This window comes from Lepus europaeus, chromosome 11, assembly GCF_033115175.1.
Source record: "Lepus europaeus isolate LE1 chromosome 11, mLepTim1.pri, whole genome shotgun sequence".
Taxonomy (NCBI): Eukaryota; Metazoa; Chordata; class Mammalia; order Lagomorpha; family Leporidae; genus Lepus; species Lepus europaeus.
Window position 1 is genome coordinate 113,645,231 of NC_084837.1, and position 113,851 is coordinate 113,759,081.

The 113,851-nt window shown below is 63.7% G+C and overlaps 2 protein-coding genes across 4 annotated transcripts; one reads left to right on the top strand and one right to left on the bottom strand.

Moving 5' to 3' along the window:
* Positions 1-28,415: 28,415 nt before the first annotated feature.
* Positions 28,416-41,883, top strand: LOC133769677 (cholesterol side-chain cleavage enzyme, mitochondrial). 3 transcript variants are annotated; one of them, XM_062204873.1, is made up of 10 exons: positions 28,484-28,501; positions 31,547-31,563; positions 34,863-35,018; positions 36,891-37,081; positions 37,834-38,037; positions 38,284-38,444; positions 40,460-40,626; positions 40,744-40,822; positions 41,155-41,352; positions 41,636-41,883. In XM_062204873.1, the coding sequence occupies exons 3-10, from the start codon at positions 34,897-34,899 to the stop codon at positions 41,765-41,767; spliced, it is 1,254 nt and encodes a 417-aa protein (XP_062060857.1). In that variant the 5' UTR covers positions 28,484-28,501; positions 31,547-31,563; positions 34,863-34,896; the 3' UTR covers positions 41,768-41,883. The 3 variants fall into 3 exon arrangements, with proteins under 3 accessions (XP_062060856.1, XP_062060857.1, XP_062060855.1); XM_062204872.1 differs by lacking the exon at positions 31,547-31,563 and having other exon boundaries at positions 28,416-28,501; XM_062204871.1 differs by lacking the exon at positions 28,484-28,501 and having other exon boundaries at positions 31,295-31,563.
* A 475-nt stretch (positions 41,884-42,358) lies between these two features.
* Positions 42,359-105,007, bottom strand: CCDC33 (coiled-coil domain containing 33). The gene is made up of 20 exons (XM_062206677.1): positions 104,987-105,007; positions 102,216-102,379; positions 91,598-91,731; positions 87,575-87,680; positions 86,232-86,349; positions 84,959-85,050; positions 83,837-83,957; positions 79,103-79,232; positions 78,717-78,850; positions 77,945-78,016; positions 68,306-68,500; positions 46,768-46,933; positions 46,485-46,573; positions 46,235-46,366; positions 46,074-46,149; positions 45,812-45,833; positions 45,102-45,288; positions 44,449-44,535; positions 43,008-43,125; positions 42,359-42,462 (listed from the first exon to the last, which is right to left on the bottom strand). Exons 1-20 carry the CDS (start codon positions 105,005-105,007, stop codon positions 42,359-42,361), a joined length of 2,268 nt encoding a protein of 755 aa, XP_062062661.1.
* Between the last annotated feature and the right edge of the window lie 8,844 nt (positions 105,008-113,851).

Consider the following 113,851-nt stretch of genomic DNA (forward strand, 5'->3'; position numbering starts at 1 on the left):
TCCGTGCCTCTGGAAGGAGCTGTGTGTGTGGGACGGGGCTCAGGACTCTAACAATGACCTGAGAAGGGGGCTTTGGAGAACTTGGGAAAAGGCTTTAAAACCAAAGCCGGGGGAGGGGCAGCGCTGTGGCACAGCGGGTTAAAGCCCTGGCCTCGCAGCTCCGGCATCGGGCACTGGTTCAAGTCCTGGCTGCTCCACTTCCCATCCAGCTCCCTGCTAATGCACCCAGGTGCTTGGGCCCCTGCACCCACGTGGGAGACCCAGAAGGGGTTCCAGGCTCCTGGTGTTAGCCTGGCCCAGACCCAGCTGTTGTGGCCAATTGGGGAGTGAACCAGCGGGTGGAGGGTCTCATTCTCCCTCTCTGTACCTCTGCTTTTCAGATAAATCCATAAATATTGAGAACAAACAGTGTGGGTAAGAGGGACAGGTGTCTGGCACAGTGGTTAAGACTGTGCTTGGGAGATCCGTATCCCACGTCGGAGTGCCAGGGTCAAGTCCTGTCCTGCTTCCGATTCCAACTCCTGCTAACTCGCACCTTGGGAGCAGCAGGTGAGGCTCAAGTACCTGGGTCTCTGTCACCCACACGGGAGACCCGGATTGAGATCCAGGTCCTGGCTTGGCTTTGCTCTGGCCCAGCCCTGGCGGCTGTGGGCATTTGGCGTTCCGGTAGATGGAAGATCTCTCTGTCTCTGTCTCTCTCTGCCTTTCAAATAAATTAAAAAGAAATAAGAAAATGTAAAGCCAGTGAGATGCTGTGTTCGCGCCTGGGCACCCCCTGGCTGGGCAAATGCCTCCTGCGTGCTACCCTGGGGAGAAGCGGGCCTGGCTGGGCACAGAGGGGGCCCAGGGAAAGCACGGGGGCGCAGGCATGCGGGTCGGGAGCGCGGTGAGCTCTCTGGGGGACTGCAGGGTTTCCACACAGCTCGCTGGAACCGAGGTGCGGGGTTGTGGGGGGGCGGATAAGAGGCAGAGGCAGCAGGGGCTTGAGAAGGACCCTGGAAGCAGGAGCTCCCCCGAAGCTGGCTCAGGGCACACCCTGGGCCCCCAGCCTTTGCCTCCTGTGTGGAGCTGGCCCGGGTCCCCAGGGCTCCCCAGCTCCCACAGCCCCCACCCTCTGCGGCAGATGGCAGCCTCGGCTCAGCTCTGCAGGCAGCATGGCCTGGGGCTGGCTCTCCCACCCGGGGTCTTGAATTCTGCTTCCCCTCCTTACGGCTCTGTTTGCTCAGCCAGCTGGGGATCAGCCCAGTGCTCTGCTCCCTGGGCCTGGGGATGCCACCAGTACCTTCCTCCCTCCCTCCCCGTCCCCCTCCCATCCACCACCTGGAAGGAGCAGGCAGCTTCCCCCGCCAGCCAACCTCAGCTGGGCTGCCAGTGCCCACGTGCAGCCCCGAGCAGACTGGCCCTGCTGGATGCAGACGGAACCGGCCTCAGAGCCCCCGGGCTTGGCCCGAGCTGCAGTGGAGGCCCCGGGGGTTACCCTGGGCTCCGCAATGCCTCCTGTGGGGCACCTGCACCCATGTGACCACGACCTCGGGGCTCACAGCCGGGCTCGGGCACAGCAGACTGGAAACACCCTCCGTGCCGTCCCCACGTTGGAGGCCACGTGGTTGGCGGAGGGAAGGCCAGGGTTGCCTCTGTCTGAGTGTGCAGAAACACCCTGGGGTTTTCGCTCCGGGAAAAGGCAGAGCTGAGCTGAGATCAGGAGCTGCGGGGAGCTCCCCGAGTGGTGGAACCAGGGGCCAGCCTGGGAGGGTCCCGTGCTCAGAGAGAAACCAAGAATTGCCAGGAACTCAGGGCCGGTGTTTGGCCGCCTCGGATGTGTCCACCTTGGCGACAAGATGCGTGTTTGTGATCCCCCTGTCTCCCCCAAACCTCTCTGTGCTGCAAACCTGGTGAGCGAGGGGCACTGAGCTCATCATCGCCCGCTTTGCACAGAGAGGACAAGGAACCAGCAGAAGTCACACAGCTCAAACACGGCCGAGCCAGACGAGGAGCCCAGCTGTGCTGTTGCCAACTGTCCCGGAGCAGTGGCCGGACCGAGTGTGAGGGCTGGAGGGAGGGTGCTGGGAGGGCCAGGGGGGGTGCTGCGGAAGGGGGAGGAGCCCGAGGTCATTCATTCATTCACACAGCCTTCCACCCAGCGTCTCCTGGGTGCCAGGTACGTCCCAGGAGATGGACTTCTAACAGTCACCAGTGGGGCGGCCAGGGCGGGGGTCTCCTGAAAAGGTGACGTTTGAACGAACACATGAAGACGGCGAGGGGACAGCCGGGCAGAGACTGGGGAGGGCCGGTCTGGGCGGAGGGCACAGCAAAGGCCCTGGAGCAGGCAGCTTGTCCGGCACGGCCCAGCCGTGGCGGGTGCTGGGTGGCGCCCTGGCTGGATGCCTCTTTTGGCATCTGGGTCTCGGAGGAGGGGCAGCACGGCAGGGCTGTGAGTGCCTGAGGGACACCCTGGAGGCGGTGACCGGCTGGTGTGGAGCTCAGGAGAGGAGCCAAAGGGCCTGGCCTTGGGGATGCCGGAGGAGGAGCCGGCAGGAGGGGAAGAGGAGAGCCCTGGGGGTGGTGCCCGGAGGAGGGGTGGGGGTAGCAATGGAGGTGGTCCGGGGACCAGTGTGGCCAGGAAAGGGAAGACTCCCTGGATACCGGGCAGGACGTGTGCGGGCTGCTTGGTCCAGAGTCCTGCGCAGGGAGGGGAGGGTCATGTGGTGGTCACAGGAGGGCCGTGGGAGTGTGGGCGTCCTCTCAGATAACAGACCGCGGATGCAGGCGGGCCTCTGGCTGTGCAAGGCCGCGGCAAGGAGGGGCGGCGGGGTGTGAGGGGAGGATGGCCTTCGAGAGGGCGGGGGCGTTTGGGACACAGGCAGGAGGGACGTGGGGGAGAGGGGCCGGCCTGCAGCTGTGGGGGCCTTGGCCAGGCACCGCGTGACCGGAGACGGCCCACGGCCCCCACAGCCCCTGCGTCTGCCTCCTGCCGGGCTCGCACCCATCCTGCCTGGAGGTGGCTGGGAACGCGGCACAGACCCGGCTGGCACAGACCCGGCTGGCTGCTCTTCCCTTCCTGGGCACACCTGGCTCTCACCGCCAGATGTCGGGGCTGGACGCAGGGAGGGGCGGGGCAGAGCTTGTGCAAGAACCCACCTATTTCCTGTTTTCTGAAAAATCGGACCGACCTGGTTGACTTCGGGGAAAAGGAAGTGCCCCTTGCCGGCAGCCCCTCCCCCACCCAAGGGTCAGTTCGTCCCTCACCTGAGTGACCCTCCCGACGCCTCCCGCACGGGCTCTGTTGTCCCCGCTGCCGCATTGGACAGGTGGGGACGCTGGGGCTGTGGGAGGTGCAGACAGCCCCTGAGGCCGCACTGCATCCAGGCTCTTGAGGTCACAGCCATCTGTCCCCTGCGTGTGCCACCCTCCCCCACCTCCCTGAGTCCGTCTCGGGGCCGTCTGGGGTCCCTGCTTGTCTCGGGGCCGACGAGAGACCCCTGCCCGGCCCTGGGCCCAGGCACTCCTGCAGCATGGCCCCCAGCATGTCCTCACTGTTGCTTGGAGAGGAGGGGCCCGGGCAGGGCAGGAGCCCCAGCGCCCTCCGTCCCCTCCCTGGCGCCCTCCTCTGGGTACACAGCCTCTGATGAGCTGGGCTGCCCTGGGCCTCGCGGGGCGCCCTTGCTTCCCAGGTGAGGGAACGAAGCAGACAGGGGCGTGTGCGGGGGCTGGGACACGCAGAGCCCCTGTGTGTGGGTCACACCCCACGCATGATGGCCTGTCCTCACGGGGGTCCCCGCAAAGGCCCTTCCAGGGTGTCCTCGTGCTCCAGCGGTGCCCGCGAGGCTGCCATGTGCAGGGCCCTGAGAGGCTGTCTCCCGGGAAAAGGAAAGACGGCGTCCTGAGGTCACATCAGCCCCCGAGAGGCCCAGGGACCCCTGACGGCCGGAGCCTGCACCAGCCCAGATGTGAGGCCAGATGAGGGCCGTGCACCTCCCATCCCGGGAACCTGGCACCTGCCGCTCCTTCTTCCAGAACGTTCTTCCTCCAAATGCAGCCTGCTCATTCCTTTAGGTCTTCAAGTTTTCTTTAAATGTCTATATCTACATTTCTATAGATTTATAGATATCTGGAAGGCAGAGAGACAGAGGGAGGGAGTGTGAGAGATGGCATAGACAGAGACAGACACAGAGAGACAGAGTCCAGCACAGAGCTCGTCCATTTGCTGATTCATTCCCCTAACGGACCACCGCGGCCGGCAGGAGCCAGGAGCCAGGAGCTCCATCCAGGCCTCCCCCAGGGGTGGCGGCCACCCAAGCACCGGAGCCATCTAAGCTGCTGCTCCCAACGTTCGCATCAGCAGGGAGCTGGACTCGGAAGCGCAGCCGGGACTCGAACCCAGGCACTCCCGTACGTGCTGCAGGCATCCCAGGCAGCGTCCTAGCCACAGTCCCTCCCGTTTCCTCCGAGACCTCTGTAGCTAGAGGTCGGAGCTGGGGCACAGGTGCTCGGCGGGGCAGGACTTGTGTCGTGGGGTTCCGGGTTCTCACAGCGGCGCTCAGGGGTGTCTGTGGAGGCACTGGGGGTGGGGGAACCAGGCAGGGAGGGAGCAATCCCTGTGGCATCCCCGGCAGGGGCCTGGCGTGCATTTTATCTAATATCGCTAACGACTTCCCACGGCAAATTTTATTATCTTCATTTCATAAATGAAGTGCGGGAGGCCTAGTAGCACCGGCGGGAGATCACACGGGGAGGGTGGAGGTGGGGGTTCCATCCAGGGGCGTCTCTGGGGGCTCTGAGGGTTGAGGCTTGTCCCGGCTGAGCTCAGCCTGGGCCTGGGGGCCTCAGCTTCCCTCTCAGACAAGGGGGCTGGGCTCACTCTTGGGCTAAGACCATGGCTCCACGGCAGGATGGCGGTTTCCAGGCAGGCTGGGGTGGGGGAGGCGGGCCAGGGTCCTCCTGGGCTTGGGGATGAGAGAGGAGAGGCTTGGCCGTAGAGTGAGCCCAGGTCAGGGACCAGAGCACCCTGCCCGGGAAGCACAGGTAGGCGGACCTCAGACGGGGTGGAAGGTCAGCTGCACGTCCTCCCGGGACTGGCCCTGTGTCACCACCCAGGCCGGCCGGAACGGGGATGTGGGTCGTGGAGGGCACAGCTGCTGGGCTCATGAATGTCGCCTCGTCCCTCGGGGAGGGTGAGGCCAGAGGGCGGCAGGACACAGGCGCAGAGCAGGAGCCCTTCTTGTTTGGGTCTGGGGCCAGACTGCCCTCGGAGCACCCACCCCCTCTAAGTGACCCAACCCCACTGGCCCGGGGGTCAGGTCCCCTGATCCCTGCTCCTCTCCCGCCCAGTCCCGCTCGGCTTCTTCCCGTGGAGGAGGATAGGGGGCTGCCGCCTCTGGTGCCCCACCTGCCTCTCGCCTCTCTCTGGAACGCGCATCTCGCTTGCCCGGCCGGCTCTGCAGTGTAGACCGCTCCTGGGTGCTGGCTCCGGGTCCTGCAGGCAGTGGGCAGCTTGGGCCTGAAAGTGGGGCACTGCGTCCACTTTAGCCAGGTTTCTCGCTCACTCAGCGGAAAAAGCCAGAGGCTCCCCGAGGCTCCCAACGCTCACCCGCGCTGGCAGCTCCTTCGCTGATGCCGAGTGACAGGCTTGTCACGGCTCCCACACCTGCCCCGCCGCCCTGCTCCTGGTGCCGCCCCCACGGGAGGCATGGCGTCTGCCTGCTTGGGCTCGGCCTGGCTCTCTCTGGGTGCCCCTGTGAGGTACCTGCGCCCTCAGCCTGGGGACATGGGGCAGAGGCTGCTGGCAGCGTTGATGGGCACCTGGCTCCGGCCAGGGGTGACAGGGATGTCTAGGGGAAGATGCCTGCGTGGGGCCTTCTCCAGCCCCCCGCCCCCAGGGTCTGAGCCCTCGGGGAGGGTCAGGTGGTGCCTCTGCCCCCAGCTACTGAGCCACTGCTGCGGCTGCAACCCCCCACCCCGTCTTTGTCTTTGTTTTTGCTGTGTCAGCGTCACTGCTGTCCCCTGCCCTGTACGGTCGCTGAGCTGCAGCCAGTGTGCCAGGCTCCCCTGGGAGGGCACTGCCGGGGTGTGTGGGGGACCAGGTCTGGGGCCCAGAGAGACAGGTGCCTGCTCACCCTGCCTGGCAAGGGGTGGTGGGACAGGCCTGCCTGGGGAGGGTCCTCCTCCCCGCCCCCTGCCCCTCTCTGTCTCCCTCCTGTCACGCTGCCCCTCTCTGCTGGCTCACCGGGGCGGACGCCTGCCCTGTGGGTCAATGGAGAGATGATGAGGACAGGGGACCCAAGAGAGGCAGGGGCTCGAGGTGCCCGCGGCACTCTGGCCCGGGGCCGCCGGTCCCCGTCTGAGAAGCAGGTGCGGTGTCTCATCCTCCGCCAGGGGCCACATCTGCCCCCCGCCCCGTGCCGCCCGCTGCCCAGCTGCGTCCCACTTAGGAAGTGACGCTCCTCTGGGAAGGGCTCAGGAAGCAATCGAAGGTCTGACCTTGACTCTGACCTTGTGTTCGCGCCCATCCGGCCCCGTCTGGTGCCAGATGTCTGTGGAGCCTGTGCATGGGCCAGGGGGATGGGCAGGAGACGCGGCTGCAGGACGAGGGCTGGACCCTCTCGAGAGCAAAGCTGTGTTGCCCCGCTAAGGGGACTCGGGGTCCCACAGGAGGGCAGCGCGGCCACCCGGCCAGCAGGGGAGCCCGCAGAGCAGGGACTCGCAGAGCCGGGCTTCGAGGCCGCCTGAGGCCCAGGGCTTGTGAGAAGGCAGCTTTGGGACTTGCGCAGGGCAGGGGTGCGGGAGCTGCCCTCAGCTGTTGGGGGGGGCTGTCTGGGGACAGAGGCTGCCTGGCGGGAGGCTCAGCAGGGCCAGGCCCCCGTGTTCAGGGCCATCCGCTTCCTGTCTGGGCTACACCGCCTGCTCCCACCTGCCCCGCTGCTGCAGGAGCAAATGAGGTGATCGGGAGACTCTAAAGCAGAAAGGTGGGATTATTATTAGCAGGAGTCATATTTGACTTGCTAATTAGCTCCCTAAAAATAGTGCTGTCTATTCTAGCGCGGGGAGAACCCGGAGTTGGAGCTGGTGCCCTGGATTCTCCGTGAGGCTATGCGACAGCCTCGCTGGGCGACCTTGGGCCGGGCCCTGGCCCTCTCTGGGCATCCGGTTCCCAGATGGAGGCTGAATGAGCTCGACAGAGTCTGGGGGTGGGGGGGGCCTCCTCCCGCGTGGGGCTTCCTCTGAGTCAGGGTCAGAGCCGTTGGCGGCCCCCGGAGCTGTCCTGGAACTGCTGGGGGAATTCTCGGCAGAATTCCTGAGTTCTTGACCTTGGAGCCCAGAGCAGGCGCCCCCATCCACAGCACAGGACTTGGGGGTGATGTGGAGCAGGGCTTGTCCCTAAGTCAGCTCTGGTGGGGAGCAGAGAGGGCACCGTGGGGCCAGGAGCACGCACAGGGTGCAGGCAGGGAGGGCTCCTTGGAGGAGGTGGGGGTGGATGAGTCGGCCCTGACTGGGTAAGGCAGGAACAGGAGGGAGTTTCCAGACAGGTCAGGAGTGGAAGTACCAGCCCTGGGGCGGGGGCTTTGTGAGCAGAGGGGCCGAGGGAGGGTGTGTGTGTGTGTGTGGTGGGGGAGCTGGGCCCAGGGACCTGCCTTCAGCCAAGCATCACCGGGCAGGAAGGCAAAAAGTCTGCATTCCGAGGCTCTTCCCAGAGTGCTATGGGGCAAGGTGTGTCCAGGCCATAATATCCCGCCGGGCTGAAGGCTGTTGAGTCACGAGACAGCCTCGCTCCCTGTCTGATCTCTGCCTCCTGGGTCTGAATCATGGCCAGGCGGTGCAGGCCTGGGACCCCCGTGTGGTGTCCCCAACTCCATCCTCCTGCCCCTGCATCCCCAGGGCACCTGCTGTGTCTCCCCAGCTCCCGCCCACCCTGTGTGCCCTCCGTGGGGCGGGGCCAGTCAGCTGGTGAGGCCTAGGGGTGGGCAGTGGGGCACTGTCCCCTGGAGCACTGCCTCGCTCACCCTCCGCAGCCAAGGAAGCAGCACCGCACGGGGACCCCAGACCCTGGGCACTTAATTTTCTTCGTTAAAAACGTATTTGTTAGAGAGGGCGGGGAGGGAGGGAAAGAAGGATCCTCCACTTGCTGGTCCACTCCCCAAACGCCCACAGCAGCCCGGGCTGGGCTGCCTGGAAGCCAGGAGCTGGAAGCACTCCGGGTCTCTCCCGTGGGAGGCGGGGACCCAAGCCCTTGAGCTGCACCTGCTGCCTTCCAGGGTGCGCATCAGTAGGAAGTGGGAATTGGGAGTGGAGCTGGGACGGAAGCCCAGGCACTCCCATCCGGGACGTGCGTGTACCCAGCCGTGCCCAAACCGCTTTGCGAAATCCCCGCCCCATCTGGGAGTTTTAAATCTGGAAGTGGCTGGACCGTGGGGGTCCCCCGCCCCCACTATCTGTCTTCTGCACCCTGGGACCTCTGTGCTGGGAGGCTGACCTCAGGGGCAGTGATAGCAAGGATCCCGCCCCCCCCCCCCCCCAACTGCTTCTAGAACAAACCCTCACGCGGGGCAAGGGCTTGGGGAAGCTCTCCTGGGGGCCACCCAGCCCGGTTTCCAGCCCCTTCCTCTGCTGTCCTGGGAAGACATCAGCCCCCCACCAGTCTGTCGGGCACCCCTGGAAGTGCTCCCTCCGGTCTAGCCTCCTTTGACGAGAGCTCCGTGCACCTGTGTACCAAGGACACCGGACACCGGACACCGTCTCTTCTCCAGCCCCTCCCCCGCCCCCCCCCCAAGAGCAGTTTGGATGGAGCCAGGTGGGTTCCTGGAATGTTCTCGCAACCGGTAACAAGCAAGGAGGAAGGGCAGGCTGGCGTTCCCCGGAGCCCAGGCTGGTGGGGTGGCATCCGGACGGGGTGTGCTGGCTTCCCTCACAACAAGCCGGCCCCAAGTCCTTGAGCTGTGCCCCAGGGGGAGCCTGGGGCTGCCACTCTTGGGGCAGCACTGCCCCCTGTAGGGGGCGTGGGGGCTGGAACTTTCACTCAGTCCCTGTTGGTCAGCCCAGTGCCCCGCTGCGGGGCCCCACGGTGCACCCAGGGCCAGGGCCCCTCTGGCGCGCAGGTGCCCGCTCCTGCGTGGGGCTCGAGTTCCCGGCCGGCCGGTGCAGCGAGCAGAGCAATCCACGAGGTCTCCCGGACCTCCAGCAGGTCTGGAGCCTGCCCGGGACCCGCCCCTCCGCAGCCCTCTCTCCGCCTCCGCGGGCCCAGGGCTGCCTCCGGGAAGACCCAGGCCCCCGCCCCGTCGGGTTCGCATTCGGCCGGGAGCCGGGCGTGGGCGTGGCCGGGCGGGGCCGCGGGAAGCCCCTAATTCCCCTCTGCTCCCGCCCTCCGTGCTGATGGGACCGCAGACCATTGTGCAAGGGGTTAACACCCGCCTCGCGCGCCGTTATGAGAGTTAAACGAACTAACGAGGCTTTGCAAGCGAGCCCTGTGGGTGGCAGGTGTGTGTCAGTCCTCCCCGGGCTGTCTTGGGGGCCCTGGGACCCCTCCTCCCCAGACCCCTGCCCTAGGGGCCATGCCAGGCCCGGCCTCAAGGGGTTGGGAGTCAGGGGCCCCCCGGGGACTCCAGTGCTGGTCCCTTGAAGAAGGAGGCACTATTAGGACAGTGACCCAGAGAGGTTGGGCAGCTGCTCGAGGCCACGCAGCGAGGGAGTGGACGAGCAGGGAAGGCAGTCATTGGAGCTGTGCACCACCTCCATGCTGCGTGGCCTCTGGGGACACACGGCAGGGGCCGGATTCAGCAGGGGGCCCTGGGGGTGCTGAGCGGGGCTCCAGAGGACAGAGGCTGGGGGTCCGAGGGCTGGCAAGGGTGGGGGAGGGTCTGGGAGCCTCTGGGGAGGAGGGGCCGGGGCGCTGTGGGCAGGGGCTCAGGTGGAGGCACAAGAAGCTGCTGGGCTGCTGGGTCGGGAGTGGTGTGGGTGTGGCCTGGGGGCTGCCTTGGGCAGCGGCAGGGGGTGGGCTTGTGCCCAGTGCTCTGTGGGGAGCAGCGCAGGGGTCTCTGAACCAGGCTGTCTGGAAACTGTGGTCTGAGGAGCCCAGGGGGCAGACACCAGGTCCAGCGCTGGGCAGGGGGCGTCCATCCGCAGGGGCCAGGGGGAGCAGAGGCCCTGGAGGGCAGCGGAGGGAGGCCGTCTGCTGGGTATGTGGTGGCTGGGGTCCATGGCGGGGGGCGTTGCTTTGCAGATGGTAAACAGAGCCTTCGAGGGGCTCTGACTCAGGTTGGAGCCAAGAGGGGCGCAGAGTCCCACCGTCACCTGCTGGGTGCGAGAGCCCTTAGCCCCTCCCCAGCTCTCAGGCCCCTCTTCTTGGCTTCCCCTACCCCTGCACCCACGCCCACCCCAGGGCAGCCCTCCGAGTCAGGTTTCCTGGGGGGCGGGGGGGGAGTCCTGCCCCAGAGGCCGGGGAGGGAGGGCCCTGGAGGGCCATGCAGCGGCCCTACCTCCACGCTTCCGGGGGCCCTAGGGCGCAGTGGGCAGGCCGGCCCGGGCAGGGGCTCCTGAGATGGTTCCTGAGATGCCGCCGTGGGACCGCCGGCTTGGTAATTAGAGGTGGCACAGGGCCCCGGGAATGACTGTAATTAGGGCTCCTCTCTGCCGTCAAACCAGAGTTTCCGGGATCACCTCGGGGGACTGGCTGATGGGGGAGGGGAAGGGAAGGAAGACTCAGGAGACCCCCCCCATGCCCCACCCAGACCCCCGAGGACTCCAGACCAACAGGCCCCAAGTGACAGAAGCAGGCGCACAGAGCGGGGAGGGGGTCGGCCCCAGAGACAAGCGTCAGTAGCGGGACCCCGCTCTGGACCCCTGCTGGCCCCTCAGCCAGAGGAGCCACTCTGCGGAGCCAAGTGCTGTCCCCCATCCCTCTTCAAGTCTGTGACACCACCTCCAGGAAGCCTTCCCTGATCCCCTGGGCTGGGCCCTGCCTCTCCACAGAGTCCTTCCCGTCCCCACCCTAGGGGCCCTGTCTCCCTCCACACTCAGTGCCCAGGGCTAAGCCAGAACCCCTAATCCAACAAGCCGAATCTCACAAACAGGTTATTAAACACAGCGGGGTGGTGGTTAACCCTTTCCACGACATAACTTGTTTACACAAAGGAAGCGTGCACTGGAAGCGCACCACAGTTGGATTGTTTTCCTGTGATTCCTGCTCAGAGGGCCGGTTGCCCGGTGCATCTCGGGGTGGTGACACGAGCGGGGGGACCCTGCGGAGCCCCGACACAGGCTCAGACTCTCTGGCCCTCCGGGCAGGGCTGGGCCCCTTAGCAGGTGCCCCATGGACAGGCTCTGCCTTGGGAGCTGGGATGCTGACCTCTGAGCCCCTCCCCCACTCTGGGGTTGGGGTGGGCAGGGCCTGTGCCTGGGGTCAGGGGTGGGGAGCACTTTCCCAGGCCAGGGGCGCCAGGGAGTCAGGCAGGAGTGGGCGGCCTTGGCAGGGCTCACGGGAGCTGGGCCCTGGGGGTTATGGGTGTGGGTGGGGGGAGATCCTGCCTCTGCTTCCAAACGGTCCATGGCAGGGTGCCACCTTCCGGCACCCTCCCCGCCGGCCACCCAGGAGGGGTGGTGGAAAGGCCAAGGGGCTGGGCCGCTCAGAGAGAGGCCTCTGGTGGGTCAGGGCACCGGCTTGTTACCGGAGAAATTGCAGGGTTCTTGTCTTCGTGCAAGAAAGAATTGAGGCATGAGACAGAGTAGTGGGAGGTGAAATAGCAAAGTTTATTAGGGTAGGGACATCCACAAGAATGGATGGGCACCTCTCCAGACAGGACCTGGGAGTGCCCAGTCGCTCGGACGGGGGTGGTGGTGGCGGGAAGGAGCAAGGTTACATGTTGAGTGGCGAGATCACACATGACCAGGCAGGCGGGCGGCTCAGCAGAGAGGCAGAGGGCTGAGCGCGCCGTCCGGTTGAGGCCGGGGGTTTTTAAGGAGATGGGGCTCTGTCTTCACACATCTCCTCCTGAAACAAAGGATTTCATGGCTGTAAATATTAAGCAGCTCCTATCGGAGTTTTCCCCTGAAGGTATCAGACAGGAGGAAGCCTAGCTGGGCCACCCTGGGTTCAGAGGAAGGGTGAGCAGGACCCCCTGGAGAATGGGGATCCAGCAGGGTGTTTGAAATGCAGGTACTGGGCTGCACCTGGGAGATGGTGGAGGATTCGTCAGGCAGAAGGGGCGGGGACCCCCACCTGGCAGGTTACCAGGGTGAAGGGGCAGGGCAGGATGGGAAGGCCGGGCTGCCCCTGAAACATTGTCGGGATGACTTTGAGACGCAGATGCCTATGCTGGACATAGCTGTCTTCTCTTTAGGCCTTTATGTCGCACACACAGAAGCTCATACCTGACTTCCTACCTAACAGGCTGATGCTCAGGACAGCCCCCACCCCAGCCAGCCCCACAGTCCGGAGCGCTGAGGCTGGGGTCCCGGCCTGGGGCACGCGCAGAGTCTCACGCCCGGCTGAGACCCCGGGTCTCTCCAGCCCCTCAGTTACAGAAGGGGGGCTGGCTGGGAACGGGGCGGATGGGCAGCTTTTTCAAGACCATGCAGCAACCCCGCCCCCCAGCCCCAGGAGACCAGGTCGCCCACCCCGGGGCCTGACACTTGCCCACCCGTCTCTCTTCAGCCCCTCGGCGGTGCTCGCTGCTGCTGCCCAGGCACTTCTTGAGGGCAAGAAGAGGCCGGGCTGATGGTGGAGGCCTGAGCCAGGCTGATGGTGGAGGCCGTGAGCCTGAGGGGCCGAGGAGGGGGTGGGCTGGAGTCAGCTGCTCACACCTAAGCCACAGGGGCCGTGGTGGGAAGGCTGGGCCAGGCCCCTGCCAGCCACGTGGGCCTCACCTGCCTGGGTCTTCAGTTCACCAGAGCCCTTATCTGGTGCTGGCTTCTGGAACTGGCTGGGAGAGCCCCTGGGGCTATGTCTGGGGGGGACCTCAGCCCCCCCCCCCCCCCCCCGCAGGGCTGGGGGTGCAGGCCTGGCAGCTCTGGGATTTCCTCGTTGCTGGCAGGCGGCTCAGCCTCCGTGCTCCAGTGCCCTTTATGTAGGAGGGGCTTTAGAATGCCAGCGCGGCCACCTGGGGAGTGGACAGGGGACGGAAGACCCCCCTCTCCCTGCCTCTGCCTCTCTGTAACTCTTTCTTTCTTTTTAAGATTTATTTATTTATTTGAAAGTCAGAGTTAGAGAGAGGAGAAGGAGAGAGACAGAGAGAGGTCTTCCACCCGCTGGTTCACTCCCCAACTGGCCACAATGGCCGGAACTGCACCGATCCGGAGCCAGGAGCCAGGAGCTTCTCCTGGTCTCCCACACGGGTGCAGGGCCCAAGCACTTGGTCCATCCTCCACTGCTTTCCCAGGCCATAGCAGAGAGCTGGATTGGAAGTGGAGCAGCCAGGACTCGAATCGCGCCCACATGGGATGCCGGCACTGCAAGCCGAGGCTTTACCCGCTACACTACAGAGCCGGCCTGAACTCTGCCTGTCAAATAAATAAATAAATCTTAAAAAACAAAAACAAAAAGCCCACCTGGGCCTAATTCCTCTTAGCAGGAGTTCTCACTGCGTCTCTCTGCTGCCCTCTGCTGGACTCCCGACACACTGCCTGCGAGGACGCCGGCTGAGTTCTCCCTCCCGATTCCGGGCTCAGAGCCCGCTTGGGGCTGACCGCGGCTTGGAGCCAACACGTCCCCCTTCCTCCCTAGCAGGACGCGCCTGTAGGGTGGCCTCGTGTGAGCGGCACTCTGCTATGCTGAGAAAGCAGCAAGGGGCCATTTTTTCTCCTTGACGTTGGGATTTTCATGCTCTAGAGGTGTGATGGCATTGGCAGGTGTGTGGACACTCAGCAAACATCCTGTCCCCACTGCTTATGCCAGGCACTGCCCGGCTGCACCCAGCGGTCAGCCAGCTTCTCTGCTTCTCTCTCGCTGTCCTGTTACCTGGTGTGAAAACCGGGCAGGGCCGATACGCGTCTGATTGGCTGCACCTCGTCTTGGGCTGTTTTGTGCTGCCGGATGGACGCTTGAGACGGGGTGACTGAAGAAGCACAAAGGGTTGCTGCTCGTCCGGGGTGAGGGCCCGGCTGTGTGCAGCTCACTCCCGCCTACGCAGCTTGCGTGTTTTCATTTTCATCTTAAAATCCCTTTGTTTAGTTGTAAGGCAGAGAAACAGGGAGACACACGGGGGGGGGGGGGGGGAGAAGGAGAGAGTCTTCCATCTGTTGGTTGTCTCCCCACATGGCTGCAACAGTTAGGGACCCAGGTAACTCAGTGCAGGTCTGCCACACGGGTGGCAGGGACCCAAGTGCCTGAGCCGTCGTCTGCTGCCTCCCAGGGTGCCCATCTGCAGGGCGCCGGAACCAGGCACTCCAATGTGGGGAGTGGGTGTCCGAATGCTAAGCCAGGGTCCACCCCAATTGTGTGTTTTTTTTGAAAGTCAGAGTTACACAGAGAGAGGAGAGGCAGAGAGAGAGAGAGAGAGGTCTTCCATCTGCTGGTTCACTCCCCAATTGGCCACAACAGCCGGAGCTGCGCTGATCCGAAGCCAGGAGCCAGGAGCTTCCTCCCAGTTCTCCCATGCGGGTGCAGGGCCCAAGCATTTACACCATCCTCCACTGCTTTCCCAGGCCACAGCAGAGAGCTGGATTGGAAGAGAAGCAGCCGGGACTAGAACTGGCGCCCTTGTGGGATGCCGGCGCTTCAGGCCAGGGCGTTAACCCACTAGGCCACAGCGTCGCCCCCCCAACTGCATTTTAAGAGGCACACCTCTCTCGGCAGGTGCTGTGGCTCCGTGGGTCAAGCCACCAACTCGGGACGCTCCTGTCCCATATGAAGATGTCTGGGATGAGCACCCTGGAGACAGCAGATGGTGGCCCAAGCACTTGGGACCGTACCGCACACAGGGAGACTCGGATGGAGTTCCTGGCTCCTGGCTTTGGCCTGGCCCAGCCCCAGCTGTTTCGGTCATCTGGGAAGGGAAGCAGCTGGTGGAAGGTCCCTCTCTGTCACTCTGCTTTTCAAGTAAGAACAAAATACGCGTTTTGAAAAACGAAGGGTCCACTCCCCCACACTGCTGCACTGGAGTGAGTTTGCGACACACGGACTCTGGGGGGAAGAGGCTGTGTCTCTGGTGCCGGCGCGGGGCCTGCACATAGTAGGTGCCCGTCTGCGCAGCGACAGCAGCCAGGTGGGGCCGTGTTGCTCCCCGCCTGTCACCCACACGCCCCCAGACCCCGAGAGGGGCCAGCGGGCTGGGCACCGGGAAAGGGCCCGTGGGAGGTCAGTGAGAACAGAGCGGGGACATTCAGGCCGCCTGGGCTCCCTCCACTGGGGAAATTGAGTCCTGGGAGGTACAGGCTGTCAGAGGGTGGGCGCACACCTGGCTACCTGGGGAGCCTGCCGGCGACAAGGACAACGCTTGCACCTTCCCCACGGGTCACACGCGGGGTCTCAGCCCCGCCCCGGCCCCGCCCCCTCACCGTCCGCCAATCCGAGAGCCCCAGCAATCCTCGCGTCCAATGGCAGGGGGCGCCTGCGCCCCGCCCCTGCCCCGCCCCCTGCGGCCGCGTGGGCTCCCACTCTCCCGCGGGCTCTGCCGTGGCCAGCGGTGCGCGTGCCCCCGCTCCTGTGGCCAAGCCCCGGGCCGCCCCTGGGCCCCTCTTAGAGCCTCGGGCTCTCCATCTTACAAATGGGGCGAGCGGCCGGGCCCGGCTTCGCCACCACCGCCAGCGACCGAGGGAGCCCGCGCAGGGGGCGACCCGCGGTCCCGCCGGCTCCCCGCGCCCAGGCCGCGGGCTCTGGCGCCACCTCGTGGCGCCGGCTGGGAGCAGCGGCCACCTGGGGGCCTCTCTCTGGCCTTGCGGGCTGCGGCAGTCCGGCCAAGTGGGGCCTTGGCGCACCTGGTCCTCTGGGTGTTCCGTGTCCTCCGCGGGGGAGAGGGGCACTGTCCTTGTGCTCGCAGGAGCCTCGGGCCCCGGGGCCCGCCTGCCCGGAACGCCAAGGCTGTAGTCCCCAGTGGCCCCTAACCCTCACCCTGGGCTCACTACCCACGGGGTGGGAAGAAGTGGGCGCCCTGGTCCGCACCTGCGCACCTGCTCTGGCCTGCCCCTCGCCCTTCCTCCTCTGGAGCTAGGCTCTGCTTGCCCGTCGGACGCTGGGGTGTCTGTCCTTAGTGTGGGTGGGTGTATGTGGGGAGGGGACCTGTTGTCCAGGGCACTCCTCTGCTGCCCCCTAAGGGAGCCCACCGGCCAGCTGGCTGGGGACTGCCAGGGACTGCCAGTGGGGAAAAAAATTACTGGGCCGTAAAATAAGAACCCTGCAAAATGGAAATCAATAAATCCCTAATCAGATGTCCAGTGCTGACACTGTGTCAACCTCATTAACTGTGGAGTTCAGGATTCATACAAGTTTCATTACATTTGGAAGGACGTGTGGGCTCGGTGTTCTCATTTTCCAAGAATCCCTTTATCTTCGTTTGAGGCAGCTGCCCCCAGCCCAGCGATTCCAGGAACGAAGCCCTCAGCGTCCTCCCGGAAACCTCGCACTTTTCAAGGTTTAGTGTCTGCACTGACCTGGCCATAGCTGTCAGGAATGCAAACTCTGAGGTTCACGCCGCCCCCAAGCAGCCCCGTGCCTCCTGGGCCAGGTGGCAGCTGGATGCCGTGAGGGCTGGGGGCCCCGGGAGGCCTGGGGACTGGCAGGGGAGCTCTGGGCCACCCACCGACCCCTCAGGTTGGGGCATGGGGGCTCCTCTTGGGGCTCTGGGAAGCAGGGGCATGCAAGGCGGTGGAGCGGAGCTTGGGGTCCAGGCTTGCGACTGTCCCACAGGGAGCCATGGAGGTGCTCGCCTCCCTGGGGGGATTCCCGCAGAGATGCCTTTGCAGGGACCCTCAAGTAGGGGGTCCGTCGTGACTGGCGTGGCAGTGCCACGGGCTGAGCCGCCATCTGCAGCGCCGGCATCACAAATGGGCGCTGGTTCGAGTCCCGGCTGCTCCACTTCCCATCTGCTAATGCACCTGGGAGAGCAGCGGAGGATGGCCCAAGTGCTTGGGGCCCTGCACCCACGTGGAAACCCGGATGGACTTCTAGGCTCCCAGCTTTGGCCTGACCCAACCTGTGCTGTCCTCCTCCTCCTCCTCCTCCTCCTCCTGACCCAACCAGCTGCCGTGGCCCTTCGAGGAGTCAGCCAGTGGATGGACAATGACTCTCTCTCTGTCCTTCTCACACTGACTCTTTAAAAAAACAAATGAACTAACAGGGACAAGCGTGAGGAGAACAACAGACACAGCCCCGGGGGCTGCACGCGGAGGCTGGTGGGAGGCAGGCGGGGCTTTTGCACCCACTCAGCGCCTGCCCTGGAGCGTGAACTTGGGTCACCTTTACCCTTGGCTGCAGGCGTCTGGAAGAGGTCGCCCCCGTGTGCCTGAGCCTCGGCTGTGTCCAGGAGGTTATCAGACGCTGGCCCCATGATGTTTCTTCCCTATCTGTCTCGGTCACACAGCCCCGGCTCGCAACGCCCACAGCGCTTTCCCCACCAAGAACCTTGGCTGCTTTGCATAGTGGACCCCGTCCGCCCCACGAGCTGCGAGCTTCCCGAGTTGCCCGGTGGCTGAGTTCGAGTTCATCAGCAGCTGCCAGGTTCAATCTTATCCCCTCTCCCGCCAGCTTTACCCTTTTTAAAAGGATTCATTAATGTATTTGAAAGGCAGAGTTACAGACACAGGAGACAGTGAGAGAGGTCTTCCATCTGCTGGTTCACTCCCCAAGTGGCCACAATGGTCGAGGCTGGGCCAGGCCGAAGCCAGGAGCCTGGAACTCCGTCTTGGTCTCCCCCCATAGGTAGCAGGGGCCCAGGCACTTGGGCCGTCCTCCGCCGCTTTCCCAGGTGCATTAGCAGAGAGCTGGATCGGAAGTGGAGCAGCCGGGACTGGAACCGGTGCCCATGTGGGATGTGCGTGTTCCATGCGGAGGCTCAAGCTTCTGGGCCACATTACCACCACCACCCCCCCCCCCCCCGCCAACTGACTCTTGCCCCAAAAGTCCGGTCAGCTCCGTCCCATGGTTTCCTTCACGTCCCTCTTTCTGGGATCCATGGAAAGAAACGCCCCAGAGCAAGACGCCCTCCAGGGTGCGGGGCATCCGTCCTCATAAGCCCTGATCAACGGTGCCTGCCTGGGCCAGAGGCACCTGCTCCACACCTCCCTCAGGGAGAGCTTCCCACCCTCACAGAGCCACACGGCCCCGCCCAAGGGGGGCCTCCCCTGCCCCCACCCCCCACCCCCCACCAAGACAGCAAAAGGGAGTGAGTTGTGATTTATTTCATAGTAGGCAAGCTAGGGCACACTCATTCCACTGTGGCCTGGGAGTGCTGTGGCCTTGAGTCCTGTCTCCGGGCCAGGTCTCCTCAGCACCTCTGGCCCCCCCCTCCTCCCGGCTCTGTATTTTTTTTCCATATATATATATAGTTTTTTAAAAAAGGTTTATTTATCTATTTGAAAGTCGGAGTTACAAAGCAAGGGGGAGACACACACACACACATCTTCCCAGTTTGCCACAACGGCCAGGGCTGGGCCAGGCCAAAGCCAGGAGCCAGCAGCTTCTCCTGGGTCTGATCTTTAAACTGATAGGGTTGGGGTAGGACAGGAACACAGAGGAGGGGCCAGCGCTGTGGGACAGCGAGTTAAGCTGCTGCGTGCAGCCCCGGCACCCCGTATGGGTGTCAGTTTGAGTCCCGGCTGCTTCATTTCTGATCCATCTCTCTGCTAGGCCTGGGAAAGCAGCAGAGGATGGCCCAAGTCCTTGGGCCCCTGCACCCCACACAGGAGACCCAGATGGAATTCCAGGCTCCTGGCTTTGGCCTGGCCCAGCCTTGGCCATTTTAGTCATTTGGGGAGTGAACCAGCTGATGGAAGATCTCTCTCTCTGTCTCTGCCTCTCTGTAATTCTGCCTTTCAAATAAATAAATAAATAAATCTTTAAACAAACAAACAAACAAACAAACATAGGGGCTGGCGCTGCGGTGTAGTGTGTGGGGCGCCTCCTGCAGTGCCGGCATCCTGTATGGGCAACGGTTTGAGTCCTGGCTACTCCACTTCCGACCCAGCTCCCTGCTGTGGCCTGGGAAAGCAGTGGAGGATGGCCCAGGTCCTTGGGCCCCTGCACCCACATGGGAGACCCGGAAGAAGCCCCTGGCTCCTGGCTTCGGATCGGCGCAGCTCCAGCTGTTTTGGTTAATTGGGGGTGTGAACCAGCAGACAATGGAAGAACTTTCTGTGTCTCCTTCTCTCTCTGTGTAACTCTGACTTTCAAGTAAATAAAAATCTTAAAAAAATAAATAAAAGAAAGGAGTGACCTCCGAGGAGGGGTGCAGGTGCCCGTGTGTCCGTGAGCAGGTGCTGGGGTCGGGAAGTCAGGCGGACTGCGGTGAGACTCCCTGAATCCTGGCAGCCGCTTTGGTGACCTCTGACCTCTGTGACCTCTGACTTCAGGATGGACACACGGAGTCTCCAGGGAACCAGGAGCCGCTCCAGCAGCCTCGCCCGTTTCAGGATACAAACTCTGCCCTTGTGTCTCTCCCCCATCTTGTATGGTCCCCGGGGCCCCATCCACCCCCACCCCCCACCCCCGCTCCGGGCCACTGCTGGCCCTGGCCTCAAGGCTGGCATGAGATAAAAGACTAGCCTGGTAGGACCCTGCCTGCTGTCATTGGATGAAGGAATGGGTGCGTGACCCAGACGGACCAATCAGAGTCCTCTGTAGCTCTGGGGCTGATGGAGGGGGCGGCCCCTCCACCTGTCACTCTGAAGTCACTGGGCCTCTTCCTGGGGGTACAGGTGGCTCCGGAGGGGGTGCAGCCAGCAGGAAAGGAAGAAGCCGGAGCAGGAGACGCAGGCACAGGCCTCCAGCCCTGAGCTTTGAACTCTCAAGGCTCTGTCATCGGGTTTTATTTATGCATGTGTTTATTTTTGCTTAAGCCGATTTGAGTTGGACTTTTTTTTTTTTTGACAGGCAGAGTTAGTGAGAGAGAGAGACAGAGAGAAAGGTCTTCTTTCTGTTGGTTCACTCCCCAAATGGCCACCACAGCCAGCGTGCTGCGCCGATCCAAAGTCAGGAGCCAGGTGCTTCCTCCTGGTCTCCCATGCGGGTGCAGGGGCCAAGGACCTGGGCCATCCTCCACTGCCTTCCCAGGCCACAGCAGAGAGCTGGCCTGGAAGAGGAGCAACCGGGACAGAATCTGATGCCCTGACCGGGACTAGAACCCGGGTGCTGGCACTGCAGGCAGAGGATTAGCCTAGTAAGCCGTGGCGCCGGCCCCCAGGCATTCTGACTGATGCTAACACAATAGTAGGACCGGAGGTACTATCACAGGAGCTCTTCCCTTTTAGAAAGGGAAAGTTGCTTTGAGTAGCAGCAGCAGCAGCTTTTTAAACACAGGTTTTACTTATTTGAAAGGTAGAGAAACAGAGAGAGAAAGAGGTCTTCCATCAGCTGGTTCACTCCCCAAATGGCTGCAATGGCCCGGGGCTAGTCCAAGCCGAAGCGAGGATCCTGGACCTCCATCCGGGTCTCCCACGTGGGTTCCGGGGGCCCAAGCGTTTGGGCCGCCCTCCCAGGCGCATCAGCAGGGAGCTGGGCTCCGTGTGAGGTGGTGATGTCACAGCAGCGGCCTCACGGGCTGCACCGCCGCTCCGGCCCTCAGTGGCAGCACCTGAGTGGGCCTGGGGGTTCACCAGGAGGCTGGGGGGGCATCTGGCCCCCAGGGCCCTTAGATTAGGAACGAGGGCCTGAAGTCTACCCGTGAGCTTTGCAGAGCCCCGCTCTGAGCCTCTGGCCCTGGCTTTATTCTCTCTCTCAGCTACTTCTCTCTGGGAGAAACTTCGAGAAGTTTCGGGAGGCAGGTGCGCGGCGCAGCGGCGTAAGTCACCTCCCGGGGTGCCTGCGTCCCGGACGGGAGTGCTGGGTTTCGGCCCTGTCGCACTTCCGATCCAGCTCTCTGCTAATGCACACCCTGGGGCCAGCAGGTGGTGGCCCACGTGCCTGGGTCCCTGCGACCGTGTGGGAGACCTGGACGAAGCCCCTGGGTCCTGGCTTTGGCCTGGCCCAACCCTGGCTTTTGCTGGCATTTGGGGGGTGAACCAGCCGATGGGCGACCTCTCTCTCTTTCTCATTTGCTCTCTTTGCCCTCCACATATAAACAAATTAATAATCAAACTTAAAAAGAGGTTTCTGGAAGGGAACACGATCGGCTCTGCCTGGGTGGCTGTCCTCCAAGGAGCATGGCTACCACACAGGGACTCACTTCTGGGTTTTGGGGTACTGGGGATCTCACCTGCGCGGGGGCCCGGCTTCCTAATAGTGAGGGCATGCTCCCGTGCCCCCGAGGGTCCCCCCAGCAGAGGGGGGACCTGCTCCGACAGCTCGGCTCCAGCTGCCCTGCTGCAAGGCCTGTGCTAAGGCCTGGGCAGCGGGTGTCATTGAACTTGCTCCGGCCTTGGAGGCAGCGGAGCTGGCTCGGCAGGGAGAGCCCTTCTGGTCTTTAGCTCTTCCTCCCGCTTCTGGCCAGCAGGGCGAAGCGCTCTGGCAGCCTTGGGGACTTGGGGGTGGCCTTAGGATGCAGCCAAGCACTGGCACAGCAAAACAGGAAGACAGAGCCTGGGCCTTTGGGTGGGGGTGGGGGTGCCTGGCTGTGAGTCACTCCTGCCATCTTAGAGCTTGTGGTGGGGTTTCCTGTTTACCCACCCAGATCTGATCCCAAGGGACCAAACGGCCTTCCCGGTCCCAGGAGCAAGGCGGGAGCCGCGGGGTCCCGGGAGCGGGGCGGGCTGGCCGATCTTCTGAGGGAGCCGAGGCCCAGGCACGGCCTCAGGTCACTGTCAGCCACCCTTTCCCACGGTGACAGCCTCGTGGAGCGGGGGTCTGCACTTCCTGTCACTTCCCAGAGGGTGCAAGGTCCAGTTTTAAAGGGGAAAAATATGTAATAATTATTATATAATTATATAATATTATGCAATAAAAATGAGATGCTACAACATGCGTAGATATAAATTTGTACTTTAAAATGTAGGCGGCCTCTCAACACACATACAACACCCGTGCGTGAATCCGCACGCCCTTCACATACACATACATACAGCATGTAGTCTGTATAACACGCGTGCACGATCCCCGCCACAACCTGAAGGGCACCTGCTCACCTCCCTGTGAGCAGATGGGGAAACCGAGGGCTGCTGAGGCCTGCAGGGCTGGCAGGCGGTGGACCCGAGACTCCCCGGTACCTGAAACACTTGGAGACTGTGACAGATTTTTTTTCATATGAGCCTTTTTATTATTATTATTATTATTTGAAAGGCAGAGTTACAGAGAGAGGGAGAGAAAGAATTTTCCGTTTTTTGCTGGTTCACTTCCCAAATGGCCACAACGGTCAGGGCTGGGCCAGGCTGAAGCCAGGAGCCAGGAGCTTCTTCCAGGTCTCCCACGCGGGTGCAGGGGCCCAAGGACTTGGGCCATCCTCCACTGCTTTCCCAGGCCACAGCAGAGAGCTGGATGGGAAGTGGAGCAGCCGGGACTCACAAGCTGTTCTATGCTGTTCCCGTCCACGCTGGCGTCGAGCTGCCGGAGCCAGAGGTTGGAGCACAGGGAGGTGACACGGAGTGGCCCTTCTGCAGTGGGGAGGGTGCCGACCTGGTCTCATGGCTGGGGCCCAGCTGGTGGTGCCATGCTGGGGAGGGGGATATTTGGAGGGGGTCCCCAGGGGCCTACAGGAGGGGTTGGTTTGGATCTCTAAAATCTAGTACCAGGGCACTTCAAAAAGACTGTGGGGAGATGCAATCAACATTTATCTTGGTGCCAAAAATTTTGATATCCATGCCTCATTTTCTCATAAGAAACGTTTCCCATGCATGTTTCAAAGACCCCCCAAGTGGTGTGGGAGCTAAGCCCCTGCCGGCTAGAGGGCCTGCCCAAGCCGTCTCCCCTGGGTAGGGGCCCCTGCCTCCCGGCCTCTCTCTGCATGTTGGCCCAGTGAGTCAAGGCAGTGTCCAGGATCCCCCAGACGGCAGGAGGGTGGCCCCCCGTGGGTGGCTGGGCCACATGGCCCTCCATTCTCACCAGGAGCAGGATCTGCAGGAATTCCAACTCAGACTGGCTGGAAGTGGGAGGAGGAGCGTCGCACAGCTGGGCCGCCGGCAGGCAGGCTGCGCTGGGGCCTGGCCACCCACCAGGGCAGCCAGGGCTGTGCCTATCCACCTCCCCGTGGCGACTGCAAAGCCACTGCCCACAGTCTGAGGCTGCAGGTTCCCTCCGAGTGGTTTAAATACGTCCACAAATTCTTTTATGTAACCAGTTTTTTTTTTTTTTAAGATTTATTTTATTTATTTGAAAGACAGTTACAGAGAGAGGTAGAGACAGAGAGAGAGGTTTTCCATCTGCTGGTTCACTCCCCAGATGGCCGCAACTGCCGGAGCTGAGCCGATCAAAGCCAGGAGCCAGGAGCTTCTTCCGGGTCTCCCACACAGGTGCAGGAGCCCAAGGACTCGAGCCATTTTCCACTGCCTTTCCAGGCCATAGCGGAGAGCTGGATCGGAAGAGGAGCAGCTGGGGACCCGAACCGGTGCCTGAAAGGGATGCCGGTGCTTCAGGCAAGGACATTAACCCGCTGCACCACAGCGCCGGCCCCATTATGTAACTAGTTTTTTAAAAATTACCTGAAAGGGAGAGGAGAGGAGAGGAGAAGGAAGAGGAGAGGGGAGGAGAGAGGAGAGGAGAGGAGAAGGAAGAGGAGAGGGGAGGAGAGGGGAGGGGAGGGGAGGAGAGAGATCTCCTATCTCCTATCTGCTGGTTCACTCCCCAAATGCCTGCAAGAGCCAGGCAGGCTGCACCAAGCCTGAGCTGGGAGCCAGGAACTCAACCTAGGGCTCCTTCTTGAGCCATCAGCAGCTGCCTCCCGGGATCACCCGGGATCACGTTAGCAGGAGGCTGGAGGCAGGAGCCGAGCGGGGACCGGAGCCCAGGCGCTCCAGTGTGGGAGGCAGGCATCCCAGCAGGGTCTCACCTGCTGGGCCCAGCACCTGTCCCTGAACGTCTTTTAAGGCCGTTTTCTGTGAGCTCTTTGAAGTCCCTCCCACACTCAGCCTCACCCAGGGGCAATGATGCACTCCTGGAAGCTCTTTCTTTTTCTTCTAGAAGCTTCTGGAAAACCCTTCCTTGCGTCTCATTGGCCCAAACCAAATCGTAGGCCCCTCTTGGGGTGCCACGCCGCTGCGGGCGGATGAAGCAACCACGTCCAGCCTGGCTCTTCCCGGGGTTCAGTGCCCACGGCTCTGACCTGGAGCCGAGGAGAGGCCCAGATGTGGACGCTGTGTCAGCATGGACGCCGTCCAGGCCCCGCCGTGCAGCCACGTACATCAGGGAGATTGCATTAGCGGGGGCGTGGGCACTGCCTCAGCTCTGGGGGGAGGGGAGGGGACGGGTCGCCCTGCGGAGCTCAGTGCCCTGCAGGTTCTGGGAGCCGCCTCCTCCCCTGCTGATGTCACTCCAGCCTCGAGGTCAGCGGTGAGGCAAGACCGCTGCTGTCTCGCCTCTGGTTATCGATAGAACAGCCGTCCCTCCCGCAGGGGGACGACAGCCACTCCTGATAAGCTCTGGTGACTTGTCAGCAGAGAAGCGTCTCCCGTGGCTTTGCGGGAAGTAGCCCAGGCTGCTGGGCCCCGGGTGCAGGGCATCTGTGAGGATGAGGCTCGGGTGGCCTGAGCCCTGACGGGCCCAGTGGAAGCAGCGTGAGTGAGTGAGTTCAGCGGCAGCTCCGGGGGGAGAACGCACACCCCGGACAGCTCGCCCTTTCAACTGGCACAACTCCAGGGCTTCTAGAACGTTCCAGAGCTAGGCTGCCAGCCCCACAGTCAGCTGCAGAGCCCCTGACAGCAACGCCGGCATCCCATACAGTCACCGGTTCAAGTCCCAGCTGCTCCACTTCCCATCCAGCTCTCTGCTATGGCCTGGGAAAGCAGCAGAGGATGGTCCAAGTCCTTGGGCCCCTGCACCCTCATAGGAGACCCGGAAGAAGCTCCTGGCTTCTGGCTTCTGCCTGGCCCAGCTCTGGCTATTGTGGCTATTTGGGGAGTGAACAAGCAGATGGAAGCTCTCTCTCTCTCTCTCTCTCTGCCTCTGCTTCTCTGTAACTCTGACTTAAAAAAAAAAAAGTCCCCTTCCTCATGTCTCCTCCCCACTCCTTTCAGGCCCTAGCCTTGAGCAACCACAGCCAACTTTCTGTCTGTCTCTCTCTCTTTTTAAAAATTTATTTATTTATTCATTTGAAAGTCCGAGTTACAGACACACACACACACACACACAGAGAGAGAGAGAGAGAGAGAGAGATCTTCCATCCATTGGTTCACTTCCAAGATGGCTGCAATGGTCAGGGCTGGGCCAGGCTAAAGCCAGGAGCCAGGAGCTTCACCCAGGTCTCCCACACAGGTGCAGGGGCCCAGCTACTTGGGCCATCCTCCACTGCTTTCCCAGGCCTTTATGAGGGAGCTGGGTCAGAAGTGGAACAGCTGGGACTTGAACCAGCACCCAGATGGGATGCCGGTGTCCAAGATGGCAGCTTTACCTGCTATGCCACAACTTTCTGTCTTTTATGTGGGTGTTTTACATTTTAAAAATATTCTAAAATCTATTTTTCATTTATTTGAGAGAGTTCTTCCAGCTGCTGGTTCACTCCCCAGATGCCTGCCATAGCTGAACCTGAGCCAGGCCCAGGCCAGGGGAGCTTGGAACTCCATCCTGGACCCCCACACATGGGCGGCAGGGACCCAAGTACTTGGGCCATCTTGGCTGCCTCCCAGGTGTGTTGGCAGGGAGTTGGAATCAGAAGTGGAGCTGGAACTTGAACCCAGGACACGTGGTGTCCCACGCGCCTGCCCCCTCGCCGGGTGTTTTACGTGTGCTGTGTATTTCCCGGCAGGTGAGTTTTGGCCAAAACGAGGAGGAGAGGGAAGTCACGTGTTCCAACGTGAAGCCACAGACTCCGTGCAGCTGGTGTCACGTGACGTCCCACCTGGCACGCACCTGCTCCTCCAGCGGGCTGTGGTTTTGTTGAAGGTTCCACAGCTCTCTTGGAACTCGGGGCTCGCTGTCCAGGAAGGTGGTGGGGATGGGGTGTATGCAGGGTGGATGGTCTGGGGGCGTGGTGTGGTAGAAGGAATGGGGCAACCACAGAGATCCAGGGTTTAAGGTTGGCCGGATCGCCTGAGGCCTTGGCCTGAGGCTGAGCAGCTGACCGCAGACCTCAGCTCAAGGGGCCCAGGGCGGCTTTTGAGTCAGGCTTGCAGAATCCTGGCCAGATAAGTGTCAACAGGGGAGGGGCAGTGAGGAACAGGGCTCCAAGGAGAAATTCCTTTGTTTCTTCCAATCCCTACAAGGTCTGGGGCAGGGGGCTCCCAGGCCCTCCTGTCCGCCTCTGGCCATGCCTCCTGCCTGCTCTCTGGGCCCTGGGGCTGGGGGAGTTCCAGCTCTGGTACCAGTCGGCCCCGCAACTCTGGGTGCGTTCTTGTCCCAGCCTCAGCGTCCCGGCTTGTAGAACAGGAAACAGAAAGTTCGCAGAAGACGCAATCAGAAGATCGGTTTAGGGAGTGGGCGTTGGGCCTAGCGGTTAAGGTGCCCGCCACCCGCTCCAAGTGCCTGGGATCAGTTGCCGGCTCAGGCTCCTGGCTCCAGCCTTCCTCCCACTTCTGTGGACTCCGGGAGGACGAGGTGATGGCTCAAGTAATTGGGCTCCTGCTGTTGTTAGTGGACATGGCTGTAGTGGATGTCCTTGGACGAACCCAGGCGTGAGACAGACAGAATCTGAGAGGTCGGGGACAGCAAGGTCACATGTTCTGAGGACGGCAGTGCACCTGCCGGGCCAGGCGGGCGGCTCGGGCAAGCGCTGGGCGTGCAGTCTCCCCGCCCCTTTCCCTTCCCCTCTTCCCTCTTTTCCCGGACACAGGGTTTGCAACAGGGGAATTTCTCCTGAGGTTTCACTGCCAGCCGGCGGCGCTCCCTCTAGGGTACCTTCCCTGGGGGAGAGCTGGGAAGGCTTGGTCACCAGGGTGATCAGATAGGGTGGTGCTGGGCAGAGAGGATTCTCCTGGGAGCTTTAGTGGAGGGGAGGCTGGCACCCCTGTAGGGTTATCGAAGTGTGTTATCGGGACAAGCTTCAGGCGGCTGCACCGTGTCCTGCTCGGTGGGGGGCCATACCTGCTTCCGTGCCTCGCTCAGCACGTCCGGGATCGTCGAGTGTGGGCCTGGCTGGGCCCTGTGGCCAGCATCCTCTGATGCCCCGGGGACCCCGCCAGGCAGCTCGCTGGTGAGGAGTCACGTCTGCCTGTGTCTCCGGCCCATCCGCTGGTGAGAGACAGAGCCGCAGCTGCCTTGGCTGGGTTGGTGCAGAGCCTCGAAGGCCAGGTCAGCTCAGCTATTGCAGGCATTTGGAGAGTAAACCAGTGGCTACAGTGCGCCCTGTCTCACCTCTTCATTTGACCTTTGACTGTTGACCTGGGGAGCAGGAAACTGGTAGGACACCAGCAGGTGGTTTTGCAGACTCCTCCTGGGACCTCCTAGGCTGCATCAGGACCCACGGCTCTGCAGCGTTGGCTGCCGCTCCACCGAGGGCCAACGCTGAGGGCAGCTGTGTTGAAAACCCCACAGCTCGCGAAGGTGTGTGCACAGAACAGAGCAGGTGGCGGTGTGCTCCCCGCATTCCTGAGCCAAGGATGCTCTGGGCTTGGCCATGCTGGCCACAGAGAGGCCATGGGGGCGGGGGGCGGGGGTCCATCCTGAAGATGGAGGGTGCTCTTGCTTGGAGAAAGCGCTGAGCCCAGGGACAAGCAGGGCCCTGGACAATGGGGACTGTCAGAGGCCCCCAGTGGCCTTTCTCTGAGCCACGGCTGGATGGGTCCCACCCACCCACCCACCCACAGGCTCCGAACTCTGGCCATTCTGGGGGGCAAGGGCCTTAAGTCTTAAAGTTGAAGTCCGAGCAGACTCTGAATGTATGCCCCAAATCAACAGTCCGCATTTTTTTTTTTTTTAAATTATTTATGTGTCTGCATCGTGGCTTTGCCAGATACAGGAAGTGGCCCTGGGAACTAAGATCGGACCAAGGGAAGGAGAAATGGCAACAGCGGGGTGGGCGCTGTGGTGCAGTCAGGGTTAAGCTGTTGCCTGGGACTCTGTATTGATCCGGCTTCCTGCTGGCGCCCCCGGGAGGCAGCAGCTGACGGCACACACGGAATTCCAGGCCCCCGGAACTGGGCTCTCGTGGCCAATGGAGTGGGGAGGGTGTCGGCAGGAAGGGTTCGGAGTACAGAACGCCCTGTTTGCCGTGCGTGGTTTTATGCACAGCCAGTTCGTCATGGTTTCTGGTTTCCTGGGTCGGCGTGGCTAGCCTGCGGTGCCCGGTGACTCAGCGCTGTCATGCAGGCTGTGCCGAGCGTCCATCACCAGCTGACTGGAAGCTTGAAGGTCAGTGGGGCGGTCAGAGCGGGCCTGGAGCAGCCGCGGGACGGCCTGGGGAGCCGGGCCTGGGAGCTGCAGCTCCATCCCGCCCTCCGGGGGCTCCCAGGCTGCCCTTCCCACCCGATCGCCAGCCTTCTGGGTTGTGGAGCTGTCTACCAGCCCCACAGCTGCAGTCTGTCTCCTAACACCAGTCTTTGCCCGGTCTGCTTCTCTGGTTAAATCCAGAGGGTAGACGAGGCTACCTGATTATTATTTTTTTAAACCACCTGCATTGCTTAGGTAAAACTACGCATGGAGGTGAAACCAAGTGCAAGGTCAACCATTCGGGGAAAGAATGAGGGAGACCACGAGGCAGTGGCCGGGGAAAGGACCGGAAGGAGAGGCCGTTGGCGCAGCTGCTCCGGGGCAGGACTGAGGGGTGCGGCGACGGGTCCCCATCCACACCCGCCCTTTTTTATTTATTTATTTGACAAATAGAGTTGGACAGTGAGAGAGAGAGAGAGAGAGACAGAGAGGAAGGTCTTCCTTCCATTGGTTCACCCCCCAAATGACCACTACAGCTGGAGCTATGCCTATCCGAAGCCAGGAGCTAGGTGCTTCTTCCTGGACTCCCATGCAGGTGCAGGGGTCCAAGCACTTGGGCCATCCTCCACTGCCTTCCCGGGCCACAGCAGAGAGCTGGACTGGAAGAGGAGCAACCGGGACTAGAACCCGGTGCCCATATAGAATGCTGGCGCCGCAGGTGGAGGATTAACCTAGTGCGCACGGCGCCGGCCCACACCTGCCCTTTTATCCTGTCCCCATCAGGTACCAGCTTGCCGTGAGACTTTCTGTCTTTGTTTTCAGAATGTTCCTTCCATGAGCCAGCGCCTGCAGCAAGGGGGTGAGAAGTCAGGCCATGATGCCAAGGTGCCAGGGCTGTCACTCAGATCCTATCTCAGGGCTGCTGGGTGACTGCCTGCTGACCCCACAGGGCACACATGCCGCAGCAGGCCCCGGCGGGAGGTCTCTGCTGTCCCACTGGGCACCTGCCTTGACCAACATGGCAGGCGGGGATGTCGGACAGGGGAGCCCCAAGTCATCTGCCTGCACCCAGCTCCAAAACGGCTGAGGAGGTCCGCCCCGGCTTCTCCCCTGAGTCTTTTGGCAGAGACTCGCCACCCCGTGCACGGGAGCTTGTGCCTGGACACCCAGATGCACCCACGGGCCCCAGGGACAGAGCAAGTCCCTGGGCTGCCAAATGGCCCAGCCAGATCCTTCAGGGTCTCTCGCTGGGACCCCTGCATGTGGCTGCCATGTCCCCTGATGCACAGCAGGGCTGGCAGGGCCGCTGGCTCCCAGGACCCACCTCCCCGCCTCTCTTTGATGTGAGCAGTGCCTCTCCCAGTGTGCCAACCCGCTGCCCTTGGGCAGGGACCGTCCCCTCCTGCCCACCCCACCCCAGGAGGGGGAGCTCACACCTGAGCTGAAGGGACTTGACCCCTGGGTAACCAGGTGCTGTCTTTCTCTTTGAGGTGGACCTGGGTTCTAGAAAATGCACGTCTCAAGGAGGGTTTGCATTCACGCGAAGGCGCTGGCTGCCCGCGAAGCCCTGCCCCCAGTCCTCGCTCTGCACATTTGTTCTGCCGGTGATTAAACTGGGTCAGGACAGAGCCTGAGGGGTGCCTGCTCTCTGCCCAACCGCCATGGAACATCTCCACTTGCTTGTTTGTTCTTTGTCTCTGGGCTCTACAGCGACACAGACAGCAACTAAAAACAACATGAGAGCACCCTTCGCGCTCCATCACTTTCAGAAAATACAGTTTTGTTTTTTGCAAGCAGAAAAAAACAAAAAGTCGACTTTGAATGTCAGGAACGGCCCCAAATCCGTTTCTCTCTCACAGAGTAAGGGTGCTTCGGGAAACGCGTGGGGAATGGAACGAGAAGTTTGGTGTGTTCTGTAGCACACGACGTCTGACGCTCACTGCGTAGCTTTTTCACACTGGGTGCTTCTCATAAACTTAGTGAAAACCCTGTTGTTGTATGTATGCATTTCAAAAATTCTTCTGCAGCGCCGGCACTGTGGCGTAGCGGGCAAGGCTGCCGTCTGCAGTGCCAGCATCCCATATAGGCGCAGTTTGATTCCTGGCTGCTCCACTTCCCATCCAGCTCCCTGCTAACGAGCCTGGGAGAGCAGCAGGAGACAGCACAAGTGCTTGGGCCCCTGCACCCGTGTGGGAGACCTGGAGGAAGCTCCTGGCTCCTGGCTCTGGTCTGGCCCAGCCCCAGCCGTTGTGGTCATTCGGGGAGTGAACCAGTGGATGGAAGACTTTACTCACTGTCTCTCCCTCTTTCTCTGTAACTCTGCCTTTCAAATAAATTAATTAAAAATTTTTTTTGCATCAAAGTGAACTTATCTTTGAATTCTCCTTTGCAGGGACGTTTTGATGCCCCTTGTATGTAGCAGTGGGATCACGGTGAGGGGCAGGCGAGGCCCTCCTGGCCTGGGGACTGCTTCCTCCGGGCACCCCTGCCCGCCAGGTCCAGAATCCGGCAGGGCCGGCAGGGCCAGCAGGAAGGCTCAGCTTGGCTGGTGCTGAGGACAGAGGCAGAGGGGTCTCCCTGTGCTTCCAGAGAGAACCTTACCTGGAGTCTGGGAGGGGCTGTGGTGTGGGCGGAGCCAGCTGGAGGGGGAGGAGGGAGGCAGGCTCAGGGTTTTACAGCTTCCAGTTTAGCCTTGAGCTGCTGGTTATAAATTTGGCCCTGGGGGTTCAGGGACAGATCCCAGAGCTGAGACAGCGACAGAGTCAGGACAGCAGCATGCTGGCCAGGGGGCTCCCCTCCCGCTCAGTCTTGCTCAGAGGTTGCCAGGCCTCCCTGAGCACTGCCCAGGAGGGCCTGGGTCACCCGGGGGTGCCCACCCGTGAGGGAGTGGGCATGGCCACCCGCAGCCCTCGGCCCTACCACGAGATCCCCTCCCCTGGGGACAATGGCTGGCTGAACCTGTACCACTTCTGGCGGGAGAAGGGCACGCACAGGATCCATTATCGTCATGTACAGAACTTCCAGAAGTATGGTCCCATTTACAGGTGAGTCTGGCAGAGGCTGGGGGCCGGTGCGGGGCAGGGACAGGGAGGCCGGGGGCCTGCAGTCCGAGGTCTGTCGTGGCTGCTCCACTCCGGCCCACCTTCTGATCCGCCGTCAGACATTCCTTAGAAAACGAGTATTACCCAGAAGCTGTGTGTGATTCCATCGCTGTTTTGCACCCAACAAAGCTTAGATTTTCCAACCATTTTCCACCAATGTTTGGAGCCCCTGGTATTTCTTCCAGGCCCTGGGGATGGTGGTGGGGAGGAGGCAAGGGTTCCCCAAAGGGAGCAAGCCCTGCTGAGTGCCTCCTTCCAGCTGCGAGCCCCCCAGGGCGCCTGGGCAGGGGAGAGGCGCTGCAGACCCCCCTGGGGCCCTGGGGCAGCTGCTCTGCAGGCTCCCTGCTTCCCCTGAGGAGGACCAGGCTGACTGGGGTTTCGGCCCAGGAACCCCCAGAGCCTGGGTAGTGGAGTCCTGGGCAGGACCTCTGGAACCCCCCTGGGTTCTCCCGCACAGTTGGGAGGTATGGGGGTGGTGGTGCGGGAGGCAGTGGCTGGGGCACATCTCACTCTAATGAATGGGTCTCTATCCACCCCATGCAGGCTCTCCCTCCTCCACCTTTCTTCTCTGTCCCCCCATTGGAGGCAGGGTGCCCAGCCCCCACCCCACCCCCCAGGGTGGGGCTGGGGAGCCGCTGCATCTTCCCGCCTCTGCCCTCTCTCTCTCCCAGACCTGTCCTAACCTCCTTGCTCCTCCCGCTCCTCCTCCCTCCCCAGGGGAGCCCCTGGTTTTACGAGGCCCCTTTCTGGGTGCTGTGTCTTTGAGGGTGGTGCGTTTCTCCCCATTTTATAGATGGGGGAAACCAAGGCTCAGGCGGGAGAGGGTCTCGCTGAAGCCGCACAGCTCATCAGCACACGGGCAGGGCTGGAGTCCGGCACCCAGCTCTGTGCGTCCTCTGGTGCGGTGGCTGACAGCCTGGGGCACAGCGGGAGGGCTCTAGAACTCCGGCCGCGAGACCACGCGCTTCCCACTCCTTGCTCAGCTGCTGAGGGCGCGCAGGCAGCAGATCCGACCTCAGCTCTGCCGGTACCTGACAGGGTCTTGAGCTCCTGGAATGTGGAATTAACGGATAAATTTCCTCTGGCGCACAAGATTTTGAAATCATGCATAGGAGAGGGGGTCATTAAAGGCTTCACAAGAAATGAATATTATGAGAAAAATATGCACAGATTTCAAAGTTTTTTGCACCAAAATGTCTTCTCTTTTAATTCCATTTTCCACAACCTTTTTTTTTTTTTAAGAAGAGATTTATTCATTTATTTGAAAGGCAAAGTTAGAGAGAGAGAGAGAGAGAGAAAGAGAGAGAGAGAGAGATCTTCCATCTGATAGTTCACTCCCCAGATGGCATAATGGCCAAGGCTGGGCCAGGTCAAAGCCAGGAGCTCCATCCAGGTCTCCCATGTGGATGCAGGGACACAAGCACTTGGGTCAGCCTCCGCTGCTTTCCCAGGTGCATTAGCAGGGAGCTGGATGGGAAGTAGAGCAGCTGGGACTTGAACCTGCACCCATACGGAATGGGTGGTGGCTTAATCCCCTGTGCCGGGGTGTTATCCATGTGTTATCCATGCTACTTGGTGTTGAAACTCCGCCGTGTAGCAAGGACGTCTTTCCTCTTCTCCTAAGATAAGCCCGGAAGCCTGGTGGGCTGCAGGGGGGCAGCCAGGTCTGGAAACGCACACCTCACCCACCCCGTCTTCTCCCGGGAGCCGTCCTTGGCGGTGGCTGTATCCGGGTTTTGCTTTGGGGCAGGATTCCCAGAAGCGGCATTGATCATGTTAATGGCCGTTCAAGGACCATGTGAGTGGCTTGGGGGTAGGGAGCCAGTCAGCGCTAGCACTGGGGCTGGAACTGAGAGGCGGTGGACAAGGGAGAGCAGAGACTTAGAAAGATCTGCTCAGGCTCTGTAGGCTGTGGTGAAAACAGGGCTCGGAGAGGCAGAGCCGGGCAGGGAGCAAGGGAGGCAGGATGCACACTGGGCCGGGACCTGTGTTCTCATGACACAAGCTTCCTTGGAAACGTTTGTGTAAATAGAATTGAAAGATAAAGTTTACTTCTGTGGGACAACCTGTTGGAATCCGTGCCACAGTTTTTCTCTTGGGACACTTTTTCCACACACTGCCAGAAGACCGTCACCTTGTAGTCAGGGATTTCAGGTTTTTGCACCCAAATAAACTTATCTTTTTGTTCTTTTCTATGATGATGGAGATGAATGTTTTGAAGTGCTCTCATATTTCGAAACATATCTTTAAAAAAAGATTTATTTATTTATTTGAAAAGCAGAGTGGAAGAAAGGGAGTGGCTGCAATGGCTGGGGCTGGGCCAGGCTGAAGCCAGGAGCCAGGAACTCCTTCCAGGCCTCCCACATGGGTGGCAGGGGCCCAAGGACTTGGGCCACCCTCTGCAGGTTTCCCAGGTTCATTATCAAGGAGCTGGATCAGAAGTGGAGCAGCCTGGACTCCAACCTGCGCTCCTTAGGGACGCTGGTGTGCTGCAGGTGGCGGTTTTATCTGCAGCACACCACGCCTGCGGGCCCCTTCAGCTCTATCTTGGATTCGCTTTCTAAGATAGCTGCCAGTCAGCAAGAACCGGGTTTTCCTGTGGTTTCGTAGCTGTTGCATTTCCTCCGTCTTACGGCTTCAACAACAGAAATACCTTTTTCACGCGGGTCCGGAAGCTGGAGGCTGAGGTCTTGGTTTGCAGTCAGCCAAGCGAGCTCCGGCCTCCCTGTGGTCCTCCCGGCGGGGGTCTCTGAACTGCTTCCGCAGGGCCCCTCTGTCTGGCGCTACACCCGCGCCAACAGGTGTAGCCTTCAACTTCCAACACAGACCTCTGATGGACTTTCTAAGAGCAGGGAGCCACTCCCAGAAGTTTGATCCTAGAGCCGCAGTAGGGACCAGCCGGCTGGGAATGTGGCCTAGGGGGGTGGCGGGGAAGCCTTGGCAGGTGCCCCAGGGCGCGCCCTTCGGGGATGCCTGCAGCATGCGCTCTGTCCGGCTCTGTCTGCGCTCTGGGGTGGGCGAGAGGCTGGGGAGCGGCCGCGGGTGTGGACCCTAGGGGAGGGCTCTGGGTGCGGGTGTGGCCGGTCCTAGGCTGGCAGCTGCAGGGGTCATGACACTTAGCAAAGGTCAGCTCCATGCATTCCATGTCCGCTTACCAGCACTTCAGAGAAGGGGCGGAGCCAGCAGGCAGCTGAGCCCTGCTGCAGACCTCAGCCCCTCCCCGGCCCCACCCTCACGTCCAGGGAGAAGCTGGGCAACCTGGAGTCCGTTTACATCATGGATCCCGAGGACGTGGCTCTGCTGTTCAAGTCGGAGGGCCCCAGCCCCGAGCGGTTCCTCATCCCGCCCTGGGTCGCCTATCACGAGTACTACCGGAAGCCGGTGGGCGTCCTGCTCAAGTGAGTCCTGGCCGGGGTCCCCGGGGCCGCGGGGGCCCGAGGGGCACAGCAGGTGACAATCTCCCACCTCACTCTGAGGGCTTCCTGTCCGGGTCTTTGCCGAGCCCTGCTTATTGCTTCGCTCATTAGGGCTGCGCTTTCCTGAGGACCCACTGTGCGCCAGGCCTCCCACCAGGTGCCGGGCTGGGGGCGGGGGCCGTGGGCAGCAGGACCAGGGCCGCCTGCAGGTGTGTAGCAGAAGCTGTCGTCTGGCACACCGCTCATCAGAGGCTTCAAATACGGGGCGGGTCTTTGGAGCCATGGTTAAGATGCTGCCCAGGAGGCCTGCGGCCCTCGTCTGAGTTCCGGGTTCGAGTCCCGGCGCTGCTCCTCTTCCAATTCCAGCTGTTAGCTTCCTGCCACCCACGTGGGTACCTGGGATGGAGTTCCCATCTCCTGGCCAATTTGGAGGAGTGACTCAGTGGAGGGAAGACCTCTGTCTGTCTCTCTGCCTTTCAAAAATGAAAAACAAAAACCCAAAACCAAAAAAACAAACAAACAAAAAAAAAACACCACACCAACAAACCAAAACTAAACAAGCGCTGAGACGGTGGGGCAGACGGACCTGCACTGCTTTGCAGATGGCTGGGCAGGCTCTGTGGATGCTGGAGCTTCTCGTCGCCGTGATGCAGCTGCTGTGGAATCTGGGACGTCCTGACGGCACGCGTCGGCACTGCTCAGAGCAGCCACCCCAGACAGCCCACAAGGGCCCCGCGGCATGAAAGCACTGCCTCCCACCGTACCAGTGGGTCCGTGCAGGGAAGTCCCCCAAAGCTCGGCCCTGTTTTTTTTTTTTTTTTAATAAAGATTTATTTTATTTATTTGAAAGGCAGAGTTAAAGAGAGAGAGGTCTTCCATCTGCTGGTTCACTCCCTGAATGGCTGCAATGGCCAGGGCTGGGCCAGGCCAAAGCCAGGAGCTCCTCCTGGGTCTCCCACGTGGGCGCAGGGGCCCAAGGACTTGGGCCATCTCATGTTGCTCTCCCAGGTGCATTAGCAGGAAGCTGGATTGGAAGTGGAGCAGCCAGGACTCCAACCAATGCTCTCATATGGGGCGCTGGTGTCACAGGCAGTGTTTTAACCCACTGTGCCACAGAGCCAGTCCCCAGGTATGGACCGGGGCCATCTTCCTCTGCCTTCCCAGGTGCATTAGCAGGGAGCTGGGTCAGAAGAGGAGCAGCCGGGACTTGAACCAGCGCCCAAATGGGATGCCAGTGGGCATTGCAGACGGTGGCTTTACCCACTACACCATGGTGCTGGCCCTGTGGATACCTTTTTTTTAAAAACATTTTTCTGAAAGTACCTTTTGGAAAAGAATTGCAACTGGGCAGAACAATGCAGAAGAGAGGGGGAGGCCCGCAGGTCCCCTGGACAGCGAGGACGGATGGGGGAGGGGCAGCTGTGACAGTCCCCAGTGTCCCCCGGGTGTATGGGCGTGGGGGTGGGGGTTTATAAGGACTCTCATAAGCAAGCTCAGCTCCCAGAGCACAGAGAGGCACCTGCATGGGGCGGGGGGCAGGTGTTTCCAGGGCCTGAGATCTGCCTCCTGCCCAGTGAATCCCGGGGCGCTCTGGGGTGCAGCAGAGGGGAGGCCGGGGCATTTGGTCTGGAAGAGTCAGGAAAGTCCCGGGACAGGCGTGAGCACTGTAGGGTCTGCTTCCAGTGTGGGATGAGCGGGGAGCAGGTGAGCCCAGTTTGTTCTCTCCCCCAGGCCAGGCAGGGCAGGGAGGGGGGAGGAGGAGCGGGCGGGCCGCGAGCCCAGCTCTGCGCTCTGCGGCCGGGCCCAGGGTCTGTTACGTGCTGGGGGCAGCCCTGAGGGCCTGTGCTTTCGCAGGAAGTCCGAGGCCTGGAAGAGAGACCGCGTGGCCCTGAACCAGGAGATGATGGCCCCGGACGCCGTCAAGAACTTCGTGCCCCTCCTGGAGGCCGTGTCTCAGGACTTCGTTCGCATGCTGCACGGCCGCATCCAGCAGGGGGCGTTCTCTGGCGACATCAGGGACGACCTGTTCCGCTTTGCCTTCGAGTGTAAGTGGCTGGCGCCTGCTGCCGGCTTGGGCCTGGGAGCCGCGGACGGGGTGGGGGGGTCTGGGCAGGGAACCAACACTCGCCCTCTTACCTGAGACCCCGCCCAGACCCGGCCAGAGCTTCCACCCACCGCCTCCACCTGCAGGTTTGGGGGTCGGCCTTCATTCTGCTGGACTGCTTCTCTAGGGCACCAGACTGTCCACTGCAGGTCTGGCAGGGGCTCTCAGTCCGAGTTTTGGGCGGGCAGGAGTCGCCACAGGGGTCTGGCAGCACATACAAAGGGCTTGTGGCTTGGTGGAGACCATATTGTCACTGTGGAGACTCTGGGGTGACCCCAGAGCTGGGACGAGATCAAATCCCTTACCTGGTGGCAGGGAACGCTTGAGGCTGTGGTGACCCCTCAGGTCCAGCCAGACTGGGCCCTGGATGGCCGCTTTCCCAGGGAGCACCCACCTGCACTCTGCAGGAAGTACTGGGCCAACTGCGTCCACTACAGATGGGAACTGGCCGGGCGGAGGACAGCCCAGCCCGGGACCCTCTCTCCTGGTTCTTGGGATCCCCTGCTTCCCTGCTGGGGGTCTTTCACTTGCCCCTCCGAGGGCCCCTTGTCATCCCTGCCTTAGCCCCGGGGAACTCAGGCCCCTGTCTCTGCGGATGGCAGCTGAGGCGGGGTCCAGAGCTCCTGGCTGTGGTGGGAGGGGGCGCCAGGGCCCTCGGACGGCCCCACTGGAAGGGCTCCCCCGCCCCCACAGCCATCACCAACATCATATTCGGGGAGCGCCTGGGGATGCTGGAGGAGACGGTGGACCCCGAGGCGCAGCGGTTCATCAACGCGGTCTACCAGATGTTCCACACCAGCGTCCCCATGCTCAACCTGCCCCCGAGCCTCTTCCGCCTCTTCAGGACCAGGACCTGGAGGGACCACGTGGCCTCCTGGGACACGATCTTCACCAAAGGTGAGGGACAGGGGTTGGAGAGCCCAGGCTGGAAGCCCCAGGCCTCGCCTGTGCCCCGTGGGAACCCCAGCCCCCGGTGGGTGGTGCTGGGGAGGCCCTGGGGGCCTGGCAGGCGGGGGGTGGCGGTGGGGGTGGGCTGGGGGCTGGCAGTTGCGGGCAGTTCTAGATTTTTCTGGACAGAGAGGTTTGAAGACTGCTAAGGTGCGGGGAGCCCACTCCTGTTGTTTTTCTACCCCCTCCCCACAGCTGACGAATACACCCAGAGCTTCCTATGGGATTTGAGGCAGAAGCAGGCCCTCGGGGGCAGCTACCGTGGTATCCTCTACAGCCTCCTGGGGACCAGCAAGCTGCCCTTCGAGGACATCAAGGCCAACGTCACCGAGATGCTGGCCGGAGGTGTGGACACGGTGAGGGGCCCAGGGCTTCCTCTCCCCGATGTCCCAGGGCGCCGAGGCCCCTGGCTCGAAGCTAGGCTCTCTTTGTGAGGAGGGAACAACCAGACCTCCCTTCCCCCCACCCCCAGCTCCACGGGGAAGACAAGGCTCACGCAGGCAGGGCTGGGGAGCGTTGCTGCGGTTGGCCGCGGGGTGCCCGTGTCGCCTCCAGGCCTCGGCCTTGCCCGTCTCCCTCCCCCCATGCACTTTCCTGTCCGTTTCGCAACGGGTGAGACTGCCCCTTGCTGACGCGAGAGCGAGGGTGAGTTATTGGGCCTGTTTGATGATCAGCTGTGTCCTTGGCTGGCCCGGGAGGCAGGGCCGGTGCACACAGCCGGGGCTGGGATCCCAGGAGCGGTGCTCCCTGTGGCGCTGGAAGCTGGAATTCCGCGTGGAGGGCTGGCATCCGCGCTGGCGCTGGCGCTGGCACGGGCACCAGGCTGTCCCCGTGCGTGTACTCAGCTCTTGTCTTTTCCTGGAAGGCACAGTCGGGTTAGATCCCTGCCCACTGCAGTTCCCGGATCTTGATGACCTCATCGAGTGCTATCTAGGTGTCTCTCACGCTGAGATGCGGGGCTGGGACTTCCCTCGCCAGGCTCGCCAGTCTCGCCAGTCTCGAGGGCACCGTTTGCTCTGAGCCCTGCACGCGGGTGATTCCGCGCCAGGGGGCGGGGCTTCGATCAGAGGAGGAGTGGCTGTGGAGGCGTGCAGGCAGGGGAGGGGCAGGCGGGAGACACCTGCGCCGAGGCCCTGAGGGCTGCAGGCTGGCCTTCCCAGCTACTGCGTGTGCAGGTCTTGAGCAAGTTCACGGCAAAATCGGTGTGATGGCAGGAGTGGGGTGGGGTGGGAAGACGGGGGATGACTCCACAAACTTTGAAAAAGGACTTCTTATATCATGGAGTTCATGATCTTTTTTAAAAGGATTTATTTGAAAGACAGAGTTAGAGAATCTTCCGTCACTGGTTCGTTCCCCAGATGGCTGCAACAGCTGGGGCTAGGCAGAGCTGAATTCAGGGGCCAGGAGCTTCCTCTGGGTCTCCCACATGGGTGCAGGTGCTCAAGCACTTGGGCCATCTTCTACTGCTTTTCCCGTATGCATTAGCAGGGAGCTGGATAAGAAGTGGAGCAGCCAGGATTCAAACCAGTGCTCACGTGGGATGCCAGTGTCGCAGGTGGCAGCTTAAACCACACCAGCCCCCGTTTTATGATTTTCTTTTTTGCACCAAAATAAACTGATGGTTTAATTCAGTTTCCCACGGAGCATGGCAGCACCCCTCGTGGGCACTTGTGCTTCCCAGGTGGGGAAGGGGAAGTAGCAGGGGCGGGGTTCAGGCTGGAGCAGGAAGGGCAGGCAGGGGGGGCAAGCCAGGGCCTCTGCACTTCACGGAGGGTGGGGGGGTACCAGGTGAGGAGCTGGAGCTGGGATGGGACCCGATGAGGATTTTTTCTTGCCAAAGGAGAAAGGAGGGTGTCTGAGCCGCTCCTTGGAGGGTCACTGGCCCTGCAGCTGAGGGCTGAGGGTCCCAAGCTCTGGTTAGACTGGGTTTAGCTGGTCAAGTGAGAACAATCGCAGGAGAGGCAAAAGGCAGGCTGGGCTGGTGCAGGAGCTGGACCCCAGGCTCGGATGTGCAGGTGAAGGCTGAGGTTTGCAGGTCTCCTGGGATGGGGTGCGTGTGGTGTGTGTGCACGTGTGTGGTGTGTGTGCGTGTGTGTGTGGTTGGGGGAGGACTGACACTCAGAGGTTGGCCATCCCAGGAAGAGGAGTGGCCACCAACAGCCTCGGGAGTCTGGCAGTGCAGCTGGGCCCCCTGCAGGGAGACAGCCGGGGTCTTCTCGCACATCGGCCTTTCCAGGTATCTGGCTTTGGCGGATGGCAGTCCTGGAGCCCGGGATGGGGGCCGGGGAGGAGGGGCAGGTCCTTGGCAGTGGGAAGTGTCGCCTGCCCTGGACCTTGAGGCTCCCCGCGAGTGATGGGCCCTCCCCTACAGACGTCCATGACCCTGCAGTGGCACCTGTATGAGATGGGGCGCAGCCCTAGGGTGCAGGAGATGCTGCGGGCGGAGGTCCTGGCCGCCCAGCGCCAGGCCCAGGGAGACATGACCGCAATGCTGCAGTTGGTGCCGCTCCTCAAGGCCAGCATCAAGGAGACGCTGAGGCAAGCACCCGCCCACCTGTGCCCACTGCCCTGAACCCTGGGCGGGGCCTGGGGACAAGGTCACGATGGGGGGGGGCGGGGGGGCATGGCCCGCTCCTGAGCACCCACCTTCCGCAGGCTGCACCCCATCTCGGTGACCTTGCAGAGATACCTCGCAAATGACCTGGTTCTCCGGGATTACATGATACCTGCCAAGGTGGGGGCAGCCGGGGGCCCCGGGCTCTGCCAGGCACACGGGAAAGGCTGGGGGCTCTGCTCTGCCTTTGTACCTGGTGGGTGGGCTGGGGGACCCGCGGGTGGCAGTGGCTGTCCAAGGCTGCATGAAGGGCAGAGGTGGTGGACAGGATTGGCCCCCGGAAGGTCCCATGGCTGTGCGTCGTCTGGGGTCCCCGGGAGGTGGACAAGGCTTGGGGACAGGCTGTCAGTGCCGGGTGGTGGGCAGTGCCGCCCATCCCGTCTGGCTGGGTGCTGGGGTCGTGGCTGCAGGAGGGGCTCCCTCAGGCCTCTGCCCTCTCCCTCTTTGCCTAGACATTGGTGCAGGTGGCCAACTATGCCATGGGCCGGGAACCCAGCTTCTTTGCCAACCCAGAGAAGTTTGACCCCACCCGATGGCTGGACAAGGACAAGAACGTCACTCACTTCCGGAGCCTGGGCTTTGGCTGGGGTGTGCGGCAGTGCCTGGGCCGCAGGATCGCCGAGGTGGAGATGAGCATCTTCCTCATCCATGTGAGCATCTTCCTCCTCATCATCATTGGGCCCAGGGCAGTGGTGGGAAGGGGGCGGGGCTTGTGGATGAGTGAGGGTCAAGGCTACACCCAGGTTTGCAAGCATTGATGGTGTACTTGCAGGTGTTGTGTGCAGGGTTGAAGGAGGGGCTGGTGGTGACCCTCAAGTCACACCCAGCAGGCACTGCCTGCAGGTGCACGAGCCTGGGGCTACAGGAGTGTGGGGTGGGGAAGGACCCTGCCCTGCCCCCACCGAAGCCCCCTCCCTCATCTCCCATCCTCAGATGCTGGAGAACTTCAGAATTGAAAGCCAACAGCTCAGCGACATGGGTACCAAGTTCAACCTCATCCTGATGCCCGAAAAGCCCATCTTCTTAACCTTCCGGCCTCTCCATCAGGACACGCCCCCCGCGTGATGAGAGGGGAAGGCCCCGCCCCACCAGTGGGGGGGTCACGGCGGTCGGTGCATCTCTGGCCCCACCCCGCTCCTCTTCCCCACTCTGCCCTTCCTCGCCCATATCAGGACAATAAACGGCTGAACTGCACGGAGGGTCCTCCTTTCCCTGGAGCCCTTGCGGTGTTTGTCACCCAGTACAGAAGCCTCAGGGGCTCAGGCACCCACCTAAAGGCCCTCTCCGTGGAGACCTGCCTACTCCTGGCGGCTCAGGAGCCAGCAGACGGCTGGAGGCCAGGCAGAGCGGGTGGGGGGGTGCTGCTTCCCTGTGCCCGGGCAGCCAACAGAGGGGCAGGTGGAGCCCGACTGTGGGAGCAGGGAGCCTGGCACTGTGGGCTAGTCCTGCCTGCCTGGTGCGCCCGCCTGGCTGGGCCGAGACATAGCTTCTTGGCCGGCCCTGCTGCTAGCCCCGGGAGGCGGAGGCTGGCCCAAGGCCACACCGCTCCAGGAAACAGGCCAATGCTCTTGGTGCTCCAATGTTTAATGAAGTCACAGGGTGGGCTGGGCCACGAGGAGACCCCCCCAGGACAGCAGGGGGGGCCTGCTCTGGAGCTCAGGTCTGCTGGGGGTCTGCGGTCTTGCTGAGCTTCGTGTCCGAGCCTGGCGGCAGGGGCTCCAGATTCGAGGGACGCTCGAGGTCCTTGGGGGGGGTCGAGGCTTTCCGTGGCTGCAAGGTGGGGGGGGGTGAGCGCCCCATGTCCTGGGTGGGCTGGCCACAACAGGCCTCCCAGGATCCAAAACCCAGGGGGCCAGCAGGTGCCCCCCATGGTGCCCAGGGGCATCCCCTGTCCGTCCCCTAGTCCTTAGTGAGCCTCCCTCCCAACCCAGCCACCACGCCTCCATCCGTGAGCAGAGAGTGGACAGGCCGAGCATGGGGGTTTGTTCTTGGGGAGACAGCGGCTGTGCCGTCTCCTGAGAAGGACCCTGTGCCATCCCGGGGCTGGGGGCCACAAGCTGCCCATGGGGTGCAGGAAGACCCGACATCTCCCAGCCACCTCCTCCAGGTGTCTCCTGGCCACCGCAGGGCCAGGGGCGGCCTCGAAGGGTCTTCTCCGATCAGCAGGGGTGGGAATGGGGACAGAGCAAGGGTGGTGGGGACAGAGCAGGACCCGGAGCCCAGGAGCGGCTCCACCCAGTTTGTCTCAGTGATGTGGGGGGGGGGTGGCTCCCAGCCCCAGCAGCTGCTCCCACGGAGGGGCCACTCACGGGAGGGTCTATGATGATGGAGTTCGAGGGGCGCCCAAAGCCGTGCTCCTGCTCCTGCAGGCGCGTGGCCAAGTCCTGCTTCTCCCGCCCCCAGCGCCGAGCCGAGTCCTCCAACTGCGGCAGAGGGGGACAACTGGTGGGCAGTGGGCAGCAGGGCCTGTCCCTGAGAGCCAGGACAAGCAGGCCCAGGGGGAAAGCAAAGCTCTGGGGAGTATGGCCTTGATCTTCCCACGACCCCAGGAGCAGCGGGGGAGGGGAGGGGGCCACCCAGTGAGACAGATGCAGAGGACCTCCCTGCATTCCTGCAGCATGCTGAGCCCTGATCCCAGTCCCACACTGAGCCCTGATCCTGGTCCTGCACTGAGCCCTGATCCTGGTCCCATGCTGAGCCCTGATCCTGGTCCCACACTGATCCCTGATCCCGGTCCCACACTGAGCCCTGATCCTGGTCCTGCACTGAGCCCTGATCCTGACCCCACACTGAGCTCTGACCCTGACCCCACACTGAGCCCTGACCTTGGTCCCACACTGAGCCCTGATCCTGGTCCCACACTGAGCCCTGACCCTGGCCCCACACTGAGCTCTGACCCTGGTCCACACTGAGCCCTGACCTTGGTCCCACACTGATCCCTGATCCTGACCCCACCCTGAGCCCTGACCTTGGTCCCACACTGAGCCCTGATCCTGGTCCCACACTGAGCCCTGATCCTGGTCCTGCACTGAGCCCTGACCCTGGTCCCACACTGAGCTCTGATCCTGGTCCACACTGAGCCCTGATCCTGACCCCACCCTGAGCCCTGACCTTGGTCCCACACTGAGCCCTGATCCTGGTCCCACACTGAGCCCTGATCCTGGTCCTGCACTGAGCCCTGACCCTGGTCCCACACTGAGCTCTGATCCTGGTCCACACTGAGCCCTGATCCTGACCCCACCCTGAGCCCTGACCTTGGTCCCACACTGAGCCCTGATCCTGGTCCCACACTGATCTCTGACCCTGACCCCACACTGAGCCCTGACCTTGGTCCCACACTGAGCCCTGATCCTGGTCCCACACTGAGCCCTGATCCCGGTCCCACACTGAGCCCTGATCCTGGACACCCCCTGAGCCCTGACCTTGGTCCCACACTGAGCCCTGACCCTGACCCCACACTGAGCCCTGATCCTGACCCCACACTGAGCCCTGACCATGGTCCCACACTGAGCCCTGACCCTGACCCCACACTGAGCCCTGATCCTGGTCCCACACTGAGCCCTGACCCTGGCCCCACACCGAGCTCCAACCCTGGACACACAATGAGCCCGGTCCCTTGACACACACTGAGCTCTGACCTGGTTGAGCAATGAGCCCCCTTTGTGTTCATAGACTGAGCCTTGCTCCTGCCCACACACTGAGCCCCAGCCCTCGTCACGCCCTGGCGAGTCCCTGGGCTCACCCACCTGGCTCTCCAGGGCCAGGATCCGGCTCTGAGCGCGCTCCAACTTGGCCAGGAGGTTGAACTTGTCTGCACCACCAGACAGGAGGTCCTGTGGGCAAAGCCGCAGCTCATGCAGGGCGGGGCCTGGAGGAGGGCAGCAGCCGCGGGAGCTGGGGCCGCCCTGGGCGGCAGCGGGAGAAGCCAGGCGGATCTGGGGGCCCAGGCTCAGGCTGTGCACTGCTCCTGGCATTCAGAACAGAGCTGTTTCCCCCAGGCCATCTGTCCCTGTCCTGGAGTCCCTCTTTCCCCGCCCTACACAGAGGGGCAGTGGAACTGGGAGTCCTGGCGGGGCGGGCCCCCTTCCCCGTCTTCACCTGGTGTCAGGTGCACTCTCAAGTGGGAAGTGGGGCACCCACCTGTGCAGGCAGGGTCTCTGTGCCCCCGGGACGGCCCGCACCATCCGTCCCACGCAGCCTGTGTCCCACATCTCCTGCTCCCTGCTCCCCGGGGTCCACCTGGGATAGGGGAGAAGGGCTCTCCAAGGCTGCACCATCCCAGGACATGATCCCAGGGAGCAGGGGGGGGGGTGTCAGGGGCCTAGAGGTCAAGGGTCAGTTGGGGCCAGGAGAAAAAGCAAGGAGCTCAGGCCCCGGAGACCCCGGCCGCGGCTCTCACCGGCAGGGCCTGCTGCTGCAGGATGATGGGGGCCGACTGGTGCCGGCTCTTGTCCAGCTCTGCCCGCAGCCGCGAGTTTTCAGCCAGCAGCATGGAGTACACGTCGGCGGGCAAGTTCTCTCCCTTGGAGCCCAGAGGGGGGCCGGGGGCAGAGGGCCCGGGGAGGCCTGTGATTGGCCACGGGGGTCTGTGAGATGGGTGCCTGCCCCTGGCCCCAGCGTTTTCCTCTGCTCTGCCCCCGCCGTGCTCCCGAGCCTGCAGTGGCTCCCCGCTGCCCGGGTGAACGGGTCCGCACCCCCTTCAGAGTCTGAGCCCAGCCTTCGCCCCGACCCGCTCCCCATTCCTGCTCGACGGATTCCGCCCCCTCCCTGCCTGCCCCTTCTCGGCCCCTGGGCCTTTGCCAGGCTGTGCCCTTCCTTGGGCTCCCCGTTCCCCTCTCACTCAGGCCCCTGGAAGCTCTCAGGATCCAGCTTGCTGTGTTTTCTGGAAGTTGTCAGAACCCCCGCCCCTCCCCTCAGAGCCCAGCCCTGGGCCCTGGGGGGTGGCACAGGTGGCACAGGGACAGCCTTTGCTTCCGCCTGCCCTGGTGCAGTGCCACCTGCTCCTCTCCTGCTCTGAGTGGCGGCTTGGCTGACACCCATGGAGAACAGGAGCCACCGATGTCATCAGTGTTTGCTTTGTAGCGCAGAATCCTTAAAGGCACAGGGAGCTGGCGGCTGGGTTCTGGGGGTCCTGCTGGGGAAGCTCCTGACCCCCGCCCTGCCTGTGTCCTAAGGCGCGGAGGAGCCGCAGGACGCCAGGGGCCGCAGGATGCCAGGGGCCCGGGACGCGCTCAGGGCCTTACTGGGCAGGGGAGCGGCCACGCTGGGTCCCGCAGGGTCCCACAGGGGCATCTCAGCCACGGTCCTGCGGTTGGAAGGCAAGAACCGGGGCGGGGGATGAGTGCCGGGGACCCCCACCACTCACTCGCGCTGGGCTTCTCCCGCAGCCTGCTCGGCGCGGGGGCCTCGCTCCAGTCCCGCAGCATGTGCTCCATCTTCTGGATCACCTGTGGGCAGAGCACCGAGGCTGCGCTGGCCAGGGCTGTCCCGGGCCGGCGCGGGGCGGGCCCCCGGTGGGCAGCCGGCACCTGCCTTCTCCTGGTGCCGCACGGTGTCTTCCAGCGCGCGCATCTGCTGCAGCTTGTCTTGGTAGCGTTTCAGCAGCGCGGCCTGCGGCTGCTGCGCCTGATGCAGGAGCAGCAGCTCCTTCTCCCTGTCGTTCCTCTGCGGGGGTGCAGAAGAGAGAGCGTGGGTGCCCGGGAGCCAGCCTTGGCCCCGGGGTCCACGCCGAAGCTCTGCGGAGTCCTCCCTGGCGGGGCCCCCGTCTCCGTCCCCCGCTCACTCGAATCAGCTCGTTCTGCAGGTGCTGCACCTTGTCCCGCAGCTGGTTTGCGTCCAGCTCGGCCAGCAGCAGCTTCTCCTTCATGGAGCCTGTTGGGGGCACAGGGGGTGGCTCAGGGAGGGGGGGGGGCTCTCTCCCTGCTGAGTCAGCAAAGTCAGGACCAGGAGGGCAGAGTGGACTCTGCCTTTCCCAGCAGCAGGGGCCGTGGGAGCGTCTGCGGGTGTGGGCGGAGCTCCTGCCCTCCCATCCCACGTCTCTGTGCCTCGGCCCCGGGCGAGCTCACCCAGGTTCTGGGTCTCCTGGGCCTCGGCCTGCGCCTCCTCGGCCTCCTGCCGGGCCAGCCGGCTCCGCAGCCTGCGGTTCTCCCCGTCCAGGACGCTGGCCTGCTTCCGCAGCGACAGGATGTCCTCTGCCATCTTCTGCATGGCTCGCCGGTAGTTGTTCATCTCCTGGGGACCCCGGAGCCCAGGGCTGAGCCCCTGCACCACGGCTGCCCCCCACCCACATCTCCACCCCCACCTGGAAGTCCCACGGGTCACCCCGAGCCCTAGGCTGTGCCTCCCAGGCTCGGTCCTCGCCCCTGCTGGCCACCACGAGGCCGGCTGCTCTGATGCGCTCTCACGCCCCCGACACCAGCTCTGGGCAGCAGGCCTCAGCATGGGCTACAGAGCCCGGGGAGATGCTGGACTGGCCGAATCAGCACCATGTCCTGTCCTCGTCCCCCGTTCCTGACCCCCGGAGCCCAGGGGGAGATGCTGGACTGGCCGAATCACCACCATGTCCTGTCCTCGTCCCCCGTTCCTGACCCCTGGAGCCCAGGGGAGCCCCTGGCCGAAGCCGCCCAGCAGCACAGAGGGGACACGGAGTATGCCTGGGGGAGACCCAGAGAAGGGCGCAGTGTCGAGGTCGGGACCCAGCGGTGAGGGGAGCGTGCCGGGGCAGGAAGCCAGACCCGGTCGCCAGGTTAGAGACGGCCCTCGTCCACGCTCCTGGTGGAGGATGCTCGCTGAGAGTTTACCCCTCCTAATGGTATTTTTTGGTTTTATTTATTAGAGAGAGAGAAAGAGAATTCCCACCCACTGGTTCACTCCCCCAAGGTCCGGAACAACCAGGGTCAGGCCAGGCTGAAGCCAGGAGCCGGGAGCTCCATCCGGGTCTCCCAGGTGGGCGGCAGGAACCAAGCACGGGAGCCGTCACCTGCAACCTTCCAGGGTGCACATCAGCAGGAATGGGGGCAGAGCTGGGACTTGAACCCAGGCCCTGAGATACAGGGCGTGGGCGTCCCGGGCAGGGTCTTAACCACCGTGCCACACGCCCACTCCTCTCTGTGCTCAGGACAAGCCTGGGAGGGCAGATCCTGTCGCTCCTCCATTTTTCTGACCAGGAAAGCAAGGGCCAGAGAGGTGAGCGGTCTGCTCGGTGCCAGCACCAAGGCCTGGGGCAGCGGGGCCGGCGGGCGCTGAGTCTGGGCTCTGGAGCGCCTTTGCGAGGCCTCACTGTGCGGACCGTCTCTGATCCACTGTGCACGCCAGCCTGGCTGCTCCCCGAGAGCCACGCCTCCCCAGGGGCTGGGAGGGACCTTGGCCAGGCGCCACCCCCGCCATGGGCCCCCAAGCAGGACCTTGGGCTGAGCAGCTGGGCTGGGAGGCTGCAGCCTGTGGGCAGCAGCCCTGACCTCTCCCCACAGGGCCATGCTGTGCGTCACGGCCCAGCCTTGGACACTGTAGCCCCAGATTCCTCCACACTCCTGGGCCCTCGGCCGCTGCTCCTGTTGGAACGGGGCCAGGTTTCCCTTGGGGGATCGGCCGGGACCCCTCACAGCCCGGGTGAGTCTCGCCCCAGCAACGCTGAGTGCCTGGGGCGCCCTGCAGACGACGCCAAAGACGCAACTGTGACTGGGGAGGCGGATGGGGGTGACTGTAGGACGCGGCGAGGGGGCTCACGTCTGGGGCGAGGTGGGGCTGTCTGGCTGGGGAGGGTCCACCCCCTGGCCCCTGGCAACGGATTCATGGGAGTTTGCTTTTCCCACAGTTGGTTCCCTTTCCTGTCGGTGGGTTGCCTTTCGCGGTTTTTATGGTAAAAGGACCGAGTGCAATAGCTTCCAGTCTGTAGAGACAGCCCCAGGCCTGGCTGTGAGGGCCAGGGTGGAGAGGGACGTGTGGGGGCTGGGGACAGAGGGGTACGTAGGGGAGGCATGGGCATGAGCAGGGGCAGGGGTGGGGAGGGTTCTCCAAGGGGAGGGCAGGGGGCTGGGGGGCAGGTGCAGACAAGGCGCCCACCCGAGGCAGGTGGGAAGCCCTGCAGGGGCTGGAGTAGGAGCATAGAGAGGGGTGGGGCCAGGCGGGCACACACTTCTCTCCTCCTTGGCCCTTCCCTGGGTGGCCATTCAACCTCAGAGTCCCCCTGGGGGTCCCCAGGGTCTGGCCCTGGCAGGCCAGGCCATCTGGATGTAGTTTGCCTTTTCCACCAGCAGGGGGCAGCAGTGTTGCACAGACGCTCAGGCCTCAGCCCACACCATGAAGCAGGAGCTGGGAAAGGTGTGTGCAGGGAGTCAGACCCGTCCCCAACCCCGGCACACATGGCCCTGCTCCAAGTGGTCCAGCTGCCTGCCCAGACCTTCTGTGCCCAGCACTGCCCGTCTCAGAGGCTCTGGTGGGCTGGCCACCTGTTCAAGGTCACACAGAGAATCCGGATCTCAGCTGGGTCCTGTCCTGGGCAGGCGATGGGACCGAGTGGGGACAAGACCCAGCCTGAAGCTGCCCCAGCTCTTCCCACCGGCACAGCAGCGGCACCTGAGGCTCACCCAGGTGCAGGGCAGTTGAGAGGGGCTTAGGAGCAGCTTGGGAAGCATTTGCACACACATGTGCACACGCACGCACACGCATGCACATGCCAGCCTAAACCGCACAGCATCCCCTTCTCACCCAGGACAGACCACGGGTGCTCAGCCCGGGGGGGGCTCTGGAGGCCACAGGCGCATTGACGGCAGGTGCGGCACCTCCCGGCTGAGAGCCGCTGCCTCACAAGGCCCTGTCTGCGCCTCTCTGGTCGGAGCTTGGGGTCTGAGGGGGAAGAGTCCAGCCCCGGATTTCTGAGGACGAGGTGGGGCCAGGTGCAGGGAGGGCTGCGTGATTTGGCCAAGGTCTGGTCCTCACACGGGGCAGAGCTGCCCTTGGGTGTGGTTCTCGGGGGCCCCTCCCCCTGAGGCTCAGGGTAACAGTGCTGGAAGGGTCCGAGCTGGCTGAGATGCTGCGTCAGAGCAGCAACATGCGGGCCCTGGCCTGGCTTGGCCATCTGAGCCCTACAGCTTCCTCCTCCAGGAAGGCCTCCCAGCTGGGCATCCTTCCTGCTGCCTCAAGACACAGCCTTCCAGGGGACAGTGTGGCACAGGGTGAAGACGCCACCGGGGACAGCCCCGCCCCATGGGAGCCCCTGGTTTGAGTTCTGGCTCCCTGCTAATGCACACCCTGGGAGGCAGCAGGTGAGGCTCAAGTCCTTGGGCCCCTGCCACCCACACACCAGGCCCACCCGACGTGGGAGACCTGGATGGAGCTCCAGGCTGCTGGCTTTGGCTTGGCCCAGCGCCTGCTGCACAGGCATTTGGGATGAATTATCTGTCTGCGACGCTGCCTCTCTGTCTTTCAAATAAAATGGAAACAATAAACATGCAGAACCCCACTGCCTCGCTCTTGGGTGGGTGATAGATGCTGGAGCATCCCTGCTCCCCACACGGAGAGGCGGGGCCCGGTTCCCTGCCCATGTCACCGGCCTCACAGGGGGGCAGGATGCAGCCGAAGTGACCCCTGGGAACTGCCGAGTCCAGGCAGCAGGAGCCGTGCGGCACCCCTCTCTCCCCCGGGGACACCTGCCATCACCCCACGGCCGCCATGCTGGGAGGAAGCCTGGGCCTACCTGCCCACCCCTAGCTGCTCCAGCGGCTGCCCCCAGGGCCTCCCAGCCGAGGCCGGGCATCGTAACGACTGTTCTAATACTGAGGTGTGGAGGTGCTTTGCTCTGTAGCCATAGGGGCGAGAGCAGTCTCCCTGCCTCTCAGAGCCTGACCGTGGCTCCCACAGACAGGTCCAGCTTTCAGAGTCAAGGCCCTCTGTGCCAGCCCAGACCCCACCCCTGTAAGATCTGAGCCCTGGCCACCCCAGGGTCCCTCTCGTTCCCCTGAAAGCTTTGTTTACTCGAAAGCCAGAGAGACAGAGAGACGGGGGGGGGGGGGGGTTCTGTTCATTGGTTCGCTCCCCAAATGTCTGTAGCAACCAGGGCTGAGCTAGGCTGAAGCTAGGAGCCTGGCCGCCATCCAGGTCTGCCATGTGGGTGGCAGGGGCCCTCACCTGCTGCCTCCCAGGTGCGTCTCCCGGGAGCTGCAGTGAGGAGCAGGGCACGGGCTGCAGCCCCGGCGCTCTGGGGTGGGAGGCAGTGCCCCACCTGGCGTCTTAACCACTGTGCCAGCTGCCCGCCCATCCCTGGACGCCTTCTGTCCTCAAACCCTTGCCCACCTCTGCCAACAAGTCATCCCTGGCTCTCACCAGCCTGGCGCCCTCCACCTGCTCCTGGGGACCCATTCCCAGGCGAGCCTCTGACCACAGCCTGGCTCCTGTCCAGCTCCTGCAGGTCCCCTGACGCCTGAGGCCTCTCTGGCTGACCCGACAGCTGTTAGCCCCATGTCTGTGAAATGAAGCTCCTGGGGCTGGGGCCACTTCCGAGGGGGCCAGCCATGGCGGGGCCGGGGGAGAGGGTGAGGTTGTGCCCCAAGATGTGCCAAAAGACGTGGGTATCTCCCCAGGGTTGGGGCTCCCTGCGGCCTCCTCTGTTCCTGGCTACGCCCCTTGCTGCCCACTGTGGGACAATAGAACAACAGTGCCCAGTGGTCAGCGGCTGCCCAAGCCTCTTCCTCTCCCTGCACTCTCCAACCTCACCACCAGAGGGCAGGCAAGGGAGCCCGCAGGCCCCAGTGGCCAGGTCGGGATAGAGGCACAGAGCCGGCCCAGGCCAAGCAGGAGGGTGAGGCCACACTCCATGAGGCCATGAGGCCGGGGCCTCCACCCTGGGGGTGGCCTCTGTGTCACCTGCCACCGCCCAGGGTGCCCTGAGCTTGCCAAGGCCCACTCGGGGCTCAGCCTGGGCGGCTTCCCTTCCACCTGCTCCACTGTCCGTGCCCCTGCTGGGCTGGGGGGCAGCTCCCGGAAGGAGGGGACAGCCTGCCTGGGACACCCTAGGAGGGAAGCCAGAGGCCAGAGGTGGGGGAGGCACTGGAGCTGGCCCTGGGCTGGGTGGGATTGGAGGGGTGGGGACAGCACGGACTTGGGCTGTGTTGTGTGGCAGCAAGACACACAGGTCTGTCTGGCCGGAGAGCCGCAGCAGGCCTCGCTGGCCAGGCCAGCCAAGGAGGGGGTGCCAGGAAGGTGCTTCTGAATGCAGGGTGGGCGGGAGCCACAGAAGATTCTAGAACCAGGGCTCTGCTCCCCCCGGCTCCCCCCAGAGAGTCAGCCTGGCCCTCCGCCACAGACCCGCTGTGTAGAGCAGGTGCTCCTGCTCGCTGGACGCTGGACGCTGCCCTCCCCCAGGGCGGGGGCGGCAGGGCCTTTGTTCGGCCCCAAGGTTAGTGCGAAGCCACAACAGGAGTGCTTTCCCTTCCTCTGGTTCTCTCCCCTCCCCCGTCCCGCTGCAGCAGAGACGGGGCCCTGGGAAGCTTTTGTGCAGGGCTCGGTGCAGCACCGAGGGGCGGCGGGGCCCTTGGCCGGCTGCTGACCCCGGCCAACGTAATTGCCCTCTGCGGGAGCCAGGCGGGCTAATTGGGCCAGGCCGGCACAAAGGGGCTGGGGCCGGGCTGGTGTGGGGGCGGGGCTTCCTGTTTCCTGGAACCCCGCCCACCTTTCCAGGCTGCACACCAGTCCCTCCTCCCCCAGGAAGCCCTCCAGGCCTCCTCCTGGGGTGGGGACACCCTTGCCCCCAGCCCAGGGAAGTAAGGGCCTGGCACTCAGGGGCTGGTGCGGGCACGACACCCCAGTCGGTTCTCACAGGCCTCACTCACTCTCCCACCAAGGCCCCTGCCCTGGGGGCCCCCTCCTGCCAGGATGCCCCTGGCTAGAGCTCTGTTGCCCACCTGTGCTGGATGGGGCCGAGCTTGGCCAGGTCCAGAACCTGGCTCCTAATGTAGCTGCGTCTCCCCTGCTGGCCGGGGCTGGCCTGTGGGTGCTAATGGGGACACTCTGGTCACTCCCCAGGCTGGCCTCGTCCCTGGCTGGGAGGCTCTGCTTCCCCCAGACACCCCCGCGGTACCCCCCCCCCCCCGCGGTACCGCCCACTCTTTCTCACCGCCCTGCACCGCTCACCCGCTGCCCAGGCAGCCCAGGCCCGGTCACTCTCCGGCTGGGGGCTGCCCCTCAGTTAGCTGGAGACCATGGTCACGGGCTCTCTTCCCTCCCTGGGCGCCTGTGGGTGCACGCGGGTGGCGGGAGCGGGGGCTGGGGGCTCTGCAGCTCCTGCCCTTTCTACTCTGCTCCTCCTTGAACAGGCTCCCGGGCAGGTCCGCTGGTTGCCTGGCAACACACCCGACACACCTGCCCGCCAGGTGCGCCGCCCAGCCTCCCCCCGCCCCCAGACTCACAGAGCAGCTGCCAGTGAGGTTCAGGGCATTCTTGGGGGCTGGCGGGGGCGAGGACCCTGCCTCCCCCATCTCTCCTGCCAGCAGGTCCTGCTCTCAGAGGTGGGTCCCCAGGGACCTGTTGCTACAACAGGTGCCTGCCTGGTGACCAAGCCCAGCGGGCCCTGAGTGGGGAGCTGGCCGGCCCCTGGGGCCACCTCCCCTTCGTCTTGGGGGGGACACCTTCTGGGGGGGAGGGTTGAAGTCGGGTAGGTGCACGCCTGTTCACTCAGGGCTGGGTGGGCTTGTGGGGCTCCTCCAGCCCCAGTCTTAGCATCCCTCGCCCCCCACCCCGACCTCCAGCTGCCCCTCATTCCCTCCCCCTCCCGGCCTCTCTCTGCTCCTCCGTGGGCCTGGTCTCTGCAGGAAGCCCCCTGCCCCTGCACAGGACCCCACGCTGCTGGCCCGGGCCTCGCATCCCTGCTCTCCTGGCAGCCTGGACAAATTCCTTTCCCTTTAGTTCAGCCAGCCAGGACGGATGTTTTCCAAAGACGCTCTGGGAAGCCGAGGGGAAAGAAACTCCCATAAGCCAGCGCTCCACCCAGAGGCGCGTGCCTGAAAGTGTCCAGCCGGGGCAGGGCGAGGTCTGTGTGCCTTGTCCAGACAGAGACGGGGTCGACAGGACCTCCATCCAGACCCGGCCAGAGCCTGCCCAGGCTGGGGCTCCAGAAACACCCCCGACAGCAGGGAATGATGACCACAGGGCTCTCTGGGGCCTCCGGGGGCGAGGGGCACAGGAGTGACCCCCGGCTGGAGGCTGCAAGACAGGCCCCTCCCCCCAACCTGTTACGAAATCTCTGCCCTGGGCCGGTGCTGTGGCGCAGAGGGTGAAGCCGCTGGCTGTGACGCCGGGATCCCTGTGGGCACTGGTTTGAGTCCCGGCTGCTCCACTTCCCACCCAGCTCCCTGCACCCATGTGAGAGACCCGGATGGAGTTTGCTTTCTGCTCGCTCTGCGTGAGAAGAACGGGCCGGCAGTCGGGCAGGGCGCTCCCCACACGCCCTGTGGCTCCTGTCGGAGCTGCCGGGTAGAGGCGCAAGGCAGGGGCTCTGCGGTCACTCAGCTCTGTGGCCTCTCTGGCTCTGGGTCTCCTTCTCTACACAGAGCTGCCAGGCAATCCCCTGAGGTCATGGCCACAGAGCCCCAGCCCAGGGCCCGCACACTCCCGAGGGGCTGCCTGCGTGCGGGTTCTGGTGGGGCCAGCCCCCTTCCTGATGAGCACCTGGCCGGCGCCCCAGGTACGGCCCCTCTTGCTTCTCCCAGCAGACTTCTCACCTAGGGAATGGGCTCCCGCCTCCCTCCGTGTGTGCCCCCTCCCAGCCCACAGACGGCGGGGCCGGGGCGCCCCCGCCTCCCCCTGCCGCCCGCCGGCCTGGCCTCCCGCGCCTGCCTGTTCGTGCTCCGATCGATCGATGGAATCTGCCGCATTCCCGGGCGCCATGAATTTTTCATCAAAGGTCTGTGGACTCTGGGAAGCACACAATTACCAGCACCATCACTTATGCAGGGCGCGGAGCCTGTGCCGGCGGGAGGCAGGAGCGGCGCCCCAGTGGCCCGCGGGTGTCAGCCATTGGCCGGAGAACTGGTACCAGACCCCCTTGGGTGGCCTGAGCCCCAGCCTTGAGGCCTTGAGGCCAGCCCAGAGGTCGTGCCTGGCCTCGGGCATTTCATCCGTAGAATGGGCATTAAAGAGCCTGTGGCCCCTTCTTAGCTCCTTAAAATGCACCCCGTCCACCCAGCCTGAACGTCAAGGTTCCCACGGCCCCAGCACACGGGTCTCCAGCCTCACAGCCCAGCCTCTGTCCAGCGGCTGCCCCCACTCCCAGCCCCCGCAGCCTAAGAAGCCGCCTCCCGCCTCCAGCAACAGGACTTGTCCCCACTGCCACCCCTGTGCCCATTCCACAGAGGAGGAGAACTAAGCGCGAGGAGGCCAGGGGTCCTATCTGCAGGGCGGCTGGTTTGAGAGTCTCTGCACGTACTTCCGGGACAAGCCTGGGGCCGGCTCTCCTGTGCTCAGCCGGCCTCGGCCTGCGGTCCACAAGGGCAGGCCGTGCTCCAGCTTCCTCCTTGGCATGGGGGGGTCCGCCCCCTGCAGGCCCCAGGCTCCGCCCACTCGGAGGATGCTGACCCCCAGGCCCAGCCCGGCTGGCAGGCAGCTCTCAGCCCCGCCGGCTCTGACGTCAACTTCACCCAGATGTGGCCCAGGTGCCTGCCTGGTGCCCGTTGTGCCCTGCACTGGGCCCCACATCCTGCGCCCTGGAGCCCCCCTCTGCTCTGCTCCCCCTGCCCCCCAAGTCTGGGTCTGACCGGCGTGTTCTGAGCTGTCCCCCGAGTGCTGTCACGCCTGCGCACGGGCTGGGGGGGATGTGGTGGCACCGTCGCTTTGGGCACTGCCTAGCTGGGGGCCTCCCCTGCAGCCGGGGAGCGACCTGGGGGCCCCTGGGCTCCTGTGCCCTTTCACACAGACTGGAGACACCAGCCCCTGAGGGGAGACCTGGGCGAGGGGCCGGAGACACCTGTGCCAGTCTAGCTCCAGGCCTCTGGAGCTGTTGCCCGCTGGGCGCTGTCTGTGGCAAAGCACGCTGCTCCTGGGTGTTCTGGGATGGGTCCCGGGCAGGCGGCTGCCTGGGCAGGGCGAGCTGGGAGCTTGGCTGAAGCCCCCTCCTCCTTGTGTGTGCCCCTCCCCCTCCTGGTCTCGGGGGAGCCGGGGGCAAGGGGTAGGGGTGCAAGCTGTCTTCTCCCATGTGGCACACATGTGTGACCCAGGCCCGGCTGTGCCCAGGGAGCTTGTGTTCTGGAACGGACATGACAGCAGGCACATCAGGAGGTGATGGGTCAGGGTTGTAAGGGCAGCAGTCGGGCCCCTCGGCCAGCTCCCACCCCACCCTCCTGGGGGGTGCAGGCACCCCAGGGCCAGAGCTGAGCTCTGAGGGTAGGTAGCATCTGTCAGGGGTCTGGGGGTGGGGAAGGGGCGCAGTGCCTGCAGGGGCACAAAAGCACACGGGGGTCATGAGATGGGGGCCACAAGGAGGGCTGGCGGGGGCGCGGCTGGAGCCGGGGCCTCAGATGCCAGGCGGAGGCCTGAGCAAGGAGCCCATGGCAGTGGGGACCCTCCCGAGCGGGAGGCCTGCTTGTCCCACTGAGGGCCTGGTTGCCTGAGCGTCCACACACACCTGCTGAGGGCAGGGAGCCTGGTGGAGCCGGGCGGGAGGCTAGAGAAGAGGAGGCAGGTGGGGTGCTGGGACCGGGCAGGCAGCCTGGGGGAGGCGGCCTTGGGAAGCGTCCACCTGCCCGGTGCTGTCCAGGGTCGGACGCCTGCAGGGAAGCAGACCTGCAGGCGGTGCCTCTCGGAGCATCTGGGTGGCCACTCTGAGGGCTGCGGGGCCAGAGCCCTGCCTCCCCATACCCGGGGAAGCCAGCCTCCCTGCCACGGCTAGGGCTGGGCTCCCGGGCTTCGCCTGCAGGCTGGAGGTCCTGCCTGCTGGGGCCAGGCTCAGAGGCGGTTGAGCCATGCTTGGCTCACCAGGGCCAGGGGCTGGGGTAGGGAGGGGGACGGATGGCATGATGTGGCCTTGCCTTATGGGGGCCTAGACAGAGCAGGGAGACAGTGCCCCACCCTGAGGAGCCCCAATCAGAGGGAGGAGGCCCTGCCATGCCCTGAGAGCCCCAGTCAGAGGGGGAGGCACAGCCCTGGGTGCCCCAGTCAGAGGGGGGAGGCACAGCTCTGCCCTGAGAGCCCCAGACAGAGCCAGGAGGCATGTCCCTGGGAGCCCCAGTCAGAGGGGGGGAGGCACAGCTCTGCCCTGGGAGCCCCAGTCAGAGGGGGGAGGCATGTCCCTGAGAGCCCCAGTCAGAGGGGGAGGCACAGCCCTGGGTGCCCCAGTCAGAGGGGGGAGGCACAGCCCTTCCCTGAGAGCCCAGAAGGGGGAGGCATGGCCCGGGAGCCCCATCCGTAGCAGGAGGGCTGTGTTGCCAGCTCAGGATCCCCTCTGAGGCGGGGGCAGGACCCAGGAACAGAACAGATGGAGACAACAAGTGAAGTTAATCGAGCGAGGCCTGCAAGCACGGGAGGGTGGGAGGGCCTGATGAGGACGGCGTATCGACGTCTCGTGGCTCTGCGGCCCCCGGCGGTTATCGACAAGGCTGTCTATAAATCTCCCGGCCACATCTCCAGAAACCTTAATTACGGGCCCTCATTACCCCCCACACCTCTCGGCCGGCACAAGGGACCAGCCTGGGCTGGGGTGGCAGGTGACACTGCGGCTGGCAGGCTGGTGACAGCCAGGCTGAGCCCCCAGGGGGAGAGGATGCCCTAGGGACCACAACCCAGGGCCAGGAGCCCCTGGGGCTGGGGGAGCAGGGTCGGGGCTCAGCCTCTAGACTGTGGGCAGTGAGGTTGGGAGGTGTGGAAGGGACTTTGGAGCCGGAGATCTCTGGGTTTGTGGTCAGCTCCGAGGAGCACTTTTCCAGCCTCAGTTTCCCCATCTGTGCAATGGGGAGAAGGCTGAGAGAAGACTGTGTGAGCAAAGTCTGTCTGCCGTTGAGTCCCAGGCCTGGCACCACCTGTCCGTCCCCTGTCACCTGTCTCAGCACCCAAGAAAGATGAGCACTGCCAGAACCGCCGCAGAGGCCAGGCTCCCGCTCCTGCAGCCCCGAGCCGTCACCGCGGCCTCCCGGGCCAGCCCGGTCCTCACTCCCGCCGCCCTGACCACCCAGCCCCGGCCGGAATCTCACGTCCACCTCCGTTCCTGCCCATCCAAGGCCTTTGAGCTCCCACCACTCAGTCGCCCGCTCCGGGCTCGGATTCCCGCCCCCCGCTTTAGGTCCCTGTTTTCCTGAAGTGGGCGCCCACGGCTTCCCACCCAGCGTCCCCACCCCAGGCCTGGCGGGGAAGCCCTGGACACAGGCTGTGGACAGCAGAGAGGTCCCTGCCTTGGGGCAGGAGCCCTGGCCGGACACCGGGGCCTGGGGAGATCCGTGGGCCGAGGCAAGCCCTGAGGTGGTGGGGGAGAGCCGAGGTGGGTGAGTGACAGCGCCTGTGAAGCCGGCCTGCGAGGCTGGTGGAGTGGGTACAGGCAAAGGCTGGGAGCTGTGGGCCTGCCCACTGAGGCCGGGTGTGGCTGGGATGCTGGGGGTTCAGGTGGGGGCTTGGGGTACAGGCCCCACTGGATGGGTCACCAGGCTGTGAACTGTGGACTGTCAGCTTAGGGGGAGCCGGCTTCTCCCCACACCGAGGGGGCGGAAAGGGGGTGTGGCCTGCGTGGGGGGGTCCCCAGGAGGAAGAGGGAGAGGCCCCCATCCCATCCCCACCCAGCCCCTTTTGTCTGCGGGAAGACAGACGGGCCAAGGGCGGGTAATTAGTCCCCCGAGGCGCGCGGCCCCTCCCGGCTTATTTAAAGGCACGGGAGGGGGGTTTCCCGCAGCCCCCGCCAGCGCCAGCCCCAGCTCCGCACGGGGAGCCCGCCAATGGGCCTTTTATCTGATTAAACTGGGAGTGAACTGGCCGCTGTCTATTATCTGTGGGCTTGATTGGGTATTTAGCACCAACTGTGCGAACGTGTGCGCGCATGCGCGCAGGGCCTGGGCTGCTCCAGTCCCAGGCGTCAGGAGGAAATTGGATCGCTTGGAAAAGCTTTTAATCAGGGCTGAACCCTAACCGAGTCCCGGGGCTGGGGTGGGGGCGGGGCGGGAGGGGCGGGGGCCCTTCTATCCCTAGCCCTGCAGATGAGAGGGGCTCCTGCCTTGGGCACAAGCCTTCCCATGGGGTGAGCACTTGGGGGGCACCAGGAATGGGTCCTGTCCCCCCAGCCCCCAGAACCTGCACCCCCCCGTTTAGGGCGCCCCCAGGCGGCCGTGGCTGCCACAGCCCGGGGTGGAAGGCTGTGCAAGTGTTTGCCCAGGGCGGGGGGCAGAACAGGTGCCAACTGTGGCTGGGTTTGCCAACTTTAGTTACTGGGAGCTTGGACGTGCGGCGTGCAGGGGCCCTCGCTGGTGATCACAGATGCCCTGGGACGGGGCCTGGGGGGGGCCTGCAGCCTCATCAGCCTGATGGGAGGGTGAAGGAAGGGGGGAAGCAAAGCACTGGGCATGCCCCGTGGACGGCGACACATCGGGCGCCTTCACCCGGGGGCTCAGGACGGGGCGGGGCCTGGCCGCTCTCAGAGCTCTGGGGCCACCCCCCCACTCGGGTCCATGCTTCCAGTCCTCAGTCTGCCCTGATGCCCACCCTTCCCTGGAGGGACGGGCCCAGAAGGGGGTGGGGCAGCCAGCGGCAGAGGCGGAGCCAGCCGGTCTCCACCTGCTGCTCTTGTCCTGTGCCTGCGGTGGACCCTCGCTGAGCCCTGGCCATTCCCTGGTTTATCCAGCCCACTACCCCACCCACCCCTCGGCTCCATCCTGCTCGCCCCATCCTTTGCTGGGGGGGCATTCTCCCCATTTCCCAGACACAGAAACTGAGGCCCAGAGAAGAAGGGACTTGCCCGCTTGTGGCCATGGTGCCTTCTGAGGAGCCCCAGGCAAGGCCCAGGAGAGAGGTGCACACAGGAGCACAGGCGGGCACACAAGCGTGCACACAAACTCGTCTTCTCCCCGCTGATGGGCAGACCCCTGCTGGAAGAAGCTCTCCCACCCACACTCCCCCTCCCCGGGTCTGCTGGGGCTGCCACGCCCACTCCCAGGGGCACCCGTCTGGGGTCCTCACTCCACCCAGTGGCTTCTGTGGACTGTTGGCAGCGCTCTGCCTGGGGCAGCACCCAGGCCTGTCCACCCCTTCTCCACCCATCCCCGGTGAGTCTCCCCTGCAGAGCTGAGCTCCTGGGCACAGGGCCCCTCGTGTGGAGCCGTCTGGACGAGGCTGCCACTTATCTGGGGGTGAGCTCCTAGCCGGGGCCGGGGGGGAGGGGGGAGGGCTCTGGAGGAGCTGGGCCTCAGTCTTTTTTTTTTTTTTTTAAAGATTATTTATTTATTTGAAAATCAGAGTTACACAGAAAGAGGAGAGGCAGAGAGAGATTGGTCTTCCATCTGCTGGTTCACTCCCAGTTGGCCCCAATGGCCAGAGCTGCGCTGATCCGAAGCCAGGAGCCAGGAGCTTCTTCCAGGTCTCCCATGCGGGTGCAGGGGCCCAAGGACTTGGGCCATCCTCCACTGCTTTCCCAGGCCATAGCAGAGAGCCGGATCGGAAGAGGAGCAGCCGGGACTAGAACCGGGGCCCATATGGGATGCCAGCACTGCAGGCGTCAGCTTTACCCACTACGCCACAGTGCCTGGGCCTCAGTCGTGAGGGAGCCCAGGGACACAAGCCCCTTCCCCAAGGCACCTCCCTCTCAAGAGGAGGACTTAGCAACAGGGAGAGGGGATCAGAGAGGTGCAGTGACTGACCAGAGGTCACGCAGCGCTGGCGTGGTGGAGGCGGGGCTCCAGCCTGCTAGAGCTGCCCCAGGGAGGGAGGGGGTCTGCGGGAAGAGGAAGGGAGGCTGGCACAGACAGACGCCTGAAAGCTGCCCTGTGAGGGAATGGATGAGAGAGGGAGGGAGGGAGGGAGGGGTGCAGGTGCTGAGCACAGGGTCAGCAGGGAAGGGCAGAGGCAGCTGGGGCCCACAATGGGGGACTCAGGGCCAGGCGAAGCCGCCACTTCTGACGCCGGCAGCCCATATGGGCGCTGGTTCGAGCCCCAGCTGCTCCACTTCCCATCCAGCTCCCTGCTAATGTGCCTGCAAAAGCAGTGGAAGATGGCCCAAGCGCTTGGGCCCCTGCACCCTCGTGGGAGACCCGGATGGAGTTCCTGGCTCCTGGCTTTGGCCTGGCCCAGCCCTGGTTATTACAGCCATGTGGGGAGTGGACCAGCAGATAGGAGGTCTCTGTCTGTCTGTCTGTCTCTCTCTCTCTCTGTGTCTGTCTCTCTCACTTTCACACAAACACTAAGAAGCACAAGGCTCCTCGGTCCCCTGCTGGCTCCCTGCTACGGCCGCTGTGGGTCCGAGTCCCCAGTACCCTCTCTCCGGGTCTCCGCAGGCCCCTCCTGCTGGGCTGGGTCTTTTCCATGGGAGCTGCCTCCCTCCCCGGTGCAGCCCTGGCGCGAATGGGGCTCAGAGCAGCAGCACAGGTGGAGCCCTCGGCAGGGGCCCCCAGCAGCCCGCGGCCCCGGCCTGTGCCCCAGCAGCTGTCCTCTGGGCCTGGGGCGCAGCCCCTCGAAGTGAGCCCCCTGGGGATGGGCAGGGCTCCGGGAGAGGCCCATACAGACTCAGAAGCAGCCCCAGGCCCAGCAGGGTGGGGAATTCTGGGGTCTTGGGCCCCAGAGTAGGGCCTGGAAGTACGAGGCTTGGGGGAGCATCTCCGCAGTGGGGGGGGGGGCGGGGGCCCCTCCAAGTCAGCCTAGATATGCTGCTGTCCCATGCTGTGGGCCTCGGGCCAAGGCCACCTGCCCACTGGGCCAGGCAGTCAGGAAGACAAGGACCCTGGGGCCAGTGTATGTCCCCAGCCACTGACTCCAAGGATGGGCAGGGTTGGGGGTGGGGGGAAGCCAGGAGGCTGTGTGGGGGCGGGGCGGGGCTCGCTCACCAGCGCACACTGAGGGACAATAAATCGACAAACACTTAATCTCTGCAAATGGAACGGAGCCGTGAGCGTCTACAGCCCGGCCGCTGAGTTATGGTCTCGTTTATTAATCTCTGTAGTCTCTGGTGATGGATGGAGGCGGAGCCGCCACCCAGGGTGTGAGGAGGGGGGTCTGGGGCAGGGTCTGGGAGGCCCTCTGCGTTTGTGCTTTTATTCTCCGCCCTGCACACAGCCCCCTCCCCCTCCCCGCCTGTGGACCCTGCCCAGGCGCCTGCCCAGGCAGGGCTGGTAGGACCGAGGTGCCTCCACTTACTGGGGAGAGGGCTCCCAAGAGGGGGAGTGACTGATCCGAGGTCACACAGCCGGGACGGGGTGAGGGGCAGGGACAGGGCTCAAACCTGCTCGAGGTGCACGGGTGGGAGGAGGGGTCTGCAGGTCTGTGTGGGGTGGGACCCTCGTTCCTTCCTTTCCACTTCTCTGCCCTCCCACTTCCCTCCCTGGGGAGCGTGCTGTGTGAGTGCGTGAGTGTGAGGGTATGGGTGTGTGTGGGTGTCAGTGTGTGACTGCGTGTGTGAGTGTATGTCTGTGTGTGGGTGTGGGTGTACATATGACTGTGTGTCTGTGCCTGTGTGAGTGTAAGAGTGTGTGAGCATGTGTGAGTGTGTGTGAGCATGTGTGAGTGTGTGTGAGCATGAGGGTGTGAGTGTGAGGGTATGGGTGTGTGTGGGTGTCAGTGTGTGACTGCGTGTGTGAGTGTATGTCTATGTGTGTGGGTGTCAGTGTACATATGACTGTGTCTGTGCCTGTGTGAGTGTAAGAGTGTGTGAGCATGTGTGAGTGTGTGTGTGTGAGCATGTGGGTGTGAGTGTGTGACTGTGTGTGTGAGTGTATGTCTGTGTGTGGGTGTCAGTGTACATATGACTGTGTGTCTGTGCCTGTGTGAGTGTAAGGGTGTGTGAGCATGTGTGAGTGTGTGTGAGCATGAGGGTGTGAGTGTGAGGGTATGGGTGTGTGTGGGTGTCAGTGTGTGACTGCGTGTGTGAGTGTATGTCTGTGTGTGGGTGTCAGTGTACATATGACTGTGTGTGTGCCTGTGTGAGTGTAAGAGTGTGTGAGCATGTGTGAGTGTGTGTGAGCATGTGTGAGTGTGTGTGAGCATGAGGGTATGAGTGTGAGGGTATGGGTGTGTGTGGGTGTCAGTGTGTGGCTGTGTGTGAGTGTATGTGTGTGGGTGTCAGTGTGTGACTGTGTGTGTAGTGTATGTCTATGTGTGTGGGTGTCAGTGTACATATGACTGTGTGTGTGCCTGTGTGAGTGTAAGAGTGTGTGAGCATGTGTGAGTATGTGTGAGCATGTGGGTGTGAGTGTGAGGGTATGGGTGTGTGTGGGTGTCAGTGTGTGACTGCGTGTGTGAGTGTATGTCTATGTGTGTGGGTGTCAGTGTACATATGACTGTGTGTGTGTGCCTGTGTGAGTGTAAGGGTGTGTGAGCATGTGTGAGCATGAGGGTGTGAGTGTGAGGGTATGGGTGTGTGTGGGTGTCAGTGTGTGACTGCGTGTGTGAGTGTATGTCTATGTGTGTGGGTGTCAGTGTACATATGACTGTATGTGTCTGTTCCTGTGTAAGAGTGTGTGTGCATGTGTGAGTGTGTGTGAGCATGAGGGTGTGAGTGTGAGGGTATGGGTGTGTGTGGGTGTCAGTGTGTGACTGCGTGTGTAGTGTATGTCTATGTGTGTGGGTGTCAGTGTGTGACTGTGTGTCTGAGCCAGTGTGTGTATGACTGTGAGTGTAAGAGTGTGTGCATGTGAGTGAGTGTGTGTGCGCACTTGGGACCACTGCACTCTCACAGGGGTTCCTTTTCAGCCCCGCCAATCGCTTCTCCGCTTTGCGGCTAAGATCAAGTGCGGCCCCACCCAGCGCCAGCACTCGGGGCTCTCAGCCTAGGGGCAGCAGGAGCAGGGGCAGAGCTGGGAGGGGCTGGAGCCCTGGGATGCTTCCTGCTCGGGGCTGGAAGTCTCACCCGGACTTGGGGAAGGGGTCGGGGTGGTGGGGTCGGGAAGGTGCTGGGTGGCAGGGCGTCTGGGACCTGCCTGGCGGGCTGAGGGGCGTCGAGTCAGGGGCGTCCGTTGTGCCTCGCTTCCTCCTGGGCTTTCCCTGCCTCTGCTGGCTCCCAGCACGGGGCTCCCCAGGGCTCGTGGGCTCAGGGTCCCGCTTTGCCTTGGAGGATCCACCTCCTGCCACTGCTGGCCGCCGCTGCGGACTGTGTCTGGGTGCTCGGGCTGGGCCCCTGTCTGTGACGGCGTCCAGTGGCTGCAGGGGCTTCTGGTCAGGCCTCGTCCCTGCCACCAGGTGGCGCTGAGGGAGCTCAGACCAGGCCGAGCCTCTGCCTTGTGGGCTTCGACCTTGTCCTGGGCGTGGGCCTTGGGGGGGGCAGCACCAGGAGCCCCAGGGGACTTGGAAACATCTGCCCCCCCCCAGCTGGGGTCCAGGGAGCTGGAGTCCAAGATTGTCTAAGGAATAACGGGGAGGGCGTGGGGGTAGCATGGAGGGAACTGGGCTGGGCGCAGGGGCTGAGGGTGTGGCTGGAGGGTGTGGGACAGGGCTGGGGCAGGGGAGGTTTCCTGGGACATCCCAGCACCAACACGGGCTGTTGCCTATCTCGGGACCCGGGGCTTCCGGGCCGGCAGCCGTGGGCGGCCACCGAGGGCAGTGCCAGGAGGATGGGAGGGACCTGGCTTAAGGAGCGTTGCAGCCCCGCCAGCCTCCCCTCCCAGGTGAGCACAGGGATGGGGCCAGCAGGGAGAGCAGCTCTACCGCGGGCAGACAGGAAACCACGGTGCAGGGACACAAAGGGCTCCCGGCCCCTGGCGGGGGTATGCAGGGGTTGGGGCGGCACCTGCGTGGCCAGCCTGGGAGGGAAGGGGCCCCTCGGTTCAGCTCGTGGACCTGAGCCCACACCCCTGCAGCTGTGTGACCTGGGAGAGGCCCTGGCTTCCTTCCCTCTGTACCTGCGGGATTGGGGGTGGGGTGTGTGTGTCTCGGCCCCTCAGAGGGTGTGCGAGTGGACGGCAAGGAAGTGGGGGTTGCAGGAGGCAGCCTGGGGTCCGGCAGGCCCAGGGCTGGGAGCAGGGCAGGGGTGGGGGGGCGAGGAGCAGGTGGGAGGGAGGGAGCGGCTTTCAAAGAAAGAACCAAAGAAATGAGTTATTCAGTGCGGTGGGGCTGGGCAAACAGCACTGAATCTTTAAAGAGCCCTTGTCAATTATTCATCTCCTGGGGGGGGGGGGGAGGCTCTGGTCTGCCACAAATCTCTGAGCTCCGTGAAGAGGGGAGCGTGGGGAGCAGAGGCAGAGACAGACAGACGAAACGGGGCCAATCAGAACAAGACAGAAGGGAGAGACGGAAACAGAGCCGTGGGGCCTGTGCCATGTGGAGAGACAGGCAGGAGGGGACAGAGAGGGGGAGGGGAGCGCCCTGAACTCCTCTGCCTGCTTATCCAAAGCATCAGAGGCCACCTCCTCCAGGAAGCCTTCCTTCCCTCCCCCACACTGGGGGCCCATTGGTGTGTCCTGCCTGCCCCCACCCCCGCCACAGGCTCGCTCCTGCCTGCTGGGAACGTCCAGGGTTTGGAGCCTTGGCCGCCTCCTTCTCTCTGCGACCCCGCCCCCGCACAGCTGGACACCAGGACAGTTCCCGGTGAGAGGAGCCCAGGCACCCCAGAAGTGTTTCAGGAGCTGTGGTTGGAGGACCTGGAGCCGCTCAGCTCACTGCGGTCACCCTGGAGCTGGGGACAGGTCTGGCTCAGGGAGGGGGGAGTGTGCGGCGGGCGGTGTGTTCTGGTTGGCCCCTGCATGGCACCCTGGCCCCCGGATGTCCACCTTGCCCAAGAGCACTTCTGGGCTGCTCAGGGGAGGCAAAGCTTCCTCCGGTTCTGTCTGGGCCCCTGCCCTTGACCCAAGACCGCAGCAGGCCCTCCCAGGAACCGAGCTCTGCACCACAGGGAGCGAGTGACAGCTGACAGGCCTGCGTCAGCATCAGCTGTCCCCGGGCCGGCCTGATGGCACAGCGGGTTAAGCCGCTGCCTGTGACGCTGGCATCCATGCATGCCCGGCTGCTCCGCTTCCAATCCAGCGCCCTGCTAATGCGCCTGGGAAAGCAGCAGGGGACGGCCCACGTGCCTGGGCCCCGGCACCCGCGTGGGAGACCTGGAAGACGCTCCTGGCTTCAGCCTGGCCCAGCCCTGGCCATTGTGGGCATCTGGTAAATGAACCAACAGAGGGAAGACCTTTCTCTGTCTCTTCCTCTCTCTCTCACTCTGCCTTGCAAATAAATAAATCAATCTTTACCAAATTGCGAACAACAGCTGCCCTGAGAGGAGTGTGTCTGGGTGCCTGGTGGTGGTAGAGGAGGAGGATATGGGTGGGACAGGAGGCGCCAGAGGTGCTGTCTCCCCTCCCCTTCCTCCTCCTCTTCCTCCTCCTCCACTCCCTCGGTGCTCTTTTCTCCAGAAAATGCTCAATTTCCTATTAAGCCCAAGTAGGCTCTGGAGTCAAATCAGAGACAAAACAGCTCCTCAGGCTCCGGGGACTCCGCCACAGACCAGACAGAAATCAAGGATGCCAGAGGCTCACGTCCCCGCCCGCGGGGCCCGGCACAAACCTGATCATGCCTGTGAGCCTGCCGTAGAGCCCAGGGCTCGTCCAATGCCCCACACCGCTCTCTGATCCTGTCTGGCTGTGTGCTCCCGGTGCTAAGCACGGCTGTGTGACCATTCTGCACCTGCACCTGCTCTGTGGCCTGTCCTGCTGCTCGGCCTGGAGCCCCTGGGCCGGTCGCACACGTCGCTCCATTGCTGTGTAACTCGGCCTGGTTGCCATGGAACGGTGACCCAGTGCTACGTGGGCACCTGCAGTTGTCAAGGGGCTGGGGGCAGTTGCTACCCACCCACCTGCCATGGCCCAGAACTGGGCCCGGGTGAGCCCAGCTGGGACAGATCTGAGGCAGGGGTGCAGAGACTGAGCTGGGAGTCAGGAACACAGAGGGGCAGCCCACAGCCCCCTCCCCCTCAAGGGTGCCAGACCTGGGAAGCTGTCTGGCAACAGCCAGGCGAGCAGGGGCTAGCAGCCAGTCCTGTGGCCTCACCCAGTGTCCAGCAGGAAGGAGTGGCGTGGGAACCAGGGGGCCCCTGGGTAGGCCCCGGCTCAGCCCTGGGGTTGGTGGCCCAGCAGATCCCACGCTGGGGAGCCCCTGCCATATGCACAGGACCAGAGTGGGACCGGGCTGTGTCCCCTGCCCAGGAGGCTGCCGTGGGACGCCTGTCCAGCCCAGCTGGGCATGAGGTCTGCCTGCTGGGTGAGCGTGGGGTGGACCCAGGTGGGACTGAGGCCGTGCAGGTGTGTGCGGGGGCGGGGGCAGCGCCCTCCCCTTGCCCCTTGCATCCTGCCCCCCTCCCCGTGTACCTTCCCCGTCTCCTTTTCCCCTGGCCTGTGGACCCTGCACTCCTCACTGCCTTTGCTCAGAGGTGCGAGAAGGGGGCACCCCAGGCCGGGCTTTGAGGTTTTCTTCTTCAAAGCGCTGAAGGCAAGCACTCTGTCCTTATTTCCAGTGAGATTTATGGTCGGGCAGGAGGGCGGCCCCCGTGCGATTCTCCCTCCCCTGCCCTGCCCCTGGCTGGAGGGCAGGGAGGTTTGAGCCAGGGAGCCACGGAAGACGCCAGGGCAGCCACGACACAGACGGCGGGGGGTGGGGTGGCCGGGCGCCCCACCCAGCAGGTGCCTCCCTTCCTATTGGTCGGGTGGCACTTGTTCCAGAAAGGTGCAGAAGTGCCAGGGGAAGATGAGGAGGCTGTCGGTGGACGGGGGCAGGGCCCGGGTCTTCCCTCGGGCCCGGGGGCCTCGCTGGGGGCCTCTCCTCAGGATCCTCTGGAGCAGCGCTCCCCACGGGATCCGCTGTGGAAGGGGGGCGGGCAGGGAGCCACAGGTGAAGCCTCGTGGGCCAGGCGCCTCGGACGGGGACGCTAAGGAGCTGTCTTTCCGGGGCCGGCTCCTTAGCCCTCTGCACCAGGGTCTCAGCCCCCAGTCCCGCGGCCAAGGGCACCGGCTTTGTCTGAACACGACTCTGAACACCGTGCCCTGTTTCCCAAGCCCTCCAGGAGTTGAGACTCATCCCTTGGACGGGCTAGGGGAGGGGGAGCTCTCTGCAACCAGGACAGAGTGGGATCTGCTCCCAGAACTCCCACAGGTGATGCAGTCGGCTGCAGACTCCTGCCTGCCCCAGTTTGCACACACCGAGGACCTACAGAGGAGGTCGCCTCGGCCGGCACTGTGGTGTGGGTGCCTGTGATGCCCCCGGCATCCCATGTGAGCATCGGTTGGAGTCCTGGCCACTCTACTTCCCATCCAGCTCCCTGCCAATGGCCTGGGAAAGCAGCAGGGGATGGTCCAAGTGCTTGGGCCCCTGCACCGACATGGGAGACCCAGATGGAGCTCCCGACTCCTGGCTTCAGCCTGCTCTAACCCTGGCCATTGCGGCCATCTGGGGAGTGAACCAAGGTGGGAGCTCGCTCGCTCTCTGTCTCCCAGTCCCTCCCCAACCCCGGCGGGGGAGATCACTCACTACATCGCTGTAGGATTCTGGTTCCAGAGGCTCCTCTTCCGCCCCCTGAGAGATGGACGAGCTGGAGTCCTCCGTGGAGCTGGCCGTGGCCTTGGACCAGGACTCGCGGATGGTCCCCAGCTTCTCATCCAGGATCTTGGGGTCCAGGGTGGGCAGAGCCTTGCTGCTGTTTGGTGTCAGGAAGTTTTCTGGTCTCTGAGAAGAGAAGGCGCAGAGAAACGTGGTCCAGGCCCGTTCCCTGGGACTCCCATCTCCCGCCCGCCCGCCCGCCCGCCCGCGCTCACTGGGCCCCAGACGCGCCGTGCTTACTGTTCCTCCTACATGACCAGCTATTCCTGCCTCAGGGCCTTTGCGTCTGCCATGCCCTCCTCCTGGAGGGCCTTGGAGGTCTCCACAGCCCAGGTGTGACCCCTGCAGGGAGCCACACCTGCTCTACCTAAAGCCCCCCACTCCCAGTCCCCATGGCCATTCCCTCGAGCCCACGGTGCTGTCTTCCTCACACCATGCCAGAACACTAACTCCAGGAAGACGGTCTGTGGAGTGCCTGCTTGCTCCACAGCACCCCCAAGGCTGTGAGCCCCGGGTCAGACCCTCGGGGCCCTGCTTCCACCTGGTGTCTGGCTCACATGGCCTCCTTCTCCCTGCTCCCCTCCTCCCCTGGCACAACCATCGGTCACTCTCACCTGACCCCACGCAGGGACCAGCCCCGCCCCCCCAGGCGTGTCCGGCCCCCAGCCCCGCCCCCCCAGGCGTGTCCGGCCCCCAGCTCCACCCCCCCAGGCGAGTCCGGGCTCCCCAGCCCCACCCCCACCCCGCCAAGGCCTGTTCAGGCTCCCCAGCCCCACTGCTCTCCAGTGCACACCGGCTACTCTGCCCTTCTAGCAGAACTTCGGGCTTCCAGCGCTGCACCCCCTTGGGGAGCGGTTATGGCAAAGCTCCTTTGCAATCCCACAAAGTGCTCACTGCTCAAAGACTCGTGCAGTCTCAGGGTTTATGGGCGCCTCAAAGGCCCCCCAGGCTCAACCCATACCAGTGGTTGTCATCCCCTCTTGGCACAGGGCAGACCAATTGCTGTGCTAGGAGAGAGAGAGTGAGCGAGAGTGAGAGCGAGAGTGAGAGCGCACAGTGCCGGCCAGGACGGATGCGCTTGGAGCTAGAGGTCCCTGCATCTCTGACCCTGAATGGCCACAGTGGCCACGAGGGCGAGTGCCCAGGCCTCTTGGGTGTGTGCTCACTTACGTATGAGCCAGAGGAATTGGGACAAGGATCCTTCATCTCCGGGACCCTTTGATGATTCCTTTATGCTCTTTGCAAATAAGATTTGGTGTGCAGAAGTTCCTTGACTCCTGTGTCGCCACATGAGGGCAGGCCTGGGCTGCACGGCCCCATCACCAAACGGGTGCAGAAGTATTTAATTCCAATGGGAAAGCAGCTATAGAAAGACTTGGAGTGGGTGACCTTGAGGCTGACTTAGGCGGGTCACTCGCACCTCATAACCAGGCTTCTGGGTGCTGTCTTCCTCCTGCCCCTCTCGGCAGCTACGGTTCAGGGAGGGTGGTGGTCACGGGGCGCTGCCCGCGGCATGAAGCTTCTGCCCAAGATACACTCAGTGCGGCATCTGGGTGGGACAGCGTGGGGTTTTCTGGTTGTCTGTGCTTTAGGTAGAGAGAGGTACCGAATTCACTTCCTGCTCAGAACAGGTGGACAGCAAAATGACTGCAGAAGGCGTGTTAGATGGTGGGTGGTGGGTGGGTGGGTGGTGGGTGGATGGTGGGTGGATGGGTGCATAGGTGGGTGGTGAGTGGATGGGTGGGTGGTGGGTGGTGGGTGGATGAATGGACAGGTGGGTGGATGTGGGTGTGTGGGTAGACGGTGGATGAGTGGACGGCCAGATGGATGGCTGGATGCAGAAGAGGGAAGGAAAGAGTGATTACTCAGGGCAAAGACCCCCTCCCCATCGGCCAGGTGGCCCGCGCTGGGTGAGACGCCGGTCCAGGCCCTGTAATGACATTCCTCCTCATTTCCAGGCAGAAAGCTAGTCTGGATGCTCTGGGTTTCATAGACTGCCCCCTAATCCAGTTAGGGGAGGAAGTGGGAGTAATGAAATCAGGAGAGAGGTCTCCAGGGTTGCCCCCAGAGGCACTGAAAGCAGGGACAAGGGCCCAGGGAGCCCCTCCCCCACAGCCTGCCTCCCAGACGCACCAGCTGGGGCAACTCAGTGACCCAGGACCGATGTGCACCTGGCCAGAGCTGGGCACTCACAGGTACTTCCGTACGGATGCTACGCAAAATTAAGTTAATCTCATCACACAGCTAACATAAAAACGAGACCGACGCCTCGGGCCAGACGGTGCCTTCAGCCGCCAGTCTGGTGGGCCGGGGGGCTGTTCTGAGGAGGAGGGGAGAGAGGGGCCGAGCGGAGTGCCTTTGGGTCTCTCAGTCCTTTCTGCGGTTCCTGCCAGGCTCAGGTGCTGCTTGGCCGGGATCCGCCAGGCCTGGGGTTTGGTGGCTTTTATGAAAAAACCATTAGACCTCCAAGGATGACAGGCCCTGCGCGGGAGGCTGGAGGCAGTGGCTTTTGTTAGGTGAGGGGAGGGGCACTAGGATGGTGGCTCCAGTCCGCCCACGTCCACTTCTGGAAGAAAGCGTGTCTGAGACTCTGCGGAGGGAGCGCACGCAGCGTGGAGAAGAGCTCCCCCTCCGCCAGCCCAGCCTTGCCCCCCCCCTTTCTTCCAGGCAGGGTAAGGCCTTATTTGCTTTTCTCCTTGGCAGGTGTGGCCCTGCCTGCTGGGGCGTGTTGGGGCTGACAAGTGGCCCTTCGATCCCAGGCTCCGTGGCTGCGGCGCATCCTGCCTCATTAGGACTGTAATTGCGGGCAGACTTTGAAAGCTCACAGGGATGCACGGCCACGCAGTTGCTGGGAGTCAGCTGCCCACGCCACAGGCGCGCACCACCCCTCCCTTCCTCACGCCTCCCAGCCCTCGCCGCAGCCTGCAGAGCCCAGTCTGTGGAGGCCCCAGCAGGTCAAGGGCATCCTGGCCTTGAGGCTCCCTAGCTCCTCCCGCCAGCGCCCTCTGCCTCCCTCCTGCCCTCCTCCATCCCCAGCTCCCCAGTCATGCAAAATGCAAGCCTTCCAGCCGGCCTGGGCCATTACCGAGCAGCCGGGCTGCAGCTGCTGTCCTCGGTGCTGAAAGCGCCCGCCTTCCGGCCAGCCCGCGCCTTCTCCAAGCAGTGCGCGAGCTCTTAATTCAATTAGCTTGGCCCTGAACCCTCCCCGGGGAGCCGGGAGCGGAAACTGACAAACTCTGTTTAACAAAGACATTTGTCCCCCCCCTGCCCCACCGGCTCGGGGCTCTGCCCGCCTGTATTCCGCTCATTAGGAATCTAACAAAGTGCGTCCCGAGAAATCTGCTCCCAATCGCTAGTAATTCAGGAGGCCTGATGTAATTTTCTCCCTGATAAGGGTGTCTCGGCCGCTGGCGAGCGCAGTAATGAGCCCCGTGCAGCCGCTCCCCGATCAGTCACTGCTTTGTCATTTCCTGAGGCCGCCTAGTGCGTTCTTATCTCTTCAGCTGTAGGGCAGGGCTCAGACAACACAGCCGCCCAGGGCCCCTGCGAGAGGGGAGAGGGCTTGCTGCCCCCCTGCACATCGCGATCCTTACTTCGTGGCAGCCGCAGTGGGGTTTGAAGCTCCAAGTCTGTCTCCCAGCCAGCAAAGGCCGGTGGACTCACTTTGTTGGTGAGGAACCTGCTTCTCTCTCTCTCTCTCTCTCTCTCTCTCTCTCTCTCTCTCTCTCTCCATTTATTTGAAAGAAGACAGAGAGAAAGAAAGAGTGAGCTCACACTCTCATCTGTTGGTTTCACTCCCCAGGTGCCCTCAGCAGCCACACCCGGGCCAGGCCAAAGCCAGGAGCCTGGAACTCCATCCGGGTCTCCCATGAGGATGGCAGGGACCCAACCACTTGAGCCATCACCTGCTGCGTTGGCAGGAAGCTGGAGCTGGGACCTGAACGCAGGCTGCAGGCATCCGAACGGCGTGTTAGCCACCTTGCCAAATGCCCGCCCTTCAGCCCTACTTTGTGCATCTGATTTCCCCTCTGGGGTCCGCCATTCACAGCGAGAGAGACCTTGGTCATCGCCCCCTGACAGAGACTGAGCCCTGCACCGTGGAGCCCAGGCCCTCAACCACCCAGGCTCTGCTCACTGGGTGAGCCTCACTGCCCACGGCAGCCCCGGCGTGTCCCATTCTCCGTGACCCTGTACACGCGGGTCTGGTTCATTTCCGAGCCGCTGTTGGAGACTGAGCTCAGACCACACTGCTCTGTGGCTGATCCTCTGGCCTGTGTGTGCTCAGTGCACAGCCTCAGCCGGGAGCCTTAGCGAGGCAGCGGAGGTGCCGTGCTGGGCACACGCGGGGAGCTGCACGCCCTCGGCTGGGCCAGGCATACACTCGGCACGGCTGAAGGCAGCTGTGGGCTGGGTGGTCTGGCTTTGGAGAAGGAGTTCCCAGCATAGCCTGCGTTTTTTAAGAGGTTTGGTCATGAAGCTTCTGCCTTCTCTCTCTCCTCCTCCCCTGCCGCTTCTTCATTCTACCCATGACGCACTGGGCTCGCAGGGGAAGGGAGGGTCCTCATGTCCGGCGTGCTGGGCCGTCCCTGTGTCCATCTCTGGCTGGGAATCTCAGCAGCACAGTGGCCCGTAGTGGGGGAGGCCTTCAGGACGGGCCTGCACCAGGCCTCCTGGCTTGCCAGCACAGGGCAGCTCCCCTGGGGCCGTCAGCAAAGCCGTGTCTGCTCTCACCCCTCCCCCACCCATTCCTTCTTGCTCTGACAATTTGCTGGGAGACCACGAGGGCTGCTGGTGGCCTCCTGATGTCTCAGAGGGATGTGAGGCTGACGGAGCAGCTGTCAGGAGGGGTGGGTGCTGAGTGACAGATGAGCAGGGCTCTGGTGCTCCGCCCAGCCCCCCACCCCCACCCCACCCCGCCCACCGGGAGCCATGCCGCCACCCTCATGAGGTCCCTGTGTTTGCCGGCAATGTGGTGGATGATGGCAGAGTCCCCTGCAGCAGCGTGTGACTGCAAGACACTGTGCTGGTGTCACCGGCTGGGCGCCAGCTGCCGGGCAGGGGCTATACCGGCTGCATTAGAGGCCAGGGAGGCTAGGGTGGCTGGAGCCGCGGGGAAGAGCTGGGCTTCGAACCCAGGGCTGAGGCTGCACACTGTGCACAGTGCAGCCCCGAGTATTCTGACCACTTCTTGGGCCACCTGCAGCTTGGGGGGTGGGCAGCGGTGGGACTGTGAATGTGTGGGACAAAATCAGGATCCAGAGTGATCATCAGCCCAGCGGATGAGCTCAGACAAAGCAAGCGAAATGGCACAGGGAAGAGCAGCCTTGCCCAAGTCGGGCAGAGCGATCGGGCGAGGACCAGAGACAGGGCCCTCGCTGCCTGGGACGAGCTGGAACCAGACCAGCCACACAGGGAGACTGCACTGGGGGGGGGGGGGGGGGGTGCTGTCCCACCGGCCAGTGCTGACTGCGCCCACGGACGAAGAGGACACTCAGGGACAGACCCGGCGCGCTCAGAGGCAGGAGCGCTGGGTCAGGGCTGCCGTGGGCGCTGGGTCAGGGCTGCCATGGGAGCTGGGTCAGGGCTGCCATGGGCGCTGGGTCAGGGCTGCCGTGGGCGCTGGGTCAGGGCTGCCGTGGGCGCTGGGTCAGGGCTGCCGTGGGAGCTGGGTCAAGGCTGCCGTGGGCGCTGGGTCAGGGCTGCCATGGGAGCTGGGTCAGGGCTGCCGTGGGAGCTGGGTCAGGGCTGCCGTGGGCGCTGGGTCAGGGCTGCCGTGGGCGCTGGGCTCAAGAAGCGCAGGCAGGAAGCTAAGCCAGAGGCAAGGAGGTGGCTGGAGAGGGCTTCCTGGAGGCGGCGGGCTCCGTGTCACTGGGTGTGGAGGCCAGACCTCTCTCTCCCAGGCAGGAAGCAATCCAGAGACTGTGGGGGCCACTGCTGCCTCCAAGGCTGGGCACACGCCTGGGAGGGGTGCAGGCTTTGTGAAAAGCTGGTAGGGGGATGAGCCCTGCCCCCCCCAACACACACGCACAACACTGAGCACCTGTCCCAAGTGCCAGGCTGGCCCTGGGAAAGCCCCGCCCTCAGTTCTCACCCAAGTGGATATTCCTTCCGGTCCCCAGACTGGGGCCTAGAGCCTGAGCAGGCGTCAGGGTGGGGAGGGGACAGGGCTGTCTGCTCTGCTGTCTGCTGCGGGTCTGGGTTTAGAAGACAGGGTTGGGGGTTGGGGGCATTGGGTAGGAGGGAGACGGGGGGTGTGCTGTGAGATGGGCCTCCCTTGCTGGATCCATCACCATCCTCACAGTGGTCGGAGTGGACGTGGTCGGGGCAGGGGCAGAGTCAGCCGAGGACAGAGCCGGCTGAGGGCCCGGTGGTGCTGTCTGGGACACCAGGCGGCCGCCTAGGGCACGTGCCCGGTGCAGGCTCTCTAAGGGGAAGCCGGCCAGCACGTGTGGCTTTTCAGAAGCTCCATCAGAATTCGCCAGCAGCCAGCCTGATTCTGCCTGTGCCCTGCCCCCATAGCTGGACAGCCACGGCCCCGCCCTGGGCAGCTCTCCAGAGGAGAAAGCGCCCGGGCGGCCCCTTCCTGGCTTCAAAGGCTGGCCCTGCCCCCACCCCTTCCCCCGGTGGGTGCTGGCCACGGCCGCACATGGGAGGGCCGCCCTCTGAAATGCCGCGTCTGGGCAAGACACTGAATCCCAGATGCCAGCGCCCACGTGATCGTGCGAGCCTGTGGGCAGAGACGCAGAAGTGCGTGGTGTGGACCTACTGTGTGTGCCACGCTGATCGCCGCCGGTCAGCCCGGGAGGCCGCACTTCAAAGAGGCTGTGGCGGGCTCTGGATGCCAGTTCATTAGAGAGAGCCAGGCTGCTTTGCTCGGAGAAGTGGGGACTCCCGGGGGTCCACGTTGTGCTTTTGAGGACAGTCCAGAGCAGAGCAGGCGGGGGAAGGCGGGGAACCAGCGTTCATCTGTGCCTGTGTGTGTGTGGGGGGGGTGGCAAGGCTCCTGGGTCCTCAGAGCCGGGGGGTCTCCAAGGCCCACCCCAGTGGCTGCACTAACAGCAGGCGCCTGCACACGTACAGGAGCAGGTGTCTGGTCCTCACGGGCCTGTGCCTGTGTACACACACTCACCTGCACACCCCCTCCAGCCCAAGGACGGTCGTCTTGAGCCAAAGGTGCCCATGGTGAAGACTCACCAGCAGGCAAACAGCACCCGTCTCCCACAATCCACCGCGAACCGCTGCCTGGCGGCGTCTGCAGACAGCCCGGTGCCATGCCAGGGGCTTGCCGGGGTTTCAGCCGCTGATCCGTGGGACGGGCAGCTCCCGCAGGGAGTGAGCTCCCCGTCAGAGCAGTGCAGTAGGGCCGGCATGACCACCCGCGGTAGATGTGGAGAGGGGACTCCCTTCCCCAGGCTGTTTGGGGATTCCCAGCAGGCTCTAGTTCTGAGAGCTCGGAGAGGGAGACACGGAGACAGGAAGGCTGCAGAGGGTGCGTTGATGGCGATGTCCCACGACGCGGCCGCTCCGCGCCCGAGCCTTGCTGCACACCAGGGCTCGTGGGAAAGGGGCGTACGCATGTCTCCCGAGCGCTGCCCCTCTGTAGCCGTCTGAGCACTCGGATGGGGCCGACCGCCGCCCCAAACCTCCTGCAGCTGCAGCTGTCAACGCACTGTCCCCATCCCCAGAGCAGCGGCGGCTCCGCAGCAGGCACTCCGCACGCGTGCAGTGGCGGGGGGCAACGCCGCATCGTGGCCAAGGCGGCGGCCCCGCAGGCGCTCCCCTGCGCCTGAGGGAGGGGTGCCCAGACACCAGCCGAGGGTCGTGTCCACGTCCGGCTGAGCTGAACTCCAAGGCACATGGGCTCCAGGGCTGCTGGCTCCACTTCCGGCCATTGGAGTCCACAACAGCAGCCTACATTCTACTTCCTGCCAGACACCAGGGACCACCCCTCAAATCGGGCTCTCCCCGAGAGCCCACCCACACGCGCTCTTTCCACTCGGGCTCCCGAGACGGGTCTCCACGACTACCGAATCCGAGCGACTCGGTTACCGGCCAGCTCCCATTCCCACCGCCACCAAGAAGCAGTTCAGCTACCAAGTGAGACAGCCTCTTTGTGTGTGTGCCCGTGCGGTCGGCGTGGGTTGCGTGCGAGCAGCTCGGAGCCCACGGGACGCGGGCGCCCGGGGCGGCCGGAGCATCTGAATTCTTGATTGCAGAAAATGACTCTGCACGGGCCCTGTTCGCCTGCTGCACACCCATCTCTGCCCCTTCTCTTTTCCTTTCTTCTCAGAAATCCATTGCTAAAAGGTTTATTACCGGCCTCCGGGGTGGGGGGGCCTGGGGGAGGCGGCGGCTAAAACCGCGAGGCCCAGATCAAAACACTCGGCGGCTTAAATGAATTCGGCAGTGATTTCCCGCATGACTTGGAGGGATAATTTAGTGGGCCCGCCAGCTGGAAGGAAAGGGATTAATTCTACACTTAGCACAGCTCCGGTGAATAATTCATCATTGCAGACCTTTGTGTCCGCCCCTGGGCGACTGGGGAGTGTTCTGCCCGCCTGCCTGTTGCCTGCCCGGCTCCACCGGTCCCCTAGCCGGGGGGCGCTTGGCAGGACAGGAGAAGCCCCCGTGGAGGGAGGTGAGCAGGGGCCGGCGGGGGCGTCTGGGAGGCTCAAGGCCCTGGAGGGCCCCTGTGACATTTTCCCGAGGACTGTACTTCCCCCTTGCTTGGGGGTCTTCTGTTTCCTCCCCTGGTGGTTTGGGGGTGCTTTTGGGGGTCTATGACAGATGCTTCCCCAAACAGGAGGTAGGGGAACCTGAGGGGCGATGCTGAGTACTCACAGCAGGGGGCGCTGGTGGGACCCTGCAGACCCTCACCAGGGGCCCTGTGAGGAGAGGGTCCCAGGCTGGCCCCTTCCCCTTCCCCGACCCATCGTGTGACCCCTTGGGTAGGGTCACAGGGCCACGGACCACCCCAGAGATGGCGGCTTTTTTTTTCCAGTATGGGGAGTTGTCGGTCTGGGCTGGAGCAGATGCCGGCACCTGTAACACGGGCTGGGCCCCCTGTCCTAACGTGCCCGGGTCCCAGCACCAGCAGGTCCAACGAGCAGGGTCCGTGCTGGACTCTGAGCCCAGGCCCAGCCATCGGAGGGCTCGGTGCCACATGGCTCCCCCTTGGACAGAGCCAACGTGGCTGGCAGAATTCCAGACAATTCCAAGCATCCCCACCCAGTCCTTGGAGCAGGGACTGTGCTGTGCCAGCCTCCTGTGACTCTGTGCTGTCACCCGGCACCCAGGAGGTTCCCTCAGCTGGGGTCCGAGCAGCCCTGCTGCTTCAGGGAGGAGGCGCTGTGTGAGAGGGAGGGTGGGTGGTCTTTGGGACCAATTGGGGCATCAGACCCTCTGGCCAGGGATCCCTCTGGAACTCCGGAAGGGGCAGCCCTGCACTGTCTACATCGCGGCCACACTGGGGAGGGCCGTCTGCCTGTAGGACGCCAGCTAACCGGGGGTGCGTGTGCAGCAGCCGCCCCGCCAGGCGGCTCGCGGAGGGCCACGAGGGTGGCACCTTACCTCGGAGGAGCACAGCTGGAGGGAGACGTCCACCGTGGGCGCCTCCCCGCCTATGGTTTTCAGGCTCGTGTCCTGGGGAGGAGACAGGAGCTGTGTCACTGCCTGTGTGGCGGCAGCCACATTTCTGGGCTCCCCAGGAAAGGGTCTGCAGGGGCCGTGCCCAGAAGGAGGGACCCAGCCCCTCCCTGCCACCCAGCTCGCTCCCTCCCGGACTCCAGCAGACTTGGGGCTCCTCTCTGAGCAGGAGGGGGAAGCCCATGGGTCGAGTCTGTGAGGTCGGCGTAGTAACGGGTGATGGTGACAGAAATGGGGCAGCCCCTTCCTGGGGACGTCTCGCCACACCTCACGCAGCCCTGCTCTGCCCCCATTTCACATGCTAGGAGGCTGAGGCAAGGAGACGGGAGGCCACGCCCCCTCGGTCATGTGAGCCGCTGAGTGGTGGCCCCAGGCAGCCGCCCCAGGGAAGCAGGAAGCCAAGGCGGGGCACAGAGGAGAGCTCCAGGGTTCACAGGGGGTGAGGACACAGCAAGGACAGGGGTAACCCAGGTTTCAGCCCCAGGCCTGGCCCTGGCCTCTCCCTCCAGGTCCCTGGGGCTTGGGGGCAATGCCCATGGCTTCCTTCCTAGTTGTTCAGAGGCTGGGCTGGGTTTTGGTGGCTGGGGGCAGCGGCGGGAGTGGGGGGCCCTCTCCTAGCTGTCCCAGGTGGGAGACCTCGGAGGACTTGCGTGGCGGGGAGCCAGGCCGGCGGTGAGCAGCCGGGGGCGGGGCTCACCGTGATGGGAAGCCGCTCCACGCGCAGCCCGCTCGTGCCTGTTCCGGCCAGCATCTTGCGGTATAGACGGCTCTTCAGCGGCAACACGGAGACGCCCACGGGCTGGCCCAAGTTCCAGGGCTCACTGCCCTTCCCTAAGGGGAGGGACCAGGCGGGCTTGCAGACCCCAGTGCCCGCCTCCCGCCCCCAACACCACCTGCCTGTCTTCCTGGCTTCACCTGAGCCTCTGCCCCTCCCTCCAGCGACATGTGCACAGCAGGCAGCAGCCCACCGGCTCTGCCTGGGCCAGGGCGCCGCTCACCCCTGAGGCTGCCCGGACACCTGGGGGCCCTTGGGCAGAGGCGGCTGGCGAGTGGCTGCGCTGGCCTGGTGCAGGGCACACGCACCTGAAACCGAGGAGTAGTACTCCAGCACCAGGGCCGCGTCTTCTGTGAAGTTGGTGGCTCCGTCCCGGCCTTGGAAGAGGAAGGGCTGGTTCCACAGGGGCTGCTCTGGGGGGCTGCCAGGCGGGGACAGCTGGAGGGAGAGGTGGGGAGTGGGGGTGGGGCTGTGGCTTCTCCCACACCGATGCAGGTCTGTAGACTTGGCTGTAGGAGGGCAGGGACTGGCCCCTGTGTTCCCACAGTAAAGATAACCGCCTCGGGGGTTGGTTCGAGTCCCGGCTGCTCCATTTCCCATCCAGCTCACTGCTAATGCCCCTGAGAGAGCAGTGAAAGATGCCCCAAGTCCTTGGGCCCCTGCACCCATGTCGGAGACCCGGAGGAAGCGCCTGGCTCCTGGCTTCAGATCGGCCAAGCTCCGGCTGTTGCAGCCATTTGGAGAGTAAACCATCAGATGGAAACCTTTCTCTCTGTCTCTGTCTGTCTCTCTGTAACTCTGATTTTCAAACAAGCAAACAAATAAATGTTTTTAAAAAAGATAACCACCTCACTTCTTTCTAGTTTCTTTCCTGTGCCTGCTTTGTGTATAATTGTCATTCTAGTATCCTGTTTTTAAAATATGTATTTATTTGAAAGGTAGAGGCAGAGAGAGAGAGAGAGACAGGGAGGGAAGGGAGGGGTGGAGAGAGAGAGAGAGAAAGAGAGAGACAGAGACAGGGAGGGAAGGGAGGGGTGGAGAGAGAGAGAGAGAGAAAGAGAGAGACAGAGACAGGGAGGGAAGGGGGGGTGGAGGGAGAGAGAGGTCTCCCATCTGCAGGTTCACTCCCCAGTGCCTGCAGTAACAGCTGGTGCTGGGCCAGGCCAAGGCCAGCAGCCAGGAGCCCGTCTGGGTCTCCAGGTGAGTGGCAGAGACCCAAGCTCTCCAGCTGTCACCGCTCCTTCCAGGGTGTGCGGGAGCAGGCCCCTGGCATGTGGAGCAGAGCCGGGACTGGAGCCTAGGCCTTCCGGCGTGGACACGGGCATCCCAGGCTGTATCTCTGCTTCACCACGGAAACTGGGCCCTGGCTCAGACACAGGACCTCTCACTGCCCACGACCCCAGGGACCACGGGACATCCTGCCACATCCAGGAGCCCTGGCGTCCCCTCCCCAGGGTCGTTGTCTGAGCTGCTCTGGGGGACTTGTGGCTAAGCCAAGGGTGGCTCCGGGGAAAGATGGGGGGGGGGGGGGAGGCGTGGGCCCGGCATGGGGAGGGTCTGCAGGTCCTGGGGCAGACTCTCCAGGGGCACAGAGTCTGCGCGTTGTCAGCCTCCATGGCCGGCCCTCCCACCTCCCGCTCCCTCCCCTGCGGGAATCAGGCAGCTTTGGATGGAAAAGGTCAGCACGGATGTGTCGCAGGCTGCAGGAGCTGTGGGCGCAGTGGCGGGGGTGTGGGGAGGGGAGGGCACGTCACGTGGGAGAATGTCACGCTGACACGCCTGCCCCGGGTGGCCCCCTGACGCCCGTCCCCGCAGGGCCAGCATGTCTTAGCAGTGGGACAGTGACTGGAATGGCAGGGAGGATCTGTGCCCCCGCCCCTGCTGCCCCCCAGCCCAGCTGGGTCAGACTGGGTCAGGCTGCTCTCTGGGACCAGTAATGCAAGAGGCAATGCGTGGCTGTGATCCAGAGGTCAGAGGCCCCCGGGCAGGGTCCCCACAGACCTAGACTGAGGGAGGAGGTTGTCCCTGTGCTGGGGGGAGGGGGGACTCAGGTTTAAGGGCCCTGGGAGTCTGATGCCAAGGCTGTGGTGCAGTGCAGGTGGCTGGTGTGTGTGCGGGGGGTGGGTGGACACTGCCTGCAGGGACTGACGGGAAAGCCATGGTGGCTTGGAGCTAAGGGATGGGTTAGCCCTCGGCTGTGCTCCTCAGAAAAGCCATTAGCCGCAGCCACACAGGCAGACCTGGCCTCCTGGGGGCACAGCCTCACCCCAGGGGCTCCTGGGCCCTCCTGCCCTCCCCCCGGGGGCTGCCCACTCCCACCAGGTCCAGGACTGCCATGCCGCAGTGGGAACCCCAGGAGCGGGGCCCCTGGGTCCACCTCAGCCTGGCTGTGGGGCCCTCCCTGCTCTGCTGCCTGGTGCTGCCTGTCTCCCAAGCCTATGGCGAGGTCAGAGGGGACAACAGAGACGTCGCTGTTCCGATGAAGGTTCAAGAAAATCCAGCCGGTGCTGACCGGGACACCTCCTGGCCCCGCCCCCAGGAGCTCATGGCCTTCCAGGGGCACAGGACACTCGCACACACGATGGGAAACACATGCACTAAACACGCGTGACAGAATGTGCATGCCGGGACACACATGACAGGACATGCATTGTGTGACAGAGCACGGACATGTGAGAGGATGTACATGGGGGGACATGCACACGACAGGACACACTCCAGCCCCTGACACACATCAAGGGACAGGCCCTGTGGGCGTGGCTGAGAATGGCAATGGGGGAAGGCCCAGCCCTGGGTGGGGACGGGGCGGGGGGTGCGTGTGCCCTGGCTGCTTCTCGAGGGACAGAGGAGGAGGGCCAGGAGGCTGCTGGGACACAGGTGCAGGCCCCACAGGAACCCGGAGCCGGCCCAGGAGCCCACGGGGCTTGTGCTTCAGCTCCTGGGGGCCCCACTTGGCTCTGGGACCCCGCCCCTGCCTGTACTAGGGGCAGCCTGCTGGGTGGACAAGAGTCTCCTGTGAGGGTGCAAGGGCAGCATGGGAGTCACCTGTCCCTGCCTGGGGCAGGTCCAGCAGGGAGCTCAGGCCCAACCGCCTGCCTGTCCCTGAACTCACTGGAGTGCAGGGCCCTGAGACAGGAGAGGAAACAGAGCCCTCCCCTCCCTGCCTCCCAGCCTACAGGGCGGCTCCTCCCCAGGTGGCCACGCCCCTCCTCCGTGATTGGCTCAGGAGAGGGCAGGTGGTCCCACTCTGGCCAATGAGCCGAGGCAGGTGGAGTCTGCCCCGGGTCGCTGGGTGGGGCTGGTCTTGGGGCCTGGTAAACTCACCTGGATGAGACGCCCAGAATGGTTTGCCCATGTGAGCTGCGGACCCCGGCCATGGCAACTCTGGGACATGGGAGAGAGCCCCAGGCCTCCAGGCTGAGCTGAGGGGGTGGGTCAGCCCGACCCCTATGTGGGCACTTGGTGGGCCGGTGTGTGCAAGCTGAGGTTTCCGCTACTTGGGCCAGGTGGTCAGGCTGGCCTCGGAGGGGCATCTGGCCCCTGGGAAGTGTGGCTGTGGGCAGGGACATTTTGCCCTAGCTGTCCTTTTGGCCAGCCCAGGAAGGGGGGAGAAGGGCCAGGGAGGGGAGCTGTGGGGCACAGGGCTGGCAGGGTGCAGAGCTCGGTCAAAACCAGTTGACCCAGCCCTCCCGCCCTGCCCACAATGCTCCGGTTTGGACAGCACCCAGCAGGCCCTGGAAATGACCCCACCCAGCCTCCCTGACCCAGAGGGGTCGGGCAGGGTTCCCCCATGGCTCCCTGGCAGCAGGACCGCTCTGTGCTCCCGGCCAGCGAGTTCTCAGCCTGGTCCAGCTGCGCGGTGCTGCGTGACCTACAACAGGTGTCCTGCCACCGCTGCACCTCTCCAGCCCCAAGGCGCAGTGGGGGGCACCTCCCCAACCCGGGCCGATCAGGCGGGGCAGAGGGGCTGGGGGTGGGAGGGGCTTGCTCACTACAGCAGGCTGGGGGCGGGGTGGGGGGGGGCGCCTGGCCCCTGGGGAGGGCCTGCTGATTGGTTCATAATTTCCCGGAAAATGCAAGGCCATGTGTGAATGCCTCTGGGGAAATCAGGCCGAAGATTGGTTTGGGTTTGAAGCTTCCGTCCCCGGGGACCCCCTTCATCCCACCGGCTTCCCCACCTTCCCTCTCGCTCGTGCTCTGTTCTAATGTCTTTTCTTTTGAACCAAGGCTGGGGCTCCTAAGGGGCGTCTTGGGCTGGTCATGAGCTTTGGGGGGGCACCTCCAGGAGCCCCCACCTGTCCTGGAAGCCCCCTAGGAAGGCTTGGGCCATCGAGTGGGGTGACTCCCACAGCAGACCACGGTCAGTGGCGCCCCTGGCCCAGCCACGATGTGTTACCCTTCCCTCCACTCAAACACACGGCCCCCCTGTCCACCCCAACACAGCTCTGTCCACTTGTGCCTGGGCCCATGTGAAAGGCAAGGCCACCCTCCCCACTCCTCTCCCCTGACTGATTTGCAAAAATCTTATTGTGATAAAATATGCCTAACAGAAAATCGAGCACTGCAGCCCTTCTCGGCGCACAGCTGCGGGGGGCGGGGGGAGGGCCTGCAGTGGCTTTCCCCGCGGTCCACTGTTTCCAGAGCTCACTCTCCCCCAGGAAGCGGCAGCTCCCCCTCCTCCCTCTCCCCAGCCCCCGAGAACCCTTGCTCCATCTTCAGTCCGCACGGGAAAGTGGAGTCGGACAGTATCTCCGCGGTCCCTCCTGGTTTGCTGTTAGGTCACTCGGGACGGGCGCTGGAGTCTAGCACTCCCACGAGGTGCCCACAGCCACCAGGCCCAGCTGCCCCGAGGTAGCACGGACAAGCACGGCCCTGGGTGTGCAGCAGGCCGGGGGGCGGATAAATGAGGGTGTGGGGGAGTCACCAGGTGTGTGAATGAGTGAATGTGGGCGCGTACCCAGGAGTGTGAATGAATGAATGGATGTGCGGGGAGGGTTACCAGACGTGTGGCCGGTGGGGGCTGCGCGAGGACAGGGGCTCACCTGAGGGCACCCGTTCTGGCTGACCCGGGGCACGTCGAAGTTCATCACAGACGGGATAGGGAAAGACAGGGGGGTGATGGGCAGCCCCACCGAGGCCGGGTCCTGGTTTGCCTGGCTGACCCTGCAGGGGCGAGGAGTTGGGGTCAGCACTCTGGGCTCCGTGCCCCAGCCGGCAGCCCGGGGTCCCACCTGGACGCTGCACTGATGTGGGAGGGGAGAGTGCAGGGCTGGCTCAGACCCTGTGGTGTGGCTGCCTGGCCCTGGTCCTCCTGACCCTGGCCCAGGCCTCAGGAGAGCTCGTGGTGGTCAGGAGGGAGGCCGCTGCTCAGCCCCTGATCTGTGGTGCACTGCGGCCTGGCCAGCCCTGAGCCTTCCGCTGCTCCATTTAAAAGTGGGTCTCAAGTCTCTCCTGGCCTCTGGAAAGGCTTGTCGGGCTGGCCCGCCCCGTGCTGTGGGGGACCTGCCGGGCAGGGCTCAGGGTGTGTGTGTGTGTGTACTGCACATGTATCACAAGGTGTGTTGTGTGTGCATGTACATGTAACACACACGTTATGCGCACAGGCATTGCATCATGTATGTGTGCGTGTGTTGCACTGCATATGCCTGTGTGTGTTTGTATGTCTGCTATGCTCTCTGGGCTGGGGGGCTGAGCCCCTCACCCCCCTGAGGACCATGAGCCCAGCAAACTCAAAAGGATGTCTGGGGGAGGGGAGGCCTGAGGCATGGCTGGGGCCAGGAGGAGGCCAGGAGGAGACCAAGGTGAGGGTCCCAGACGGCCCCAGGCTGCCTTCCTTTGGGGACAACCGCCAGCCAGAGCCTGTGGCCCTGAGCTAGAGTGGGAAAGGGGACATTGGAGGTGACCTGTGGGATGGGGGCAGGTCTGGGGGTGCTGAGGCACCCTGGACAGACAACGGGGACCCCTCTGGTCCTCCTCAACCTGGCTGCCCCAGTCTGCAGCCTGATGCTGGGCCCTCCTCCCCCCCACCGCCCTTCCCAGGGACTTGCACATTCCTGGGGACACACAGGCAGGGTCCACTGCAGGAAGCCCCCTGCGGCCTCACTCCCGGTGAGGAGGCCTCCAGGCCCCTGACCAGCCTGGGTCCAGCCCCAGGACCCACTCACTTAAACTCCGTGTAGTTGGGAACCACCCGGGCAATCACCACCATGGGGCTCCGGTTGTTGATCAGGGGCTCGTTGACTCCCCGTAGAAAGATCTGGAAGGAGAGAGGAGGCAGGTGGACCCATGTGGCTTCAGCCCCCGAGAGACCCCTGTGTCTTTCCCCCAAGCCCTGCTCACCCTGTCCCTGCCCCCTGCCTCGCTTGGTTCTTGCCTTGGCCTGGGTCCACTCTGGGCCTCAGTTTCTCAGCTGGACCCTGAGGGGTTGGACTGCTGCCTCGGTGCTCCTCCCAGCTGTGACCTTCTGAGGGAGGCAGAGGTCCAGGTGTGGGGTTTTGCCCTTCCCCCCTCGGCCAGGGTTCCCTCTCAGCTGGTTGCCAGTTCACTGCACACAGCGGCTCGGGGGCCCTCGCTCGTGCGGGCTGACTGCACCTGCTCTGTGCTGACCGTGGCCAGGTGTGGCCGAGACAGCGACCTTTTGGACAGCCGGAGCAAGGCCTCCTGCTGTGCCCCCTACCTGAGGCTGGGAGCAGGAAGCCCCGCCCATGTCACAGACAGGAAGTCAGAGGACTGGGGTGCAGCCCCCTGGGGTGCAGCCCCCTGCCTGCGGAGCCAAGCTGTTGCCTTGTTGGGTGCAAAGGATGAGACAGATGGGAGGGGGGCATGTGTGTGGGGGGGGCTCGTGCAGGGCGGACCTGAGCTGGCTTGTCCACCACACCCCCTTGGGCCTCAGCGTCCCCAGCTGTGAGCTGGGTCTGAAGCCCTTGCCCTGCTGGGCTCACAGTGCCAGGGCCCGGAGCACAGATGGGCCATGGGGTGGTGAGGGAAGCCAGAGCCAGGGTCTGGGACTCCCATGCTATGGAACCCAGGCCACAGCCGGATGTGCCTCTGTCACACATGGCCTGGGCCATGCCTGCCTCAACCAATCAACAGCTCGGGAGGGTGGACAGTCCCAGGCCGGAGCCTGGCTAGTGGAAGTGACGGGCAAAGGAAAGAGTGTACTCCTGCCCCACTCGCCAGCACAGCGTCGGGGAGGCCAGAGCTGGGGTCACTACCCCAGAGAGAGGGGTGGGGCAGAGGGAAGCAGCCAGGGACATGGGGCCATGGCAGGGACGGTGCGCGAGGGGCAGAACCGGGGCCAAGCCTCCTTCCTCCGACTTGCACAGACGGCGAGGCCGGGAGAGGCCAGGGCGTCTCCGCCCAGCTGCTTTTCCCTTGCTGAGTCCTTCCCCAGGCCCGCCGCCCAGGCCCGCCGCCCCGAGAGCCCGGTGTTGGTACCTCCAGCGCCGTGTGGGTGCAGCCGATGTAGCGGGGGATGCAGCTGCCCTTGCGAGTGACCGTGGCATACAGGTGGGTGCTGGCCGCGGCTTCGCTGCTTTTCCTTTCACTATCTTTCCTGGACTGAGCGGGCTGGACACAAGGGAGGACACAGGAGGAGGAGAGTGGCCGAGGGCAGGCCCTGGCCGTAAATCCAGCCCCTCACAGACAAGCACTCGGCATTGCTCCTCTGGGCCGCCGAGCTCATAATGAACGCTCATGGTCCCCGTGCGCCCTCCTGGGGGATCGATAGCATAAATCCTGCCCCTTTCATCGCCTTCACAAGGGTGCCCTCCTGTCTGCTCTCATGGTAGAGACGTGATAACGGGCTAGAGCTGCAGCTCAAGTGCTGGCTCCCCCGGGGGGCGTCACTGGCGTCTCGGGGCCTTTGCTCCCCTGCCTGGCCTGGAAGCCCCATCCCAAGGCCTGTGAAGGAAAAGACCACTGGGGCTGGGGCTGCAGAGTCGTTTGGAAAGAGAGTCGGGGGCCAAGGCCTGGAGGGGGCAGGAGGAGGACAGCTCACTGGGACCCAGCACCTCCTGTGCACCAGGCAGACATCACCGCACCAGCCGAGCCAGGAGGTGAGTCTGAGCAGCTCGCCTGTGCTGGAGGGCGTGGGGTACGGGTTTAAGAGCTTCCTATGGGCGGGCGTCTGCTCGTGAGCAGCAGGCCTGGGGTAGGAAGCCTCATTCTGGCCCCACACTGCTCTTCCTTCCAAACCCCAGGGGAGGGGGAAGGAGGCTCCTGCTCATCTCTGGCCAGGGCCCAGGACACAGTAGCTGCTTTTGGTGTCTGAGCACTGGGACAGCAGTGGGCAGGGGGGCTGGGCTGGGAGTCCCTGCCAGGGACTGAGGGGCCCTGAGGCTCCTACTACTCCCGGCGCATACCCACTAGAAGGGTGCATGCTGCGGGTGTTTGACTCCCAGACACCCTCCAGCCCCCTTGAGCCTTCCCCTCCTGCCCCGGCAGCGTGGGCACAGGAAGAAGTGGCTGGGAGGCAGCTTGCCCTCAGCAAAACCCGCATCCCAGGCCCACAGGTGCAAAACCAGCTCCACCTTGAGGGTCAGCCCCGGCGCCCAGGACAGAGGGTGCTCTGCACAGAGGTCATTCTCCATCAACAATGTGTGCATTTAACGCGGTCAGTTTCACATACACAGGGCTGTTTACGGAGCTGAACCTGGGGCTTCCACAGGCTTGGGGACATCTCCCTGTCTGCCTGCCAGGAGCCATGGACTAGGCATGCTGTGGGGTGGGTGTGGGCTGCCCCGCCCGCTTTGCTCCATGGCCCCGGGCGACTCACCAACACCAGCTCAAAGTGGTAGGGGTGGAAGACACGCAGGTACTTGATGGGGACGGCGCAGGACAGAAGCTCCTCCTTATTCTTCTTGTCCACCACCTTGAGGACCACATCTGGAGGGAGTCAGACGATCCCGGCGTCAGGTCAGGGCCCAGCGCACCGCCCTCCCTCTCAGTGTGGCCAGGTGCATGCCCACAGCCCCACTCTGTGAGCACAGTCTGAGCCCCCGCGGCGGGGCAAGGCTCCATGCCAGGTGCAGGTAGGACCCAAAGAGCAATTCCCTCCTATGGCCCAGAAACGCCCAGCCCAGGGTGGATGCACACAGCAGTGAGCCCAGGCCCCAGGGCTGCACACGTATGTGCACACGCAGATCCATGGGCAGACTGGAAGGGCGCCCCTCTCTGGGATTTCTAAAAAATAGTTTTACACAATTTCAGTGTGCGTTAGGAAATAGAAGTGATTCACATATATAATGAGTTCTTTGTGATTTCATAGACATAGGGCACATCAACATTTCGTGGAAAATGGAAACAAAATATAAGTTTACTTGGGGACACAAAAAACAAAACCCAGCATTATTATTTTCATTTTGCATTTCCACTAACTTTTTGAAGGCTTTGGCCCCCAAATAAACTGATTTTAAGGATTTATTTATTTGAAAGAGTTACACACAGAGAGAGGAGAGAGGCAGACAGACAGACAGACAGAGAGATCTTTCATCTGCTGGTTCACTCCCCAAATGGTCACAATGGCCAGAGCTTGGCCAGACTGAAGCCAGGAGCCAGGCGCTTTTTCTGGGTCTCCCATGTGGAGATGCACTTGGGCCATCCTCTGCTGCTTTCCCAGGTGCATTAGCAGGGATTTGGATGGGAAGTGGAGCAGCTGGGACTCAAACTGACATCCATATGGGATGCCAGCACTAGAGACAGCAGTGTAACCTGCTGCGCCACAGCACCAGCCCCTAACCTTATCTTTTAAGCCCGTTTCTGTGCACTTCTGAAGTGCTCTGCTGTAACGTGCTCAACTCCATGCATCTAGGAAGTGGGTGATGGGGGGAGGCTGCACTTGGCACACTGTTCCGGAAATCTGTGATCAGGGGAGGAAGGAGAGGGAGGGGGAGGAAAGGAAGAGCAGGTGGAGGAGGAATGAGGTGGAGGGAGGAGGGGTGAAGGCAGAGGGAGACCCAGGGAGTCTGGGAAGGAAGGAGTGGAGGGTGAGGCTGAGGAGCCCCTGACCCTGTCTCCCGAGAGCAGGAGGTTTCAGCACCAGGGACAGCGCCAGGGAGGCAGCTGCGCAGGCAGGGTGGCGTGGAGCTGGCGGTCACACAGAGAGAACAGCTGAGGCTCTCGCTACCCAGCGTTCCCTCTGTCTCCTCCCATGCACACAGACCCCACAGAGGGCAAGACACTTGCTAGGCTCTCTCAGGAGCCGGCCGCCTGGACCCACACTCACAGGAAGGAGATGGCACGGCCGGTCTGGAGACTGACTTGGGGAAAACAGGGTCAAGTGAGGGTTGTGCAGCCAGCAGCGGCCGCTGCTCCCAGACACCAGCCTGCCGCGGGGCCTTCAGTGAGTCACAACCTCTCCAGGCTTCCTGCCCTTGCTCTTTAAAATGTTAATGTTTTAAAAAAAGAAAAGAGCCTGGGACTGGTGCTGTCGTGCAGGGACTCTGAGTGATGGCTCCAGTGCCGGCTGTTCCACTTCCCACCCAGTGCCTGGGACAGCAGCGGAAGACTGCCCAAGTGCTTGGGCCCCTGCACCCCTTGCAAGACCCAGGTGGAGCTCCTGGCTCCTGGCTTTGGCCATCTGGGGATAGCCCTGACTGTTGCGGCCATTTGGGGAGTGCACCAGCACATGGAAGATCTCTTTCTGTCTCTCCAACTCTGTTACTCTGCCTTTCAAATAAAAAATAAATAAATGAAATCCTAAAAAGAAAAAGACCTCATCCCTCTCCCAGGACGGTTGATGGAGGAGTGTGTGTTTTCCAGGCTATGAATTTGGTGCTAGCTGTCCTATGGCAGTCACCGGGGGCCTCCTGGGGTCCACCTGTGGCTCACCCAACCCCAGACAGACCTCACATAACTCAGCCAGACGGAGCCGCAGCAGGAGCTGTGGCGGTGCAGCCCCCACGCCCAGTTGCCATGGACCCTGAGTCTCCAAATCCAGCCAGCATTGGCTGAGGCCGAGCAGGAGAGGGGGGCCCCGCAGCCCCCGCCTGTCCTCTGGAGCTGCGTGTGGGCGGCCAGCAGCTCCGCCGCCCTGTGCCTGTCTCCCTGTGGCAAGCTCGCTTCATCAGCTTCCACTGTGGACACTGCGCCTGGCCAGCCCCCTGCCGTGCCCTCTGTGCCGCCGACAGGCTGTCTTCGCTGCCCGCCTGGCCCGGGGGCTACAGCTCCCCCTCGGTTTTCATTAACACATCCTCGAGCCCCCTCCTACTCTTCCCCCTTCTTGGCCCGGCCCCCATCTCTCCCACCCGCAGACGTCACCACAGCAACCGCTTCCAAGCAGGTTCCAACAGGCAGGCAGCCGCTCCCATCTGCCGAGAGGCGCCTGCCAGGGCTCCCGGCCTGCCCCGGTGGCCTCCTCACCCTCCTGTCCCGCCCACAGCCAGTCCTGTCCCCTCGCTGCTGCACATGTGTTGCTGACCACGTCACACCCAGATGTGCTGGGCCCAGGCTGGGTCACTCACCGACACATACTCGTGCTCTCACCGTTGTCCACACACGCACAGGTGCCGACAGCCCTGACACTGCACACGCACACACACACACACAGGAGCCAGCAGGCAGTAGCCACAGACCCGTGCACCAGCGTGAGAGCCTGGGTCAGCTGCCCTCCACTCTGCGCCTTCTCAAACCCTCCCCACTGCTCCACCTGTTCCTTTAAAGGCAAAGAGGCTGTTCCACTTGACCTAGAACTTGCTCCTTCCCGTTCTAGGCAGGCTCCTCCCTCCTGACGGCCCTCTCCCCCCACCTGCTGTCTCTTGCAGTCCCTGGCAGGGTTTCTTGGGGACAGGGGAAGCCTGCCCTGGCCTGGAGACCACCTGCGGGGAGCCAGCCCCAGGTTCTCTCTCACCAGCCGAGCACAGAGACATCGCTGGGCACCGCTGGTTCCCGCTGGTATCAGCCATCAGTGCCCTGTGCAGCCCAGGTTCCGCCCGAGAGTGGATGGCAGACAGGCCCATGGCGTGGAGCCCACAAGTGTGTACAGGCGTGTGTGTGCCCAGGGACCCGCGGCTCCGTCTGACTCCCGAGGAGGCACCAGCAAGGATCCGGAAAGTTCCCAGAACATGAAAACCGTGGCGCAGAGTGTAAAGCCACAGCATTCCATACGGGGGCTGGTTCAGTCCCAGCTGCTCCCCTTCCGACCCAGCACCCTGGGAAAAGCAGCAGAAGACGGCCCAAGGACACAGACTCCTGCACCCACGTGGGAGACCTGGATGAAGCTCCTGGCTCCTGGCTTCAGCCTGGCCCAGCCTGACAGTTGCAGTCACCTGCCGGAGTGAACCAGGGGATGGAAGACCTCGGTCTCTCTCTGTGACTCTTTCAAATAAATATTTAAAAAAATAATAAAAAGCAAAACCCAAACTGCATGGGTACCGCAGAGGGACGTGCAGAGCTGGCCTTGGGTGCTCTCTTCCCAGCACTGGGAGGCTGTGGTGCCCCTCGGAGGCGGTGACCCTGGGGAGCCCTGCGAGGGGCGAGCTGGGGAGCTGGGGAGCTGGAATGGGCGCCTTCAGTGGGAGGCGCGCCAATAACAGCCGTGGAAATAATAACCATGGTCATAAAAAAAGGTAAGCGCGTCACCGCGAAGATTCATTTATCTGGAACAACTCATTTTCCGAGCGGGCCGGGGAGATGAGGCGTGACGTGTTATGATGTCTTTTCTTTAAGTGCTTTGTACTGCGCCGAAGGAGGCGTGCAGGTGGCACCCAGCTGGGGTGAGAGCAAGCGGCTTCCGCCTTAGCCTCGGGGGTCTGCGATTACGGCCCTCACGTGCGCACACACCCACCCGGGCCCCCCAGGCTCACCTTCGCGCCCAGCGTCCTCCGCTTCGATCTCCACCGTCACCGTGTCCCCCCAGATCGGGGCTCGGGTGGGCTCCGGGGTCACGGAGGTGACTGCGTGGGAGCTCTGCTCCTTGGCTTCCTCAGATGTGGTTTTCCTGGGAGAGGGGTGAGCCAGGGTGAGTCGTGGGGGAAGCGTCCTGCCCGCCGCGGGGCCCTCCGCGCCGAGTCCACTGCCCGTGAATCGCAGTGAAAGGGGACTTGGAGAGCCGCCTCTCACGCACGGATGCTCAGGGGGTCGCAGCCCACTGTCCGCTGAGGCCTCTCTCGGTCCAGGGCACCAGAGCTCAGGGGTGGATACCTGGCCACGGAGGGCACCTGCAGGAGCCTGGGTGTGGCCCCCCTCCCGCCCCGTACCTCTTGAGGGATCTGTCCAGAGAGAGGAGGCCTCCAGGCAAGGGGCCGGGGCAGTGTGTGGGCCCCCACCCCGTACCTCTTGAGGGATCTGTCCAGAGAGAGGCTGGGGCAGTGCCTCCCTTTCCCCTAGGCTTCTGGCCCAGCCCCCAGCTCCGCCCCCTCAGCGAGCACACAGCTGCCCTGCCTTCTGCAGGTTCTGCCGGGTGCAGGACGCCAGGCTGGGCCCCCAGAGCTCGGCACGGGGCGCCTGGGACCGGAGCTGTGAGTGGTGCTGCTGCTCCAGCCACTGCACTGTGGGGTGAGGACTCAGCCGAGGCACTTGGGCCGGGGGAGCTGCACCCCCACTCACACCCCTGGGCTGGGAGGAGACACAGGAACAGCACCCCCAGCAGCCTCTGCATCACCCCCGAAGGCCCCAGAGGGAGTGCGGGGCAGGCCGGGGGGGGGGGCCAGTCTGCCCCAGGCCGCCCACCTGTGGCCCTTCCCAGCCCAGCCTGTCCCTCTCCCCTCCAGGAAGCCCTCTGGGACCCCCGACCCTCACTACCACCTCTGTTCTTCTCACAGAAGGGACACTGGGGCCAGCTCCTTGCACCCACTCACCGCAGCCCTGCCCTTATGGCAGGGGGTCGGAAGGCCCTACCCCCAGCTCCGGGGTCCACTGAGGACTCCTGTTCTGCTCCCATGGAGAGGCCGTGTGGCACAGTGAGAGCCACAGGGTCTTGCTGTCAGACCAGTGAGCTGCAGATCCTGGCTCTCCCCCAGGCTGGCTGTGTGACTTTGGGCAACGTGCGCCCAGGCTGCAGGGTTGTACCGGAGGGGAGGGAATGAGTTCTTTTTTTTTTTTTTTTTTTTTTTTTTTTTTTTTTGACAGGCAGAGTGGATAGTGAGAGAGAGAAACAGAGAGAAAGGTCTTCCTTTTGCCGTTGGTTCACCCTCCAATGGCCACTGCGGACGGCGCATCTCGCTGATCCGAAGCCAGGAGCCAGGTGCTTTTCCTGGTCTCCCATGTGGGTGCAGGGCCCAAGCACTTGGGCCATCCTCCACTGCCTTCCCGGGCCATAGCAGAGAGCTGGCCTGGAAGGGGCAACCGGGACAGAATCTGGCGCCCCAACCGGGACTAGAACCCGGTGTGTCGGCGCCGCAAGGTGGAGGATTAGCCTGTTAAGCCACGGCGCCGGCCAGGGAATGAGTTCTTATGCGTGGCGCCCACCACATTGCTAAGTGCCACCCGTGCTCAGTAACTATCACCTTAAATGATTCACATACCAGCATTCCCCTCACTTCTGCCCCGTGGAGGGAAGGCCTGCCTTTTCCTTAGCTCCTAGCCTGGTTTCTCCCCATTGTGACCCCAAAATGGGGGTCCATCGTTGGGGTCTCTGGCTGCTCTGGCCAAGGTATGGAGTCCTGGGAGTCCCACCACGGCGAGTGTCCAACCCGGGGGGATCCTGGCAGGGTGCCCGCCCCTCCCTGAGATGCAAGGCCTCCTGGGTAAGCAGCATCCCACAGAGGATGCTCAGGGGTTCTGGGAGGACGGCGTGGACGGCGCCCAGCAAGGAGGCTTCTTTGGGGTTTGTCAGACAGCCTGGCATCACCAAGGGCAGGAGGGAGGAGCTGGGGGGGTCTGGACTGAGAAGGGGGTCCCCCCCACCAGAGTCTGAGTCCTCCCCAGGAGTGCTGGGCCACCCCTGCCCCCCACAACTCCCTTCCTCCAGGATCTGAGCTCCCCGGGCCCTGGTTCTCCCTCCCCACAGCCACCCCCGACCCCGACCTGAGCCCTCAGAACCTCCGCCCAGGGCTGGCGCTCTGCTCCCAGCCCTCCCAGCCCCTCCTGGGGGACCAGCACAGGGGCAGCAGGGAGGTACCGGCAGGGAGAGAGGCAGGCCGCTGTGCCCCAGTATCACAGCCCACTGCTCCCAGGACTCCCCGGAGAGCGCAGAGCAAGGGTGTGAGTCTCAAGCAGGATTCGGGCCAGCCACCCTCTCTCCTCCCAACCCCTCCACCCCCAGCGCGAGTGTTCCAGGTGGAAAGGGGTAGGCCAGGCTGACAGGCAGGGTCCAAAGAGCCCACCTGACCCAGTGGACCAGGAACCGGCCCAGCGTCCCTCAGGCTGGAAGGAGTTAAGCCAGTGTCCCCCGCCCTCAGCACACACACCCCAGGTTCCTCAGGGCTGGATGAGTGCAGAGGGAGCCCAGGGGGAGGGGAGGCTTTTAGCAGGGGGGGCGGCTTGTCAGGTAATGGCTTTTCCTGGCACAGCTGCCTCCCCTGGGCCCTGACGCTATTCTAGGAGCTGAAGAGCAAGAAGGGCACCAGCTCTTCATAGCAAGCTGGGCACGCGGCAGAGTGAGTCAGAGCCCAGATCTGGCCCCACCCCCCGGCTCGCTCCACCCCCCAGGCCTCCCTTGTGGTTCCTTTGCAAGGTCTGCGTCCCCTGCGTCCCTGCCCCCAGAGCCCTCAGGCGGGGGGAGCCAAGGGTGGCACCTGCCGTCCCAGGCCTCCGACTCCGTCCAGATGGCCTTGGGTGGGGACGCAGCAGGCCTGGGCCCCGAACCACAGGACACGGGATCCTCCCAGCCCAGGCCCCACCTCAGACGCTGCAGGGGCGCATGTGTGTCTTGGACCAACTCCAAGCCCAAGCCCAGTGTCCCTGGGGTTGTCTCCAGGGCAGCTCTAAGTGGGAGGGAGGCGGAGGGACTTTGCTCTCCTCCTGCAAGGTCATGACCAAGGGAAAATGCGCTGCTCCCAGGGGCTGCCTGGTGGATGCAGGTGGGCAGTGGGAGAGCACAGGACGGGATGGAGACAGGGGGCACTCTGTGCCACCCCTACCCTGCTCCGGCAGACACACCGGCTGCCCCAGAGGGGTCTGCGTGCCACCCGCCATCTGCCAGCCTTCGAATGGCTGCCCTGAGCCACCTCCCACTCCTCTCAAAGCAGCAAGCACACAGCTCTGCCCAGGAGACGGGGCCTGAGTCGTGCAGCCACTCGGGGGGGGGGGGGCGGCGCATCTGTCTGGCTGCTTGGGGTCCCGGTGCCCAGGTGCTGTTTCCAGAAGCCCCTGGCTAAGGTGGGCATGAGGAGGGTCACAGGCCGTGGACGAGAGGTTCCCTGTTGCTGGCTCACCTGGGAAGACGGAGAGGGAAGCTGGGGGCCCGGGGTCAGAGTCAGAGTCCTCAGGCCAGGCGTCCTGCCCCGGAAAGCGGGGCGATCTCCTACCTGCCACTTGCACCCAGCAGCCCCCTCCTCCCCACAGGCCTCTGTCCACCCCCGGAAGGACACACAGTGACCTCTCTCAATCCAGCAGCCCAGGCTCTCGTGGTGGTCGAGCCGTCAGACCCTGCCTGGGCTGGACCAGAGTGGGTGGGGCTCACGCAGGTGCACAGGACCCTCCCAACAGGAGGTTGGAGCTGAGGCTTGGCCACCGGGAGGCGCTGTGGCCCACACACAGGAGCCAGGTAGGGAGCGTGAGTTGGGGGCGTAGAGGCGTCTGTGGCCCTCCCTGGCTAGGCTTCCTCTCGGTGGCTTCTCTCTGAGCCCATGTGCAGTGTCCCCCTGGGCCCCTGGGGAAGCCCTCAGCCTTGCTGCCCTAGGGTTGCTGGGCACAGAGTGGGTCCTGGGGAGGTAGGGAGAGGCAGCCCCCCACCCCACCCCTGCGTCACCCAGTCCACGCTGCAGAAGGCAGGCAGCTGGTCCCCAGAGCTCCCAGGGGGCTCCCCTGGAGGCACAAACTCCGTGGTTGTTCTAGGCCGAGTGGTGGGCGGCCGAGTGGTGGGCTCCCGAGCCCGGGGCCCCGTACCCAGTGGCCTCTGATGAGCTGTCTGCTGCGTGCTGTCCCTGCCCCAAAACCAACCACTGCCCCCTGCTCGTGCCTGCCCTGGACACAGCTCTGCAGATTCCAAGTTGTGCCCACCTGGCCCCCTCTGCTGGGCTCAGCCCCTGCAAAGGAAAACCCACGTTCTAAGGAATTCTGGGATTCCAGGGAGCTCTGGCGAAGGCAAAAGACTTGTCGGCCCCAACCCACTGCCCAGCCAGCATGGTGGCCCGGGTGTGTGTCGGGGGTTAAGCCACTCCTGGTTTGAGTCCCGGCTGCTCCACTTCCTATGCAGCTCCCTGTTAACATGCCTGGGAAAGCAGCAGAGGACGGCCCAAGTGCTTGGGCCCCTGAACCCACGTGGGCAACCCGGATGGAGTTCCTGGCTCCTGACTTGAGCCTGGCCCAACCCTGACTGTTGTGGCCACTTGGGAGTGAACCAGTGGATGGAAGATTTCCCCCCATCTCTCTGCTTTTCAAATAAATAAATAAATCTTTAAAGAAAGCAAGACTGCCACTCCCCTCCCCCAGCCCCCCCCGATCCGAGTCAGCCCCCCTGTTCTGGGGCACCTCCATGAAAACACACGCCCCTCATCACCACCCATGGCGGGCGAGGCAGGGCTGCCTTTCCACCAAGCCCCGGAGAACCTGCCCCACCCCAGATTGCTCAAGCTCAGGCCGGAGCCCTGGTGTCGGGCGTGGTGGAGCCTCCCCCTCTCCTGTGGCTCTCCAGGGATCTTATCTGTCAGAGGCTGCAGCCTGCCCCATCTGCCAGCCCCTGGAGGCTCACGCTGGAGTCTGCCCCGATGGGGGTCCCTGGGAGCAGGGGGTCCACCTGTCAGTCCATGCCATAGCTGAAGAGGGAAGGGACAGCATGGATGAGACAGCTTTGGGGGGTCCGGTGGTGACTGGGGACCCTCTTGATGGGCCGGTCACTGTGAATGTCCACTCTTCTGAACTCCCCCTTCCTTCTACGGGCAGCCTGGGCACAGCGGGACCGTGGACCGGGCAGAAGGGGACTATGCCAGCCTGCCTCTGCCATCTGACTGCCTCCGCTGTCTGACTCCTGGCCTCTCTTGGTGGAGTTCAGGCCATGTGCTCGGACCTGCTGGGGTGTGGGTCCTGTGCTGGGAGCCTGGGCCTTAGCGTGGGCACGGTCAGGGACAGTGGGTGGGGTCTGCTGGGAGGCGGCCGTTGGTTCTACCCTGCACACGTCCAGGGCCTGCTGCATGCTGTCCCTGTCCCAGAACCAACCACTGGCCCCTGCTCGTGCCTGCCCTGGACACAGCTCTGCAGATTCCAAGTTGTGTCCACACAGGGAAAGCAGAGCCCAGCTGTGGGGCCTGGGCTCCCCCAAGGCCTTGGTCCTGACCGCTCCATCCCAGCCTGGGGCCCCAGGGTCTGATCCTGCTGCCCACAGAGGGCTGCCCTGCGAGAGACCCCAGCCCCAGTCCTGGGCTGGCCCCTAGGCCCTGCTCCTCCAGCACCGAGGGCCTGGCCTGTACACAGGGCTGCCCAGGCGCAGAGCCACCTGGGATTCAGACAGTGAGGGGCAGGGCAGGGGCCACGCCCACAGGCCCTCCCTGCACCCAGGGCCAGCTGCCTCTGTCCCTGCCTTTGTGTGTGAAGAGAACCCGCGGCCCCCAGGGTCCTCCCCGGCTACACTCGCGGCTGTGGGTTTGAGTCCCTGGCTCCGGATCCCCTGCTATGGACTCTGGCCCCTACCCTGGACGTCTCTGGGCCCAGCTCCTGCTGGCGGTACTCAGGGGACCTGCACTGCCCGGGGGCAGGAGAACCTGCCAGCGGGGCTGGGTGCAGGGGCGAAATCCCATCTGTGCTGGGGGCTCAGGAGGGGCCGGTACGATCGGCAGGAACACATCGCTGCTTTACCCGCACTGGACCTCCGGGGAGCAGGCCACCCTGGCCGGCCTTCCTCCACTCCGGAAGTCAGGGGGAGAGGGCTGGAGGCCGATGTGGACCCGGTCCCGCCCAGCTGCAGAGCCGTCCGCTTACGTACTGGTTGTGCCCTGAACCCACGGCGTTCGATGTCCCTGCTGGGCTTTCCTGGCGTGGAGGGGCCAGGGCACTCCCCTTCCCTCCCAGGAGGTGCTGGGCCACGGGAGGTGTTGAGCTGGAAGTTCACCGGGGCCGGGCAGGGCTGGGGGGAGGCCAGCACAGGCCTGGAGAGAGGACCACGCCTCCAGGCTGCTCACCGCGCCCGGGAGGGAAGAGGAGCCCTGTGCAAGAATGAGTGTGGGCTCAGCAGGTGCCCAGGACAGCGGGGACCCCTGCCTCCCTCAGCGTCCCCTCGGCCACTGCTCAGGGCCCCTGCGGGAGGGCTTGTGCTCTGGGGCCTGGACGAGGAGATGCCCCAGGGACCCGGAGAAACATCTGGAAAGAATCCTCAGGGCTTCAGTGTGGCAGAAGGCCGGTCTCCGGCCCAGCCCCGCCCTAACCGCCGACGCCAGCTGTGTTTATGGCTCTGAGACACAGGGCTGTTCTCACCAGACAAAAATCCTGAGGCTCTGGGCCCCAGGGGCAACCAACGTCATGCAGAGCAGGTGTGGCCAGGAAACCAGGCCACGGGGCAGCGGCCCTGCGGGAGGGGAGTGACGGAGACCGTGGACTCCCAGGCCCCACCCAGGGCCTGCTCCCAACCCTGGCTTCCTCCCTACCCCTGCCTGAATCCTGCTGGGGGAGAAGGAGCCATGGGCCAGACGGGAGTGTGGTACCCCTCCTGGCCAGTGATGTGGCCCCTGCTGGCCGTGCACCCTCTGGGCCTGGCCTCCCTGGGGGCCCTGTGGGGAGAATGCAGCCTGGTCTGGGGCTGCCCCAGGGGAGCCAGCGTGCATGGAGAACCCCGCCAGTGTACTCCCAGAGGGGCAGGGAGCAGCAAATGGGGCTGCCATGTTCCTGGCTCTCACTTGGTCACAGTCACCGCTCTGAGCCCACTTGCGCTGAGCCCAACCTCCCGGCTGCTGGGGCAAACCCAAGGTCCCCAGTGAGTCATGCCGGGCCTCCACCCACTCCACCCGGATTCTTGCTCCCTGGGGCCCTTGGCCAAAGGCCTGGATTTGGACAGGGAGTGGGGGAGTCCAGAGTAGCCAGGACTCTTCTGGGTAGAAATCTGGGTTCTGGTGCCTGTAGTCCCTGTCCAAGCCAGGCAGGCAGGGAGGGGCTGGAGCTGGCGGCAATTCACAGAGATGTGCAAAGCCTCAAGCATCCCTTCTGTAAAATGGGCACAGCATGTCTGTGCAAAGTGGAGAGATGAGCTGACTGCGGTGCCCTGTTTTGTCATGGAATAGGCATTTTCCCCAACCTGTTTTGGAAGGCCCCGGGTGCACGAAGCACACACACTGACACCTCCACTCTGGCCAGGACCCCCCGGAACTGTCCTGCCTTCACCGTCCCTCTGTGTCCAAGGTCGGCCTCAGTCTGGGGCCAGGATCGGGGCTCCTAGGCTTTATCCGAGAAGGCCAGGAGTCTCTGAGTGTGACTCTGGCTGGCCCCGGTCCGGCCCCCTTGGGGCCTCCAACCCCAGGCCCAGCGCCAGCCACGCCTGCCCCTGTGCAGGAGCAGCGCCTTCCCCTCCCTGCCCTGGCTCCGTCCCTGCTCGTTAGCTCGGGCCAGCAGGTGGCCGGCGAAGCAGCTGCCAACCCTGGCAACCCCTGCCACGTGGCGAGGGCCGGGACCTCCCAGGCCATCTCCTGCATGGCTGGTCGCCCCCGCACCCCCGTGCGCCTCCTCCTGCCCACTGACGGGCAGCTCTGTGCCAGGCTGGGAGACGAGTGCTGGGCGCTCTGCCCGACCCTACTGGCCCCTGGCCCCGACTGTGGGGCCGGGGCGCTTGGTCCTGCCAACCTGGCTGGGGGGGTCTGCCCACAGCAGCACGGCCAGGGCTCTCACTGGGACTGATTCCTGGGTCGGAGCACAAGCTGGCCAGGCAGGCCTTCGCCAACCTGTGGCTGGGGCAACTCGGAGGCTCAGCGGGCTGAGACACACAGGGGCTCGGGGCAGCCGGCCAGTCTTGGGTCCACTGGTCGCAGCCTGGCCTCCTTCCAGGGACAGCCCTCGGGCTTTCTTCTGACAGGTCTCAGGGCGCGCTAAGAACCACCCCCAATCGCTGGGCCAGCAGTGGAGGAGGGAGGCGGGGGGCAGGTGTCAAGGGCTTCCCCAGTCACATCACAAGCTGGGATCGTCTGGCAATCACTTCCTGCCAGTGTCTTGCATCCCGAAACAGGGACAGGAGGATGAGCCAACGGGAGCGGGAGCCGAATCCCACCTCCAAGCCCGCCCCCACCCCGGAGCAGGGAACGGGCTGGGGAAGGGCAGGGGCAGGGGCTGGGATGGAAGGGAGCAGGCCTGCCCCGAGAACTGAGTGTGGCCACAGCAGAGGAAGGCTCCACAGGGATGCCCCGTGGACAACGGACCTCACAGTGCCCAAGGCAACCTGCCTGAGGAGGGGGCTGGCAGCAGGGGAAACAGAAGCCCGAGTTCCCACCCAAGCGGGCACCTCTCTGTCTGGCCCGTCTCACGTCTTCCGGGCTCGCCCCTGCTGCACGGCGGGCAGCCTTTCTTTTGCAGGACTAATAGTCCAGCGTGCACCTGCCCCCACGTTGCATCTGCTTTCTCTGTTCATCTATAAGGCTACACGGAACCCACAGATGCCACCTCCACTTCCCCTGGACGCATGTCCGGAAGCCAGACGGCTGGGTGCTGAGGTCACCCCACCTTTCGCTCTTGGAGACCCCCACACCGTGCTGACGGCTGCACTGACCCACAGCCCCCCTCCCTGAACGAGGGCTCCCCGTTCTCTGTGCTCTCCAGCATCACCCCCTCCCCCCAACATCTCCTTACGGCTTCGATCTGCATTTCCCAAGGACCGGTGAGGTCAAGCGACACCGTCTTTCTAGAGCGTTGGAAGCAACCGCGTTCATTTAAGTGTTTCTAAACAAATACGGCTTAAAAGCCTCGAGATCAATAGGTCTTCAAAGCAGTGGATCCCGACGAGCCTGCACGCTGCGGCTTTCTCACGCCCAGGGTGCTTTGTAACGGGGCCTGTGAGCACCACGTTCTTGCCAGCGTGGCTGCTGTATCTGGGGTTCCTGCCTGGGGCTGGGGGCTGGGGGCTGGCACTGGGCCTCCAGGCTCTGCAGCCCTCTCATTTGCATCTCATTAGCGCCACGTGGAGCTGGTGGCGGCTCTGCCAGGACCGACCCGGGGAACCCAGCCCTGCCTGCTTCCCAAGGCTGCAGCCACAGGGTGAACCCAGCTCTCAGCTCGGAGCTCTGGCCCAGCACGGGTCATCCGGGCTCCAGTGGTGCGTTCCCATGGCAACGGGGTGGTGTTGACTGTTTTGAGGTGCCCCCGGAGCGCCCTGCCCCGGGCGGGATTGGTGACAGGCAGGGTCTCAATCTCCCCAGATGATCTGCGATAATTGGTTTATGGAAATGAATGGGGGGAGAAGGCGAGCTGCCTGCTGGGGGGAGGGGAGGCTGGGAGTGGAGCTTGGGTAACCTGTTGGTGTCCCTGTGTGTGGGGGTGGGGTGGGGGGTGTCGGCCTCTTGGTCAGTCCTGGGCTCCCAGAGCTATGCTGGGTGCACTGTCGCATAAATGCAGGAGACCTGAGCTAACCGTAACCCTGGTTCTATAGAATGTTTCAGATCCATGTCACCAGGCTGCGGGAATCCAGGGGAGGGGGAGCTAGCTCAATCCTGGTGGCTGCCTGGAGAAGGAGGAGGAGGTGCCTTAAAGGTGGGATTTTGGCCAGTGCTGGTGAGAGGGCTGGGGCAGACACACACACACACACACAGCCCTAAGGAAATATGACCAGCGTTTGCAAGACGCTAAATAAGGAAACTCAACAATGCCAGCACCAGGAGCGGGGGTGGGGCAGGGGGGCGGCTACAGCTGGCTCAGTGCCTTCCGGCTGCTCGGGGGCTCCCCGCCGGTGCTGCTGGGAGACGTGGAGCCAACGTTTAGCGTTCGTGGGGAGGCTTGGCTGAAGCCCATGGAGGGGACAGTGGACACCGCATGGTGGGCCTAGGGCACCCCTGCAGATGACAGCACCTGCCCACGGCGGCTGGCAGGGCGGAGGGTGAGCGGCAGCAAAGGCCCAGAATGACCAGGTGTGGGCCAGGGCCCCTCTCCAGGGCTGGCCACAGTGGGCTGGGGGTGCCCAGGAGCAGGAGACCTCGGATTCCCTCTCCTCTGACCCTCACCCCGGACAGAGCCCAGCCCGAGGCGGCACCATGGCCGTGTTCCAGGAGCGGCTGGCCCTGGCACCAGCCCTGGCCAGCAGTCCCCACACAGCAGGGGGGCCCTGGTGTTGCCCCGTGGGATTCAGCCCCACCCATGTCAGCTCCAGCCCTGGGTTCTCACGGCTGTGACAGCATCCGCCCCCGCTCCTCGGTCACTTACACCACCACATAGGGCCAGGGCTCAGAGCCGTCCCTGCAGGCAGGCAGGTTGGTGGCCCCGTGGACGGTGACCACGACGATCTCCTTGTTGAGGGGAGCCAGGCGGCTGACGGTGGGCTCCGTGCTCGGGGCGGCGTCCAGAGGCTCCTTCGGGCCCTCGGCAACCTGCGAGGACAGCAGCATTGAGTGGGCTCTGCTGACGTGGCCCCTCCCTCCGCTCTGTCCCTCTGTCCCTTCTAAGCTGCCGGCTCCCTCGCTCTTCCTCCACCTGCTCTGGGGCGGCCGTCACCTCTGATCCCCGTTCTCTCCGTCCCACACCACGCACCACATCAAGCGGCCGGTCAGTCTCTCCCATGAGCTCAGCTCTGCCCACCCGTCTCGCCAGGTCCCTCTTGGTAGCTTTGGGATCCGCAAGGAGGGAAGGCCTACACTTCTGGGAACAGAGAGGCCTACTTCCTTGTCAACGTCCCTGCGGGTGCCTAAAGGTCAACCAATGAGGATCAGCCCCGCCTCAACCTTTAACCCCCATGCCCTGAATCTATAAAAGGAGCTCTCCCAATCTCTGACGCGCGACTTCCCCGGCCCCCGCTCTGTTGGGACCGGGGAACCTCGCCCGGGAGTGGAACCCCAATAAAAGCCTGTGAATTAATCGATTCGTCTGCCTGGGAAGATCTGTTACGCGCCGGACACCTTACACCTCCTGTGCACAGCACTTCACAGTTTACAAACGTCGGTCACCCCCATGCCGGACCACGCACAGCAGACACGCAAGGAGCCGGAATCAGAAGTGGAGCCAGGCCCTCCGGGATGGGACGCGGGCACGCCCAAGTGGCGTCTGAACCAGGTGCCTGCCTCTTGCCTGGCGCTTTGATGCCCAGGTGAAGCCCCTTTACAGCTGGGGGTGGGGCACTCAGAGAGACAAAGTCCCGGCCCCAAAGCATACAGCGGGTCCGCCACCGGAGAGCGGGAGCCGGAGCACCTGTTTGCAGTTGGGGCCCAGCCTGGGGTCCGCCTCGTGAAGGCCTCGGGGCTGTGATCTTCTTCGGGAGGGCTGGCGGCAGCCAGAGCAGTGGCCTGTGCGGCCAGCACTGTGGCATAGCCGGGCAAGGCGCTGCCTGCCACGCCAGCATCCCACAGGGGTGCAGGTTTGAGTCCCGGCTGCTCCACTTCTGATCCAATTCCCTGTTAATGCACCCAGGAAAGTAAAGGAAGATGGCCCGGGGTGCTCGGGCCCCTGCACCCACGTGGGAGACACAGAGGAAGCTCCTGGTTTCTGGCTCCAGATCAGCCCAGTTCAGCTGTGGGCACTTGGGGAGTGAACCAGCAGATGGAAAATCTCTCTCTCTCTGTAACTTTGCATTTCAAATAAATAAATTCTTTTTTAAAGGGATGCAAAGCAGGAGACCATCAAGGGCAGTCTGAGGGGTGGGATTACATTTGAAATTCCCCAGAAATTTCTAGAATGGCCGCAATTCACCGCAATACAGAGAAAAGAAACATGGGAGCAAATAGGCGCCCCGTCTATAAAAAGACCAATCTCCCTAATCCTCAGGGGATCCTGAGCTCTGCGAACATCACCAATAAAAGGTGTGGGTCGGCCCGGCACAGGAAGCCGCAGGGTGCAGCTGGAGCCAGGTGCAACGTGGGTAAGGCCGCCACCTTCGACCGCGTCCCGGCTGCTCTGGCTCCAACCCAGCTCCTTGCTAAAGCACCTGAGAAGGCAGCAGGTGCTGACCCAGGCCCTTGGGTCCCTGCCACACGCATGGGAGACACAGATCCAGTTCCCGGCTCCTGACTCTGACCTGGCCCAGCCCGTGTTGTAGTCCTTTGGGGGAGTGGCCGAGTAGACGGAAGAGTGAGCTCTCTCTGCCTCTGCCACTCTGCCTCTCAAATAGACAAAATAAATCTTAAAAAAAAAAAAAAGGAAGGAAGATGTAATCCCACACTAGGAAGCTCCTAGGGAGGTCCGACCGCTGTCGAATGTGTTACCCGAAACCACAAATCACGCTCAAGGCCGGCTCCTGCCACACTCTGCATCCCTGAACCCAGCTTGGTGGGGAGGGGGCCCCAGCCGACAGCTTAGGGTGCCTGGGAGGGGCCTGCCCTGGGCACAGCAGCCCGGAATCAGAGGCATCGGAATCCAGGGTTGTGAAAGTAGGGGCCACAGGGGGCTCTGGGCCCCCGGGGACAGCCCAAGTGCAGAGGGGGTGTCCCTAGGTGCTCAGAGCCCTTAGCCCCGCCTGCTGCCACGTGGATGTGACGCCGTCCCAGGCACGGCAACACTGAGGACTTGGTCCCAAACCTGCGCTTGGCCACGGGGTTCATTAAGCACCTGCTGTGCGCAAGGACACAGCAGTGAGCACAGCAGAGCCCCTTCTCTCCAGGCTGCACGCCTCCAGGGCCCGGGGCAGGAGCTAGGAGCCTGGGGCAGTCAGAGCCGGGGCTGTGGAGTGCCAGCCCTGCCGGGGAGGGACCCCGGGGGAGGCCCCATCTCAGGGGGCTCTCTGAGCCCGTGTGACCCCAGCAACCAGCAGTGTGGGCACTCGTAGCCAGGCACGTCTGCCAGCAACCTGCGCTTCAGTATCCACTGGCCCATGGCGCTAGGACTCCCACCCTGGAAGCGCCACAGAGACCCTCTGGGGCCCCATCTCACAGATGCGAAAACTGAGGCTGTGAGAAGGGACGTTGGCGCGCAGGCTCAGGAGTCGTCAGAATGAGGGGCTGCACGCGAGGGGCAGTGTACAGTGCACACACTGCGCACCCCCACCTCACCTTTTTCTTCTTCGGTCCCATCGCCTCGGGGGCAGGAGCCTCCAGCTTTGGTCAGCAACCCTGGGGAAGGGTCCCTGGTGCTGTGAGTGACCAGGCGTCCGTCCTGCCTGGACTGCTGGCCCTGCAGCCTTGGTGTCTTTGGGGGTGGCAAGTGGTGCTGGGCGTCCCTGTGCTCACAGGGGTGCCAGACACCAGTCCTGGATCTGAGCACAGGGTGGGGGTGGGGCGCAGATGGGGGCAGGGGTCCAGAGCTTTCTCAGGAGCGAGAGGGGGTGGAGGTGGGGGCGACCTGGGGGATGTGGGCCATGGCCGGCTGGGCAAGGTTCTCCAGCCGGGCACTCGACTCCAGGCACCCTCAGGAAGGTGACGAGAGGGGAAGCCCTCTCTCTGCCCAGACCTGGAAGAGACCCGGCCAGGTCACCCGGGCAACGCTGTGTGATGTCACAGGACAGGGCAAAGTCACACAGGCCCCTCCGCAGGTGCAGGGGGTGGGCTCAGAAGCTGGAAGCTACGGGCTGGCTCATCATCGCAGGCAAATCTGAGTCGTCTCCCAGCTTCGGCCCTGGTCCTTGGGCAGCAGGGATTCGCGGTTGCCGTGAGGGCCCCGTGAGACCACGCGGGGGCAGGCGCCGCGCGCTTGGCACCGACAGTCTCACACTTGGCACGCGCTCACAGCTTTGCTGCCACTAGTCCCGGCCGAGGCAGCCAGCACAAAGTCTGCTGAGCCCTCCCCCCAGCCCCTCACCCCTGTGTGGGAGTTCACACCCTGTGGGCAGTGAGCGCCACCCCTCGCCCGCCTCCCCACGCAGTCCCCTCCCTCAGGGCCCCCTGATCAGGAAGGCCTCTGCCTTCTGCGGGGAGCCCCGTGCCTGGACCTGAGCGCTCATTGCTGTCCTGGCACCACCGGTCACCTCCCCGCCCGACGCACAGTGAGCCGGGAGCCTGCACGGCCTCAGCTCATCCTCAAGTCCACGCCCCCTCCCTCGAGGACGCACGTGCTCGGGGGACAAATACTCACCAGGGTCGCCCACTTGGGTGTGGCAGGGCCGGGGTTCTGCGTCCAGGCCTGCTGGCTCCAGCCTGTGACCACTGAGCCTCACTGCCTTTTGCTTTCACTTGAGGGAAAGGGGCTGTGTCTCTCTCCTTCCTCCCCTGCCCCATCCCCCACAAGCTGGGCCAAGCCCAGAGGCGAAAGCTGCACAGCTCTGAGGGCGGCACAGCCCCCATGTCGGCGGCAGGGAGAGCGAGGTGGCACGGCCTGGAGGCTCTGCCGGGTGGGCCCCTGTGAGCGGGAGCAGACACAAGGCGCCTGGGGTGGGCTGGTGGGCCGACGCCCTGGGACACCCAACCAAGCCCCTTGGACGTCAGCTGTCATTTCAGGGCCGTGGTGGGATCCCGGAACCTCTGGGAGGTTGCCCCGGGGCTCCTGTGTAGGGGTGACCTCTGTGAGCTTGGCGAGTGGCTCTTGGCCTAAATGCGCAAGCGTCTGCATTTTGCACAGAGCATGCTCTGTGCTGGTCCTGCCCAGGACGGCCTGGTACCACCAAGTAGGCAAAAAAAAAAAAAAAAAAAAAAAAAGCTGATGGCGTAGAATCCAGCAGATTGGGCTTAACCCTGGCTCTGCAGGACAGGTGAGCATTTGGGGGCGGGGTCCTCCGAGCAGACGCCCCGCTGTGGAGGACACCACCTGTGGTGGGCGCCCCTATGAGCCCGCTGTCCTGTTCACCACAGCTCACGCCGACAGGCAGCCCCCGCGGCCCCAGCCTTGGCGATGGGGGCCTGGGGGTGGCTGCCGAGGGCACGGGCTCTCGGAGTTGGCTGCACCACGAACACCTGTGCACACGGCAGGTGCGGAATTTCTCTCCGGTCTGGCTTGGGGAGGCCCGGGTCCTACTGTCAAGACATAAATCACCTGGCTAAAGATGCAGCATGGCTTCGGGGCATTTGTCTTTTAAAAAATCAATAACTCGTCAACAAGGAGCTGAGTAGGGGGTAAGCAATGGAGGCCCCTCCCCACCCCGTTGCCTTCCACGAAGAGGGGCCCGGCTGGGGCTGGGTGCTGCGTCCACTCCCAAGCGAGGGGCAGTTTCCAGCAAATGCGTGCCTCTCTTCCTTGATTCTCCCAGCCCACAGATCTGAGGCCCCACCCGTGCTCCAGGAAGGAGCACCCCCGGCCCCGTCTCCTCCCCCCCTCCATCGGTGTCTCACACCCAGGCTCCACCCCAGTGGATGGTGGCCTCTGCAGCCTCGGGCCTTCCCATCTGCTGTCCTGCCCTCCTCCCACGCCAGCCTCAGCTAACCCAGTGCTCGCAATTACGAGTGAAGTGGGTACTGCTGCCATACCCATTTCAAAGATGAGAAAACTGAGGCAGAACTGGTATCCAGAGGCTCAAGTTTCAGACAGGGCTCTGGGCTGCATGCAGGGCCTGGGTTCTTGGTCTCAGCGCTGCCCTTGCCTGAGGGCCAGGTGGGGAGCTGGGGCTGAGAGAGGCTGCCCTGAGCCCACTCCCCCCACAGGACAGGCTCCTGGGGTCTCCAGTTCAGGACCTGGCCTGTTCAGCCCCCATTGGCCTGGATCTTGCCCAGGTCAGTGCTGGCCACCCCTGGGCCGCCAGGCCTGCGACTCTACCAGGGAGTGCAGCCCCTGGCCCTGGTCTTAAGAAGGCCAGGAAACCCCATTTGCGATATTCATGCCAAGTGGAGCTGGCCCTGGATCCTGCAGAGGGAAGGGGCCAGGGGAGCCATGGTGGCCTGGAGCCAGGGTTGGGGTTGGGGACGGCCTCCAGGAACCCCGGTGGGGCTCTGAGAGGAACTGGGAACTGGGCGCACCCGAGGGCTTTGCGGGCTCTACTCAGTGCTGAGCGATCTGTCGGGGCAGGGCTGGGGAGCTGCAGGGCCACAGGAAGAGCTCTGCTTGCCCGGGCCGGGGGAAGCCCCCGCTGAGGTCAGCTGGCCTGGTGCAGGTCTCCCTGGGACAGGAGGCTGGGGGTCAGCCCATCCCAGGTGCTGGTCACTGACTCAGAGGGACAGAAACCCACAGCGGGCAGAGCCCTGAGGCCACCCGGGGCCTTGTCACTGGCAAGTCAGGGCCTGCTGGCCACAGACGCACTCTCAAGACCACTGACAAAGCCGATGCCCGGGGTGGGGGCGCTGCGGCCGTCAGAGGGGCAGCCCCTAGAGGTGGCTCCTCCTCCTCCTGCTCCCATGGCAACCCTGCCACCCCCCCCCCATTCCTGTCACCTCCCTCCCTCCCTCCACACTCAGCTAACTAGCCCCCCACTCGAAGACCCTGGGGGCCTGGCAGAATTCCCCCGCACACCCCAACCCGAGGCTCGGGACCTAAGTGACTTGTTTCCTGTGCAGCTGGGAAACCAGGCTCTAACTCAACGACTTCCCACCGACCGACCGACAGACCGCCGACTGCTGGCCAGAGCTGTCTCCCCGACAGACCGCCGACTGCTGGCCAGAGCTGTCTCCCCGGGCAGCCTGGACCACGGACCACCCAGCTTGCGCTCCGGCTCCTCCTGCTTCCTCTGTCTGCCCAGCCTGGCAGCTCCCCAGCTCGGTCTGCTGCTGGGGGAGAGTGAATGCAAATGAATGAATGAATGAGTGAAGGCCACTTGATGCCACGGCACGTGGCAGCCCTGGAGCCCAGGGCAGGCTGTCAGACCCAGAGGAAAGGTGTCCACGCCACTCACCATCTGTCCCGGGTAGGGGCGGACCCCAGCACTCTGCAGGCCCAGGCTGGGCGCCGGGCTGACCCCCAGGGGCAGGCCCCTCCCAGGGACCGGGCACTGTCAGTCTTTCTGTCCCCTGGCGCCCCTTTCTCTTTCTTAGCTGGTAGAGGTGAAGCCAGGGGGAGGGCGCCAGCCCCTCGGTGAGAATCTGTGTGCCGGGCAGGTCTGTGCACACTCAGGCCCATGTGTATCCTGTGTGTCTGAGTGTGCATGGGGGTGGCCACACTCAGGAGTTAGGGGCACACCCACCTTCGGGGGGTGAAAGGGCCAGAAACAGTCATCAGTATGGAGTCCTCCTGCCCCTCACTTCCCCGTGACACAAGGTCCCTGTCCTGGAGCCCACCGACTGCTCCCTGGGACCGGGCCTGGGCTGGCAGGTGGCTTCCCACATGAGCGCGCACACACACACACACACACATGCAGCCTCCAGGAGGTGTGAGCTGGCAGCCCCGCCCTGGAGGGGGCTGGAGGGTGGGGGGACCATCTGGTGTGTTCCCTCACCACAGTCTGCTCCAGAGCCTCATCCCAGACCAGCACCCGGGCCGTGGGCCTCCCCCGCCTGACAGTGAGACACGGGGTCCCGGTGGCGCCCCCTGGGCAAGAAGGAGCCACCTTGCCTTCCAGGTGCCCAGACTGGGGCTCACGAGCAGCAGGCACGGACCCGGCCAGCTCTTCCTGCTGGGCACGGCTGACCACGCCCCGCTGCCCCCTTCTACCGGTGCGGAGGTGGAGGCCGAGGGGAGGCCCGTAACCTGCGTCAGGTGGGACAATCACCAGATATACCAGAGCCAAAGGTGCGTCCAGGAGCCCGAGCCCAGCGCACCTGCCTCTCCCCAGAGCGGGCAGAATCTTGAGCTAACCAATCTGAGGACCAAGGCCCGCCCAGGACCCCCGGGGAGGAAAGTGTTGGGAGGAGGGGAGCCAGGGCAGGGTGGTGCCTCTAGCCTGGTCCCTCTCCCTGACTTGGGCTGGAAGGGCCTCCCCCACTGCTCCCCAGCGCCAGGCTCCGCCCTCTGCCAGGCCTGGTGACAGACCGCACCCCTCCCCGCCCGGTGACAGCGCTGAGAACGCCCTGACAGCGCCTTTGTTCCCCAGAAGTAAAAGAAAATCGAGCTACAGAGGGAAACCTCAGGTAGCTTTTAGCGGGGCTCAGCTGCCTGGGGCAGAGCGTGTTGAAGCTGCAGGCGATTGTCACTGGAGCTGAGCGGGGCGCCGCCCCGTCCCTCCCGCCTGGCTCCGGGCCGCCCCTGTGCCTCCTCCCCGCCAGCGACGCCCACAGTCCCGGACAAAGGCGAGAGAGGTGGGGCGGCCGTGCGCGCACGCGCGCCGCGCGCCTGTGTGCCGCGCGCCGTCCCGCGGGAGCGCGCCATCCCGCGCGCCCCCGGGCCCAGGAGGGGGCTGGGAGCCGCTGGGCCACGTGCTGGGGGGAGGGGCGGCCCCAGTCCCTAACGCCAGTTAAGAGAGAGATTAATATATTCAATCTGCTCCGGGGTAATTGAGGGAACAATTGCAGTGTTATTCTAAAGCACATAAAACGGCCTCATTTGCGAGGAGGAGCTGTGGGCTTGGCGTTTGAGGAGCTGGGGCTAGGAGGAGGGGCACCCAGGGACCCCAGGGCTGGGACACCGTGCACCAGCCTGGCCCAGCCTGCTCTCACCCCTCCTCCGACCCCCACCCCAGGAGAGAAGGCAGAGGGAGGCTGCAGGAGACAAGGGGAGCCGGGGACTGGCACCCAGGGCTGGCACCCAGGTGAAGGGGTCCAACTCCCCCCACCCCGAGTACAGCGAACGAAATCCAGGCGTCCGGGCTCTCCGGGGAGGTGGAAGTAGCATCTGCAGGGTCCAGGGACAGCCGGGCAGCGCTGCTGGGCAGAGGAGACCCCGCACGTGGGCGCCGGGGACAGAGGGGACGCTGGGCCAGCCCCTGGCAGCTGGGAGCAGCTCTGCGTTCCCCTCCACTTGTCTTTAACCAAAGCCCCAGCCAGTGGTGCCTGGTCCGTCGGCAGTCAGGGCCCACGGGCTGGGGGCCAGGTGCGCGGCACCGCGATGCTTCCATAGCGGCTGCTTTTCTCCTTTTTTTTTCTTCTCCTCCAGGGCATAGGGGGGAGAAAAAAAGGTGTTTTAAATGGAAGGAATTAAAAGAAAAAACCTTGAGAGCACCATTTAAAGGCTCCTGGGAAACACAACGGTTTCTACGAACAAAACTGCCATTGTCTGGTGGAGGTAGATGCTGGGAAGGCAGGCGCTCGCCCCTCCTCCGCCTCCGCCACCTGGAACCCGGCCTGGGCTTCAGCCGCGTGGGAGGAAGCGGGGCAGTGGGCAGGGATCCCCCGCTTGGCGGCAGGTTCCTGTTTCCAGAAATCTCACCCCCGGGGATTTCCAGCCTGGAGCTTCTCCGTCAAGCACTTGTGCCTGGGGAGACGGGGGCGCTCCTGGAAGGCATGGGGGCCCCGTGGTCCCTCTGCCCGTCCTAACCCCTCAGTGCACGCTGCGTAGCCTTCAAAGAGTCCCCTAGAGTCCTCCGGGATGGCCTGAGCCCCCCACGGCCATGGTCCCAGAGTCCCCCCAGGGCCTCTGCCCGGAGTTTGGCCTGCATCTTCTTGCCCCCACACCCTCTGAGCCCCCTTTGTCGGCACTGGATGGCCCGCACTCCACCCCCACCCTGCCCCGTGTGACAGACTCCCTTGTGCTGGACACGGAAGGGCCCTGGGGTGCCAGGGGGCACCAAGAGGTGACAGGAGGCCTGGGCCTTGGGACAGACGGCCACGGCCTGTGGCTGGCGGAAGACTTGAGCACGGGCCCCTGGCACCGGCTCCCCTCCCTGCAACCCCCTGGCCGTGGCCCCAGGGAGCGGCCTCCCTCCTGGGCCTGACTGTCCAAGCTGGGAATCTTCGTGGGTGGGGGGTCACAGGAGGGGACTTGAGGCCCGCAGAGAGCAGGTGTTCCTCCAAGACCCCAGGGCTGGGGGAACGGCGATGGCAGCCTGGGGGTACCCGCCTAGGGCTCGGCCCTCCGTGGGCCACGCTCATTCCTCCTCTTCTCATCACAGTTCCTCCTCCCTTTGCGCCCTGCCCCCACCCCCACCCCACACCCATCATGACTGCCTCAGCCAAGCATGGCACCCTCGACACAGGTGAGCCCGCGACAGCGTTCTCCGTGGGACAGTCCACAGCTACAGTGCCTGATGCTGACCGCACCGAGGATGGCTACGGAGAGGAGGAAGTCAGCGCTGGGGGGCTTCCTGGAGGAGGCAGACATTTGATTCTGGAGGCCAGATCAGATTCCTGGCTTTGCCCAGGATTCTGCTAAGACTGACCTGCGGCCTCTCCCAAGCCCACCCCCACTACCTTCGTCCCCATCCCCGCCCCCAGTTTCGGAGCTACCCCCTAGTCTAGGCCCCGTCCACTTTCCCAAGGGAGGCAGCCACGGGGCCACAGGACGGGCTTGGCCAGGCCCTGTGCTCTCTGCTGGAGGCGCCCTCCCTTGTCTGTCCCCCGGTGTGACTGCCCCCCCCCCCAGGTCAGGGCTGTCAGCTCCGAGAGGGGAATAATTTTCCTCTCTCCTGAAAGCCATTCCCTCGTCTTGCTGGAAGAGACATCTGACACTTTAAGGGGGGCGGGGGAACCAGCGAAGTGAGAGCTGCCCCGCCCCCTTGCTAAGGCAGCTTCTCCCGGAGCTCTGCCCCCCCCCCTCCAGCTCAGGGAGTGTGCGGGCCGAGGGGAGGGGACAGTGTCCCCGTGTCCCCAGGGCGGCTCCTTGGACCCCCTCACGCCCAGCGCCACGGGGGCCTGCACAGGAGGTGGTCACGGGTGTGTGCTGACGGACGAGGTCCCCGCTTGTCCCTGCACTTCTTGGGGGCACACTCTGTCCCCGCCTGCCTGAGCCGCAGCTCGGAGCACCTCCTCCAGCCTGCCCCCCCCCCCCCCCCCCGTCCCCCAGGGTGCCGAGCGCCCTTTGGCTGGAAACGTTTGATTCCAGACCCAGCTGTCTCCCTGCTGTCACCCAAACCTCTGGTCCCTCCTCCTGGGAGCCCCTCCCCAAGCCCGGAAGTGCAGCCCCTAAGTCGTCCCCCAGCCCGGCATTCTGCAGAGGCAGCACTGCACAAATGTCTGGGGGTGGGGCGTGAATGTTACCCAGGCAACAAAGAATGAACCAAAGATTCACCACCAAGGTTGTCTCTTCCAGGAAGCCCTCCAGCTACCCACGATGACACAACCTCCCTCCCTGGCTCGCCTCCCAGCAGGGGTGTTGCATGGTGATGCCAGATGCCCCCTGGGAACCCCTGCGTTCTCTGAGCCAGGAGACCCCTGGATTCCAGGTACTGCCTTGCACTGGGGTCCCCAGGAAGTGTCAACGTCATGAGGAGTCAGGCCTCCTTGGGCCTGGTTCTCCCCCGTGAAATGGGCCACCTGGGAGATGGCCAGGCCAGGCCAGGCCGCAGGGCACTGCCACTCCCGGGAGCTCCCTACGCTCTGCTGAGAGCAGAATCCCTGCCTCTCCTTGCCCCATAGAAAGGTAGAGACCTCCCATTCCCCAGATGCGTGCGGGCAACAGCCAGGGCTGGGCCAGGCGGAAGCCGGGAGCTGGGAACTCTCTCTGGGTCTCCCACGTGGGTGGCAGGAACCCAGCTGCTTTCATCTGCTGCTAGGGTGTGCGTCAGCAGGGAGCTGGATCAGAAGCCGCGCTGGGACTGAAAGCGGCAGAGTGGACAGTGAGAGAGAGACAGAGAGGAAGGTCTTCCTTTTTGCCGTTGGTTCACCCTCCAATGGCCACTGTGGCCAGTGCACTGCGCTGATCCAAAGCCAGGAGCCAGGTGCTTCTCCTGGTCTCCCATGCGGGTGCAGGGCCCAAGCACTTGGGCCATCCTCCACTGCCTTCCCGGGCCATAGCAGAGAGCTGGCCTGGAAGAGGGGCAACTGGGATAGAATCCGGCCCCCAACCGGGACTAGAACCCAGTGTGCCGGTGCCGCAAGGCGGAGGATTAGCCTGTTAAGCCACGGCGCTGGCCCTGAAAGCGGCAGTCTTAAACACCGTGCCACGTGGCCGCCCCTCCCAAGGGGGCCTGCCCAGCTCCTCCCCCAAGGCTGAACAGGGCAGGCTTGGGGGTCTCTGCTGCTCTGTTCACGGAG

Coding starts and splice junctions, on each gene's coding strand:
- LOC133769677 (XM_062204871.1), top strand. CDS start 31,295: ATGCTGGCCAGGGGGCTCCCCTCCCGCTCAGTCTTGCTCAGAGGTTGC. Junction 35,019..36,890: donor CCGGTGGGCGTCCTGCTCAA/GTGAGTCCTGGC, acceptor GTGCTTTCGCAG/GAAGTCCGAGGCCTGGAAGA. Junction 38,038..38,283: donor GGACACGATCTTCACCAAAG/GTGAGGGACAGG, acceptor CCCTCCCCACAG/CTGACGAATACACCCAGAGC.
- CCDC33 (XM_062206677.1), bottom strand. CDS start 105,007: ATGGGACCGAAGAAGAAAAAG. Junction 79,233..83,836: donor GCCAGAACGGGTGCCCTCAG/GTGAGCCCCTGT, acceptor CTCTCCCTCCAG/CTGTCCCCGCCTGGCAGCCC. Junction 45,289..45,811: donor CCCCCAGAACCCAGCCGCCA/GCTCCCTGTGCC, acceptor CCCATCTCACAG/ACCCCCGTGGCCAATCACAG.